Source organism: Antechinus flavipes, chromosome 2 (assembly GCF_016432865.1).
Source record: "Antechinus flavipes isolate AdamAnt ecotype Samford, QLD, Australia chromosome 2, AdamAnt_v2, whole genome shotgun sequence".
In the NCBI taxonomy this organism is placed as follows: domain Eukaryota; kingdom Metazoa; phylum Chordata; class Mammalia; order Dasyuromorphia; family Dasyuridae; genus Antechinus; species Antechinus flavipes.
The window spans coordinates 205,432,072-205,576,250 of record NC_067399.1 but is presented as its reverse complement, the minus strand read 5'-3'; the positions used below and the strand labels follow the sequence as shown (position 1 = coordinate 205,576,250).

At 35.7% G+C, this 144,179-nt stretch overlaps 1 protein-coding gene across 3 annotated transcripts; it reads right to left on the bottom strand.

The window, feature by feature from the left end:
* Positions 1 to 56,585: 56,585 nt before the first annotated feature.
* On the bottom strand, positions 56,586 to 133,974 carry GRHL1 (grainyhead like transcription factor 1). 3 transcript variants are annotated; one of them, XM_051976108.1, is made up of 17 exons: positions 133,693 to 133,974; positions 131,996 to 132,605; positions 129,287 to 129,473; positions 123,918 to 123,988; positions 121,904 to 122,294; positions 120,787 to 120,863; positions 119,383 to 119,539; positions 119,080 to 119,191; positions 118,040 to 118,134; positions 84,723 to 84,881; positions 75,528 to 75,615; positions 72,731 to 72,870; positions 72,211 to 72,248; positions 68,286 to 68,377; positions 65,562 to 65,647; positions 59,629 to 59,693; positions 56,586 to 58,441 (listed from the first exon to the last, which is right to left on the bottom strand). In XM_051976108.1, exons 2-17 carry the CDS (start codon positions 132,043 to 132,045, stop codon positions 58,327 to 58,329), a joined length of 1,923 nt encoding a protein of 640 aa, XP_051832068.1. In that variant the 5' UTR covers positions 132,046 to 132,605; positions 133,693 to 133,974; the 3' UTR covers positions 56,586 to 58,326. The 3 variants fall into 3 exon arrangements, with proteins under 3 accessions (XP_051832068.1, XP_051832069.1, XP_051832067.1); XM_051976109.1 differs by lacking the exons at positions 131,996 to 132,605; positions 133,693 to 133,974 and adding an exon at positions 133,445 to 133,665; XM_051976107.1 differs by lacking the exon at positions 133,693 to 133,974 and having other exon boundaries at positions 131,996 to 132,755.
* Positions 133,975 to 144,179: the final 10,205 nt, after the last annotated feature.

The window sequence follows — 144,179 nt, the reverse complement described above, 5'->3', positions numbered from 1 at the left end:
TGACTTAAAACAAAAAGTTAAAGAAGAAGGAAAGGAAGGAAGGAAAGAAGGGAAGAAGGAAAAAGAAAGGAAGGAAGGGAAGGAAAGAGTAAGAAAGGAAGAATTGAAGAAAATAAGGAAGATACAGAGAAAGAAAGAAAGGAGGAAGAGAGAAAAAGAAAAGATGAGGGGTAAGGTAGGAACAAAGGAAGGAAGAAGGGAGGGAAAGAAGGAGGAAGAAAGGGAAAGGAGAAAGGGAATAAGGGAGAAAGGAAGAAAAGGAGGGAAAGAAAAAAGTAAAGAAGAAAGGAAGGAAGCTAGATTTGTAAATAGCATCAAAATAATAGGCATTGTTTCCTCAGATTAAAACAACAAAAACCAGTGTAACATAAAATGGGAAGCCCATCATTGCCAGGATGCTCAAGAGTTAATCTCAAAGTAAAGATACCCAGAGCAGGAAGTGCAGAGATATTATTACTTTGGCCTTGCACTAAAGGGAATCATAGACATCACTTCCTTGTTTTAGAACTCCCAGCTACAAAAACTCTATCCCTTCTTAACAACAAACATAAGAACTTTTTACTGCTTTCCTAGAAAGGTAGTCAAGAAAATGATGGAATGTGTAGGCAAAAAGATAAAGTGTGGTGTTAGAGAGAGAGCAAGGAGCCTGCATACTGATTCTTGGCTAGTAGTCTTTCCTTAATGATTTCCAAGTTAACAATCATCTATCTCCTGGTTCTGCTCATTTCACTCAGCACTAGTTCATGTAAATCTCTCCAAGCTTCTCTAAAATCATCCTGCTGGTCATTTCTTACAGAACAGTAATATTCCATAACATTCATATACCAAATTTTATTCAGCCATTTTCCAGTTGATGGGCATCCACTCAGTTTCCAGCTTCTAGCCACTACAAACAGGGCTGCCACAAACATTTTGGCACATACAGGTCCCTTTCCTTTCTTTAGTATCTCTTTGGGGTATAAGCCCAGTAGAAAAACTGCTGGGTCAAAGGGTATGCACAGTTTGATATCCCTTTGGGCATAGGTCCAAATTGCTCTTCATAATTGTTGGATCAGTTCACAACTCCATCAACAATGTATTAATGTTCCAATTTTCCCACATCTCCTCCAACATTTATTATTGTTTTTTCCTCTCATTTTAGCCAAAATGAGGTCTGTGATGCTACATCAGAGTTGTGTTACTTTGCATTATGAGAAGAACTTTTAACCCATTGGAAAAAAAGAACAATGTAACCAATGGGGTAACTGACATTGACCCCTGAGGCAAGAGGTCACCAATGAAAACTTTCCCATTTTTCCAAGAAAGAGGAGAATAGATCTCCAGATCTCAGGACCTCTCAGTGATTGACTTGTTGACTGTTCATTTCTAAGTTCCTAAGTACCAATCTGGCTTTGTTTGTTGTTATTTTTTAAAACCAGAACATTGCTAGACTTTACCTGGCATTTTTCTGCCCTCATTTCCGCCTTCATGTACTTCAATTTTTCCTAAATCTACGGAACCCAGAAACTAGATATTCCTAATTTTGCTCTCTTCCCTTTCTTTTCCTTTTCTTTCTTCCATTTCTTTGGTGCCCCTTTCCTTTTTCCTTCCTTCCTCCTTTCCTTTCACAGAAATAATTTATTAAATACTTTTCTACGCAGAACACAGTTCCAAAGAGACAGAGTATGAGGCACATTTCTTGTCGTTAGGGTCAAGTTGAGGAAACCAAACATTCACAAATTAATTTTAAAAATAAGGCAATCTATCATAAGTCCCACATGAGTAGAAGAGAATAATCAGAAGCTATAGAAATTCACAAAAGGAATAGATTTTTTTTGCAGATTTAAAATTATATAATGAGGAAAGGCTTCACGTAAGAAGCACTTAGCACCTCAGTTTCTGTATAAGTAGTGTGCTACTGGTAAAGGAAATAGTAGAGACAAAGACCTGGAAGTGAGAATATTAAGAGTGTTGTGTGGAATGAGTGAACCAGCTTAACTGGACAAAAGGATATAAGTAGAATAAGGAGACAAGTCTGAAAAGGTATGTGTGGGTAGATTATGGAAAGCCTTCAAGAATGTCTAAGAATTTGGACTTTTTTCTGTAAGCAAAGGGGAACTATTGAAGGTTTTTGGTCAAGGAAATAATCTAATCTCCCAGAATATAAATACTGAAACCAGGATATTGGACATGGGAAAGGAGATACATGTTCAGATATGAGAAGAGTTGTGAATAATCACATTTGGATCCCACACATGTAAATAATAGAATTTTCAAATGCCCTCTGGATTCTGGATGAGTACTACTCTCAACTCTGAGCATTCTGCTAATATATATACAAAGCAAGGAGTACAAGAGCAGAGTTTTTAAAAGAATGGACAAAAACCATTTATATAGAGCATATAATAAGGGGAGATAGGAGCAGGATGGGAAGAAGATTTGTTAAAAAAAAAAACCAGATAAATTGCAAAATGTTTCAATTGTAAAGAAGAGGAGGTGAGATCTTTCAAGACAGTTGTGAAAATCGAGTAAGGCTTCATCTACTTCAGAGTTTGAGTAGGCCTAAAGGATTTTGAAGATTGAGTCAAGGGCATACTTAAGTCCCCTTCCTGCTATCCTCCCATGACATCATTTTCTCCCTATTTCAGTCAAATATGGGCAACTATATACTTATTGGTCAAGTTCAATTTCTTGGGTAGTTCCTGCGTTTAGAATGTAAGATCCTCAGCCAATAAGGATGAGGGTCAGTGGTGGAAGGGGGTATTTGCATTAGGGATTAAAAGTGTTGACTATGTTCCCCCAAGGTGCTTCCTCCCTTTGTCAGCTCAATGGTGGGCCCTTTTCCTGAGAATGTATAATAAACTTTGCTTTGCTTCTAGAGATCTCTCCAGCTTTTTTATTAAATGGTGACCCCTCACTATTTCTAAACTACACAGTTAGGAAAATTGCCAGTTATAGAACAGTTAGAAAAGGGGAGGGAATAAGCATTTTGCAAGCATTGTAGAGTCTTATAAATGTATCATTTAATTCTCATTATAATCCTATGTGATAGTTATAGTTATCTTTTTTCTTTTTCTTTTTTTTTTTTATAGATGAGAAAACTGAGGCTGAAAGAATAGATTAAGTGACTTTTCCAGGCCCTCAAAACTAGTGAGTGTCTCAAAAAGATATGAATTCAGATCTTCCTAATTCCAGATGTAGCACTCTCTATTGCTCCATCTAGCTACTTCTTGGAATGATTTTACACAAAAACATCTTTTAGAAGGGGTAGAATTATCCTGGAAGCTTAAAAAACCGTTTATGCTGTCTTGGTGTTTCTTGTTAGAAAGAAAGTGGGATTGTCAGGGATCACACTACAATCATAGGGATCATTATGACTTGTCCTCTGTTTTCCAAAAGGATCTTGAGCAGGAATGGGATTTAAAAGAGGGAGAATTGCTTGGTCTTCAGTGTCACTCTTTCTTTCAGAGTCTTTGAAGTTCAGTGGCAAGACAAAAGTCAAGATGGCTGGTGATGGTTCACAACCCAGTGGATAACTTTAGTGTCTTAGAAGCCTGGCCAAGTTCCAAGGCTCCATAGCGCCTTCATAGCCATTGGAACAAATTGTTCTCATCCACCCATTTTACCAGGGGAAGTCTTCACTTGCTCCGAGTAGTCACTTCCTAGCTCCTGATGGGTTTGAGTCATGTCTTCTGTGCTCCCCCTGCCTTAGCTCATCTGCTGAGGTGGTTTATGGGGGTGTGACTTATGTATGCTACAGCTTCCTGGAGCCACAGGTGAGTTTTGGGTGAATCAGATGGACACCAAAGGTGGACAGTCTAGGGCAGTCCTGTGAAAAGGACAGGCTTATTTTTATTTTTTGTAGCTCTAATGGGCAGAGCTAGTCCCAATAGATGGAAGTGTCCACCTGAATTAATGAGAGATCAGTCAAGAGAGCAAAAATCATGATCTTTTATCTGGACTGTTATGCCACAGTTTTCTTTAACTGTCCTGACTCAGTTTCCCTGTCTCAGTTACCTTAACTGTTCTGTCTCTGACCCAGTAAAACTAAGGATTATTTGCTCTCAGGTTATGAATTAGCAAGATAAAAGAGTAGCTCTCCTGATTCTTTTATGGATTTACAATATTCCTTTAGAATATTCCAAGACCAACCCATGATATCTTTACTTCTTTGTCTCTGGAATTTTTAGGTTTTATGGCTTCCCCTCCCTGATAAAAAAACCTTCCCTCCCTTTCTCTTCTTTGTCTCCAAAAAGGTATTTAAGAAGTTGTTGTTCTTCCATTCATTGCTGGAGAATGGCGTCTGGCAGCTGTATGCTGGACGCTGGATTCTTTGGGTCCTCCAGCCCTGGGACCAATATGGATTCCTTGGTCCCAGTATACTTATCTCTGTCTGACTGGATAATCTGAGACAAGAGTCCTGTCCAGTCAATCTTACTCTCCCATTAATAAAAATATTAAAACTCTCTAATCTCTCTCCTGCCTCAGTTTCTCCGGCATTACAATTTGGAGGTCCCACCGAGATAACAGAAACTGAGAACTGGATTAGAGATTAGAGATCTCTCGGTCTCCACCTAGACCTGAGGGGGGCTCAGGACCTGGGTCTGTTCCTTGAAGCGGTTCTTCAGCCTCAGTCCGGCCTACAGTGGACAACGAAATCGATTCGGCATTTGATTCGGCATTTGGGAGAGTAAGTCTGTCTGGGTACCTTTTGGGGTACCATCTGGTTTTAGTTCTGGTTCTGGTCTGTTCTGTTGTTGCAACCTGTGGTCTCAGAATAAATGCCGACGGGTTTACAAATTCTGAGACGGGTATTTTCTGGGACGCTGGAGAATACCCTCTGGGTATGGTATGTTTGCTTAATGTTGTAACTGTGTAGTCTGTCATATATGTTCTATGTTCTGTGTGGTTTGTCAGTTGTTGGTTGGAAAACAACGTTGCAACTGTGCATAGTAAATTGGAGCTCCATGTTTGTTTGTGTGTGTCTGTGTTAAAAGTTAAAATAAGTTTATAAGAGATAAGGATTCAGCCTCTGTGTTGCAGGCTTAGAAAATATCAAGAAGTTTGAAAAATCTTTCTCTCTCTCTGTCTCTGGCTGACTGCAGCAGCCTGTGAGAAAAAGGGGGAAAGAGAAAGTTGGAAATGGGTGGATTTGGGAAGAAACCTGATATTGGGAAACTGATGGGTTAAATCTTGAAAAGGATCCCCATGTAGGAAATTGAGTGGGGAACCTGAGGGAAGTTTTTTCTAGGGGGTCAGGATTGGAGGAAGGGTGGCCACGTGGAATCTTCTCCGCCCCTCACCCCCCTGAGTATGTTCTTGCCGCTTTTTTTCTTATCTGATTACGGCCAGTTCAGCAAACTGATTTTTAAGGACATGCTTATTTTTAAGTTAATTGATTGAATATTTGTTTCTTCATAAAGGTTTTCTTGGTTAAGAGATATGGTCATAAATGTGATCCATACTTTGGTACGAATATTTCTAAAAGTTTAATTGCTATGTTAAAAAAACCTTGAATTCTTTTATGTGGAATTGGGTCTTTTGTATAAAGTTTAAATTGATTGTATTGGGTCATCCTGAGGTTATTTAAAGGGCCTCTGGACATAAGTTTTTCTTTGTCCTTTTGAAAATGTTTGTTATGGACAATATGCAATTTGGGATGTTTTTCTATGTATTGGGTATGACTTATAAGGATATGATAAATAATTGTTTAAGATTTATCCGAAATTTGATGACATCTGTTATTGGAGTTTTTGGGCTTAGAGTTAATTAGTTAATGCTATTTGGGAGTTTTAAAGCTCCACCCTGTGACAGTTACTGGGACAATTGATTGATAAACTGTTAAAACTCAAAACTGCTTATGTTATATTATAGTTATGTTCTTGAATTTTTCCTTTTGTAACTGATCTCTCTGATCAGAGCAATGGTCAATGGAACTGTTAATGCAATTCAATTATGTCATGCCTTGCTATTTTCAGTCTGGTTATATGTAGTCATTGTATCCTAAATGCTTGGGCAACTATTTCGCCTGGTCATCTGTCTGTTACTGGATATTTGTGTTTTGTTCCTTTAAGGTTTCTACATGATAAGTGAACAATTAACAGGGGTTTGTAAGACTGCAGCCATTTGCTTGGCCTCTAAAGCAAACTCATTTCTTCACATAGGAAACTGCTGGCCAATTTATTTTGGCCTCCTCATGTTTTGCAACAGTCTGGTGAACTGAGTCAGGACAGTTAAAGAAAACTGTGGCATAACAGGACAAGAAATTGCAACAGAGGTTCCGTGAAGCAGCAAGTGTTAGGAAGCCCAAAATGGGAGCTGGCCATGGGGTTCTTTTAAAATATTTGGGCAGAGGAAAAGGGATTGCAGGTGCCAGGGAGTCGGAACATTCTAGGGTTTTACTAAATTTTGTTTTGCATAACTGCTGAAAATAGAAAGGGAAAGCTAGGGAATTCTGGAGGGGAGAGTTTAGGGCTTTCACAAAATTGGCTGAGTGATGATGTCTTGTCTGCCTCAGGCAATTCGTGGATCTGGGAAAGAGGACAAGGTCAGTTTTAGTTAGTAGCACTGGAGCGGAAATGGGGTGGCAGAAACTTTCTGATCTTAATTAAACTTGCCTGAAAATGGAACTGGCTACTTGTAAGGTAGCAAGCTCTCTGTTTCTGGAATTATGAAAGCAGAGACTGACTAGATGTTGGGGGTGCTATAGAGGAGGTTTTTGCATTAAGAGGAGGTATCTTGGGTTCTTTTAGACTCTGTAACTCTATGATTCTGGGACTATTAAAGGGCATAGAGAGGTCCCAATGTACTAACGTACTATTATGCAGTCTGCGTCTGATCAGGCAGCTGCATTTGAAGCCCGGAATCCAGGATTCTAAATTCTCTCAAGGAGCTTCCTCTACACTTTGTTCATATGTAAAATGGAGTAACAGACTGGTTACTGCAATACTTATTATACCAGTACTCCAATTCAAAATGCATTGTAAACCTTAAAGCCCTTAGGTGAATGTGGGCTGTTCTTGTAACAAATTTCTGCACTCATTTGAGGGTGGGGGTGGGAAGGAACCAGGAAGATATTTAAAATTTAAATTTGTGTTGCTCAGCCTGAGGTCTGGGAGACTTGAGTATAAATCTAGTCTCTTGTACTTACAAAGTTGTATGTAAATTTTTTTTTAACCTCTGTTGGAGGTTAACCTCCAACCAAGTTCACCTCTGCCTCAGTTTCCTCATCTGTAAAAATTAGGATGGTAATTTACTAAGTTTTGTTTTGTATAACTGCTTTTCTGGGTTATTGTGAGGATAATAACACTTTATGAGCCTTAAAGTGTTATATTATTTTTCTGTAGTTTTGTGGGGTTTTTTTTTTCCCACTTGTACCCTACCACATTTGGGTTTTTCTTGGCAAAAATATTGGAGTAGTTTGCCTTTTTCTTTTCCGTTTCATTTTACAGATGAGGAAACTGAGGCAAACAGGGTAAAAGTGAATTGTCTAGGGTCACACAATTAGTGTCTGAGGCCATGTTTAAACTTGGGAAGACAGATAGACCCAGCATTCCATCCATTGAGCCACACTACTGCTCCAAAGTACTATTGGAGACAATCAGACAGCCATTCTGCCTACATCCATTACAAATTTATGTTATATAGCCACAAATGTATCCTCACCGTTGCAAAGCAATCCTTTTATACCTCCCTAATTAATTCACTATCCCATTCATCACAGTAGTTCTTCCAGATTCTTTCATCCCTCTTAGCTGAAAAGTTTGCCTTTTATTTTATAGGAAAAAATGGAGTTAATTTACTGACCTCATCTAACATCACCCAGATGCCCTTCTGTTGGAATCCTTACTAACTGCTAACTAATTAGAGTTTATCTAATCTTACAAGAAGATTTTGGCCAGAACCTGAAACAAGGTACTAAGTAGAATTAATTAATACAAGGCTTGTGTTCACACCTTTACTCATTGGAGTTCACAAGTATGCCAGCTTCACAAAGTACACTTTCTAACTTCAAGGGAGTTCACACCTCCCTTAAAGCTCTTTGGGCCAGAGAGCACTATGGGAGAAAACCCATAATCCCATTCTCTCAGAAGAGTCAGATATAAGGCCAATGAGGAGAGAAAGCTATTCCAGAATACATTTTCCACTTGGCTGGCTGGTCGCAGAGGAGAGTTCAGCTGGACTCGAGAGGAGCGACTCTGGTGCAGACAGAGAGCACTTTGACGGATTTCAGCGGAATTACACCAGAAGCCCTCTTTCCGAGGCAAGGCAGAATATTTTCCACTTGGCTGGCTGGTGGCAGACGAAGAGTTTTCAGAGGATAAAGCTACGAGTGGAGAGTTCAGTGGACAACCAGACTCATCTTCATCTCACACCACTGTGGTAGGTGGCTGGGCTCCTGCACGCCCCCCACTGAGACCAAGCTGGTCTGAAAGACTCACCAGAAAGCTAGCCGAGCCCTAAGAGAAGGAAACAAGAGATTCATTCCATCTCTGTGTTGGTGGGAGGCTGAAGAAAGCAGAGGCAGAGGCTGAAGGACAAAACCCTTGGATTTGGAGATATCCGGAGGGCTCTAAGCTAAACTGGCTGTGTTTTGAGAAGAACAAGAACTCCAACATTTGAACTCATAACACCCTTCCACTACTGTCTCTTTCTTCATCCCTGGGTCTCATGAAGAGGTGACTCTCTGTCTGGCCAAGCAAGGATCCTATTGCCTCTCTTCTTTTGCAGCAGACTGCCTCCTCGGATTTACTTTTAATCTCACCTATTTACTGGCTGCTCTCCTAGTACCTTCAGAATGGCCTCTCTCCCCATTCTCAAAAAACTCTCACTGGATCGATGTGTCTCTGATAGACACCGTCCCAGAGGTCTCTCATCTTATGTGGAGAAAGCTATGTACAATAAGCACCTCCATTTCTCATTATCTTCTTAACTTTCTACTGCCCTCTCCAAAATATTAATGATCTCTTAGTTACCCACTATGGTGAGTGATCTTTTGTCAGTTCTCATCCTTCTTGACTTGGTGATCACCTTCTTCTCTCTAGGTTTTCATTGTTTTACCCTCTCTTGGTTCCCTTCCTATCTAGATTCCACAAGACTCTTTTTCTGGGCCTTCTTTTCTCATTCTATATTATTTCACTTGGTGAATCTCATAGATGCAATTATCTTTATTCTGATAATTCTCAGACATCCTAACCTCTCTGTTGATCTCCAAACTCTTAGTTCCATTGTCTATTGGACTTGTATAAGTGGATAATCCTATGCATGTCTTGAATTCAAAATGTCTAAAACTCAATTCTCTCTCTTTTCTACTAGACCCTCCCTGCTGCCAAACTTCTCTTTTATTGCCAAAGGTACCCCTCAGCACCTAGTTACCCAGATTCACCACCACGGTGTCTTTGTCCCCTCACTGTCTCACATTCCTCTATCCCCCCACCCCCTATCAATCTGTTGCCATGTTTTATCAATTGTGAACAGCTGTCATACACATCCCCCTCTGCCCTCTGACACTGCCACCATCCGGATCTTCTCATTCCACCTGGACTATCACAATAGCCAACTTATTGATCTGCATGCTACAAGTCTCCACTCCAGGCCATCCCCCACTCAGCTGGCAAAAGGACCTTCCTAAAGCACAAATCTGTGTCACTTTTATATGCAACAAACTCCAATGGTTCTCTATTACCTCCAACATCAAACGGAAAATAGAGTATTGAAAACCCTTTAAAACACACCCTACCTCCCCCTTAGCAATCTTCCACTTAGGCTCCCCACCCCCACCAAGACTTCTCTGATACCGAGGAACTAACCTACTTGTTCTTCCTCAAACAAAGCATTGTAAGAAGCACTTTGGGCATTTTCACTGACTGAGGCTCCTCCCTACCATTCTCTCCTTATCTCTTCTTGCCTTCTCTGGCTCCTTCAAATGCTAGCTAAAATCTTCCCTTCTAAAAGAACTCTTTTCCAATCCCTGCTAATTCCAGTACTTGCCCTCTGTTGATTATTTCTAGTTTATCCTGTACACAGTTTGTATGCAGTTGTTTGCATGCTGCTTTCTCCATCAGACTTCGAGCTCCTTGTGAATAGGGACTTTCATCTTTCTTTGTATTCCTGGTGCTCAACATAGTTCCTTAATATTTAGACTGACTTACTGACTTTTTTTGTCCAGTGTAACAGCAATGAAATGTAACAGAAAGATTCTTGGATTTATTTAGTGGCCACAACTCAACATGGTTTGAATCTTGGCTCCTACATACTGCCTGTGTGATTGGGAAGAAATCACTTAATCCGGACTTCAGTTTTCTCATCAATAAAATGGATTGGACTAAATGATCCTTAAGGTACATTATAGCTATGAGTTCTGGGTTTTACTGATGTTCTTACATCTTTTTTTTCATGCATGAGTTACCCTTAGAGACTTGGATAGTCAAGGAGATCAGAAGACAAACTTCAAATATCAAACCTGAAAAAATAACTGGAAACAAAGAAACCCTTTTTAAACCAAGAAAAGGCAGTCATTTTCTTGAGAATAGACCAATGCAGAACAGTCAGAAATGCCTCATAAAATTTAAACCTGAGAGATGAGAAATCTTAATTTAATGAATTTTTTGGAAAGGATGCCTCATTCACCTTGACAGTCCCCTACCTGGAGTTTCAGTGTGTTGGAGCTGCAGTTGGAAGCCTTTCAAATTCCTAAGCTTCACTGGGTTCCCACCCCCTCACTTACAAAGTGCCGGGAATTGTATCTGTAGCTAGGCAGCACCACCCAGATTGCAAGATGTGGGCCCCTGGCCTTCAAAGAGCCCATTGTCTCTTGTCCCCAATGGTTCTCCTAGGTATGTTTTCTGGGGCTGAAAATCTCCTCTTTCCGATCTTCCCTATGGGCATGTCATGGCTTGACTGAAGAAAGCCTGCTAGATCTTAACGGCAATTTCAGAGGCCATCCAGTCCTTTTCCTCATTTTACAGAGGAGGAAGCTGAGGACCATAAGTGTTAAATAATTCTCCTCAGGCTACGCAGCTGATAACTGTCAAGATCCTATGACTCTAAAGCCTCTCCTGACATTGACCCTCAGGAGGAATTCTGTACCCTTGCCATTTAAACTCTCAGTTTCAGTCTCAGTTTTCTCATCTTCAAAATGGGGATAATTGTAATATTTACAACATAGAGATCTTCTGAGAATGCAATGAGTTAATGCACTTGAGAATGCCTGAAAATTGGAAAGCATTGTGTGGCTCAGAAATAGTGAGGGGGTCACCATTTAATAAAAAAGTTGGAGAGATCTCTAGAAGCAAAACAAAGTTTATTATACGTTCTGGAGAGAAGGGTGTCCCACCTGTGAAGTAGACAATCAAAGGGAAGGAAGCACCTCCTGGGGGCAGGGTTAACACTTTAATCCCTAATGAAATATGCCTCCCCATCACCACTGACCCTCATCCTCATTGGCTGAGGGTCTCACATTCTAAATTCAGAAACTATCCAAGAAATTGAACTTGACCAATAAGTACATAGTTCCCCATATTTGACTGAAATAGGGAGATGCTGATGTCATGGGAGGAGAGCAGGAAGGGGACTTAAGTATGCCCTTGAATCAATGCTCAAAGTCCTTCAGGCCTACTCAAACTCTGAAGTAAATGAAGCCTTACTCAATTTTCACAACTGTCTTGAAAGTTCTCACCTCATCTTATTCAGCATTATGAGAGTTAAATACGCCAATGAATCTGTGATTTCGCCTATGCAGATAACACTACCTCTGTTGAAATCTTTACAAACTGCTAACTCATTAGAGTTGATAGATTATTGATCTGATCTTACAAGAAGATGTTTTGGGCCAGAAGCTGAAACAAGATACTAAGTAGAACTAATTGACACAATGCTTGTGTTCACACCTTTACTCATTGGAGTTCACAAGTATGGGAGATTCACAAAGTTAACTGTGTAACTTTGTGAATTCACACCTCCCTTGAAGCTCTTAGGGTCAGAGAGCACTCTGGGAGAAAACCCATAATCTCTCTCTCTCATATCCCACAATTCTTCTCTCTCATATATAAGATACAAACAGAGGCTCTCGGACAGAATTCAGCCAAAGATAGGCCTCTGAGCTAACCGGGTCCAAGGAAAGAGACAAGACTTGGAAGGAGAAATAAACATTTGTATTTTTACCAGCTGGCTGCATTTGGGGTATTTACTGATCTGAACTGATACTAAGGCTGCCTCAAGAAAACCTCCCCCAAGAAACCTGCTCTCCCCCAGAGAGAACCATCATTTATTTTATATTATTATATATTTTAAAGAAGAAAAAGAACATCACATTTTGGCGCCCAGTGATAGAGACTATAATGCAGGGATGCCTGTTCATCCTGTATATCCTACTGTAAGATCTCCATAGGAGCCATCCAAAGTTGTGGGGCCTTATTTCTCCACTTTCCCCCCTTCCATTTCTTGTTCAGTACTATCAATCAAATCCGTACCACCAGTATTCCTCCCATTGCCAATTGACTGCCCTATGGACCAATTTTGTTTCCATGTGATTCCCCAGACATTCTCTTCCTGAGTTATCATCCTCACATAAGGATCATTACACATAGAAGTGTAATCTTCTATAAGACAAGGGTTAATTGGATTTTGTATTGGATTTTGTATTTTTATCCTCAGAATATAGCATCTAATTAATAAATGCTTTTTTGTTCATTCATACATTCTTTATGTTACAAAGATACTAATGGACTACACACGCTATCTACCTTTAGATTTTGCCAGTCGATCAACCCATTTTCAATGTTCATACTTTTTTTTTTGATGACAGCCTTTATTCTGCTTTTTCTTTAGAATTTCCTTATATAAATCATTTTTATTGTTATTAGAGAGGTTTATGCCATTCATCTTGATAGGAAGACCTTCAAAAGGAATCTCAGGGGAGTATAAGTTCTAGGAGATCCTGTCAAGGTGAACTGCATTTAAGTGCATCTCCAGTGACTACCTTTATATCTGCTGGCCAAGAACTATCCTGATTAAATATAATAGATACATCAAAAACTGACCACCAGTAATTCAATTTAACTAGGACTCAATTCAAAAAGACTAAGTAACCTGATACATTATGAGTGTTCACTATCTTTTCCCCAAACTCCCTGCTTCACCAGGACCTAGAACTGTGGTCCAAAAGCTATCCCAGATGCACAGCCTCATAAAAAGCAAGGCAGGGTTAATTGGTAAGAACATGTCTGCTATTCTCCAGGGGTGTTACTATCAACCGACTTCTTGATGTAGGAATTAAGGATTGTAGGAGCTTGTTTAAGAAATTTCCTAATCAATTAGATGATGTTACAGGGGCATATGAGTCGATCACAGGAAGGACTTAACTAAGGCCAATTTCTTGCTTGTTGTTCAATCACTGCAGTTATATTTCAACTCTTCAAAACTCCCAGTTGTTTTATTGACAAAGATACTAGAGCAGTTTGTCATTTCCTTTTCCAGCTCATTTTATAGATGAGGAAACTGAGGCAGAATTAAGTGACTTGCCCAGGATCACACAATTTATACGTATCTGAGGCCAAATTTGAACTTGGGAAGATTCAGCTTCCTGAATTCAGACCAGGTACGCTATCCACCATGCCACCTGCTCCAAGGGCAATGTTCTTTGCTACTATTGCATGTTACCTGCAGCTACATTAGTTGGAAAATATAATGGGCAGACATGGGTTTCAGGGTTCAGGGTCTTGTCAGCCAGAAGTACCTGGTCTTTGAATAACTGTCACTTGCAACGAGCCTGAAGCCTATGGCCTGCGATCCTACAGCTTCATTCTTGACAATAAAGTCAGCTTTACTGGGGACTTCTTATTCCTGGGCAAGCCTCAGGAGAAGCTGCAGCACTTGTAAGAGAAGGAGCTTGCAGCTTTCTGCCATTGAGGGCTGATCCTGCACCTCTGGCCCGACCTTCATCAGCTTGGTCCATCAAACTGCTCTCTCTGTTTCCAAGTGTGTCTCTTTTCATTTTTCACTGTTCTCACCAAGCTTCAACTTCTCACATGCCATCTATATCCAGTCAGTTGCCAAAATGTGTCATTTCTAACTATATTGTCACCCTCTTTCTACTTTCACAACTAACCACTCAGATTGAGGATGTCATTAGTTTTTGCCTCCACTGTTGCAATGGTCTCTTAACCGTTCTCTTTACCTCAAGCCCCTCTCTACTCCAATCTATTCTTCACACAGCTGTAAAAATGATTTTCTTAAATGTGAGTCTTGCCATGTCACTCTACTATCCAATTTACTCCATTATTTCTTGTTATTTAGTGATGTCTCAATGCTTCATGACTCCAATTGGGTTTTTCCTGGCTAAGATATCAGAATGGTTTGCCATTTTCTCCTCCAAGTCATTTCAGTGGGGTAAGTGACTTGCTTAGGGTCACACAGCTAGTATCTGAGGTCAGATTTGCATGCAGGAAGATGAATCTTTCTGACTTCAGGTACTCTATTCACTCTGCCACTTAGCTGCCTCTAGGATCAAGTAACCTGATTCAATCTACCTTTCCAGTCTTATTATCTGTCACTCCCCTTCATAGACACCAGGATCCAGTCAAATTGGCCTTCCTAATGCTTCGTATTTCACTCTATCTTCCATCTGTGTGTCTTTACACTGGCTATCCCCATCTCTTTCATCACCTCTACCTCTTAGAATCCCCAATTTCTTTCAATACTAAGCTCAATTAGCACTTTCTAAATGAAACCTTTCCCATTTCCCAGACTATTAGCCTTTTCCCTTAGGTTATCATAACATTTATGTACCAAGCACTGTGCTAAATGTTTTACAATCAATATCTCATTTGATTCTCACAACAACCTTGGGAAATAAGTGCTATTTAGTCAATTGTATAGACAAGAAAACTGAGGCAGACATAGGTGAAATAATTTGCTTATCATCACACATCTAGTAGGTGTCTGAGGCAGACTTTGAATTCAGGTCTTCCTGACTTCAGGCCTAGCATTCTGTTCACTGTGACACCTGGATACCTGTTGGAATACATAGGCGCCACCTGACAGTGTCTGCTGGAGAACTCAGACCTGCAGAATGGATCTCCTCTTGCGAGACTGAGACTGAGACTGAGATTGCGAGGCAGTTACGTTGTCTAATCTCTCTCCTCTTACCTCTGCCTCCAATTTATTTCATTCCCAATCTACAAACAATACCTGTTTCAGCAAAGGCTGCCCTGCAGCTCCTTCAGATGTTATGATCCATAGCTGTGGAGGCTCTCAGAGAATTGACCTGTCCCTTAACAGATAACCTTACATCTATTTATTAGCTATGAATGGTTATTTAATATTAGGTAGCTACTACCTACTCCCAGGGTTGTTGTACAGAGCAAATGAGATATTTGTGCTTAGCCCCATGCTGGGCACATGGTAGGTACTTAATAAATGTCAGTTTCTTTCCATTTTATATTCTGTCTCCCCCAGTTGGATTGTAAGTTCCTTCAGGTTAAGTACTGTTTCCTCTATGCATTACATAGTGCCTCGACTCTAAAAGACCAATGAGTACTTAATAAGTATTTGTGAATTGATTGTCTTTTACCTCCTTGCCCACTGAGACATCTGGGTCAAAAGATATGCTCACTTTAGTGAATTTTCTCATACATTTCCAAATTGTTTTTCAGAATGGTTAGATTGATTTACCTGACCTTCAACTGGTGCTATATTAGCATGTACCTCTTTTTCTGTAATCTTTCAAAGACTGTTTTTTTTTTCTTTTTTGTCTTTCCAAAGCGCTAAGTATAAGAGGAACATTAACAAAACTCATTTTAGTCTAGATTTCTTTTGTTATTAGTGATTTGGAGCAGTCTTTGAAATGGTTGTTGATAGTTTATAATTCTTTTATAAAATGGATATGTTCCTTTTCTATTTGATCTGTTATCTATTTTTCCACTTATTCTTTTGTCATATATTTTGTGTTAATAATTCAATTTAACAAACATTTAATTAGTGCAGAGAAGAAGGCAAGTCACTTTAATTTCCTTGGGACTCATTTTTCTCTTTTGAAAAGTGAATATGTTAGACTGAATGATCTCTAAGGCCCTTGGAGTTTTAAATCTATTATCCAGGTATAAACTCTTCGAGGGCAGCATTACAAAATATTTGACACAGTAGTTATTAAATAAATACTTGCTAATTGATTGTTGATTAACTTTTGTGACCACCATCCAATTATTTCACTTCTCTGACATAGACTTTGGGAACATTAAATAATTATGCAAATTTAAAAGATAAGTTCTGGGGACCCCTTAACAGCTCTTAACACTAATAATAATAACAATAGCAATAACAACAGCTAGCATTTATAAAGTATGCTCTAAGATTTTCAAAGTGCAATGTAAATATTAATCCAAATATTTGGAAGTTATTTGATTATTGTCATTTACATCATAAATTATGTTTGTAGATTATTAATATTAAGAAAATTTTGAAGAAAATGAGTACAGTGGTGAAACCTGAGTCAGCAATTGTGGAAGTAAAAGTGTGAAATATTGACTGGACATAACAGGACTCACTTTTTTCAGTTCTTTGAATGGGCTCAGGTCTGAGGCTAAGAAAGAAGAAATAACTGCTTCCTTTGGCCTTTATAGCTTCCTCTAGACATGCTTCACTTTTTCAATGGCTTTTTTCCCCCTCAGTAGTAGTATTTTTCCAAATACAAGTAAAGCTAGTTTTTTTATTTTTGTGAGACTTTGCGTTCCAAATTTTTTCCATCCCTCTTTATCTCCCCACTCTCTAAGATAGCAATCTGAGATAGGTTAAATATGTATAATTCTTTTAAATATATTTCCATATTTGTCAGGTTGTGCAAGGAAAAACAGACCAAAAGGGAAAAAAAAAACACAGACAAAAAAGTGACAATACAATGATTTGATCCACATTCAATTTCTATAGTTCTCTCTCTGGATGGGTTGTTATTTCTCATCTCAAGTCAAATGGAATTGTTCAATGGCCTTCTTTAACTGTGATGCCCAAACTCTAGTTAAGATCTGACAAGGTCAGAGAGATTCTGAAATTCTCTAAATCGTGATTTGGGAATTTGATATAATGGAAGGTATCCAGGATAAAGGAGGAAGTGAGAGAAATCTTTAAGAAAAAAAAAAAAAATTAAAGCCAATTTCTATCTTAGGAAAATCACTGAATGTAGAGTCAATATTTTTAGTAATATGCAATTTCATCTGCAATGTTTTTAGGGTGACACTCTCTCTCTAGAATCCCCAGTTCAAAGTGTGAATACTATTTAGGCAATGTTGCTTCTTGAAATTAAAGACATATTTTAATTCTAAAAGGCTAAGGAGGGTGGGATATGGCTGACCCTAAGGGGGAAGGGAAGGGTAATGATGCTAAAAATAATTCCCATTTCTATGGCACTCCCACATTTACAAAGCACTTTCCTTATGATGACTCCATGATGCAGTTAGCTAATTATTCTCCAGATTTTACAGATTTATTTCGTTTTACAGATAAAGAAAAAAACAAAAAGTTCCAAACTGGATCTAAACTAGTCTACTGCTTTATAGCATTACAAGAATAAGATGCCCTGTCTGCACCCTGGTTCTATTCTTTGTCTGACCACACAGTATCCCTGACACAGAGGTTCGTGGAATGTATTTCTTCCTGAGTGTTTTGGACCATGAGTGTTTTTATGCCTTATTCCATTGATGGTATATACAAATCATTTCAAGAATCATCTCTGGATGTATTTCTGGGAAGGGATATCCCAAGTGAGGGCAGGAGGAAGCTCTTTTCTTCTTGTGTTGCTTCATTAAATTTATTTTCTTTTGGATTAATAATCCTCCATCTCATAAAATCAAACATGCTAACATAAACTAGTGAACCTTTTTTCTCCCCTTTAAGGCAATTGGGGTTAAGTGACTTGCCCAGGGTCACACAGCCAGGAAGTGTTAAGTGTCTGAGACCAGCTCTGAACTCAGGTACTCCTGACTGCAGGGCTGGTGCTCTCTCCACTGCATCACCTAGCTGCCCCTCTACTAGTGAATCTTGAGGCTGATTAGGAGTTCCCTCCCTCTCAGAAATATTCTTCATCAAAACATTTTTCAGATATTGCTACTAACCATTGATTTTTTAGAAAGTTAGAGTTGGGAACAACCTTAGAAATTGTATAGGACCACCTACTTTATTTAGCAGATGAGGATCATGTGAGTGACTTTTCCAATCACACAGACAGTAAAAGGGAAAGCTGGGATTCCAACTCAAATTTCCTGAGTGTGAGTCTTCTGGTATTTCTTAGCGGAAAGACTTTGGAAAAACTTCCCTCCCCCTCTTTGAGCTTCTGTTTCTTCATCTGTTAAAAGAAAGGATAATGACATCTTTATTGCCTACTTCCAATGACCAAAGTGAGAATCAGTCATGAGTGTCTGAAGTGCTTTAAACCTGAGTCTAAAGAAAATTTAATAGCAAAGGAATGTGAATGAATGAATGAACAGGACGAACTGTGAAGCTCTACTTCCACGCCAGTCGTCCCTTTTGGCCTCCTAGTAGCATGGAGGTGGCCCTGAGTAATACCAGGAGAGCCCGAGTTCTGGAAGGACCCGTCAAGATGAATCACCCACATGTCAGTAAAAATCCAGAGAAGACCTGTGATTCTGACTTCAATAAGGAAAGACTCAGCGTTGGCAGCTGGGCACCAGAGGTAAATGCTTTTAGTACAGCAACTCACAAAGATTGTCAACGAAGGCCTCGAAGATGTTACTACTCGAGGAACTCCCCACACCGGAGGAGTCCTAGGGAGCATTTTGAATAAGTTTGCATTTAACAATTGTTTTACCTCTGCCAGATCCAGTTCAACAACAATGAGCAGGTATGAGTGCCATCGAACACAAGAGGGTGCTCTGAGGTAACAATTAAGCTCTCTTTGGCTCTCAGGTTGTTGACTGTCTCTTCCCCTTTAATCACTCAACATTTTCCTTCAGTCACCTCTTCCATTCCCTCCGATACAATAAATTTTAGGGTGCAAAGTTGGCAAAAGAAGTGTCAACACACCGGCAAATGTCTGTTACTTAAAGAATGTGAGTTCTGGCTTTGTTTATAAACACCCAGGGACAAAATGTTCAATATGCGGTTAGCAGAGAGGCACAGATAATCCCGTTAATGAGTTTCCCACAGATAAATACTGAGACTACTTCAAGATTTCTGCTGTTACCCATGTTGAGGCCTTCTCATGATGGGACGATGCTGATCACTGAGCAAAGAGAGAGCTTCGATGTTCATTTTGGGATCCAGGGATCCATTTATACCACTAAATAAAGTCAACCAGGAACTTAAAGAAAAAATATTTCTGAGTGTTAGACTCTACAGCCCGGGATTTTAACAACGAATGACATGACAACAATTTCTTGTTTTTAGTAGAAGAAAGACGGGAAGGAAGACTCTAGTCAAAGGGCCTGGGTTTAAATCATAGGTTGGCTACTTGTTACCTTCATAACTTTGGGCCAGTCATTTGATTTCTTCTGGATTTAGCTTCCTCATTTGTTAAATAAAAAGTATGAAGTGCTTCTAGAATGAACAGACTATTTAGAGCAGAGTTCTCAACATAGGGTCTGTGAACTTGTATTTTTAAAAATAGATATAGGTATAGATAACTATTATTACATAATTGATTTCCTTTGTGACCCTCTCTATTTTATCTTATGAATTTAAAATATTCTTCTGAGAGTTGATAGGCTTCACTAGAGCATTAAAGTAGTCCATAATTCCAAAAACATTAAGAACTCTTTATTCTGAGGTTGTAAGAAAGCCTATTTGTTCCATATTTCTCTTTAAAATAGTTGAAGCACAAAGAGAAGATAAAAGAGGACTGAGAAACTGTGGAAATATAATTATGTTTTCAGAAGACTAACAATTAAATAAACGAGCAAACAAAATAAGAGTTTCTACATTATGAATAAACATTGTGGATTAAAATAAACTGAAGCCAAAATGTCAGAACTGAAACCATACAGGAATTAACACCAATTGTGTCACTAGAAATAGCCCTGGAATTATTAGAGGATGATCAAAGTAAAGATTAGTAAACAAATTTTAGCAAAAAAAGGAGGGGGGTGGTGGTGAGATTTTTTTGTTAATTGGATTTTTGCAGGTTCAGTGGATAGACTATAGAGTCAGAAAACATGAATTTGAATGGTATCTCTGCTGTTTATTTCCTGGATAAGCTCTCTAGAGCTTATCCTTATTTTCCTCATTTATAGAATCAGTAAGTTAATAAACTTTTATTAAGCTTCTATCAGATAGCTAAGATGGTACAGCAGATAGAGGTTTGGACCTGGAATCAGGAAGCCCTGAGTTCATAGTCATCCTCAGATACTTGCCAGTTGTGTGACTCTGGGTAAATCCTTTAACCTCTGTTGGCCTCAGTTTCCTCAATGGAAAATGGAGATAATCATAGTTTATGAGAATCAAATGCAATGTGTTGTTGTTGTTTTTTTTTTTAAAGCACTTAATTCAGTGGCTAACATATTGTAGGTGCTAGATACTTTTTCCTTTCCCCTATGATATGCCAGACTCTGTGCTAAATGCTAAAAATATCAACAGAGGTTGTATTAAATGTTTCTAAGTTCTCTTCCAGCTGTAAATCCCATGATTTTGTAAACAGAGAGGACATTTAAAAATCGAGATACTAAAAATAATGCATGTCATGTCAGATGGAAGAACTCTTCACAGAACATTTATTTCAATCAAATCAATTTTGCAAATTTCTGATGTGATGTTTCATATCAGAAAAATCAGCTCCTTTTTGATGAAAAGGTATAGTTAACAGGTAAACTAATGTTCTGCCAAACTGGAAAGACATCTTTAGAAATGCCCCTGTAGGCCTAGAATAAACAATGAGATTTCACCGGCTTATATGAAGCCTCCAGGAAAAGGATTAAATAAAATCTGGAGAAGGAGAACAATAGGCTAGGGATGATGTGGCACCAGACTGGCCTGCTGGATAGACTTTATTCCCTTCCAACATGGTTTGTTGCTCAATGCTAGAAGGAACTCAGTGAGGATTATCACAGTATCATAGATTGAGATCTGGAAGGAACATAGAGTTGAACATGTCCAACCCCCTCACTTGAGAGTTCCATTGATGCTAAATTGATGTAAGTCATTTACTACTCAGGTATTAGAAACCGCATCCTCTAACTGCAAATCTGCTTGCACCATGCTGACTTGCTTCCATGTAAAGTGACCTCCAACTAGCATTTCACATTAACATAAGGAATATATAACACAGAAGGTGATAAGTCCCTTCTGCTTTCCTCTTTCCTCTTACAATGACTGGATGGAGTAATTTTTGTTCACTTGTTTCAGTTGTGTCCTTCGTGATGGCATCCGAGGTTTTCTTGGCAAAGATACTGGAGTGGTTTGCCATTTCCTTCTCCAGCTTGCCCAGGGTCACACAGCTAGTAAATGTCTGAGGCCAGATTGGACCTCAGGAAAATAAGTCTTGCTGACTCCAGGCCCAGCATTCTATTCACTGTGTCTCCTCGCTGCCCTAACTGGATGAAGATACTAAGGAAAGGGAAGGGGAGGGGAGGGAAAGTATTGGAGATGGATCCTTGGCATTTCAGACAGGAGGTAACAAGACCAGGCTTAGCTACTCATGGTGATTTCAAGTCCCCCAGTCCAAATGAATTCTATTCTAGGGTGCTAGGTACTTTAAGAATTAGTAGATTTGCAAATGGTGAATTGACCAGACCAAAGAGTAATCATTAATGCAATTTCAAAAGAGATCTCCCATAGAAGGTCTCTGGCATCTATCTGTCTGAGGTCCTAGGCTATTTTGCTCTCTGGGGCCAAGGAAAACTTCTCCAACTCCCATTTCCTTTGAAAAATTGAAGACAGTTAATCTTTCCTAAATTCAATTATTAGTTTCTTTAACTAATCTTCATAAAGCATCTTCAAATACAGCTTCAACTCCTTCCAATCCTGAGTGATTCTGAGCTAAATTACTCAAGACCCTGGCTAAGGCAGCTAACTGGTGGAGCCCTATTTTTCACTTATGTAAAATAAATATAATAATACTTAAATGATTTATCCTGAAGGATGATTTTTAGGAACTTATTCCACCAAGAAGAAGATCATCAAGTTTGGAATCAAATCTAAGTTCAAATGGGATCTGCTAGTTCCTATCTGTATGACTTTCCTGCCTCTGAGCTCCTTTTGAAGCTCTCAACAATCCACCCTTTTACTATGGATCATATCAACAACCTATTAGCTCTCTCTGAAAAGTGATAATTTATTTCCATTTCTGTGCCTTTGCACAGACAGTCCCCCATCCTGGGGGAATGCATCCTGGATATCATAAAATGAAGACTATGCTCTTAAGATTTCTAGGATCTACCAGTCGTCAGAATGGGGCTTTCTCCACTGATTACAGTCACAATCCTTCTGTGCCTTTTGTAGTTCATATTAGAATTATCTGTAAAATGAAAGCATTAGATTAATAACATCTGATGTCCCTTCTCCTTCTGAGGTTCCTTAGTTCTAATGCTATGATTCCATGATTGTATTATTTTGTGATATTAAAGTTGTAGAATGACTCGTTTTAAAACTGAGACAGAGGCTGTTAGGAGCTGCATCCTGAGGACTTGGGGAAAAGTTGCCAAGCTGCCAAGAATGGCATAAAACTAGTTAGCTAAAGAGAATGTCTCCCTTACAGTAAGATTCATATGGCCCCTTACTAGAGATACATACTATTTCTCCCTATTCCCTGATTCTTTCCTCACCCAAGGAAAAGTTAGCTTAGAGACAGGTAACCAAAGTGACAATGGAATTAAAAACATGAGGAAAAAGAAGATGAAACAAAGCACAATGCTTGCAAAAATCAAGTCTGGCTACACCATCCCAGCTCACAGTGAATCACAGGTGGGAGTGTTGTAGTTCTCTTGTCCCTGTGATTTGAAAGTGCTGTAGTCTAAGTTTCACCATCACACCAGGCTCTCAGCAACCTGTTAGCTTTCTCTGAGAAGTGATAATTTATTTCCCATCTCTGTGCCTTTGCTAGACTGTCCCCCATCCTGGGGGAAGGCATTCCATCATCACTTCTACTTCTTAAAATTACACATTTTACTCAGAGCTCTCCCCAAGTGGTATTTCATAGGCTTCCACAAATTGTACTATGAATTTTCTCTATAATGCCCAGAAGCCTCTTCATCACAGAAGCGGAAACTGAACTTCCCTAATGGAAATACCCTCTGCTCCTCGTCTTTTCCAAATAACTGGTGACTTCTCATAAAACCATTCCTCTCCAGGTTTATGTCTCTATCATATCCCTATGTGAGATGCCTTCATCCAGTTCTCTCTCTTTAAAATCTCCCTGTTATGTGCTGTCTTTTTTCATTAGAATGTAAGCTCTTTGAGGGGCAGGGATTATTCCTTTGCTTATATTTGTATTCCTAGAGCTTAACAGGGATCACCAATATCTTCCAAATCCTTATTATATGAGAACAAAGAAATGACTAGTCTAATGGAATACAACAAAGTTCCTTAAACTTAAACTCTATATGGGATGGTGCAACTGAACATGGGCAATGCAAATTATGAGTTATTATAAATAAATATTTGATTTATATAACTTTTTTTTAACCTATATACCTGGGGTTCCATAAAAATTTCTTGGGAGAAAAGGAGTTGCAAATGGAAAAAATTTAAGAAGTTCTGGAATATAAGATCTAAAAGGTCCTACCAAAGTTTTAAGTACCCATTTAGTAATGGTCTCTTTTATAGATCAACTTTGCTAATGAGAGAAAGGTTTATGACAGGAAAGTTGTGCATTGGGTAATATATTTTTCTGGCCAGAGTAACTTACAAAGATATTCTACATAGATATGGAGTTGCTATTTGCATTGATGGAACGTAGAGCTATACCAATAAAACCATAGATCTTTTGAAATATTCACTGAAGAGTGAATGAATGCATGAATGAATACTTTCATCTCCTGATCATATATAGCAGTATTCTAATTATAGGACCCCAGAATTCATTATGTAAATTCATTAAATAAAACTGAACAAGGAGATCACTAAAGTCTCTCCTCTTTCTAAGTATAAAATGAGCAAAGAAAAAAAATTGCTGTATACACAGCAGAACATGAGAGGATTCTATAAAAAGCAATAAATTTTCATTTAAAAACCTATATAATAAATACTTTACATTGTTTTCAAAGATGTCCAGCTTTTCTTTGTTTCCTTGTAGGTTTTCTTTTGTTCTTTGCTGTATACTTTTTACTTTGTTTTTTTTTTTTTTCCACTTCTTTTCTACCTTTGCCCTTAAAGAAAGTTAAAATTATGTATACACATGTATACATAGATATCTGTAAACATATATACACATGTATCTACACATACATTCATGTTCTTATATATAAAACTATGCTTATTTCCACTTGTTATCTATTTCTTTGAAGGTGGATAGCACCTTCATAAATCCAAGTTTTTGCATATTTTTTTTTAAATCAACCAACTCATCATTTCCTACACCACAGCAATATTCCAACCCAATCACTTCCTATTTATGGAAATTGTTCATGAAAGTTGCCTCCTAATTTTCTGCATTCATTCTATTCTTGGCTACATAGATTTTATTTATACATGACAATTTTAATTTAAAATAATTAAAATTATCCATTTTATATTTCAACAATGCTTTTACCCTGTAATATAGTTTAAAGTCTGATACTGAATCAACTCCTTTCACATCTTTTTTTTCCCTTGGTTTCTTTGAAGTTCCTGATACTTTGTTCTTCCAAATGAACTTTGTCATTATTTTTTCCTAACTCAGTAAGATAATTTTTAGTAATGTAATTGATGGAATTAAATCAATATATTAGTTGGGTAGAATTGTCACTTTTTGATTATATTGAATTTAACCTACCCATGAAGAATAAAAATATTACTTCCACTATGTAGGTCTGACTTCATTTGTATAAAAAGTGTTTTATGTTTATGTTCATATACTTCCTGTGTCTCTTTTGGCTGGTAAACTCTCAAATATTTTATATTGTCTAGTTATTTTAGATGGTCAAAAACAATATTGAATAATATTGTTAACACATAGTAAAGTTTCTCTTTTTTTACTTTCCTCTTTTGATTAGATCTCTTTTAGCTTTAACTTTGAGATCATGATTACTACCCCTGCTTTTAATAGATTCAGCTCTTCACCTTTATCTTTTGTGTGTAACTCATTTTTTAGTGTTTCCTAAAAGCACCATATTGTTGAATTCAAATTTTTAATTTCTATACACAGTTTTGTATAAATTTATCTCATCCACATTCTAAGCTATAATTACTTGTTTATCTCCCTCCTTCCTATTTTTCCTCACTATCCTTTTCATCCTTTTCCTATTTTTCTTTACTCCTCTGCTTTACTTTTACTATTCTGAAAGATCATAGGTCTTAGTGTACCATATGTTATAGAGCAAAACAGCTGGGGTTACAACCAAGTGTAACTTATCCAGAAAAGTTAAGTATAATCCTGGATGGAAAAAAAAAAAAAAAAGGACATTTAATGAAGTTACAATAAGTATTACACACATGACCTAGCAACCATTATGTCATTAACATAGCAGTTGCTAGGATGTGTGTGTAATCCTTATTGTATCTCCATGATATTTAAAATTTTTTCTTATTGCTTCTAATATATTCTCCTTAACCCAGTAGCTTGAAACTTAACTATATTCCCCTAATTTTTTTTCCTGTGATCTCTTTCAGGATTAATAGATAATTTTTTTTCCTATTTCCTATTTCTGCTTTGCCTTCTTGTAATAGAACTTCAGGGCAATTTTCCTTGTTATTTTCTTATAATATGCATCAAAATTCTTTTTTTTTAATCTGAATTTTTAGCTAGAGTATTTTTATATTATTTCTCTTTGATCTGTTCTTCAGATTGGTTCTTTTTCTGAGATGATTCACATTCTCTTCTATTTTTTCATTATTTGAATTTGCTTTATTATTTCTTGGTATCTTATATGTGGGACCAGACCCCCTTACCCAAATTGATTACTCAGAGGCATCTTCAGATACAAAGAGGAAACATTTATTCAGTCCTTGCAAGGAGAAGCCCAAGCACATCTGAGCAGACCTAGAGACTTTCAATTCTCATCTCCCAGCCCAGTGCCTGGCCTAGTGAACCAGCAATAGTGAATTTAGTTAAATAGCAAAAGACTTGTGTTAATTGGGTGGACTAAAAAGGAAATAATTATTGACTAATGGTCAGCAATGCTGTCTACTTCCTGTAGGACACATGACTTCCTGAAATTTAGGCTTAGGGTCTGACCTTTTTGCCCTACAGACCCCTGAGAATAAGGATCATTTGACTTCCTGCAATTTAGACCTGTTCCATCTCAGACTTTTTGAGAAATCTCCACTTGGTTTCATTCACTTAGAATGTCATTACTTTCCTTTGCACAATTCTAGTTTTCACAGGATTATTTTCTTCCTTAAGTTTTTTATTCTTATTTCAAGTTAGTTGACTTTCTTTTCATAATTTTCTTGATTTTCTTGTTTTGCTTTTATTTTATCTATTTTTTTCCTTGACTCCCTTATTTGATTTTTACAGTTCTTTTAAAGTTCTTCCAAGAACTCTTTTTGTGCTTGGGGCCATTTATTTGTTCCTTATTGAAGAAGGAATGTTGTGGGTTGTTTTTTTAGCGCTATTATCTTCCTTCTGAATATGAACTACCTCTTAAGTAACCCAGAAGAGACATGGACTCCCTCCTCTGGTTTCTTATACTGAATCATATTATAGAATTAGCATAGAAAAGGACCTTGAACACTGGTCATTTATGGATAAGGATTTTGTTGTTCAGTTTCAGATTCTTCATAACCCCATTTTGGATTTTCTGGGCAAAGATATTAGAGTAGTTTGCCATTTCCTTTCCTGGTTCAAGATATCAATCGGGATAGATCAGGATAGATGAGGAAACTGAGGTAAACAGGGTTAAGTGATTTGCCCAGGGTCACACAGCTAGTAAGTGTCTGAGGCCAGATTTTTAACCCAGGAAGATGACTCCAAACCTGTCACTCTCTCTGCTGACCATCTAGCTGTCCTAAATAACATGTGCACAAAAGTATATGCAAAATATCTATAAGGTAAGGTGATAAGAGGGAGGGAATAGTAGAATGGGAAGATCTTCTAAGAACCAGTGGTAAGGAGGGAGTACATGCATGAGGGAGAATGCACACAAAGGTGCAGAGATAGGGGTTAAGGGCAAATGCAGAATGTCATGTGCTAGGAACAGCAAATTGGCCATTTTGATCATAAATTTCTCTTAGGCCATCTCTTTATCAGATGACCTGTTGGTTATGGGTACACAAATCTCTATCTTCTGCTATTTCAGAATATTGGTCAATGAATAGCTAAGGGTTCTCACTGAAACCTTAACATGAATATGGCAAACACTAGTGAAGTAAATACTGGAACAGCCTTATTCTGGTGTTAAGACAAGTGACCCCAGCAGAGCCCTTGAGCCATAGACCTCCTAGGCCTTGTGAGGGGTTCTAGCACATTAATGTGAAGTGCCTATTCTCATACTCTTGACCCTGAATGGAATGAATGCCAGCCAAGGAACATGGGCACCGACCAGAACCACCACCCCAGCAGCAGCAACAACAGTAATAACATTCATTTCTATAGCATTTTGAAGCCCTCTGTAATCATCAGTCTTCTAGAAACTACCCAGAGTGGTATAGGCCACACGGCAGCAGGAAGCAAAGGGCAAAAACAACAGCCCTGCTGACTTTGGAGCTAGCCCCATCAAGTTAGCACAGGGGTTAGGAGGCCTCATTCTTCCTCATCAGAAAAAACCTGGTGTTGGAATGGGGAGGGTACTGAGGTGCCAGAAGGGATGGCAGCTTACGAAGGCACTGTTTTGCCAAGGGCCCTTCCGTCAAATCAGGACTTGGCTTGAAAACTGAGCCTATTAAATTTGCAAAAAGCAATGAACTTAAGAACCAGGGCTTGAGGATGAGAAGAGAAAGCTACATTTGCCTGCCCTGCAGTTACAGGTGTCATTTCAACCCTAGCCAAGGAAAGCATAGAAATTAAAAAGAAAAAAAAAGAAGAAAAAGCTTTCCAGTTAATTACAATATTATTATTATTACCAATAAAATAGTTCTTAGTCTCCCATATTTTCTTTTATGACTTTCTTCTCCTACATCATGATAATAATAATAGTCCCCAGTTCTATTGTACTCGAAAATTTATAAATTATTTCCTCACCACAATTCTATACAATGATCCAAGTATTGTTATCCCCCTCTCCCTTTTTTAACACCTTGGAATATCCCTCAACTCATAGAGTGGGTCTTCCAAACAAGGCTGCCTCAGATTTTGGGTACTTTGTGGATCCACATATACTCAAAACCATCTGTCATAAACCCCCCTTTAATATATTTATCTTTAATAACCAGAGAATATACTCTGTTCAAAGCAAAAACATTTAATAAAATAACATAATAAAAATATCAATTAAATACATGATATATATGTGAGATATGAAATATGTGAGATAAGCTTTTCTACTAATACACACACCAATGGTGAGAAGAATGACATGTACAAAATAACTATGGCCAGAGCATAAACAGAATATAGGCACAGAAAGGCAATTCAAGTGTCCAATGCACTTGTTTTTCACTCTGCTTATTTCTCACTCTGCTAAGTACCTAGTTACTACTAAACAATTCTCTGCTGGCCAATTGGCATTTGCTAAATACTGCTCCAGTGAATGTGCTGTCTCTGCAGACCAGTCTTGAAACAGTCTTAATAATAATGAGCATTTATCAAGTGCTTCAAGGTTTGAAGACAGTTTTACAGAGATCTCATTTGATCTTCATAATTCCTCTGGCAGATAGGTGATATTATTATTTCCATTTCACAGATGAGGAAACTGAGGCAGAAAGAAGTTAATTGACATGCCAGGGATCACACAGCTAATAAGTGTCTGAAGCCAGATTTTATTCATGTCTTCCTTACTTCAAGTTCAAGACTATTTACTGAACCTCCTAGCTGCCTCAGGCTTTGCTGGATATTCTTCACTAGGCACATGACTATGGAACATGATCTTTGTTTATTTTCAGCTTCAGTTAAATTCTTTAGTTATAGAGCTACCTCTTCCTCATAAGAACTGTGGACACTACTGTGCCTTTTAAGTCAAAACCGGAGGTTTTTTTTATAGCTCTTTCAGAAACATATGCTTAAACACCACAACCTCTCTAAATCCAATAAGGAAAAAGCAGCCTTTCTTTTTCTGTTGTTTTTTTCCCCCCTTTCCCTTAAAGAGCTTCTGTTTTTTCCTATGAGAATCTCATAGTTTCATCTACATTCAATGTTTCTCTCCATTCTTTGAGTATTGGGCAGAATGAGAGCTCGGGTTGGACATTACTGTGCCTTCTAAGTCAAATGAGAGCCAACACTAACTCAGTTCCTTTGCTCCTCTCTACCCTCAAGCATTAACGCTCCTCTCTGCCTCAAAACTATGACCCAGAAGTGTATGGTCAATAGACTTGCTCATCAGTACTAATTGAACCCAGTGTTAGCAAAGGAATCTCTTTCTGTAATCTCTTTCTGACCAGTTCTCCAGTTCCCTCCCTCTCTCTGGGCTGAGAACTCCCAAAACTGCTATTGCTGCCACTGTTGGAACTACTTCTGAGGCCCATTGCTGATGCTACTGCCACATGTGCTCCAGGCCAGCCTCCACCATGTGTCACTTCTCTCTCCTATTGACCTCCTAAATTGTCTTAGTCTGGAAAAAATATTATTTTGTTGGCCCTGCTGCTTTAAAATTCAATTTGAGGCATTATTTTTTTAATTAAAGCCTTTTATTTTCAAAACATATGCATGGATAATTTTTCAACATTGACCCTTGCAAAACCTTGTGTTCCAGATTTCTCCTCCCTTTTCCCCATCCCTTCCCCTAGATGGCACATAATCCAATATATGTTAAACATGTTAAACCCGATATGCAGCAATTATCTTGCTGCATTAAAAAAAAATCAGATCAAAAAGAAAAAAAATGAGGAAGAAAACAAAATGCAAGCAAACAACAAAAAGAGTGAAAATGCTGTTGTGATCCACACTCAGTTCCCGCAGTCCTCTCTCTGGGTGCAGATGGCTCTCTTCATCACAAAATCATTGGAAGTGGTTGAAGAATTATTTTTAAGGTGTTGGAAGGAGAAAGTTGAGATTATCTGGGTTCCTACCTCTAATCTACCATCTTGGCTTCCAGTCTCCAGATGAGATATTAGGAAAGCACTTAGTACAGTGCACAGCATAGATGAATAAATGTTTTTCCCTTCCTTCCTGAAATTAAATCCACGTAGGAAAAAACCACATGTTCTCCCCAGTAGTAAAGTTCAACCTCAATCCAAGGTATTTCAGTATTTGAAAGTCAAAGGATTTATAGCATACAAAAATCTGCTGAAGATAATGTTAATGAAGATGAAATCCTGCTCTTGCCTCCAGTTCAGTGGCTACTTAAGCTAAAAGAAAAATAATGGCTATTTTTATTTGGAGATCCTAAAAACTGAGGCTCAGGCAGCTTTTCTCCTGTTACAACAGTAATAGTAACACTAACAGTACATATAAAGTGGAACAGTGAATAGAATGCTGGTCTTGGAGTCTGGAAAACTTGAGTTCAAATCCAGCTTCAGACACTTTCTAGCTTTGTGACCCTGGACAAGTCAATTAACCCTGTTTACCTCAGTTCCTCATCTGCAAAATGAAATAGAGAAGGAAATGGCTAACTATTCTAGTATCTTGGCCAAGAAAACTCCAAATGGTATCATGAAGAGTTGAACATGGTTGAACAATCACAAAACAGTAATTTTTCATGCATTTCTATTGGCATTTTGTTTTGTTGTGCCTCACAATAGTCTTATAACTAAGGAAACTGAGTGACGTCCAATGTCATGCTTGTAGGAAGTGGAGGAGCTGGAACTAGAATACTGATCTGCTTTTTCCTCTGCCATGATTTTCATCCTGGAATACATGTATGCTCAGGGTGTTATATTGAAATATATGCAAAGTAATAGCTTTGTGGAGCAAAAATGATGTATTAGTTATAGAGAACAATGAGGTAGATGAAATGGAAAAAAGAGGAAGTATTATAGTATATTTGAATAATTTGTTCATAGGAAACCAAATCAATGACATTGGAATACGAAACTCCTTTCATATTCAACTAAAAATGATATCAGAAACAGTGACTCAGTGAAAGATAAAACTCATGGGTCTTCCCCATAACCAGAAATTCTAAAGTGATTTCTGATCAATGAAATTACAAAACATTGTTGTATCTTTGGAGAAGCCTATCATTCTTTCTAAATGTGTTCAGATGACTTTAATTTTTTTTAAACAACTTATATCTGTGAATCAGGATTCCCAGTTCTCTTTTCAATTAAGCTGAGCATGACATGGGGGCATCTCTCCCAAAAACTATGCTGAAGATAAAACTGTTAGTTGAAGAGAAATAAATAGAATCCAGAGACTCACTAATGTATTTGTTTGTGTTCTAACGAACACTTAACAAACATTATAGTATTAAAAGTGTTGTAGGTCAAATTAAGTTTTCTTTATCAAAATTAGCCTCTATTTTATTTCTTTTGTGCATAGATTTTTTTGTCATTCAATTATGTGTGACTCTTTGTGACCCTGTTTGAAATTTTCTTAGTAAAGATACTACTTTGCCATTTCCTTCTCCAAATGAGGTAATTGAGGCAAACAGGGTTGGCTAAGTGACTTACCTAGGTCACAGCCAGCATATGTCTGAAGCCAAATTTGTCAGGTCTTCCTGATTCTAGGCTTGGCACACCCTTCACTGTACCACCTATCTCTTCTCTGCATATGAATTATGATCTCCCAAATTTATTTTATTTCCTACTTAATAAGGATATGGGAAGGTTTACTGAAAGCCAATGGATCCATGAGATGAAAAAAGGTTGGGAGCTTGCTCTACATTAGGCTGCTTTCCCACTCTTGGATCCTTTTGTAAAACTCTTAGAATGAAAAAGGTCAACATATCTTTCATGTGCAAGCAGCCAGAGGCACTGGGAGATGTTCCTTTTAGTAAACTTTGGCAGCTGAAAGATGCCAGATTCAGGATTAGTTCTGGACATCATCTACAATATAAATTCAATGTATTCTTTACTAAACATATATTTATATTGTCTTTTTCAAATTTCATAACCTAAATGGATAAGTATGCCTTCACAAATACACAGCTTTAACAAAGTGAACAAACCCATACTCCAAATAAATGTTTGCCTGTTGTTTCATGAATGATGTAACGATATTGTTCGTTAAAATGGAGTAACTAAACTCCATTTTAAGGCCACAAAATCCTAACTTCTTTGATCACCCATTAATCACATTATTTCCATGCATTGTCTATCCCATGTCATGTTGTTTCCCTTATTGTGATATTTTCGTAGAACTCTCTAACAATGCTATGGAGAGTGTACTTAAATTTAAACTATTCTTCCCTTCATTAATTATGGAAAACAATATCTACAATGCTGATAATCATTTGATAAAGAAATTAGGACCAAAAAAATAACAAGTCACATACCTGTAGTATCTTCCTAAATCTATCTAACAAGGTTACAAGGGATATCCTTATATTTAAGTTAATTTGCTCTTTAATAACCATGAAAAAAGGTATCTACAATAGAGATAGTCATTTATCAAATAATTGAGGACCAGTAAGATAATAAGTCACATAGGCATAGCACTTCAAGGTTTGAAAGATCCTTTTGATTATGTATATTTGAATAGCAGCTGTGCAAATTAAATTGCTTTTTGGCTTGGTAAATTTAATTTTGATCTTTTTTCTCAATAGTATTTTATTTTTTCAAATATATGTAAAGATAGTTTTCAACATTTATTTTTGTACAACTTTGTATTCCAAATTTTTCCCCTCCCTTCCTTATCTCCCCCATCCCCAAGGCAGCAAGCAATTTGATATGGGTTAAACATGTACAATCCTTTTAAACATATTTTTATATCTGTCATATTGTGCAAGAAAAGTCAGACCAACAGGGGAAAAAACCATGGGAGAAAAAAAAGGAAGCAAACAAATAAAAAAAGTGGAAATACTATGTTTTGATCCACATAGTTCTTTCTCTGGATGCAAATGGAATTTTCTATTCCAAGTCTATTGGAATTGTCTTGAATCACCACATTGCTGAGAAGAGCCAAGTCCATTACAGTTGATCATCACACAATCTTGTTGTTACTTGATATAATATTCTCTTGTTCTTGCTCATTCATTCAGCATCAATTCATGTAAGTCTTTCCAGGTTTTTCTGAAATCAATCTGTTCATAATTTCTTCTAGAACAATAATATTCCAGTACCTTCATATACCATAATTTATTCAGCCATTCCTCAATTTATGGGCATCCATACCAGTTCCTTGCCACTATAAAAAAAGCTACTACAAATATTTTTCACATGTGCATCCTTTCTCCTTTTATGATCTAATAGTACTGCTGAATCAAAGGGTACTGTACAAATTAAATTGAATCCACTTGTCCAGCTAGAAAGGAATTAGAATTAAGATAAAAGAAATCAGACTGAGGACAGGCAGGCAAACATTTAATAAAAATAGAAAATTATAGTCAATAGCCTAGAAAGTATATTTTGTATTCAATTTCCTGAATAACAATTTTTCCTTAAATGACTCTGGAAAGGAAGCTATAATATCTCTCTTTACAGGTGAGGGATGGATTGAATGACTTCATCGATGTCCTTGTTTCAGGAAACTCATAAGCATAACCTTATATGCTCCATTTTCCTAGGAGATCGAGAAGCCCAAGACTTTAGGGGACATTGACTAAGTTGCAAATTCTTCAGACACCTATCTGAGAAATATCTTGAAGAGTGATGAGCAGTATTGCAATATCATTAAGTTTTAGAACCAGAATTGGCTTTAAACTACATTGTAAGAGGTATACATCTAATGGAAGAGACTTCAGAATATTAAACATAGAATATTAGAACTGCAAATGACCTTAGAAAAGATAACACAGACAATTTGAATTGGAAGGGATATTAAAGGTCATTTTGTTCATTTTATAGATGAGGGAAGAAAAATAGTACAAAAAGTGAGTGGCAAAATCTGGATATAAATCCAAGTCCCATGATATGGCTGGAGCCTTGTCTGGCTTGACCTGCTTAAGGAATAATCTTCTTGGAGAGAATTTGAAAACCATCATGGGGATTTGGTGAATTGCACTCAAAGCTCCAGCCCAGAGTCTTCAGACTTTTCCATTTCCTTACTAAAAGCTTTCTTAATGGAGATACCTCTGCCATTTAGCCTGTTCTTCTGATTAGTGAGTCCTTGGCCCAGGCTACCATTTCATGGGTGTTTAGGCTATACTTGCATTACTCCCAAGTCTGTTATTCACTTTTTGCACTTCCTCACCTCCTTCCTTCAAACATTTACTGATAATTTTGCAATCCCCACATTCAGTTATGTACCCTCATATGGGAATGTGACCCATAGTTTATGCAGCTTTAAAATCTATACCAATGAAGTCATAGATCCAAAATGACAAAAATGTAGACAACTATGATATATAATATAATCATAAACATATTAAAAAAGTGCACAGTAGTGTTAGGGGAGATCTAAGGCAGTTTCCTTTAGCAGAGGTGGGTGGGGAATCAGGGACAACAAAAAAGATGGAATTGTTGAGTTGATCTAGGCCAAGAGGTCACAGGAGCAGGAATAATGAAGTATATTTTTTATACCAAAAACAGTGATGAAATATGTAGGAGTCTTTGGCAAAATGGTGCTCAGGATCTGTCCAGGCCTGCTTTTTACCCCATAGGAGTCTTAATGGTGGGCATTTCAGGTACTATGATGGGGAAAATATTGGAGGTGGGGAAAGAGGGGAAATGGGTTAAAACCCCCTCAAGTCACAGGCACAAGCCCACTTCATTTGGTTCCAGTCACATAAGCCCCTGTCCCAAAGATTTGGGCTCTGATGGCCTAGAACTCAGCTCGCAGCTGTGCCATCTGCCTCCCTTGGAGTTAACCAGAAACAATGACCTGAGAAACGTGGAATACCAAGGATGGAAATCACAAAGAAAGGGATCAAAGTCCCACCAGAGACGCGATTCTTGTACACTTCGGTGGTGGTAAATCACTCTGCCCCTGGAGGTGGAAACCGGGAAAAGGTCAATGAGACAGCAAATGCAGCAGGGTTGAACAGGATCAGAGAAGTGCGGCTTGTCTCCTAGCAGGCCGGAGTGGGGCCCCCACCCTCCATCCCTCGCTGGGAGAACCCATGTTCTGAGAGCCTGGGGAGGCACCAGCTTGTGGAGACAATTTCTCTGTTCCTTTGAATGTGGGGTCACACTTTCTGACCCAGAGAAATCAGCGGGAGGTCTCTGGGTGTGGTGCTTTGCTGTCTGAGGTGCTGAGCTGCCTGGGGAGATACAAATTGTTGACAGCCTTCTTTTGATTTTTCCCCCTTTCTAAGACCAGGTTTGAATACAGGTTTTTCATTTGTGAGGGATGTAGAAGACCCTTACCCAAAATGACTACTCAGAGATCCCTCAGTAGAAGGCAGAAAAGTTGTTTATTGAAAAACCTCCGGAGGATGAGCCGTCCCATCACAAGATAAGCTCGCGGTAGGAGGGCTAAAGAAGTAGTAAAGATACATAGCTTTTATACAAGAAATTACATCACAAGTAAGAGAGCATTGAGAAGGGGAGGGGGGGGCATCTAATTGGTTGTTGCTAGTTGGGGAGATTGGAATGGAAGGTTTCTGTTTCCCTGAAATCTCCTGATTTCTGGGAAACAAAGTCAGGCCTTCAGGCTTAATCAAGCAGACAGTGGTCCAGCTAATAGACTAAATATTGATAAATGTCAAATACCAATAAATGTCATCAGTTCAGGTTAAGTAAATATGTTTCTAGCTGGCCAACGCTCAAGTAGATATGAGCCTACACATATACAGGTCATAGGGGAGACACAGAAATAATAAAATACAGAAAAAGAATTCATACATTCCTGTAAGTTCTTCACCTTATCTATTCCCCACAACTCCCCCCTTCTAACATGTAAATGATTTTTATCATATTTCTATGAAGAACTTACACACTTTTCAAAATCAGTTAATATATCTATACATTGTTTATCAAGTTCACAATCAAGATCATCCCTGTTTAATACATTCCAGTCTTTTCTCTGAAGAATCATCATTTTAATAGCATTTTCTGTATGCAATATTTTGATAGGGACCACTGAACTATTCTGGTTACTAATGTAATTATACAGGATAGACATAGCAGCAACAGGATAATACCATTGATTGCAATAAGTTCATACCATAAAAATTGCTTCCACCAACTATCTTAGAAACAGTTATCACAGAACAGATTGGCATTTGGCAAACATAAAAATACAAAGATAAATAAAGATGACAATCTAGGGAAACTGAGGCACAACATTACACACTCTTCTTCTGAATATTTGAATTATTGAATTACCTCCCCAAGATACCTGGGAGGTCTCAGCATCATAATTTTGACCAATCCAATGTGAGGCAAATAGAGTTATCAGCAGTACAAAGGTCCTCATCTCAGCCAGAGAATCCAGTTTGAGATGGACGGTTCACTGTGTTAGGTGGTCTGCAGTCATTTGTGCATTTAACTCAGCTTCTACTTATAAAGGGAGTAGCAGGGCTCAAGACAGTCATGCTGCCCATTCAGAGGGGCAACCCACTCCAGGGGAGAAGGGTGAGGTTTAGAGTAGCTCCACCTGTCCCCACCCAGGAGGACAGACAGGGCTGCTACTAGAATACAGATTTCTGAGCAGAGCTATCAGAGCATGTACAGTTAGACCATGAAGGCAGGCAAACCCCAAACTTTAGAGGCTTGATCTCAAAAGGGCAATGTTATTAAAAATGCTGAGATACCAGTTAAGAAACTGGGGTTACAGGGCTGGAGATTGCAGTCCCAAGACAAGTGTCTTTATCTTAGAGATTTCTTTAAAACAGAATAGTTCCCAAAACTGAGTCTGCCAGGGCAATTCCACAGAATAAGGGGTTTCAAAGCTAAAACATAGTAAAAACAAAAAGGATTGTTTAAGGACTTCCAATTCAATCTGAACTGGTGGTATAGGGGATGGGGCAGAAGTACATAAGGCAAAAGTGAAAGAAAACTAAGGGTTCCCACTCTTTTAGGTATTTTGAGAAAAATCCACCAGTTTCCCTAGTTCCCTATCTCTTCCTCTCCTTTTTTTTTCCTCATGGAAAGGAATCATCCAAAAAAAAATAATAATAATAGTCAAATAACCATCCACATATAAATCCCAAGAGTGAATTAAAGTTCCTACATACATAACAGTCTAGTATAGGAGGAGTTTCCTAAAATCAATCAAATCAAATCAAATCAAATACCTTAAACAATTACATATTCTGAAGTGAACATAGATATTATAAACATATTATAACTTCCTTAACAGCAATAGTTACCATTTTTAATAATTTCCATCCCAAATCTTAAACACAGAGTAATGTTTGCATTTTTTTTCTAACTCTAGTAATAGAATTGTAATTTTAACAATAATTCATCAACCACTTTCCCACTTCCCCCATATCAGTCCAAATTACATCAGGAGCACTGGCGATGGTCTCAATCTTAGCTGCTTCAGGCTGAGAAATGGGCGAAGGTGCTCAATCCACTCAGGGGTGTGGGTGTGGTGTCAATCTAAGCTTCAGATGGGCTGATCCATGTCTCAGAAGAGATTCAGTAATCTGTAATTTGACCAAAATCTAGAACAACAAAAAAACTAAATCTAACAAAGTTAGAACAGTCTGGACCTGCAACAACATGTGGGGAGGCCAGTATAGATTGGCCAGCAGTTCCTGTGTGAAGGAATAAGCTTGCTTCATAGGATAGGCAGACAGCTATAGTTCCAATAAATAGCAGTTAGGTTTCACAGACCATTGTAAATTGTCCTCTTATCATTTAAAAAAAAACATTTTAAAAATAAAACACAAATATCCAGTAACAGACAGATGACCAGGCTAAATACTTATTTGCCTAAGTATTTAGGATATAATGATTACATATAACCAGATTGGAAACAGCAAGGTATGACATATTTGAATTACATTAACAGTTCTTATTAACTGTTGTTCTGATCATAGAAATCAATCACAGGAGGAAAAATGCAAGAACATAACTATAACATAATATAAGCAGTTAAAACTCAATCTTCAGCACATCGAAGAGTGGAGCTTTAAAACTCCCAAATAGCATTAATTACAAGCCCAAAGAATTTCATCTCCAAAGTTTCAGATAAATCCCAAACAGTTATTTACCATGACCTTATATCAGTAACAGTAAGAAATTTATCCCAGAAAATTCACACAATTCTTACATACCCAAGTAGATATTACATCTTGAATAAATTTAATATTATACCAATCATTTTGCTTTTAAAATACCCAATATACAGAAAAATCCCAAACTACATATGGTTCACAACAAAAACATTTTCAAAAGGAAGAAGGCAAAAACTATTATCCTTGAAGTCCCATTTCAGATAATTGGCATCAATACAGTTAATTAAAACTTCCTATTTTCACATAAAAAGAATCTGAAAAGTTCTTGAAAACATCAATTAAACTTTTTGAAATAACCCTTTCAAACTATATACCACATTTCTGATCATATTCTTTAATATTCATAACCATTATGTATCTAAAGAAACAAGATATTCAATCAATTAACATCTTGTAAGAACAATTTGTCTCTTTAAATAACCATTTGTTTTCTTCAGCCAAAGGAACCAAGCGGCTGCCGCTTTCCACTGCTGCTCGCTTGCTCTCCTCCCACAAAAACACATCCCTTCTCACATCCATCTCTCTGTGACTACCCTTTCCAACCAGTTCCTTCTTTTTCCTACTGACGACTTCTTGAAATCATTTGTTTCTACTAATCAATCCTTCTTAAATTACCTTCATTCTCCTATCTCATCTCTCTGTCTCTCTCTCTTCCCAATGCTTACTTGCTCAAAATTTATTACATACTTTAAACACTCCTAAACCAAAAATCCTTCTGACTAGATGCTCTATTTAAACTATTAATTGCTTTTGTAAATCAATCTCTTTTCCCTTGTCTTTAAATCATCTTTTTTTTTAAACTTTAAACTTCAAGATTCACAATTAATTTTGAAACAAATTTCATAAAACTTATAATATAGTTTACAAATTACTCAATACTTTTAAAAAGCAACATACCATTTAAGTAGAGAGATACAAACACAAGCCCCCCTAAGGTAAGCTACTGGCATTTTGTTTAATAACCTATATTTCAATTTGAAGTCCAACCAAATAATAAAAAAAAGAAAAGTTTTTCTCTTCAGTTGTAAAGGCCACAATATTCGAAAAATTCTTAAGATTTTATACTCAGAATAAATCTCACATGTGTAAGGCAACAGTAAATTATTTCCCCCAATTTTAATTTTATTTCAATTTCAAAATTATAGTACCTCTTTAAAATATAGTAAATTCCCAAAACTCTTAATCAAATATTGCAAACAATTACCCAGTTTAGTCTTCTTAAACTTTCTGTTCTCTAATTCCATGAAGGCAAATTTACTAATAATGATTTTTCTTTTTTTTTTTCCTGCAAATTTTTTTCTTTAGAAGTATGCCTAGTTTTCCCACAGGTCCAACAGGTCAGAACGCCCCTGTGTTCAACTATTTACCTCTCTTACTCTATATTTATTCCTCCCTTCCAATATCTGCAGTTTCTTATTTCATATTTTAAATTTTCCAATCTTAACACACACACCAATTTAAAGTTATTTTACTTCAGTTTGTGAAATTTCCTAAAATTTACCTAGATACTTTATTCCCATGTCTTTTCTTTAGTAACCAGGAAAGAGTTAAGCACCAATCCTTGCTTTACCTTGAGAATTCTTTTCTCTGGCTGAGTCCTGATAACAGGCTCCTTGTTTACAGGAGCGATAGCCACTGTTCTTCTATTTTTCTCAAAACTTTCCAAACTTTCAATCTATGTTTTTATTTTTTTCCCCTTCTTTCCCCCTTCCTGCAAAGCCACTGCCAGAGACAGAGGAAGAGAAAGAGAAAAATGATTTTCTTTTCTTGAGAAGCCCAAAACTAGTTCCCAAATTCTAAGACCAATACATTCTGAGCCACTCTGAAAGAATTACTACTCTGAATGAATTCCAGTTCCCACAATTCAGCCTGATATTTTTTTAAGCCTGTAACACAGAGCTGAATTCTTATCTCTTATGAGCTTTCTAACTTTTAACACAGAACGAAGGCAATGCAAAGCAGACATACACACAGACATTCACAAAACTCTATTTTCACCTTTTACATACAGATTTAAGTCTGATATACCCAAATAATCCTGGGATATACATCCTCCCAGTTTTCTTCCCTTGTATATCTGGAAGTTCATTCCAGTCTTGAATTTCCTAGCTAACGTCCTGATACAAATTTTCGGACTGCTTCTATACCACCCTGGACCCGATCCAGGTGTTGGCGGAGGTCCTATGTTACCCACACGCCCCCACAGCCACCCGAGAGCTTCCTTAGGAAAAGTCCTTTATCGTTGGGGTTAACAGCAGTCCACACCAAAAATAAATTTAAGAGGGCTAATCCCTCAGGGTCTCCCTCGACCCAGCCAACAAACCCCCAGACTTCCCAAGAGCTTTACCTCGAGAACATATGTTTCTTTTCAGGCTGCAAATGCTGGCCATCAGGACTCTACTTCTTTCAATCTTCAATTCTGCGTATCCCTGATTCCACTGAGTATCCCTGCTTCGGGTTGTTGTCTAAGAGGGGAGGGAGGCTGCTCACCCAAAGCCAGAGACCATGGAGAAAACTACTCCGTGGACGCCTGTCCCTGTTCGGGGTGCACATAGCCATTTTCCCCAAAGACCCTATCCCGGATGAGCCCCCAACTGTGAGGGATGTAGAAGATCCTTACCCAAAATGACTACTCAGAGATCCCTCAGTAGAAGGCAGAAAAGTTGTTTATTGAAAAACCTCCAGAGGATGAGCCGTCCCATCGCAAGATAAGCTCGCAGTAGGAGGGCTAAAGAAGTAGTAAAGATACATAGCTTTTATACAAGAAATTACATCACAAGTAAGAGAGCATTGAGAAGGGGAGGGGGAGGCATCTAATTGGTTGTTGCTAGTTGGGGAGATTGGAATGGAAGGTTTCTGTTTCCCTGAAATCTCCTGATTTCTGGGAAACAAAGTCAGGCCTTCAGGCTTAATCAAGCAGACAGTGGTGCAGCTAATAGACTAAATATTGATAAATGTCAAATACCAATAAATGTCATCAGTTCAGGTTAAGTAAATATGTTTCTAGCTGGCCAAGGCTCAAGTAGATATGAGCCTGCACATATACAGGTCATAGGGGAGACACAGAAATAATAAAATACAGAAAACGAATTCATACATTCCTGTAAGTTCTTTACCTTATCCCCCACACATTTCACAGGCGTGTTTGCATGTGTGAGGTGCCACTGAAGGGCTGTAGAAATTAGCATGGCATCCAGAGGTGCCCAACCCCGGGAAGGGAGATGGAAGCTGGCTGGAAAAGGAGGGAGAGGTCTCCCTTCCCTGTGGGAAAGGTGTCCCTTCCATCTTATTGCTCTCCTGGAAATTTCAGGTCCTATACAGGTACTTCAAGGGAACTGGGAGAGGTTTTTCATTCCATCCTTAGCATCAGCCAGGACAGTTTGATCATATCCATTAGAAAGAGGAGGGAGGGTGACTGGATTGCAGCTTCCAAACTGTATTCCACTGAATTCAATCCAGTGGGCACTTATGTTCATTCAGTACCTCCAGAAGCCTACCCACCAAATGCTGCCTCTTAGTGTGGAAGTGGTTCTTATTTCTCAAAGACACTGCCAGGATAGGATTTACATCAACCTGGAAAGCCTTTGAGTATCTACCAAAGGATAGATCTTTCTCTTATTGTTTTCTCTTTATGAAAACCAGGGAAGCTAGCTTTAGAAAGGTTTCTAACCAGTGGGTTGTCTACTTTTTTGGGCTGGAGCAGGAAGGTGGGGGAGGGAGAAAGAATGAAGAAGGGAAGAGTGAATTTTTTTCCCCAATCAACCACAACTCATAAAATTGTACACCATGCATGTCAATAATTGTAAAAACATTCATAATTTTAAAAATATTTAATGGTACTATAATTTTTCCTATGCAAATTTTCTTTACCCAAAATGATGATAAACAAATATTGTAATGTTCATTCAAAATAAAAATGTTCTTATTACTATCTCTAGTAAGCAAAAATTGCAGAACAACTTGGTTCTTTGAGGGATTCTTAAATCCAAGGCCTAAGTTATAGAGGGGCTTTAATGGACATCAATAAAGTATGCACGCTGATGAATCACAAATTCTTGGAGCATTGGTATATACATATCCAGAGTACCATGATGAGAACTGGAGAGATATGCTTAGTTTATATAGTACACCATCTGCCATTACAGAAATTACAGTGTAGTAGCCTAGAACAGAGAGTTTTTTCCTCCCTTTCCCAGTGTCTTTTAAATGCCAGGGCAAATAATGATGGTGCTTGGGAACCAAGTATGGCCATTAGTTCCCTGCCCTGCCAGAACCTTGCCTTTTCCATATGGACTCAAGAAGTTGGTGAGGAGGCTATTTTGCTCTCTGTCTCTACGCAACCAGGAAAAGCCAGCTTGACACAGAACAGGTGCTTTGCTAAAGATCTTTTTTTTTTTTTTTTCAGTCACATATGCATTCATTCTCCAGCTCATTCCATCATAATTTGGAATAGGGTAAAAATCTATCAAAAGCTATGACATTGTGTCCCACAATGATAATAACAGCTAGCATTTATATAACATGTCGTGGTCAGCAAAATACTTTTCAATATAAAGTATTGGGAGGGAGAAAAATTTAGTAACTTGCCAACTTGCCATAGCTAGTATCTGGGGCAAGATTTAAACTCAGGTGATTTTCTTCTTAATAAAAGACTAATTTCTATGTATGTTTGTGCTTTTATTTAATAATATTTTGTTTTTTTCAATTACATGTAAAGACAATTTTTAAAATTAAAAAAAATTTTTTGAAGTTCCAAATTTTTTCCCTCTCTTTTTTCCCTCTCCCCTCCCTAAAAAGGGAAGCAATTTAATATTGGGTACAGCAAATGGAGAAATTTTGAATATTGTGGATAAGTTCACTTAGCTTGGCAGTATATTCTCTAAGGATGCAGACATCAACAATGAGGTTGACACACACATTGCCAGAGCTAGCTCACTTTTTGGGAAGCTCCAAAGGAGGCTCTGAGAGAGAAAAGGTATTAGACTGACTCCCAGACTGAGAGTCTACAGAGCCGTTGTGCTAACCTTATTGTTATATTCCTGTGAAACCTGAACAGTCTACTAGTGTCAGTCAGTGCCAGGAATTGAATCGCTTCCATTTGAATTATCTTAGAAAGTTTGAAAATCACCTGTAGGATAAGATACTGGATACTGAGGTTCTTTCTCAAAATAAATTGTCAAGCATTCAAACTCTGCTACAGAGAGCACAACTCCAATAGGGTGTCCATGTTATTTGAATGCCAAATGTATCTTTGCCTAAAAGGCTGTTTTACAGAGCCCTCACACAAAGCAGGGGGTCAGAAAAAGTGATACAAGGACACTCTCAAAATTTCTCTGAAAAACTTTGGAATGGATTGTGAGGCATAATAGACATTGGCAAAGGACCACCCAGCATGATATGCCCACATCAAAGAAGGTGCAAAACAGAACTTCAGTTGTCAAAAGAAATTTGAGATGAGCAAATTTAGAGACATCTCTGCTACAAATATTCATATTGACTATTTGTGCCTGTGGTAGAGCCTCCTGAGCTCATGTTGGTCTGATTAGCCACAGTCAGACAAACTGTACCTTGACTCCAACATGGTGATGTATTTTGCTCCTCTTCAGTAGTGAAGAACAAGCAGCAACCAAGTAATCATGTATAACATTTCCACATTAGTCAGTTGTAAGAGAAGAAACAGTCCCAAAGGAAAAAAACACAAAAAAGTGAAAACAGTATGCTTTGAATCTGCATTCAGATTCCATCAGTTTTTTCCTTGGATATGGATAGCATTTTCCCTCATGAGTCCTTTGGAATTGTTTGGATCATTGTATTGCTGAGCTGAATCATTCATAATTGATCATCACACAATGTTGTTACTGTGTACAGTGTTGTTCTGGTGCTGCTCATTTCACTTTGCCTCAGTTCATGTGAGTGTATCTGAACTCAGGTCTTGTTGTTTTGGGGTCCACGGTTCTATTTACTATCTGTGACTTAGCTGCCTTTTGAAGAAAAAGTATGTGGGGCTGGAGGAAAGTCTTAATTACCCAGATTCAAACTCTTTTTCTTTGCTTCACCCTCTATATTCAGTCATTAAATCTTGTCAAATCTTACTCTACAACAGCTTTTATATGTCTTCTTCCTGCCATTATCTTTGCTACTTCCTGTAGTTCAGGCCTTCATCAGTTTTTTTGCTGAGATTACTATAACGGACTCCTAATTGGTCTCCCTATCTCTCTAGGTTATCCTCCACACAGATGCTTAAATCATCTTCCCAAGGGATGGGCCTGAGTATGTTTGATTGATAGTCTTTAGTGTCATTTAGATACCTCAAACTAAGCATTCAAAGCCTCCCACAAGTGAGCTATAGTCTCTCTTTCCAGGCTTATTTCACATTTTTTGCTTTGGCCACACTGAACTGCCAAATGTTCCCTGATTTGATTGCATCATCTTTCATCAAATTACATTCCCACAAATCATCCTTCCTATGTAGACTTCTCTTCTCCTTTTCTAATTCCCAGAATACTTAAGGCTTAGATCAAGTTCCAATTTCTTCAAGAAACTTGCCCTTATCCTACTGTTCCCAAACCCAACACATACATAGCTAGTAATGCTCTTTTCCTGATCAAAGTATTGTATTATTCTTATCTATTATATTCTCCTAAATTCAGGATTCTTATTCCTTTTTTGTTTTGACCTCCTTGTCAGCCTGGCAAAAACTATGGACCCCTTCTTGGAATAATTTAAAAAAAAATATATAACACAGGGGCAGCTAAGTGATGCAGTGGATAGAGCTCCAGCCTGAAGTCAGGAAGACCTGAGTTCAAATTTGATCTCAGATACTTAACACTTCTCAGCTGTGTGACCCTGGGTAAGTCACTTAACTCCAATTGCCTCAGCAAAATAAATAAATAAAAATATATAACATAAAATACATCAGAATACAAAGGAAACACAATTCATCAAAATACTTATATAAACAATTTCATGGTTTTCAAGTTGAGAACCTCTTCTCTAGGAGAATGTAAACTCTTTAGGAGTAGAAATCGCTTTGTATAGCATAGTGCCTTGCACATGGTAGGTGTCTAATGAGTAGAATCCACACTGCAGAGGCAGCTTAGGTTTACTGATCAGACCACTTGGACACCAGAAGACCAAAATAAAATTCCAGTTCTGCCACTACTAGGTGATGGAATAGATAAAGCATTAGACTTGAGTCAAAACAGTTGGAGAGAAACACAGATACCACCATATATGCCATCAAATATTAGCCTGCCATGTTCTTCTTTCTCTTGTAGGGTTCTCTTACAAAAGCTTCACATGAGATGATCATCTCCACTTAGGTATATTATATCCTTAGAGACATGCCAGTTACGGTAAATTAGTGGCCAAGAACTCCAAATGAGAATTCTTTGCTTCTTTTCATTGGTTAAATGCATGGGTAATTTTTCAACATTGACCCTTGCAAAACCTTGTGTTCCAAATTTTCCCCTTCTTCCCCCAACCCCCTCTCCTAGATGACAGCTAATCCAATACATGTTAAATATGCTAAATATTAATGTTAAATAAAAAAACTGAGAAAGAAAACAAAATGCAAGCAAATAACAGAAAGAGTGAAAATGCTATGTTGTGGTCCAAACTCAGATCCCACAGTCCTCTCTCTGGGTCTAGATGGCTCTCTTCACAAGATTGTCAGAACTGATCTGAATCTTTCCATTGTTAGAAAGAGCCTTATCCATCAGAATTGATCATCGTATAATCTTGTTATCATGTACAATGATCTCCTGGTTCTGCTCATTTCATTTAGCGTCAGTTCATGAAAGTCTCCCCAGGCTTCTCTAAAATCCTGCTGATTGGTCAACTCTACTTTTTAAGCAGATATTTTTTTTTCAGTGCATTTTTATGTATCTTCCCATTTGGTCAATTCTAGTTTTTTGGTTTTTTTTTAGGGAGTTCTCTTCATTAACTTTTTATTTTTTCTTTGGTCATTTCTGCTTTTTATAGAGTTCTTTTGTGTGTGTGTCTCCTTCACTAAGCTGTTCTTTTTTCATAATTTTCTTGTATCACTGTCATTTCTTTTTTTCAAATTTTCCTCTACTTCTCTTATTTGAATTTTTAAAATTTTGCTTTTTTTGATTGCTTTTTTGAGCTATTGCAGGAATTCTTTTTGGGCCTGAGACCAATTTACCTTTTTCTTTGAGTCAACATAGCAATTTTAACTGTCTTCTTCTGAATGTGTTTTGATATTCTCCCTTACCAGAGTAACTTTTTATTATCTGGTTCTTTTTGTTTGTTTGCCCATTTCCCAGCCTATTTCTTAACTTTTAAATCTATATAAAAGTGGAATTCTGCTCTCAGGGTGGAGGAGACAGTGGCCTTCAGGCCTTTCTTGCTGCTGCTCTCAAGAGCTAGTTCTGAAGGTCTGTAAGTTTTCAGTTCTTCCAAGATGGTATGATATAAGAGGTGTGGTTACTGCTCTCCTGGTTATATTCTGGTTTATAAGTGTCCACAAGCTTTCTTTTCCACCCTGGCACTGTGACCAAGGTCCTTGTTCTCCTGCTGTCACAGGTTCCCATGTGCTAGTGCTCCATCTTGTCCTGGGACTGCAACCCAGGACACCATCAGATTGTGACCCAGATCTGTCTGTGGCAATGCAAAGGAGTCCTGCTTCCAGTGTCTCCCTAGATGTCTGACCCCCTTACTCCCTGTGGGCTAAGAGCTCCAGAAGCTGCTTTTGCTGCTGCCATATCCTGCTGCTGGTTTGCTGGGGCTCAGCTTGCACCGGCATAGCCTGAACTAGTCTGTGCTCTACTTTCACCCGAGTGACAGACCTTTCCTGCCAACTTTTTAAATTATCTTGGGATAATTTTGTGGGTTCTGCTGCTCCAGAATTACTTAAAGCTCTTTAGAGGGGAATTTGGGGAGAGCTCAGGCCAGTCCCTGTCTTTGCTCTACCATTTTGGTTCCACTCTCTTATCACTCACTTAAATGTTTTGCCCGATTATGGTGTGATTATCAGTGATCCCGGACCTCAACATTATGCCAGCCTTTTCTTCTATTAAGGAGTTCAGTTTTTACTAGCCTCAATCTCTGCCCTAAGTGCCCTCAGAGGAGGAAAGGAGGAGTGGCTTTAGCTGGCACTTCTGGACCTGGGCACTTCTGATCGCTGGCACCTTCTTCCCAGATCTTTCAGTTATTTAGTCATTTGGCTCAGCGTGACCACCCCAGGCCAAGTGTGATCTCGCCCTCCTGGGCTCCTCCTCAGCAGTGGCTGGCCAGACTTGAGGCCCACTGAGAGGACAGAGTGTGCTGGCAGAAACTGCAGCAGCCGCAGAGAAATCTGCTGAGCGCGTCCATGAGCCCAACCTGATGAGTCAGGTCCTGGGCTCTGCCGGAGCCTGTTGGCAGGTTGGGGCAGGGATAGGGGCAGGGTACATGCAGTGCTGCTGAGTGAGTACGTTAGAGATGATGTCCTCCACTCTTAATCCACAAGGATGTTGCTGTGTTAGGTCTGTGAAGTGAACAGACCTAGAACAACTTATTTTATAAGAGCCACATTATAAAAAGAAACAACTCTGAAGACTTAAGAATTCTGATCAATGAAAACTAATCCTGATTTCAGAGGACTGATATTAAACAATACTACCCATCTCTTGTCAGATCCACCTGGTTGTTCTCAATTATTGAGTAGAAAGAAAGCAAAACCCTTGTGACAAATAGTCAAGCAAAAAACAAACTCTGAATTTCTGTCTTTCAGTAGCGTTCATCATCAGTACTCTGGAATTATTGATGATCATTAATTTGATTAGAATTCCCAAGTCTTTCAAAATTGTTTAATGATATATATTGTTCCCCTAATTGTGTTTACTGTTTCTACTATGTGCATCAGTTCATACAAAACCATTTCCATCATTTCTTATGACATACCTGATTCCTCTTTCTTTGATCTCTTTGGGTATATATAGGTGGTGTAGCTGGGTCAAAGGCTTTGCAGAGTTTTAGAAACTTTTAGGATATAGTTCTAAATTGCTTTCTAGAATGACTGGATCAATTCATAGCTTCACCAACAATTCATTAATTTGCCTGTTTTTCCAAAGGCCTTCCAATAACTATCATTTTCCTTTGGGAGGGGATCAACTTTGTTACTCCAAATTACACATGAGGTTGAGCCAATTTAATAAAAATGACTGCCACATAAAGTTAACTATTTAGTGTTATTCACAAACTACTTTATAGAACTAGAAAAAATAAATTCATTTGGAAGAATAAAAGATTAAGAATTTCAAAGGAAATAATTTTTCAAATGGAAGGGAAGGGAACCTAGTAAAATTGCAAATTTTCACAAATTGAATTTCAAAGCAGAAATTCAAGTATTTGGGTTTGTCTTTATTCATATAGAGTTTTGTGATTGTATTCATACAGAGAGTGTGGTGGCAGGCTGACTGCAATTTTAAAAATACATGCTATAGTTATTTCAAATTGAATTTCTCTCTCTTCTTGATAAGTTTTGTTGGTATGTATGAAAATGATAATTTATGTGGATTTTATATGCTACAAATCTGCTGAAGTTATTTCAATTAAATTTTAGTTGATTCTCTAAGTAAATTATCATATCATCTATAAAAAGGCAATGATTTAATTTCTTCTTTGCCTTTACAATTTCTTCCTTGTCTTATTGTTATAGCTAAACATTTCTAACATTTTATCCAATAATAGTGATGATAATGGATATTTTTGTTTTACTCCTGATCTTATTAGAAAAAACTCTAGTTTATTTCAATTACATATAATTTTGCCTCTTTATTTTTAGATAAAATAGTACTTAAAGAAAGAATCATTTATTACTATGTTTTCTACTGTATATGTTGTTTTTGTTTTTTTCACAGAAATGGATGTCATATCTTGTCAAATAGGTTTTTTTGTGTGTACATCTATGGAAGAATGATTTTTTTTTTGTTTTTCTCTTTATAAATATCGTCAGCTTTGTTTATAGTTTTCTTAATATTGAACTAATACTACTATTCCTCATATAAATCTATCCCCTTCATAATATATACTTTTGTACTATGGTACTATATTCTCCTCACTAATAATTTATTTAAAGTGTTTCAGCTACATTCTTTATGGATACTTGTCTATTGTTTTCTTTCTCCATTTTGACTCTCTATTATTTAGGAATATATGTGTTGTAGAAGGAATTTGGCAGGGTCCTTCATTTCTTACTACCTCCCTCCCTGCCCCCTTTGCTCCCCCCCAAAAAACAGCTTCTACAAACATTGGAATTAAGCATTGAGTATTTGATAGAATTCACTTTTAAATTCATCTGGTCCCAGGTTTTTTTTTTGTTTTGTTTTGTTTTGTTAAGAGTTCATTTATGGCTTGTTTAATTTCTTTTTATGAGGTTAGATTAAGTCCATTATATCTTCTATTGATCTGAGCATTTAAAATTTTTTTTGTAAATATCCATTTCATTTAGATTCAGTTTTACTGGCATGTAATTGAACAAAATTTTAAAATAATTTTATTTCTTTTTTCATTTGTGGTAAATTCACCTTTTTGGTGATCTTGTTTTTCTCTTTTTTATCCATCAAGTTAGGTAATGAATTATTTTGTGGTTTTAAAAAACAGATACTAGTTTAAAATTTCAATTCATAAGGACCCAAGCTTGGCCAAATTGATAGGTATGAGATAGAACCTCAGAATTGCTTTAATTTGCATTTCTCCTTTAAAGATTTGGGATATTTTTTTTCATTTATTTATATAACATTTTTTTCCATTGAAAAGAAAATTCTTATTCTTTCGCCATTTATCTATTAGGGTTTGTTTCTTAAATCTTATAAATTTAAAATAGTTTTTTATATATCATGGAAATGAGACTTTTATTGTAAAGTTTTGCCCTACCCAAGTTAATTATTTCATTTCTAATTTTAAATTGCATTATTTAAAAATATGTGCAAAACTTATACATTTACTTTAATCAAAATTTTCCTTTTAAAAAAAATTTACATAATCATAATTGTTCATTTTATCTTCTGTGACCCTCTACCTTTCTTTATGGTCATAAATTCTTCCCCAATTGATGGATATGAAAGATAATTTTAAAAATTCCTATAATTTATTATTTAACTTTTAAGTCCAAGTAATATATTCATTCAGAGCTTATCTTGGCAGGTGGTATGACTTGCTTCTGTAAATCTAATTTCTGCCATAATGCTTTTAATTTTTTTTCCTAGTAGTTTTTGTCAAATAGTGAGTACTTAGCCCAGTAGTTGGAATTTTTAGATTTATTTAACACTACTATGTTCAGTTGTTTCTGGGAAGATTTCAAAACTTTCTTTATTAAATATATACTGTTTATTCTTGACTTTGAATGTTTTATTTATTCTAAGGAAAAGCCATTTATTTCTAGTGTTTTAAACAGAAACATGTTGGGTTTTTTTCAAAAGCACTTTAAGCATATATTAATATAATCAGGTACTTTTTATCTTTTTTATTATTAATATGGCCTATCATGTTTTTAGTTTTCCTTATATTGAACCAGTCCTGTATTCATAGCATAAATCCAACCTGGTCATCGCATATAATCTTTTTAATAACTAATTGTAGTCTATCTGTGAATATTTTATTTAATATTTTATAAACATTGTTACTGGTCTGTAGATTTGTTTTCATTTTTCCTCTCCTATTTAGGTATCAAGACCATATTTGTATCGTGCAGTTTGAAAAGATTCCTTTTTTTACTATTTTTACAATTAGTTCATATAATATTAGAATTGTTATTTAAATGTTGAGAGAGTTTACTTATAAAGATCTCTGTTCCTAAAGTGTTTTTCCTTTGAGAATTCATTTATGGCTTGTTCAATATCTTGTCCTGATACTGGATTATTTAAATAATCCATTCTATTAATCTAGTTGTTTTATATTTTTGGAAGTATCTGTTTCATATATTACTGGATTTTTTGCTGATATATAATTCAACAAAATTAAATCAAATAATTGCCATTTTTTTTATTGTTGTGAGATGTTTTCATTTTTGATGCCAGCAGTTTGTTTTTTGTTTTTATAAGATTAGCAGTTTTATTAATTAAAAAATACTTCTATAGTGTTGTCAATAAATATGCCTTCTCATTTGTTAGTTTTCTTTGACTTTCAGCACTATTTTTGAAAGTTTTAAAATAATTGTTGCTGTTGTAGTTTCTGTGTGTTCAGTTCATTTTTTCTTATTTGTTGATGAAATCATGTAGGAGCTATAAAACTTCCCCCAAAGACTGTTTACCTTTATCTGACAAGTTTTGGTATGTTGTATCATTATATTCATATTCTTTGGTGAAATTTTTAATTTTTTTCTATAATTTTTGACCTATAAATTCTTTAGGATTAATTTATATAATCTCTAAATTTAATTATTTATATAAAGACCAACTATTGAATATAATCTTTATTACATTATTGCCAATGGTTGTGGTATTTCTGCTTTGCAACATTTGTTTATAAAGTTTTTATTTCCTTAATACATGTCAGTTTTTGTAAATGTCATGCATAGTTGACAAATATATAAGGTACTGCATGTTTCTACTTAATAAAACATCAGACATTTATTTGCTCTATTTTTTCTAAAGTTCTATTAAGTTCCTTAACTCCTATTTGTTTTGGTTTTGGTTATTTATATAGATCTGAGAAAAGTACATTGAAATCTTTAGCTATTATACTTTTACTATTTAGTTCTACAAATCGATTAACTTTTCCTTTAATTATTTAATATGCTCTAGTATTTGGTACATATATCTATGAAAATATAGATTAGTGTGGTTGTGTATATATCTGTATAGATATAGATACCCAGATAATAGGTGATATTAATTCATTATTTATGATAACTTTAAGCTTATTCCATTTCACTATTTCTTTTTTTGTCATGTCTACTTTACTTTAGCTTTATGTGAAATAATAGCTGCTATGTATGTTTTTTATTCATCTGAAGCATAATATTCTGCTCCAGAGCTCTACTTAACACTATGTGAAACTTTGTATCTATTGTATCTATTAAACAATATATATTTTTTTGTTTTTTAACATAATCTCCTACCATGTTTTTATAAATCAGTTCATCTCAATTATGTTCCTAGCTGTGACTAATTGTGTATTTCTCTGTATTCTCTATTTTTCCCTTTTTTTGGTACTGTTTTACTCATTGTAAAGGTGGTGAAATAAGAATTTACCTAACACTTATGATCTCTAATTGACACAAATCTCTTTCTGCATCATTACTTTCTTCTCACCACATCTTGATCACAGATTTTTATTTTCTTCCTTTCCTTTTAGCCTTTCCTTTATGTTCTCCACTTCACCTTCAAAGTCTGTTTTGCTTATTACCCCTTTTCCAACTCTGTCCATCAATTACCTCTCTCTTTTGTCCTTCTCCCTTTCTACTTTTCTATTGTTTAATGTATTCTACATGTCACTTTGTATATGTTCAACATTCCTTCTCTAGTTTAGATAAATGAGGTTCAAAAGGTGCTTGTTCCTTCCCATTCCTTTTTCCACATTTATATACTTATCTGATGCACTTCAATTATATGAGATATTGAATTTCCTCCTCAGATATTAGATTTCCTTCTCTTAATATCACCAAAACAAAACCAAACCTATTCCAAAGAAGACAATGCTTTCCTTCTACTAGTTTTATTTACTTCCTTTCCCTTATTTCCTTTTATTTCCATTTGGAGGTTATATTCAGCTCTGGACTTATCAATAGATATGCTTGAAATTTCAGGAGCCAAGATGGTAGATTAAAAGCAGGAGTCTACTGGGTTCTCCTCCAAACCTTCCAAATACTTTTAAATAATGATTCTAGAGCACTAAAACCGGCAAAAAGATGACATAAAGCAATCTTTTAGCTAAAGACAACTTAAAAGGTAGGCAAGAAAAGTCTGTCATTCCAGAGTGCAGGCTGCATCAGTGCAGTTCCAGCAAACTAGGAGAAATCATTAGAGACTCTGAATCAGTGACAGTAGTGACTGTTTCCAGACCTCTCAACCCCTAGACAACAAAGATAACTGAGATCATCAAAAAAGGTTTGGATCAGTAGGGTGAGAGTGGATGCAGTCAAGGGCAGGCCAAGCCAGTGCAGTCCTTGGGAGCCTCTGAATCAGCAGTACTACTTTCAGAGGTCTCAGCCCATAGACAGTAAGGGGCTTGAACATCTGATCAGAAGGAGATTGCAGGGCTCTCGTTCTAGCACTGGAAACAGAGCCCTTTAACATAGGATTAAAAGTCAAATAATAGCCTGGGGAAATGAGCAAATAACAAAAAAAGATTCTCACTGTAGAAAGTTACTATAGTGACAAGGAAGATTAAAACAGACACTTATTAGAAAACAAAGCCAAAGCACCTACATCCAAAGCCTCCAAGAAAAATATGAACTGGTCTCAGGCCAGGGGAACTCAACAGGGATTTTGAAAGTCAAGGAAGAGAGGTAGAAAAAAAAATGGGAAGAGAAATGAGAGAAATGCAAAAGAAAATACAAAAAACTAATGAGGAGAAGAATGCATTACAAAGCAAAATTGGCCAAATGGAAAAAATATCAAAAACTCACTGAAGAAAATAATTTCTTAAAAATCAGAATTCAGTAAATGGAAGATAATGACTTTATAAGAAATCAAGGAAAAGTAAAATAAAACCAAAAGAATGAAAATATAGAAAACAATGTTTTCTTTGGGAAAAACAAGTGATTTGGAAAATAAATCCAGAAGAGATAATTTTAAAATTATTGGGTTACCTGAAAGTTATGATCAAAAAAAGAGCTTAGACATATTTAAAGAAATTATCAAAGAAAACTGTTCTGATATTCTAGAACCAGAGGATAAAATAGAAATTAAAAGAACCTACTGATCTATCACCTCCTGAAAGAGATCCTAAGATGAAAACTCTGTGGAATATTATACCCAAACTCCAGAACTACCAGGTCAAGGAGAAAATATTGCAAACATCCAGAAGGAAACAATTCAAGTATGGTGAAGCCACAGTCAAGATAACACAAGATTTATCATCTTCTGCATTAAAAGATCAGAGGGCTTGGAATATAATATTCCAGAGAGCAAAGGAACTAAAATTACAACCAAAAATCATCTATCTAGCAAAAGTGAATATAATTCTTTCCAGGGGAAAGGTTGTTTAATGAAATAAAGGACTTTCAAACATTTGTGGTGAAAAAATTTGATTTTCAAATACAAAACTCATGAGAAACATAAAAAGGTTATTAGGAAAGGAAAATCATAAAGCACTTAATAAGGCTAATCGGTTTACATTCCTACATGGAAAAATGATACTTGAAACTCCAGAAAACCTTCTTATTTTTAGGGAACTGAGTTAAATTTATAAAAAATAAGAGCCATTCCCCAACTGATAAATAATCAAAAGATATGAACAGTTTTCCAGTGAAGTAATCAAAGCTATTTATAACCATATGAAAAAAATATATAACTATTGATTGGAGAAATGCAAATTAGAATAATTCTGAGGTACTATCTCATATCTATTAGATTGGCTAATAGGTCAGTATAGGAAAATGACAAATGTTGGAGGGAATGTGGGGAAAAATAATACCTTGATGCATTGTTAGTGGAATTATGAACTGATTCAACCACTCTGGAGGGCAATTTGGAACTATGTATGTAGAATTATATTCAGTCGTGTCACATCAGTTTTTCTTGGTTGTAAGCCTTTATCTTTTGTTTTTTTGAATATATTTTAAGCTCCCCCTTTTTTTAATAGTGGCAATTGCCAAATCTTGTTTATATTTGACCTGAAAACTTTGGATTTTGGCTAAGATTCTTTCTAATTTTCATTTTGGGAGTTTCTTTCATATGGAAACCTGATGTATAATTTTATTTCAGTAAAATATTAGGCTCTTTAGAAAGTTCCTTTATTTTTTACATCAGACTGGAAAAAGAGTATATAAAGAATTGTGACCCAAAATTACACAATTAGTAAAGTGTTTGTTTTTTTTTAACATCTGAAAAAACAAAACTGGCCAACTTACAGTGACATCTTGAATTTCTACTAATTCCTACTTTCCAGGGTTCCCCTTTCTATGGTCCCACTCCCATCATCTCTCTTTATAACTTGTTATTTCGTCCTTCCATCTTTAAGAGATTCCCATTTCAATCTACCAACAAAAATGTGTCCTTGCTAGGGGATAGGTATCATCTTCACTGGACACATATTGAGACAGCTTCCAGGCCACTGAAAGCCTTGAAGCCTAAGAGGTGAATCTTGCACATCAGCAATACTTTGTCATTTGTTGGTCTGGCCAAGATCCACACCTAGAAGCATTCTGGCTGGTGAAGCCATAAGGCAGTAGTCATATTTTTAGTCCTGAGTAACTAAAGAATTGGAGCCAAGCTAGGAGACAACATCTTACGTGACCTTATGCAGGAATTTCAGTTCTCTTCCTTGCATTTCCTCTGTAAATTGAGGGAGTTAGATTAGATAATTTTTAAGGTTCTTTATAGTTCAAGATCTTATCATCATATAAACTATGTTTTATAGGTAAAGGTTCTTGGCTTTTAAGTAAAAGATATAAAAAAAGAGATAAGTATACTAAGAATCTATATATACTAGGGGTAATATGGACAACAGTTTACTCAAATGAACAAATATTTGTTGAATAGCTAGTATGTGACAAATATCAATTTACTTGCATATTCTCAGAGAATATTTCGTTTCAACAAAACTATAAGTTTAAATACAATTCAACTAAGCTATAAAAAGAAAGGGAAGGAGAATATTAGAAATTTATATCTAAAAGGCATTTAATGACCATATTTTGTTAAAATTTCACTCAAAAGTAGAATTTACTTCTGTCCCATTTTCATGGCATTTAGATAATCTATGTATATGTTTTGAGGAGAGGAAGGGAAGCAAATACTTATTAAGTGTCCACTTATATGCCAATCATCATGCTAAGTGCTTTACAGATAATTTCACTTGATCCTCACAATATTCCTATTAAGTCATTGCAATTAAGATATCCATTATACAGCTGAGGAAACTGAGGCAGCCAGAACTTCAATGTTTTAGTTTAGAAGTGTCTAAGGTTAGATGTGAACTTGCACAGGACTCTGTTTACTGCCACTGGCTGTGGCAAGGAATTATTTAGGAAGACAACATCCTTTTCTAGCTCATGCTAAAACAAAGTCAAATTGAGAGACCATATAAGAGAAAGTCATATTAAGAAATAGACATATAAAATTTAATCCCTTTGGCTTAAAATACATCTTCAATGATACAATTAAAAACAACACACAAGGCAAAAATCAGTTTCATAAAACAAAATATAAAACATTGTTATATGACCCGTGTCCCATGGTACCTTATATTAGAAAACAAATCATCAATTTAGTTCACATACTTCATTAAAATATTTGAAACATAAACATATTGCTATCAATTCTACTTGTACAAAGGGTCTATGCTATATGCCTCAACCTAAGAAATACCCGTGATTGTATTTGTGTTATAAATTTACACTTTTCAGTAGTTGGGATATATTTATATGTATACAAAATTTCCCCTGCTATAGTAACGTAAGTCATAAATTTGTGAATGTTTCCCAAAATTGTAATAGAGGAAAACCAAAGCCTGAGGCTTCTAACAATTTAAAATAAAACCTCTCTCATCTTCAATGCAGTAGATTAAGAGGAACTCATTTGAGTTAAATTTTATCACTTAGTGCATATTAACCATAGCCTATTCATTCATTTTTGTTCCCTTAATAGAGACAGATTTGTCTGGTATGTATAGAACATATTTAATTATAAGAGTATTTAGTTTTTAAATTTCATCTATTAATGTAGTGCAGAAACCCAGACATAGACACTTCATTCAGAATACTAGAAGGTATTACTATGGAATAAATACATGTGTTTGGGAAAACATTATCAAAGAACATTTCCACACTATTTTTGATCATCTTGGTGTATGCCAGAAAAATAATTTTATCTTGGTTTATGGAATTTCTTTGAGATAGTTTTCATTACATTTTATCATTATATGTACATGGATACATATTTATATATTATATATTTATGTGACATATATATACACATTTACAGAACCTTCAAAAATATATTGCACTTATATACAATACAGCTTTATCTAAAATGATTTTATACTATAACCCATTTCAGTTCTTCATAAGGCCATTATTATATGTCCAAGAAAGTTACAAAGAAGGATTTCAGTATCATACCTATTTAGTAAACACTTACTGAGGATAAGAGATTACAGAATAATGGTTTTCCAGTCTAAGTCTCACAAGCATGAGCAATCAGTCTCACAGGACACTCAAGTCAGCTGAAGGTAAGAAAAGCTTTAACTCAAATCTATTGCTGTTTGTTTAAATTTCCATAAGTAAGTAGGCAGAACAGATAAGAAACTGGTAAATGGCAGTCTATTGATTCAGTAAGCCATGGGATAAATATTCTTTTAGCTCTAAATTTAGCTGTGGTATGGCAAAATGAGAAGGGCAGTAGACTTAAAATAAAAGTTTAAATGTTGGTTTTACCATGTACTATGTGATTTTGGGGTAAATGACTTACTGTCTCTGAATTTTAATTTTCTCATCTATAAAACTGGGATAATAGCACTTGCTGTTATCTGCCTCAGAATTATCAGGAGGCTCAGATGAAACAATGTGTATAAAGTACTTTGTAGTTATAACATGCTCTATAAATGTAAACTATTATACATTTCACATACTGATTCTGTCATCTGCAGATGACCAATGCAAAATATATCAATGTTATCATTTTCAATCCAAATGTTCTTCTGTCCCTTCAAGAAATCAACTGAATCACTTCCACTAGTTTTCCTCTTTGGGAAGTAGTTCATTGTTGTATCCTGCAGTTCGACAAAAAGATCCATTTAACACCTTCATTTAACCCATTTTGAGTTCTGGGTTTGCTTGCCTTTAGATCTCAGTAAGAGTAAGTTTATATGATCCCCCTGCTTCTTCAATTTGCAACTGGAAGGTATCTTCATTAGAATAGTGCTTCACTATATTATCATCCATGTTCACCAGGATTCTAAGTGTGAAGAAAAGTCAAGGTTATTTACTGCTGCATAAGACACAATTTTAAGAACCAACAGAATAAGGTGCCATAATTTAGATTATATGAAATTACATGAACTTTTGCATGAACAAAATGAATGCAAAGCAGGATATAAAGGTAATTACCTGGAAGAAAAAAATCTTTGTATCAAAAAATCTCTAACAAGATCCTGATTTTAAAAATATATGACAACTAACAGAAATATATATATTTGAAATGACTTGAAAAAAAATTTCAAAATAATTGCAAATAACTAACCACCATATGAAAGGATTCTCTGAATCATTAATACTAATAGACAAATTCTAAAATTTTTAAGGTTTCACTCACAGCCAAGCAAATTGACAAAGTTGGAAAAAAAGATAAGAATAGTCAATGTTGGAGGAGTTGTGGAAAGATAGAAATATGCACGTTTGGTTTTAGTTGTGAATTAGTCCAATCGTTCTAGAAAGTAATTTGGAATCATGTGAAGAAAATGACTAAAACATCTACATCCTTTGATCCTCAGAAATCATATATTATATACCTAGACATATTATCAGAGGATAAAAAGAAAGACCTCACATACACCAAAATAGTTGTAGCAGCACTTTTAATAGTAGCAAAGAATAAGGAGCAAAGTAGATATCCATTGACTACAAAAGGATTTTATAATTTATACTACATGAATGTAATGAAATATTATTGTGCTATTAAAAATGATGAATATAGAGAAGCATGGGAAGACATATGAACTACTATAAAGTGAAATAGACAGAATCAGGAAAACAATATACATAATGATTACTATATAAAAAAAGAATAAGAATAAAACAAATGAAACTGAATGATATGAAATTATAATGATTTTTAATACTTATTAATTATCATCATTATAGCTGATATTTATTTAACAAGCTTATTATATAAAGTTTGGCAATAGTTTGACATGCATTGTTTCACTTGAATAAAAATAACTGTAGTATTAATTTTTTCCTGTGTATCATGATGTAATTAATATTTTTTAAAAACCCTTTAGCAAAGTTGCCCTAGTAATAACCACATAGAAATGTTATAAATGCCTTATAAAAATATATCCAAGAGTATTAATGTTTCCTTATGTGTGTCTGACACAAACATTTACAATATTAATATTATGAAAGAGGCCAGTTAATACTTACCCTTTTTTACATTTCTTGAAGATTTTTCCAATTTTATCATAAGGAACATCATATTTATCTGATATCTAAGACAGAACAAAATGCTGTCAATTACAAAGCACTATTGTAGTTTTATGTCATTAGTTTGTAAAATAGTTTATATATACTATCTATCTTGATCTTCCTAAACAAGCCTATGCTATGAAAACAATTTTTTTCATTGGATAGATGACAAAACAGAAAAACAGAGGAGTTAACTGACTTGTCCACAGGTAAATTGCCAGCAAATATCTGGGGGACAAAATTTGAACTCCAGGTCCAACACTTTATGCATTATGCTATTCCAGATGATTAATATGTATGGCACATCTAAATGCATATATACTACTTATATATATATGAGAAACACATACATATACACATATATACAAATATACTTATAGTCCAATATACCTATATTATTATATAACATAATTAATGTATGTTATTAATATTATATGCATATTATATATAATTATATAATATAATAAAAATATGCCAAAGTGCCAAAGCATATTACCAGAAATAATTTCTATATAACAAAAGGGAAATCAAGGAAATATATGTTTAGAAAAGGGGAGGGCTGGCCATCTACCAAAAATTAAAGGCAACAGTTGAACATCCTGAGTCCCACAACGTTGAGACATTAGAAGAAGGAAAGGAATATCTTCAGCATATTGAGTAGATCTTTTATAAAAATTAAAATACATTATTAAGAATCAAACAGGTTAAAAATGAACAGAAAAATGCAATTAAATCAGGGAATTAAATCAAAGTCAGTCAGTTATCTAGCATGATTAAGTGATTGGCCAGACACTACACTAAGTGCTGGGGATACAAAGAAAGGCAAAAAACCAGCTCCTATTCCGAATACTCTCACAGTGTAATGGAAAAGACACAAAGAAAACAAATCGGAGATAAATTGGAGATAGGGAGAGAGAGATGGGGAGTGGGGGAAGGAAGGGCTCAAGGGGAAGGGGTGTGGAGCTGAACTTGGGCACCAGTGGGTCAGGCTGAGAAGGAAGGAGTGTGGCCAGTGCCAGGAGATGGCTGGAGAGAGAACTGAAGGCAAGGAGAAGTCGAGAGTTGGAGGTCATAGTGAGGACAAAGAATAGGGTTTGCAGTAGAAAGGGAAAAGGGGGGGCAGTGACAACGTTTTGATCATATAAGGGAATTTCAGAGTTGGTGAACAAGGGAATGGCATTTACAAATACCCCTTCTGATTATAAAGAAAAAAGACTGAGTGTCTAATGAGGCCCTGTGATGGATGGCATGGAGAATATGACATGGTGCCAGACCATGTTGAATATAATCTAACTGGAGAAAGAAGGTAGAGCCATGAAATTGTTCCTAAGTTATATAGATCAGAAAGTCATGTTGATTATTTTTAAAGTTGGAATTAAGAAAATATCCTTTGTCTAGATAAGTATTGGATAGATATTATTATCTTTACTAAATAACTTTCCTATGTGTTTAAGGAAAATCAGTCAACAAACATTTCATTTAATAAGCTTTTATGTACTAGGCACCGTTCTAGCTTTTGGAGAAACAAAAGACAAAAATGAAATATCCTTGTTCTCGAGTAGTTTACCTTCTGTGGGCTATGGAGGGGGGAAAGAAGGCATGAAATATATATATACAAAGTAAATACAAGTTATTCTCAAGTTGAGGAAGTTGGGAATAGGGACTGATAAAAGAATCACATCACTCCTCTCTCTCCCATAAATTCCAGTGGCTCCAGAGCACCTCCTAGATCTAATACAAAACCTTCTGTTTGACAGTCAAAGCCTTCCAAAAGCTAGCCCCCTTCTACTTTTCCACTTCTTATACCTTCCTCCCTAACACATTACTCTTTGATCCATTGGCACTGGCTTTCTTGCTGTTCTTCAAACAAGACACTTCAGTCAGCTCCATACATTTTCTCTGCTGTCCCCCATGGCTGGGAGACGTCCCCTTTGTCTCTGGCTTCCCTGGCTTTCTTCAAATTCTATAACTAAAATGCTATCTTCTATAGGAAAGCTTTCCCAATCTCTCTTAAATCCTTTTCTTAATTATTTCCTACCTATCTCATACATAGCTATCTGCACATATTTGCTTGCCTTTTGTCTCAATAGAATTGTACTCTCCTTGAGGACAGGGGCTATCTTTTGTCTCTTTTTGTATCAGGTACATATTTTTTGGTGTGCCAGGTACATAATATTTATTAGCTATTGATTGACTGTGGATTATCAAGAAAGACCTCTTAGAGCATTTGTCAATTGGTCTGAGATTTCAAGGAAGCTAAGGACTCTGAGGCAAAAGTAGAAAAAAGCATGAGTAATAGTTTATGAAAAAGGTATAGGAAATGGAGATAGAATCCCATTCAGAGGGACCGATTTGGCTGGATTAGAGTGATATTCAATAAAGCTAGAAAGTTAGGTTGGGGCAAGATTACAAAGGCTTTAAATGACAAAGGCAAAGGGGATGCTTAGTTGATACTACAAGTACTGAAGCTTTTTGAGCAAGGAAATGTCGTATCACACCTGTGCTTTAGGAATATCACTTGACAGCTATGGGGAAGATGGACTGGAGAGGAGACAAATGGGAAGCAAGGAAACCAATTAGTAGCTAGTACTTATGTTGTGCCAGACATTGTGCTAAGCACATTACAAATATTATCTAACTCGATTCTGACAATAACCCTGGGAGGTATTGCTATCCTCAATTTTAATTGAGGAAACTGAGGCAAACAGTAGTGTCACCCAACTAGGAAGTGTCCATGGCCAGATTAGAACTCAGGTCTTCTGACTCTGGGCAGCTAGCTGGCCCACTGAGCCTAGAGTCAGAAAGAATCATCTTCACAAGTTCAGATCTGGCCTCAGACACTTCCTGGTTGTGCAATCCTCAACAAGTCACTTAACTTTGTTTGCCTCAGTTTCCTCATCTGTAAAATGAGCTGGAGAAGGAAATGGCAAACCATGCCAGTGACTTTGCCAAGAAAACCCCAAATGGGGTCATTTAGAATCAGATACAGATGTAAAACAACTAAACTTCTAACCATAGGTTCTGTGTTCACCTCACCACCTAAATTAAGAAGCTATTATAGTCACTTAGACAAAAGTGATAAAGGGCTGAACTAGAGTGATGGCTGTGTGAGTATAAAGACAAGGACGACAGCTACACAAAAGGTCATGAGGTAACTATCAACAAACCTGGGTAACTGATTATGAGCAATGAGATAGAGCCAAAAAGGTCATTGCTGGCTATCACTAGAACTGTTTTCTACATTCTTTCCCCAAGCTTCAGAAGCTGTGTTGTTCCAATGTAAACTCAAGAAATCAGACCCACAGAAATATCTTTTCCATAGTTTCTGTAATGTTCTGATGGTTTGAAAGTCTATAGCTAGACTAAGCTATAACTGAAAATACTTAGAATTTGGTCTGTGCTCACTCCCTCTATTTCTTTTCCTTTTTTTAAAGAAAAATCAAAAAGAAGGTTATTATGGTCTCGTGACAAAGGGCATCTCCCATCTGACAAGATGTTTGTCAGTAAAAGGTCACTCCCTCTATTTCTATAAGCCACTGAGTGGATGTAGTAAGATCACAACAGGACAAATTATTAATTTTCCTTTTAGGGCCACGGCTCACTTTGCGTTTAAAAGAGAATTGAACTAAATGTTTCTCCAAAATCAAAGACAATTCTTTTAGAGTTGGATATCTTAGTTCAAATATTTTATATATGATTGTTTCTCAAACAAGTCCTAAAGTGTCTGTCCCCACAGCACTGGTGAAAAATATGGCATGAACATATGGATAGATACACAACCAAACTTACACAATTCCTTATTTATTCTTTTAATATAATAAAAATATAAAAATTTCTAAAAACCAGGTATAACCTTAATGCTGAAATGGTACTGGGCAAAGAGTTCTGGCTCTGGAGCCACAAGTCCTAGGTTCAAATCTCTTGTACTATCCCCTTTCACACTTACCCCCTTGGGCCTCATCCATAAAATGAGAGAATTAGAAAGAACTCTTAAGATCTCTTCCAATTCTAGATTTATGATCCTAATTTTTTCCTCTTATTTAATAACGAATAATACTACATTTATAAAATGCCTACTTCTGGGCTGTTTTAAGAAACGTTAATGACTTTATTGTGAATGGGAGAGAATGAGGTTTCAAAGAAAGTGAATCTCAATTGTTTTCAACCTATCTCCCCTTCCTGCTGATAACAGGGCTTTCTGGACTCTGTCCTATGCTAAGTCTCTCTACATTTTAAGGAGAGTAGGGTTCTCGATCTAGAGCTAGAAGGGATCATAAAGACCCATCTCTAACCTGCAGGGGATTGATGAGCCCCATTATTAACAATTCAGTGTGGTGGTTGTGGTGATAGTGGTGGTTTGTGTGCATGAGTGCATGCAGATCTGTGTGTGTGTGTGTGTTTGTGCTTGCCTATTTCCATTAACTGATTTAATCTGGACTTGATAAAAGATCAGTGACAAATGCTGAATGTCTGAAGCTCAACACTGTATAAGAACAAGGTGGGCAATTATCAGGATAGTTTTTCCTTGTGCTATAAATATGACAAATAGAATACTATCCTGCGAAGATAAAGTATGATCAGTTGAGGCTTTGGTTTTCTTTACTGAAGTCATATTAAAAAAACTCTAACAGCAACAGAAAATTTTATGAGACATTGCTATTGTCTTATGGGACTAGCTTTTTGTTGTTGGTTTATTTATTTCAATCATATTTGATTCTTCATGACCTCATTTGGATTTTCTTGGCAAAGATACTACAGTGGTTTGCCTTTTCCTTCCCCAGCTCATTTTACAGATGAGGAAATTGAGGCCAACAGGATTGATTAAGTGATTTGCCCACAGTCACACAGCTTGTAACTGTCTGAAGCCAGATTTAGGGATTAGTTTAACATCTCTAAACTTTTTTTTTTCAAACATAAGTATGTATCATCTTGGCATAAATTCAAAGAAAATTAGAGAATCTACCCCAATGTTCATATGGACTATTTGTGCATGATCTGTGTCAGTGCATTCTAAACTCTTATTGGTCTGATCAGGCACAGTCAGACACACTAACTTGACTAATAGAGCATTGTCATTTTGGTCCTCTTCGAGGACGAATAACAATAATTAATCAAATTCAGCAATTCCCTAATTAGAAATTTTTATGTATTCAAATTCTTGGTTAAAATAACTTATTGGTTTTCTATTGTATTTTTAATTCAATCAAATACATAAATTCAAGGAATTTTATAGTGCATCATATAGCATACATCAATATAACATAGGACTAATGATCCAAATAAAAAACACCAAGTTCAATCCTGGTGGGTTTTTTTTAAATTCTTTTGAATATGAACTAAAAAAGCCTACTTATATACATGGCTACTTAAGAATTATTACAATAAAACATAAATTCTTATATAATTAGAAATTTAAATATTTTCTTAAAATCTTGTAAGCTAAATGGGTACTACTAAGTGAAAAAATGTAAAAGATGGTTTGTTTTTGGAAAGTCTGATAATCTATACATATCTGTTACAAAGGAGTGCTTCTATTTGGAAGTGGATGATAACTTAGTGGGAAGTGATAGGCAAGAAGAATAAATCCATAAAACTTTTTTTTTAATGCAAAGAACAGTATTTAAAAATGTACAAAAGGACACAAACAAAAAGCAATTTTGTTGCTGTCTTCTAAAAATGTTTATACATTTATGAAAACTGTAAGCCCAAAGCCACCTGTGTGTGTCCACACACACCCACCCACCCACATTATATGTAACAAAAGTTCAAAATGTTTTATATAATCCTCTTTCTTGTTCTTTCTATATTGAAATGTTTATGTTCCTTGATTATAACAGCCCAAAATTTAAAAAAGAAAATAAAAAATATATATTATATACAGAATTACTTACAGCTTCCATTAGACCCTTCAAAGTTGGTGTCTTGAGCATCAGTGCATCAAAAACCTCCTCTGACTCTTTTCGAACATAAAGCAGTACTAAAAGTCAACATGGAGAAGGCATGGAGAGAAAAGTGAATTTCATTGACATTTTTCACCCTCCATAAATACAGATGAAAGTAACAAATATTTATGAACTAAAACTAAAATAAGAAAAATATTCACTACTATAGTCAATGCTCATTAGCCAACACAAAATACACTTTAATTTATTCAATTTTCAACTTCTTGTTATTTTTTCTTAACAGTTTCTTTCTTAACAGTTGAAGAAAAAAATTTCCAACCATAGAATAGATATGGAAAACCTTTGTTCCTAGGTTTTCATTATGGCAAATCAATCACTCATTCAACAAACATCTATAACACATACCAGGTGCTGTGCTAGACACTGAGTTACAAAGACAAAAATGAATTGGTCCTTGTCTTTAAGAAACATACTTTATGGGAGAAAAAATATGTATATATAAGTATGTGCAAAAAAAATAAAAGGTAATTTTGGGAGACAGACACTAATATCTGCAGAGAGGGGAAGATCCAGGATTCCATTTTGAAGGAGGTGCTTTATTTTTGAAGAAAAGAAGGATTCTAAAGTGCAGAAGTCAGGAAGAACAAACTCTAGGTATATGGGACAGCTTTACTAAGGCACGGGGATGAGATTTAATAAATTTAAATCTCACTGGGAACTTATCAGTATGAGTCTTTCTGGAAAAGGTAGAAGTAAAAGCCTGGCAATAAACTAGATAAAAAACCCTCAAATCCATAGGTGGCTGTTTATAGCCTCTAAATTACAGGATTATAAAGAATGCTTATAATAAGGCCCTTTCTCTGGGTACCTGACTGAATATTAATTTAGATTAATAAATTTTTTATCATTTGTGATAGAGATGAGAGGAACAAATATTTAAAAGGAAATACAAATTGATTAATGATATAAATTTGAAATTCTTCTCTTCCCTCAAAATTCAAGTGCCATATAAGCCTTCCCTCATCCTCTTCAAATGTTATCCCCTTTCCTTAAATATTCCTGGATCACTTTGTCTTGATTTCTCACTTGCTCCCATCCTATCTCTTTATTATTTTTATTTTACTTTTAATTAATTAATTAATTTGTTTACTTATTTATTATTTTTGATCATTTCTGATTCTTCATGATCTCACCTGGAGTTTTCTTTCCAAAGATAATGGAGTGGTTTGCCATTTCCTTCTGTAGCTCATTTTACCGATTAGGAACTGAGGCAAACAAGGATAAGTGACTTGCCCAGGGTCATACAATAAGTGTCTGAGGCCAGTATTGAACTCAGGCTGATGAGTTGTTCTGGTTGGTTCAGTGTTCTATCCTCTGTACCACTTAGCAAACTCCACCTTCTATTATACTATTATATATGTTTCATTCCCTCTAACAGACCATAAACCCCTTGAGAGCAGGGCTTTGCTTTTTTTTTTTTTTTCTTTTTGTTTTGGTTTTTACCTCTAGTGTGTACCTAGTGTCTTACATAAAGAAAGAAACTAATTAATTTTGTTGAATTTTACTCAAACATGTAGTTTGAATTTGAGGCTACTGGGCTAGTTGATTTCTTAAAGTTCCTTTTAGCTCTGAGTTTCCCTAAATCTCCATTTTCATATATATAACACTACTAAACCTTTCAGTTTTTTCTTCTTTAATGTATATTGGCTGTGGTAGTGAATATGTTCTGTTTTAATTTTAGTCTATAAATTATTCTTCTCTATCTTCTTATTCAATGTTTTGCATTAGAAGTGTATAGTAAGTTTTTAATATTTTTTCCCACAGAAATTATTTTAAAAAGGGAAAAGTATCACTAAGGATTAAAAATATAAAGTGTGTGTTCATTCATGGACGCCCTTTCCTGTAATCACAAATAAAACTTCTGAAAGATGGGGAGAGAGGGGAAAAGAAAGTGCTAATAAATGTAGGGAAACTTCTAATACTTCTAATCTTCACATTCCCTTTTCTCTTAATTAACCTAAAATGATAAAGCACTGAAATAAGTGTCCCAGTCCCTGTGATTATTCCCTACTGGGATTACAGCTGTGGAACAGCTTTAATTACTGTTGGCTATTCTCACTATCAACATTTCACCTGAATGAAGAATGACATTCTTCTCTGAAGGGCTTTAACTTATCTAATATTCAATAATAACGCCCCTTCCCATGATTGTGTCAGCATAGTCAATGATTTAGTATCTTTGAGCCCTCACAGTGCTCAATCCTGTTTTGTGCAGGCATCTGGCTTATGCTTTACTATAAAATGTTCATTCTTAAATACCAATGGAACTTGTAGAAAAAACAAGGTTATGACTTAATGTCTGCCTTCAGAGAGACCTCTTTTCTTCTCAGTAATAAATCCACTGCTGAACTATAAGATACTAGCAAGCCAAATTTCAGTTTGATATGCTCAGAAGAATCTATAAAGAACAGTTCCAGATTCAAGGAGAATGAAAGTGTGGTAAATGTTCCTGTTGTGTCTGTGGCATTCTTTGTTATTATAATTAAAACATCAATGGGATCTTCAAGTCACATGCTAAGACTTAAGGTACCATATAAATTCAAGCTATCATTCTCATCAGAGAATGACAAAGGTGATTTGTAACATATAAATCAGTTGGCTAAATCTCCCTTCTGAAATAAAATATCTATCACACAAGTAGAGCAAACAAACCTCTCTTTGGTTCTTCTATCCTGGTCAGTTTAGTAGGAGGTGTACTAGTAAAGTCATCTTCAGTTCCATATGGTCCCCTTTTCATGTTAGATCTGAAATTAACCCAAACTATATTGTTAGTGGTCTTATCAATAAAACAATTATCAATAACAATAATTTACTGAATGCTTAGCATGTGCAAGGCATTGTAGCAAGAAATTTGGTTCCTGAATTCAATGATCTTAGAAAACAACATTTACATATGTAGAAAGATAATCAATATCAGATAATAAATGATGAGTGCCAAATGAGTTGTATAGAAAAATATTAGCATAATAATAAAAATTTAGATCTGGAAGAGATTGTAAAGTCTCTTGCAGTTTTAGCTCAGATGAATCTAGTCTTTTCTTCCATTTTATGGAAGATGAGGAAACTGAGGCAGAGCATCCAAATTCATTCACTTATTTAGTGACAATGCTGGGACTAGATCCTATATACCCAGACAATGGCTCCAATGCCTTTTATTATCACAAAACTCGGACTTCCCTAAAAGGGATAGATAACATCTGTGTGGAATGGTCAGTGGAGATTTCTTTAGAGAAGGCAGAATTTCAGTTGGACCTTGAAAGATGGACATTTACCAAGGAGGAAAAGCCATTACAGGCAAGGGAAAGGACACAAAGAAAGAAAGGCTAAGGTGCCAGGTGCTTGGGCAGAAGTGAGTAACACAACACTACTGGAATAGAGAGCACGGGGTTTGGAGTCAGAGGACCTGAGATCACATATCCTAGTTCAACCACATACTACCTCCTGTGTGACTTCAGGATCACTCAATTTCTTGGGGCTCAACTCTTCAACTATAAAATGTCAGGGTTGGACCAGATAATCGCTAAGGTCTTTTCCATCTCTAAATCTATGATTCTATGAGTTTAAGGCTAGAAATGTAGGTGGAGGACAGACCATAAGGAGCCTTGGGTGGCAAATTAGAAAATCTGGCCTTTATCCTTTTAATGGAGAGCCTTTGAAGGTTTTCAAAAAAGAGTAGTCATCAAAAGAGTAGGCCAGGAGACAGAATGGATGCTCTGAGATGCTAAGTCTTACACTAAGATGGCAGCAAAGGGAAAGGAAGGTTGGAGAGGGACATAACAAAAATCAGGTAGTGAGAAAGAAAGAGACAAAGAAGACTCAAGTTTTCAGTTTGGGAAGCAAAGACTGCCCCTTCATAGTTATTTGGGGCTAGGAGGGAAGTACGTTTCATTTAGATTCTTATCCAAAGAATTGGAAGCAGGAGAAACTTGAAGTGGGGAGATCAATTATGAGAACACTGAATTTCAAAAGAGAGGTGGTAATGACAACTTGAACCAGAGTAGTAGTTTATGTGAATAGAGAGAAAGGGATAGATTTAAAAGTTGCAAAATAAATAACTAAAAGAATGGCTGAACTCTGGCAGAGAGAGAAATTCAGAAGCAGGGCAGATCTGAAGGGAGAGAGAAACAGAAACACATACAAAGATTGAGTTTTTAGATATTTAGAGCTTGAGATATTTACTTTGGAATGTCCCATAGACAGTTGTAATGAGAGATTGGAGCTCAAGAGAAATGACTGGAAATATCAATTTGAGAGTCATCAGCAAAGAAGATAATTAAATCCATACAGCTTGATAAGGTCATCAAGTAAGACAATGTAGAACAAATAGAAGAGAAATAGGACTCATATACCCACAATTTGGTATGGATGATAATCCATAAAAAAAAGACCAAGAAGAAGCAATAAGAAGACAGGAGAAGAGCCAAGGAAAAGCAATGTCTTAAGAACTAGAGAGAAGAAAGTATGTGCAAAAAAGTGGTCCAAAGTACAGCTGTATGGAGGCCTACAACATTTTTGGGTGAGGCCTGAACCAAACTAAAATGTAATTTGGAAATATTTAACAAAATTAATAAAAATACAATAAAATATTTTTAATGTGGCATTTAAAAAGTTAGTCACTATGCAGTCTACATACATCTGCAGAGAAAATTACGTACACATTAGTGGATCCTACCTCTTTGAGTTAGACATCAATGATCTAGTATGTCCAACATTGTAGATAGGTGAAAAAAGATGAAAATGGAGAAAATGCTCTAAGGTTTGGCAATTAATAGATCATTGATGATTTTAGAAAAGGCTGTTTCCATGGGGTCATAATGTTGGAAGCTGAATGTAGTGTGTTTAGAAACAACTAAGAGAAAGTAAAGACAATGAGTGTATATAATTATTTTAAGGAGTTTTGTCAAGAAATGGAGGAACAACTTGGGATGACAGCACGGTAGAATATAACGAAGTGTTTAAGGATTAGGGAGAATTATATATGCTTGCAGGGACCAGGGAGAGATAAAGAGATTGAGGTAATGGTTGAAGTCACAAAAGATGAGCTAGACCTCAAAATAACCTTAGAAGCCATCTAGTCCAATTCCTTTTTTGCTATATATAAGCTAACAGGCTCAGAGGGATGAAATGGCTTCTCTGAAGTCACATAGCTAATTAGCATCATACTTGAAAATCAAACCCACATCTTTGACTTCTAATTTAAGTGTCTATGCTGTCTAAATGAAGAAAGAAAAGTGGGGAGGCAAAAATTGATGATTAGGAAAAATCCATGTTGATAGAGTATGAGAAGGAAGAAGTACCAGTAAAGGAAACAAGATTTGAGAGAAAAAGGAAAACCTGAATATTGTGCATTGTGGAAGGCAAGAAAGGGATTTGAACAAAAGGATAGTCAACAACATTGAATGTTGCAAAGATGTTAAGGAGAATCATAATGAAGAAAGAGCCCTACTAATTCTTAAAATTTTTATTTTACAAATAAAATTGGTTTATTTTGGTTTCTGTAGAGTAAATCAGAAGAGCAATTGAGGAGTATTCATGAGAGGGGCAGTGAAGAATCAAGTCTTGGATAATAAACTCATTGGGGAAAAGTTTGGCAATGAAAGGAAAGAAGAAAAAACACATTAGAGAGAGAAACATGGAATGAATATTCTACTGTACCCCACCCCCAATAGCACATTTTCTCTGCCAAAGAATAATAGATTTTTTAAAATTCTGAGAAAGTCTAATGTTCTAACCCATCTGTGTAGTTGTTGTTATTCCAGTAATAAAGACATTATATTCTTTACAATAATAATTTTTAAAATCACTAAAAACTTTTTTGTATTTGTATAATAATCTATGCTATATGCTTTCATTTCTTCCCAGAATCAGAACATTTAAATATTGCAATTGTGTGTATCATGTGTTTTTTTTGGCAAACAGTGCTGGTCAAAAGAGCATTCATTATAACTAGGCTCATTGGTAGCAAGGAGCAAATGGCACTGGAAAAAGTTAAGCTCAAGTCCAAAGGCAGAAGTTTCTTTGGGAAAAGAAAGGGAAAAACCAGGAGAAAGGGAACAATTCCCAAATGTTCTAGATGTGGCTCTACAGAACCAGAAAGTATTGATTGTCCAGCAAGAAATGGTGTCAGGAGTTTCTGCTTCTTCAGTTTTTCTTATAGATTAGCCATTTCAGGAATGAAGAGTACTTGAGGTAACTATAAAATTCTGGTTAAAAATAACTTTTCTATTATATCGGGGGGAAAATCAAATGCAGCCTGAGACTTGAAGTTTATATGCCTATGATTACATAATTAGCAATAAGAAAATTCTGCCCTACTAAAAGAGAAAGACTATCATCTTGGATACCTGTATGTTCTGCATTCTCAAGATGGTTTGAATTCAAAATGGCAGGATAAAGATGTCATAGTAAGAATAGAAAGAGCATTGAATTTGGAATCAAAAGATTTGAGTGAATCACTTAGCCTTTCTGGGACTGGATTTCCTCATCTATAAAATGAGGAGACTGAACTAAATAATCTCAATGATACTTTCTAATTCTAAAGTATATAACCTTAATAATACTGAAAAACAAAGCTTACCCTTCACCTTCCAGCTCCTCTGAGGCAATAGGAAGTACCTTTAGAAAAAAATAAAATAGGATGTTTTAAAATACTCTCAAAATATGCATTTTAAATGGAGTTTTATTAAACCAAAATATAAATAGTTTTGGATTTCTGACCAAATGGAATCAAATTTCATTTAATCTGCTCCCTTCAGATCAAATGCTTATGGACCTCATCTCCATTTGCAGTCTTTTCCAAACATTTAATTAGAAACCAAATGTGATGATATGTGATCATTTAAAATAAGCTAGACACAGATCAAATGAAATGCACCCTGTATTTCTAAGAAAGATAGGTATTTTTGAGATGTCATGTTAGTTCTATTTAATATTTTTGAAGGGCTAACTCTTAAAAGGGAGTCAAATTCCTTTTAGTTTCAGTTTCTACTTAAATATGAATATACTGGACTAGAAAAGTACCTACTTATAACAACATTGAAAGCATAAATAACAGAATCAAACAATATCCCAATTCCCCTAGAAGACTTGTCACCTACGTGAGCCCCACGTTGAAGGTTGGCAAAGTGCACATCAGGGATAAAGAGAACAGGCTGAGTGTCAAGATCAATAAAGGGCTTGAAGATTGTGATATCCATTCTTTTGTGGGATGGAAGCAGAGGCACTTTAACATCAAGACCTGAAATAGAATAGGTGGAAGAAACAAATTTTAATAGAAAATATAGTACCAGGATGTATACTACACAATATTCTGTATCACTTAAAAGAAAAAAGAGGTATGTTATCGCACTTTTCATATTTAACTTGTGGCACAAGTTTCAGTTTTGAGGACTAAGATAAACTGGTTTATAAATAAGGGAATGTGCAATATCCAAAATCTAAACCAAAAGTGTAACTTTTATCAAAGTTAAGAGAAAAAGTAATAATAGAAACAACAAAAGAAAACAGACCAAGTATCCTTCCTTATTTCTGAACAATTAGAAGAATTCTGAACAATTAAAAAAGGGAACAATTAAAAATTGTTATAAATTTCTGAATAAGACAGAAAAAACCTTTAACCTCAGCTGGCCTACTATGGCTCTTCACCTTAAAAATAAACCAAATGCAAAAAAGAGCAACAGATTTTTCTTCCTGCTTCAAAAATGTTAAAAATATACTAACCATTGCTACAATCCTAGCCACACACAAAGGCGTCCTCTAAAATTCTATTAGGAACCTTCAATGAGGAGTGGTAATTAGAAAATCTTCAAGTAATGTCTGCTCAAATTAAAAATACTTAAATGCTTAAAAACACACATACTGGTATGGAAAACAACAATGAGAAAGCAGCGGTGTTTCTCTCCCCTTCCCATAGGTAGACAAAAAGTTGTGTGAAACTAAAAACTAGTTGTATAAAACAAATAGAAGAGAAAGCATGATGTCCTATCCCACTCTCCAGAGGCTCTTGCAAACTTTTGCATTCTTTTTCAAAGCTCTCATGGCTTCCAACCTCCCAACTTCTCAGGTAAGAACTCGACAGCTCTGAGGTCCTGACACTATGGATCACACTCTAGTCCTTGATATTCTCCTATCTCTATGTTTTCCAAACACTCCTATCCTCTGGTTCTCCTATCTATCCTCCATCATGTCTTTGTTGGATCTTCAGTCAGTTTCCACTTGCTAACCATTGCTGTCCCACAAAACTCTGCCCTGGGGCTTCTTCTCTTCTCCTGCTTTGTTACTTCAATGGATTAAGTTAGCATCTCTATACTGATAATAATCAAATCTATGTATCCTCTCCTCCTCACCCCCTACAATCTCCCTGGCAAACCTCTAGTTTCACATCTCTGATTGCTTATTGGACATCTTAATCTGGATGTCCTGTAGACATCTTAAACTCAACATGTCCAAAAATGAACTCATTCTTTGCCTAAAACTTCTCTTCCAAACTTCCCTTACTATTGAAGGCACTTCCTTTCTCCCATTATCTCAGGCTCATAACCTAGATATCATCCTCAATTCCTCCTTGTTTCTCAATCCCTATATCCCATATGTTGCCAAGGTCTGTTAATTTCACTGTTGAAACATCTCTTAAATATGTCCCTTTCTCTCTTGCAATATTGCCACTATCCTACTATAAAGTCTCATCTTCTCATTCTTGGACTATAACTTATTATTTGCTCTGCTTGCTTTAAGTCTCTCCCCACTTAAGTCCATCCTTCATTCAGCTATCAAAGAGATTTTTGTAAAACTTAAGTCCAACAGCACACACATATATACTGACCCCTCCAATGATTTTCTATCACTTCCAAGATAAAATATAAAATCCTTTATAATCTACCTCCCACTACCTTTCTAGTTTTATACTTAATACCATCTTCTCCCTACTATGTACTATTTGATCCATTGTAAGTGACTTCCCTGATGGTCTCCAAACAAGATGCTTCATCTCCCAGCTCCAGACATTATCTCCCATATTAGAATGCTGTCCCTCTTCATCTCCGTCTAATGGCCTCCTTCAAATACTAGTTAAATCCCATCCTTTTACAGGAAGCCTTTCCCCATCCTTCTTACTTCCAGTGACTTCCTGGTGTTGATTATTTTCTATGTATCCTCTATAAAACTTGTTCATACATACCTGCCAGCATATTTTCTTCCCCACCAGATTGTGAGCTCTTCAAGAGCAGAGTTGTCTTTTGCCTTTAACTCTGTATCTCCAATACTTACCTTAAAATAGTGCCTAGTATATAGTAGACACTTAATAAATGTTCATTTAGTGACTGATGTGAGTTAGAATACCTAAGCTTTAGCCTTGATACTACCTTTGTGATTCCAGCATTCACTAAGCACTTTGGGCTTCAATTATTTAATTTTGGAAATGGGATAACAGCACGTGAATTATATTTACTAAAAGCACTGTTGTAAGAAAAGTGTTTTGTGAAACATTAAAATACTACATAAAATGAGCTAATAATATTGTTATCATTATTATTACCCATGAAATGCCCAAGCAGAACAACTGTGGAACCTACAGGTGTCAGCGCATAAAAATTTCCATCAAGAGTTAAGAAACTTTTTTAAGTTGTTAGTTTAAAAAGTAATAAAGATATGTGCATATGCTGGAAAAAAACTATATACACATCTATATGTATGTATCTTTTCTGTGGTTCCTAGTCAAGTTAATGATGCCTCAGTTTCCTCATCTGGAAAAGGAAGCAGTTTACATCATCACTTGTCTTGACCAGGAAAACCACCCACAATTGTGTTGTCATTTGTTTTTGAGGGGCCGATAACTGTAGCCACGGTTCTGCCTGGGAAATGAAGTCTTAAACTTTTAGTGGAAACGTTTCTACTTACAGGCGTTCAACTGGGAGCTGGGGTCAGTACACTTGCCTTTTCTTTTGCTTTGTTTTCGCTCTTCATCCCTGATCTTCCGTTCAGCTCCCTATCAGAGTAGATAAAAGATGTTATTGTCTGTCTAGTCTTCTCAAGAAAAGGTCTCACTTTATTTTTAACAAAGGAAAATGCAATTTCCTTTTTGAAGAGAAGTGTCACCATGTGACCTATTTTTGAACCTAAAAATTTATTTTATTTTAAAATAGTCCACTAAAGCTTTCAAATTTGTTTATAAAGAAAACAATATTTCTGATCAACAGTAGATCTTCCAATGTTATTACATTCAGCCAAAATTGGAGATTTCAAAACCATTTACATTGATCTGAAATCTGCCATCTAGTAATCCATGGACTTTGATTCAGTCCTCTGAGCATGACTTGGTTTCTTGATCTATAAAATGAAGGGATCAGAACATATAATCTATAAGATAATCTTTTCTACTTCTAAATTCTATGATCCTAAACCCAGAATAACTATAACCCCTTCCACATGAGAATCCATCAAGTTTTGAAGACAGTTATATCTTTCTTTATTCTTTTGATTCCTCCTCACTTCTAATCTTAATGTCTTTTCAAATTTTTTCCAATTTCTTCAACTGTATGACATTTATAGATCCCTCACTATCCTAGTCATTTTCTTTAATCCTGTTTAGTTTTTTAAGATAACTCCTTAAAGGATACCTAGAACTGGATATGATCTAGATATAATTTGATTTTTGAAAAGAACAGTGAGACTATTACCCTCCTTGTCCTTCACTATGTATATCTTTTTATCTCTGCCTACTTGTTCACTTACTAAACATTTAAAGTGACTGTTACCCAAGAGATTGTTATGCAGTGACTTTGCAAGGATCACTGAGGCTTGGTATAATATAATTCATGACTACAATATAGCAGAGTAAAAGTATATTTTCAAAGGAACAGATTACATAAAAAAGGGTAGTGGAACATCATCAAGAAGAAATGGTAGTGAGCTGACAATATTCAGTAAGAGTTACAATTAATAGTTATGCCCTTGACAAAACAATTTCATTTTTGTTAATGTACCTGATAATATTAAAATAATATAGCTAAAAACAAACAAAAAAGAGCTATCTCTTCAAAGATTTTCAGTCAAAATCATATTTACTTTCAAAAAGCTAGAAGCACTCCAAATATGTTCATCAATAAGTGAATGGTTAAGTAAACTGTGGTACATTTGTGTAATCAATACTATAAAGAAACTAAAATTGATAAATATGACAAATCCAAAAGAAATCTGAAAAAATAAAATAATGCAAAGTGAAAAACGAAGTAGAACCAGTAGAGCATACATTATAATCATTTGAGGAAAAGTGAATAAAATGAAAAGATTAAATAATGCAAAGTGGGGGAAAAGAAGTCACATCAGAAGAATGGAACATACACTATTATCACTTAGGAAAAGTGAATGAAATGAATAAACAAAGAATGCTGATAAAGTTTTAGAAGTAATATATCTTCTCCCTACCATGCACTATTTGATCCATTGTAAGTGATGTTGAATTTATTTTGAAATTAATTTAAATGTAAATGTAGTTTTTAAATTGATGTTTAGTATTGTTTCTAATTAATTATTTAATATTTTTAAAAAGAACTTATACTACCCTGAGAATATCCACAAACAGAAGAGGAAAGTACAGTGAGAAAACATTTGTATAGTAAGGACAGAGAAAACAGAAGTGACATTGTGATAGGTGTATACTGTCTTCTTAGGAGAAGTATATTTAAGAGCACTTGACCAGAAAGAGGAAATGAATTCCTGAAGAAGATCATAAGGCAGGCAAAGGTATATGATAGAAATGGAAAACTGTTGGAGCCTTTTTTTTTTCAAGAACAATAACAACAACAACAACAACAACAAAAAACCAGAAGAAATGTAGAGAAAACAATGAGGAGAAGTGCCATTCTGGATAAGATTCTGACCAAGAACCTAAAAACACAATTGGTATCTGAAGGAGAAAATGGTCATTATGTCTTGACCCAGAAATTATCTTAAATGCTAGATTTTGGAAAGAAAGGATTTAAAGGAGGTTAAAAAAGACAAATAGAATCATATTTTCGAAGATACTATAAAAGTCTGCTTGAGGGGCAGTTAGGTGATACAGTCGATAGAACACCAGCCCTGGAATCAGAAGAACCTGAGTTCAAATCTGACCTCAGATTCTTACTAGCTGTGTGACGCTAGACAAGTCATTTGTTTCTGATTGCCTAAAAAAATAAAATAAAAGTCTGCTCAAGAAGAAAGAGAATATTCCCCGGAAACAGAAACACATAACAAAGAAAGAAAAGGTGAATGAGTAGGATTAAATAATTTCTAATGTCCTACAATGCTGTGATTCTGGTATGATTAAAATTCTTTTTTCAATACTGCCCCTTTCAATTGAATAACATCTTTTTTTTCTCCTTCTCTAGCCTTTTCTTTAGAGAAATAAAGGAGAGATATACACAAGTGTTCCTATATCTATATTGTAAGTTTATTGTTATTATTTTCCCATAGGAGTTAAATTTATAATTGGAGATTGTATTCTTAACCAAAAATATGGCATCAAACAAATCACAGAAATAATGTGTCTTGAAAACAGATAAACCCCTGTAATTATTTAAAATAGTAAAAAATTATAGACAAAAGTTCTACAGGATGGTTATAAATGTACAGAATATGATTATCAAAGGTAGAAAGGAAACTTAGAAAACTATGTCATCCAAAATTTTCATTTTATAGAATTAAAAAAGGAAGTAGTATAGAGAACAACTTGTCCAAGATAACATAGGAAGTTAATATCATAGCTACTCACTTAATGGGCAACTATAGTATACATATACATATATGTTTTATAAATAAATATGTATGTATATATAATATGCATATGTATATGTGTGTGTGTATGGATACATACATTCATAATCTTCTCCTTCCAATTTTTTTTTCTTTAATGATAAATCTGATCTATAAATTAATATATTCTTCAAGATACTTAAAAATAATGCTTGCCTTTTTGGAATTTATTTTTAAATAACATTATTTTAAACTTCTATTTTAGGTTTTTTTACACTACAGTAAATCCTATATATTACATTTTTTGTACATTTTTTGGCAAAGCAATTGGGGTTAAATAATTTGCTCAGGATCATACAGTCAATAAATATTAAGTGTCTTAGGAAGGATTTGAACTCAGGTCCTCCTGATTCTAGAGTGGGTTATGCATCTATTGTACAATCTAGCTGCCCTATAAACACTATTTATAAAAGAAAAAAAAAAGAAAAAATTCGAAAAGGTCTGAAAACAGCAATTTATGCTGCACGCACACACACACACACACACACACACACACACAAATCTGTTCAAAAGGGAGAAAATGGAGAAAAAAGACAAGTTAACACAACAACAACAAAAAATGTGGAAATGTTGTGATATACGTTTAGTCCCCATAGTATGCTCTCTAGATGCAGATAGTTCTCTCTATCACAAGTCTATTGGAATTGGCCTGAATCACCTCATTGTTGAAAAGAGCTACATTTATCAAAGTTGATCATCGCGTAATCTTATCGTTGCCATGTACAATGTTCTCTTGTTCACTTCAAACATAAGCAATTTAAAGGGACTCATTTTCTTTTTCAAAAAACATTTTGTGGATTTTAAATTAATTTCTTCCTTTTGTCTGGATAAATTTCCCTGAAATAATCAGCTTCATTAGAAACTATCAAACTGACCTGACAATTGCTCTCAATAACTAAAAATAGCTTGTTTTCTCCCACTTGGCCACTAGATTCCATATTAGCAAATGTGTAAGTGTTTTGAAGAGCAGATTAAAGATAGTGAAAATTCAAATGTAGATAAATCTGTATTTGATATTTGGAAGTCTAGGACAAACATCTAGTGAAATTGAAAAAAAAAAAGGATAAGGGCTTTAATAATTGTGATAAAATAGAAAGAAACCACTATGAAGATTTTTCAAAATAAAAGGTCTTCTAGGCTATGACTGTAATGTGCTATCACTGAACTGAAGAGCAATTTTTTAAACCTCAGATTGGTCATGTTAAACCAAAGTTTTCCTCCCCTTGTGATATAAAGTTAGTGGTGAGTGTGCAAAAATATAGTTAATGGAAGGTATGATGTCCTGAGTTCCTACTATGGGAGCTCTTATCAGGGATACTTTGAGACAGGATTCTTGATTAGATATAAGTTGTCCTAGATGACCTTTGCATAGCTTCTGGTGCAGAGATTTTATGATAGGAGACCCCAGACTTAAAGTCTTGCCTTTAGTTTAGACTTTATTAAAGTCATTCTCTTTCAAACCATTTTGCCCAAGGTCATACAGGTAGTGAAAGGAGACTAAGCCAGGACTTGATTAATTATACCCTCCAAAAAAGGCAGTTCACATTAGGACATTATCATACCCACTTTTAATTATCATACTGTCTAGAGACACAGTCAATGTCTGAAATCAGTTTTAACTAATTAGACCATGTTACCTAATTAGAATGGAGACAGGAGTGCTAAAAGGACTTCTAAAGCAAAAGGGATGTGTGTGTGTGTGTGTGTGTGTGTGTGTGTGTGTGTGTGTGTATGTGTGTATGTGTGTGTGTGTATTGGCAGAAATCAAATTCATGAATGGCCAAGTAATGAGTAGGAAAAAACTTCAAAAATCCAACCTACTTTGACATTTAAAATTAAGAAAACTAAATATATTTTAGATAATTACTTCAGTTATCTAAAATGGCATGGCTCAAGTAATCAATGTAAGAGTCTTTTTATATGGTTACAACTGAATTTTACATTAATTCAATCCAATTTTGACTCCAGGGAAAGTTCTCTGTGGTAAATGGACTTCATTAAACATTTTCTCCCTTATGGAGGGCCAGAGAAACATATAATCAGGGATAGCTCCTGCCAAATCTCCACTTGTTGAGGGTCCAAATTTTCTTTAGTTTTCTCTGAAATATTCATTTCTTCTCATGCAAGAACAGATTTATAATAATGATGCTCCATCCAATCAAAGTACTACATAGCTAAAAGGAATATTTTCAAAGACATAGTTTCTCTTTTTTGACTTGCTAATCATCAACGAAGTAGTCTATATTAAAAAGTATATAGATATTTTAATACTACAAGAAAAACAAAATAATTCTAGAGGATGACAGTGACTCCATGTCTTCTTTGTTATTGAACACAGAGGCAGAAGACTCAAAATGTGTATTGAGTCAGCATGAACATGGGAACATGGAGAAGTGGGATAATAAGCATGCAACATGAGATGAATTTATTTTCAAGAGAAGAATAAGGAGGCATTTAGAGTGTTTCATAGAAGAAAAGAGGTATAATAGAATTAATCTAAGTTAAAAAAAACTTTAATTATCAATTAATGTTTACTGAGTATCCAGAAAATATAATGAATATTTGTTCAGTTTCTGTAGGATATGAGATTCATAGGAACTAAAACCAGAGCACAAAGAAATCAGAAAGGCATCTTTAAGACCATAGAGAATATTTTCAAATTCTGTATGTGTTAATCCTGGGAATAATATTTTCATTTTCATTAAGGATTTCACCTAAGACTAAAAAATTGGGCTTGAAACTTCTGAGAATATTTCTTTTTTATGCTCCCTGGGTGGCTTCTAATTTCAGAGATAATATTACTCTCCTTATATAACACAAAATAGGGCATTAGGGGATCAAAAGATTCATCCTTTCCTTCCTTCCCATCCCCTCACCTGTTCTCCTGACACAAATGGATCTGAATTTCCATGAGAGATGTAAGAAAGAAAAAAAATTTTTTTTTGAAAAGTACTTTTTACTTTTTGGGAGAAACAACACACAAAAAAATTAAATCAACTTTGATTTAAATCTTTTGAATTGTTATTTGGCAACTCTGAGGCTGCACCAAAGAGGACAAAATGTGAGGATTGCCAGTGTGGAAAGGGTTAAGGAGAAACAAGCACACTAATGTTTTGTTAGTAGCGATATGAATTAATCCCAACCATTCTGGAAAGCATTTTGGAATTAGACTAGGGAAAAACCACTATATTTTTTACCCAGGAATCCTACTTCTAGATAAATACTTAGCAAAATGTAAAAGATAGAATAAAGGATCTCACACACATCAAAATATTTGTAGAGGCAGTTTTTGTTGTTTCAAAGAACTGAAAAATCAATTGAGGAATGGCTAAAAAATTTTGGTGTATAAAGGAATTTTACTGTAGTATAAGAAATAATGAAATTTAAGACTGAAATGCAATATAAAAAATGTATGCAAACAATGCAAATGAAGTCAGCAGAACCAAGTAAACAGTATGCACAATGATTTATTCAGTCATTTTTTACTTCTCTTGAACCTATTTGAAGATTTCTTAATACAGACACTAAAGTGATTTGCCACTTCCTTCTGCAGCTCCTTCTACAAATGAAGAACTAAGGCAAACTAAGACAGGATTAAGTAACTTGCCCAAAGTGACACAAGCACCTGAGGCCATATTCCAACTCAGGAAGATGAATCACCCCGACTCCAGAGCTAGTACTCTATCCACTGCACCACCTACCTGCCCATACACAATGACTATAATACTGTAAGGGAAAGAACAACCAAAAAAATGAATCTGAATGCCATATAATGGTCAAGATCAACTCAAAAGGAGAGAGGAAACACATTCCCTGTCTTCTTACAGGCAGCTGGGTAACACCACAGTGCACACAGGGCCAAGCCTGGAGTTAGCAAGACCTGAGTTCAGATGTGACCTCCCATACTCACTGGCTGTATGAACCTGGGCAAATTGCTTAGCCTCCATTAGTGGAAATAATAACAGCATGTACCTCAAAGGGCTTATTTGTTCCCACAAATAAAACATATTTGTAAAGCCCTCAGCTCAGTGCCTGGAACATAGCAAGTGTTATATAAATATTATTAAATATTATTCTTTGCAGAGATAAAGGACTATGTGCAACACCGTGTATGTGTATATATATATATATATATATATTGTACAGTTGGTTGATATGTTGTCCAGTTATGTTGATCTGCTTTTCCCCCCCTCTTTTTAAATTCTTTCTTATAGAAACAGCTTTCTCTCTCTCCCTCTCCCTTTCTCCTTCTCTCTCTTTCTCTCTCTCTCAGAAAGGGAGACAAGAGTTTTAAAAAATAAATAAATAAATTGATAGTTGTAACAAGAAACCTCAGGAGTACTGATCATAAGGCATCACTAGAAGCAAGCCACACATTTTCTTACATATAAAATTATGTGCAGTTTTCTTCAATAATTATAATAATCCAGTCTTAGTTAAACATCAGTAATGCTTTTTAATGATTTGGGATATTATCAAGTTTTTATTACATATGATTAAAATAAACAAATGGATTGGAAAGCAGTAAGGCTGCAATAAAACCACATCAGTGTTCCCAAAGCCATCCTACCATGAATGGTTAGGATATCTTTTTTCGCATTCCAGAATCATTACCCTCATATTTCCAAAATAACATACACAATGAACAAAAATGCCTTCTAAATCTTGTGACTAACATTCATTTAGAAAATTAAATTAAATGAAAAATTAAATTTTCTTCTGTTCATTTCAACCTCTCACTCAAGCAGTATTTATCACCTACCAAGTACAGAACACTCTGCTAGGTGCTGGAGCCATAAAGACAATAGGGGAACAGTCCAGTATCTCTGCCAAGAAAACCCACGGGCTGTGTGGTCCACAGGGTTTTGCAATCTGGCTGTGACTGGACAACCAAACACACAGAAACAAATAGAATCAAATGCATCCTGATAACACATACGATTAGAGAATGCACTCCTGTAATCACGACTGATCACACAATCATGAGAAACAGCATGGCACTGGGGGGAGAAAGCTGCCCGCAAGGTCAGGTAGAACTGAGGAAACTTAAGGCGATGGGTCCTGGGCATAGCCCTTGGCTTCTTGGCATTCCAAGTAACTCTTTTGATTTTCTTTTGGTGAGACATTTGGGTCACACAGCCAGGAAGTGCTAAGTGTCTGAGGCTAGATTTGAGGCTGGTGCCCTAACCACTACACTATCTAACTGCCTCTCAGGTGAGTCTTTAAGACTGTAAGCTGCATAGCCCATACTGATCTACGTTAGCAGAGGTTCTTTCATCACTCAGAGTTCCCTATCCTTATAAGTTTATAGGTCCATTGCAAAATAAAATTATATAGTTGTATTAGATAAGTTACAAAACAAAATACTCTCTAAGGAATGAGAAGGTAATAGAAGCATTCCCTTAATAAGGATTTTGCACATCTTTTTATATGATTCTTAATAGCTTGGATTTCTGACCAAAATGCAAGCTTTTAGGTGTCCACTAGAATGTAAGCTCTTTATGGGCTGGGACTTTATCACACACTTTGTATGTTCCCAGTGCTTAACACAAAGCCTAGTATTTAGAAAGCTCTTAATAAATGCTTGTTAATTGATGAATCAACTTTTACCCTCTGAAAATCTTATATGAGGAGATTTTATCAAGAGAGAACTGCCAAAATGCCTTACAATTTAAAACCTGGTATTTGAGAGTACTTAGCCATCTAATTGTACCTCTTGAACCACTCTTGATTAATATCTTGTAGTCTTTGAAGCAAAGTGACGCAATTATAAAACCAAATGGCAAATACTTGTTGAGAATTACAACATGCTCTTTGCTAGGCACTGTATATTTTCCAACTTTGTAGATGGGATCCTCTGTATACCAATAGGTAGGGTAAATCACTACTTTCATTATGACATTGCACACATACTATCTATGCTTCAAAACCCAGCTAAAATATCTTGCTCTATAAAATGTTATACTTCTTTATATATCCTTATAGCACCCAGTATAATCATTTGCATATAGTAGACATGTACATATTTTTAAATTACTGTAATTTCACCTCTTTGTTGTAGTGATAAAAATTATCTGGGGAAGGGAAAGTTTTTAGAGTAGAAAAAAAATTGATTTATTGAAATAAAAAATAGTAGTCTGTCCAAGAGTCCTCAAAGCATTCACTTAAATATTATTAACTCAATCCTCAGATCTCTTTTTAAGATTTCAAAAAAAAATACAAATAAAAAGGACTTTTGGCAGCTTAGTTTCAAAAGGAAGCTCAAGAGGTACTGTTAAGTACGCCTACATCTGATCTTACCTTATCACAGAAGACTTTAATCTGGCAATAGGCTCTGTGAACAGGTTTGTTGCTCCGGTTATTGTAGCTGTACGTGTCAATTTGAATGTTAAGGGGCAGTCCCTTCACACCCTTCTGAGAGGAGAAATCTGTGCTCAAGCAGTTCACAGAAATGAAAACCTACAAAAAGAAAAAAAAATTCCATAAACAAGTCATATACAAAGTCACATAATCACAATTATAACAATTTATTGAAGTTTCATAGTTCAAGTCTCATTAGAACTCATTTCACTGACCTAGGAAAGTTAATTTTAAATTAAAGGACTGTTCCTCATTAACTTTCTACAAAGCATCTTTAAAAATATAGGAGAGGAAAATTTTAAAATTAGCATTAATACATTCATTGGTCAAAGGAATGATAAAATAGAAAAGGAAAAATTCATCATTACTTTTATTCTTCCTGCCATATATTAATGTTGATTAGGTCAGTTGGATTAAATTTCTTTTGGGCATCCATCACTATTTTCCTATGCCTAATTTCCTCTTTAAAAAAAAAATGGCAGCAATAGCACTTTCCACCTTTTTCCAAACTAGCAAAAAGTCCCATGGGACTGATGTTTTCATGTTATTCCTGTGGTGAATGAAAAATGAGGTCTTAAATGTCAGTGGAAATTAGGTATAATCAGTATTATCAAAGAGTGTTCTTGTCATTAAGGGCAGCTAGGTGGTGCAATGGATGAGTTCCAAATCTAGTGTCAAGAAAATTCATCTTCTGAATTCAAATCTGGCCTCAAACACTTACTATCTAGGCAAGTCACTTATTCTATTTACCTCAGTTCCCTCATATGTAAAATGGTCTGGAGAAGGAAAGAGCAGACCACTCTAGTTTTCTTTGCCAAAAAAAAACCCAAATGAAATCATGAAGAGTTGGAAATGATTGAACAACAGTACTTGCCATTTCTTCTGTTTTCACTTTAGCAGAAATAAGTTCCAAAGAGTTCTTAAAAGTAAAATCCATAGTCCACTTAAATTATCTCATTACTAAAATATGTTTATGAAGACATATTTGATATTTGTAGGTTGATCATAAAGATGTATCCAACTTTTTGTAAAGATTCATTTATATTTTATTCACTTATCAGTTTAAGGGTGAGGGATAGGAGAGAAGCAGGATAATGAATTCTTTAAAGTATACTCTGTAGTATCATGTATCACTTTCTTTCATTTGTTCTAAATTTATGCCATCTGATTTTTTAAAAAAAGGTACATCCTTGCTTTGGAATTTGTGAATAATATCTATATTTATCTTACCCATGTTATTTAAGGATTTTTATCACGTCCCACTTTGCTTTTGCTTTTCCAGACCAGACTGAAAAAACTTCCCTCCTTCTTCCCTTCCCTTGGAAAAAAAAATCCCTTTTTAGATCTTTTCTAATTCTAAGATATTCTTGAGGTATAACAAATAACTTTTAAAGGTAGGATAGGGCTTTTCAGTTTTGTTATCAATACTCCTTTGATGATAGCAAATACCCTGCAGAAGTTGGGTTATACAACCCAACTTCTTATATAACCAAGTCCTTAAGGAACAATCTATTATGATTTTCAGGTCCTTTCCTTGGGCTATAACTCAAAGCTTTTATGTATATAATATATAACATATAGATATACATTTAAAATCTGGTCCTTGGCAAAAATTAAAAAATTCCCATCTCCCGTTGATGCTATGGGGCTGGGAATAATAAACAACAACAATCTCAAAAGAATCGAAAACACAGTAAACCAAAATGCAACAGAAACATGCATGCTAGATGTAAGGAAAATGTAGGATATTTCAAATGATAACTTATTCACAAGAATTGACATGGAAGATGTTATTAAGATAGTTGGTGAACTATCTTTCAGGTGGTGAACCTGAAAAGACAACATATGTACCTCTTGGTTTTCATATTGACACTCTAAAGACACCAAAACAACAAGAAGACACTATGCAAATTTTATGGAGGATTTTTGGGAAAAAAAATAAAGAAAATAATTTGAATTCCTATCACTTTGCATTTGCTGGCATGGAAACTCAGGTGAAGAATAACAATAGTCTGTTAACACCATGAGCCATGAAATTAATGGCACCTCATAGATTAAACCAAATACTTCTCTAGCATGGTAATTCTACCAACATGGATATGAAATCTTCTAGACTGGTAAATGGCAATGAGTCTTATACTGATTTGTTTCAAAGGCTATGAAAGAAGAAAAAAAAATTTCAAAACACCTGATATGTTGAAGGAACATTGATACTTATTATCTATAACTAAACTTTAAGGAGTTGTGAGAGAGTTTTCCAATCTATGGTGTAAACTCCGATGGGGTCATGCAAAGTAGAATAGTCAAAAGTATTGCAATAACAATTCCCATATAAATAGATCACCCTTTTTTCAATGAAGAAATTAAAATCGAAGGCAACAAAAGCAAGACTAACATGATGAACCAAACCTTAAATCTTAGTGGGAGCTAGTTACCATCACTATTGACAAACCAGTGTACTTACAATTTCTTTTGTTTTCACTTTAGGAGACACAAACCAAAGGAATTACCATGTTAAATCAAATCCACTGTATAAATGATTGAATATTACACAGATCATTTAACATGATATGCATAAATTCATGGTATTGTATATACTATCATGATCTACTTTATAGTTTTTATTTTGCTGTTTATATGAATTTATGAGGTGTATAAAAATATATTTGCTTCTTAAAATCCTGTAACTATAAGTTCAATCCATACACATTAATACATGGCTTTATTAATAACTAAGGCCTTTTTCCCTTTTGTTAATATCTTCCCTTCCTTATAGAATAGGAATTATAATTCATGTGACAAATTAGCATAGAATGCCAAAGGAAAAGTTATAAATTATCCTTCAGAGGGCCTTAGATCCTCACTTGAAAGGATGTTCCAAAACCACACTCCTGGCAATGACCAAAAAATTTAAAAGAAAATCTTTTGGGGAAAGATCCTTGTCCATTTTGACTAAGATGTTCTATTCCTATGTAGTTGTAATTGCTTCTCATTCTTTTTTGTTTTTAGTCCAATCAAGAAGGTTTCACTCCAATTTCTTCCATTATCACTTCATTGACAAGAGTCCCCAGGGCCCAAATATTTTTGTAGTACCTGAGATTACAAAGGAGATGGCTGATTGCTAGATTGGAAAATATTCCATTTTTACATCCTCATCTCCCAAAGGTAATTCGGAAAGAGGAGGTAACAGATAAAACCTTGCTCCATGCTAATCATCATTTTAGCACTCCCTAAAATAGGAGAATATCCCTAAAACATTTCTAAAACTCTTCCTATACAAATGGGGAAAGCTGAGAAGTCATTTATGAGAGCTGCCACATCATGTCTTGCCCCATTCTGGTTGCAGATTGGAAGATCCACAGCCTTCTCCACTGCTGTCTCCAGATAACATTAAAGTTCGTTTTCACATTTAAATCTTTTCTATTAGTCTTCTTCTTTTCTCTTTGGAAGTAGAGAAACTGAGTTACTAATATGATCTCTCAATCTGAAAGGCACTTACTACTAAATGCAGGAATTAAAATATATAGGAGATATCAAATATCCTACTTTGAAAATTTCTCAAATTCACATATAAAGTCCTCATTCAAACTGCTAAAATGGGTGGCCCTAAATACTTTTCATGAATGCAGTCTGCCACTGTCAGCTGACTTAGGTTCGTGACAAATGGGCTGTGTCATCATGGTGTTTGCTACATTTTCACATTAAGTGTATAAGCAAACACAAAAAATCTTTGTGCAGAAATGAAAAAAACAAAAAATTGTTATATTTTACAGTGTATGCCATATATTCTGATAATAACAATAAGCTGTGTTTTTTTTAAACTAACATTTAAAAAAATGAACGTCATTCTAGAATGGTTATATTAATTGCCTTCTTTGGGGTAAGATAAATATATGTGTGGAATATGTTGGCAAAAGAAAAACTTTTTTCGGAAATATTTTTAGTAAGTAAAAACAAGTTTTTCCTCACAAAAAAACACATCTGTGATACCAAAAGGATTGCTTATATCACATAAAGTTGCCTATAGAATTATAGAAGGCCTCATTCAATAGGAGAAATATTAGTGCTATCTGCAGCAACTGATAGGTGCAAAATGATACTCAGTGAAACATGGGTAAAGCAGCTTTTAATGGGCAGTGACAGAGAACACAGTGGGAAGAATGGTCTTTGTGCCTGAAGTACCAGTTAACTGAGAAATTGAAATCTTTCCATTTCACAATGAAAAAATGATTGCAGCAACAGCTGTGGTTAGAAATGCTCATTTGATTATATATGTACAACATGTTGAGACTGTTAGGGAAGGTGTTACTTGCAAGCCTATTGCTTACTACATCACATGAGGAGAAATTTTCAAAATGACCAATGGGTTTCTTAATGAATAATATACTGGAATGACATAGAATTCGTTTCATCTCAGGGCAAATTAGAAGCCTACAAGTACTAGTTAAACTATGGTTTCTTACAAAATATGGATAAATTGCATATTTCACAATCACTTGCATTTAGAATATGAATAAAGTGTTATAAAATTTCAACTTGTTGCAAGAGTAATCAACTTTATAAAAAGGCATTCCATTAAAAGTATGGTCTATGCAAAATTGTGTATAGTAATTGTTGTTCAGTCATTTTCAGTCTTGTCCAACTCTATGAATCCATTTGGGCTTTTTTTGGCAAAGATTCAAAATTTCCTTCTCCAATTCAGATGAGGAACTGAAGCAAACAGAGTTAAAGGACTTGCCCAGAGTCACACAGCTAGATAAGTGTGTCTGAGGCCAGATTTGAACTCAAGAAGTAATGATACAATAATAGAGAATAGGAACCTATTATTTCAAAACATATTGGCTTTCTTCTGCTAAAGTACTCTGAAGAATATGTGAGCTAAAAGAAGAAATGGCTAAATTTCTTAAGTGATAATAAAAATGAAGCAAATTCATTTTGTAATAAAAGTTTCCTCTTCCAAAAGTTGTATTATATATATATATATTTTTTTTTGGGGGGGGGGGAGTAAACCAACTCCTCTAAATAAATCAATATAAGTTAAATATATAAATAAAATAAACCTAAATAAATCAGTCATACTCTTATCAGATAAAGTAATTGAATTTGTGAAAAATTTAAAGTTATGATTAATACATTTACAAAGTAATATTTATATTTACCAACTTTAAAAAATGACCACCTTAAAATCAAAAGTAAAAATCTATTTATTAATCACTTAATTATTAATACCTAATGTAAGGAAATAAAAAGAGAGCATCTAGCTGTTCTTGATTTATTCAAATTACCTGGCTCATATGAACAATATACTCAGATCCTTAAAAAGTTGTCAGACATGACTATTGAACTACTGTCAATTATACTCAAAAGATCATGAAAAATGGGAGAGGTAACAGACTGGAGAAGATCAAATATCCAATTTTTTTTTAAAGAGCAGAAAGTCTGCAAATGACAAGGTAAAAGCTTTACTTTGATTCCTAAGATAAATTCTAGAAAAGTTTATTAGTTGCTGAACATCTACAAAGGGAAGCAATAATTAGAATAATAAAGCTTTATCAAGAAAGACTAATCTTATTTCCTTATTCTATAAGATTTCTAAACTAGTAATGGGGAGAATACTATGAATATAGTTTATGTAGATTTTAACAAAGTTTTTCATAAATTATCTCATACCATTTTTTAAAAGATGGAGAAATATAGATTAGACACAATATGATCAGAGAATACAGAGTGCAGAATGTAGATGGCCAGATTCCAAGTTTGTGGTTCAATGTCAAAGTGGCAAGATGTCTCTTGTGGAATATCCCTGGGATCTTGGCCTAATTCTGTGCTGTAAAGGCTTGAATAAAAGCATGAGGAGCATGTTTATCCAATTTGCAGATGACACAAAACTCAGAGGGAAAGCTAAAACAACAGAAGAAAGAGCTGGAATCCAAAAGAATTCTGAAAGGGTAATTCAAAAATTCAAAAAGGATAAATGTAGTGTTGCTCTTAGATAGGAAAAATTCAGCTTTATAAGTATAAGATGGGGAAGGCACAATTATGTGCAATAGTTGTTTTGAAAAGGATGTAGGGATTTTAATGGACTGTGAGTGCAAGATGAACCAGCAGAGTCATGTGGCAACCCAAAAAGGTTAATGCAATCTTGGGATACAGTGAGGCACAGTTTCCAGGAACAGGGAAGAGACTTAAAAAAAAAAAAAAAAAATCTTCCCTCATCAGACTTCTTTGAGAATGCTGGGTTAAGTCTTCCTGTGCGAAGACAAGTTAGAGTATGTCCAGAGGAGGGCAGCCAAAGCACTGATAGGCTTTGAGTCTATGAGAGGACTGCTTGAAGAACTGGGCATGGTCTAACTGAGGAAAAAAATAATCATGGGAAAGTGTTCATGTATGTAAAGGTTTGGTTTTTTCCCCTGCCTAAGAAAAAGGGATTGGACTTATTCTGTTTGGCTCCAAAGGAAAAGAACCAAAAACAATGGTTTGACTCAAAGTTTATGGCCAACGTGCTAGAAAACAGTTGGGATTCAAAAGAATATTGAAAGGATAGAGAATTGGGCTGAATTTAATAAGGTGAAATTAATAAGGATAAATGTAAAGTTGCAAAGTTGCAGAAGTTGCAGAGGCAAATTTAGGCTTGATGTTAAGAAAAAAAATTCTAAGAATTCAAGCTGTTCAAAAAATGGAATGTTTTAGATAAGCTGCCTTAAGAGATAATGGAATGCTTCCCCCTCTGGAGAAGTCTGCTTACAGACTGAATAAACTGCTTGTCAGAAGGTATTCCTTTCATGGATTTAGCTGGATTATATAGTTCCTGAGGTTTCTTTCATCTCTCAGATTCTGCTATTCTATGAGTAATGTATAGAAACAATTTCATTTTACCTTAAAGATTCTGATATTCTAAATATTAATAAACAAGAAATCTACTTGTTATGGATTAGAACAATATATCTGAATAGACATGATACATTGAAACAAGCATTTGTATGTGGAAAAATAATTATATGTTGGCTGTTAAAACAATTTGTTTTTTACTATTAGTGACAGCTTTGTGAATTTAATGCTTATAGCTGTTGAAAAGACAAAGAACTTATTTTTGATTAATAAAAATCATTATGAGTTGAAATTACAATGATGTTCTCCCTATTTTGAGAAACTTTGTGCCAAAAAAGAGACCATCTATCAAATTATTTTATAAAGGCAATGTTTAAAGGTATAAATATTAATATGGTTAAAGAATCCATAAATATGTTATATTGTTTTATTGTATTGTATTGTAAATACAATTTGTTTTTATTGTATTTTGTTTATGATTTGTGTATGATAAAAAGTGTAATAAATTATTAACTTAATTTGAATAGAATCTGAGCTAAGAAAATTATTTCTACAGATTATTTTATTTTTCAAAAATGTAGACATAGGCATGAGTTTTGTATTTTTAAAGATGATATGGGAATATTGTCACATAAAATTGCAAACTACTAAGTTGGAAATTACTTCAAAAATGTCCTAAAAGCTTTATATTTTTTAGGAATCCCTCCAAAAATGTATTAACTAATTCTTAACTAGTACTTCTGTACTAATAGTACAGTAATTCTATAATAGTAGTAGCAACTAAATCTTAGTGACAAATTATCTAAAAAGTCACACCAAGTTAATAGGATTCTCCTTCCCAAGTGTAATTCCTTCTGTTTCATTAAAACGAAAATAAGATGTCCTATCACCATGCTACATCTTTACTAAAGACATATACATGTGTTACATGTGTGCACATACACACCCGGAAGTCTAAAAGGAATATAGCACAGTTGTGTTTAATTTTTAGACTCTTCCTAAACAATTTGTCATTATATGTTGAACCATATTTTAAATGCTCTGAAAGAGCACTTTAAAGAAACCCTGAGGCGAATATTTTAGAAAGAAAATCATTGCTAATTTTATTCTTTTTTTTTTTTTGGTGATTTTTCTTTTTTCACCTCTCTGAATTTAAATGCATTGCTTCGGAGCCTATCAAACTGCCAATTTCATCTAATTAGCTTTAGTTTAGCACCACCTAGTGGATATTACTAGCATTAATGCTTTCTAATTGCCATGAATTTTTATATTCCAGGTTCAGAGAACCTTAAAGTTACTGTGATTTCTATCTGTAATTTCTAAATTTGTGGCCCTAAGATGCCATGAAGGAAGTGGGGAGAAAGAAGAATGGTTCACTTGACCAATATTGCTTAAAATGCCTCAATAGAATAGACTTTTCAACCACATCTGCACTTTGATATTCACAAATTACAGAACTGGAAGGGACTTTAGAGATAATGTGATTTAATTTCTTCATTTTACAGATTAGAAAACTACAGCTACCAAAAGCATTTTGGGGAAATAGGTGTGTTTCTCAGTGGTTATAGTGTTTAAATCCTTACTTAGAATAAATAGTATTAACTTACTTGCCATCATTTCCCCAACCCTTCTGGGCCAACTAGACCAGCTTAAAAATTCCTCACCTATGCTTCATGCAGTCCTGCCTTTGCTCATAATATTCCCCTTATCTACAGTGCTTCCCTCTTCCCCCAATCTTCAATACCCTGATATAGCACTCACTTTCTTAATGTATTTCCTGATCATCCCAGAAATAGTAATCTGAACTCCTATAGCACTGCTTCTCTGTATCACTAATTTAAAACTTCACATTAACTACTTGGTACTATTCTTTATTCTTGTAAGTGAATACGTCTTGTATCCCAACTTAGACTAAGATGGACATATAGATAGATAGATAGATATAGAGATATAGAGATATATGTAGATATAGATATATCATATTTATAGGATTTAGACTTGTCACTTATAAAGTGAAGGGGTTAGATTATATATGTATGTCTGTATGTGTGATATAGGCTATGGAGACCACATGTACCTATATCTTACAGATCACATATAGACCCTACATATCAACTCTGGGATAAAGCTTACAAATATATCCCATATAGATCACATATATAGGATATAACCTATGTGTGTTCACACATACACACACACAACATGATATAAAATATGGAGATGATCTAGTCTAAACCATTCACTTTATAGGTAAGAAAACTAAGAATCAAAGAAATGACAGTATTCAAAGGCCATGGAAACAAGAGAGCCAGGATCCAAAAGCTCAGTTCTTCTGACTCTGAATACATGTTCTTTATAGCATGCTACTGCTAAGAGGCCTACTAGGTCTTATCTTACATTGTATAGTAAGTTGTCTGAAATCCCCTGCAGTATTACTAGCAAGATCTAGCAAATGCTCATCCACAGTATTGGACTAAATCATCTCTACCACTTTCTACATCTAAAATTTGCCATTTGTTGATTGATGTTTATCGTGACTCTCCTACCATCACCACATTATTTCTTGGTTTCTAGGTGATGGTTAAGCAATTTCAAATAACAGGCTATAGGAATAAATACTGGTATATGATAACCTTAAAATTACGCTGGCAGTTTATATTGAGTGCATTTGCTTCTTATTCTATATAAAAATGTACTGCCTACAATATTAAACCTGAATGGGACTGATTGGATGAAGTATTTCTCAGTATTGTCACATGGTCCCTGTTCCCAGAACTTTGGACCTTGAGAAGTCATTTGTTCTCTGGAGGAATGAACTTTGAACCTGAGATGCAGGAAGTTGCAGGAAGTGCTGTGACCTGTGGGCGGTAGCCAGCATTGTGACCATTGGTCAAGGATGGTTACATCCTGTTGGTCCACTCAATGAGAAGATTCGAGTCTTTTGCTTTTAAACCCTGGACAAGCTGGAAGCAGGTCAGGTTCCAGGAGCACATGCCAGGAGCATGGGATAGCTCCCAGGTATGTGTCTGGGCCTCTCCTTGTACCTGATGATGTCTCTGATTAGTTAATTGAATTGGGAAGGGGGTCTTGCACCCAATCCGTCCTACACAAACTATTATCAAAAATATACAAAATTTGAATTGCTTTGTCCATATTTATAATATCTGTCCTGAGGCAATCCCTATCACCAATTATCTTCTGTGATCAGCAGGGCCACATATGCAAGCCAAAGTTAATGTGTCAGGTTATAACTGAAGATCAGAGTTAGAAAAAAAGCGGGGTGCGGACAAGGTAGGGAAGAGAGACTTGATTTGTGCAGACCATTCCTTGGCATTATATAACAGGTATTTATTAAAAGAATATTCAAGACAGAGTTCTGCAGTAAGAAACAATTGAACTACCTTCTATCATTTCAGATTGTGTAGTTCACTTCCCAAACAGAAGGGATTTTGCTTGGTAATCTTAGTATCATCATTTACAGAAAGCTTCTGATCCTCAGTGTTATTTATTCCTATGAGAATTTTGGGGCAATCCAACACAAAGTACAGTCCTACCCTCCTCCCATTTTAGAACTTCTGTCCAAAAAAACAACAACAAACAAACTTTGGTCAAATTTTAAGATAAGAAAAAAGAGATACTTCAGAAAACCCTTATTCTTACCATTATTCATAAGTATTTGTTATCCATCTAAATATAACCTTTTTGCTCTTATAACTTACATAAATTTATTTCCAAGTTGGTACATTTCTAATCATTCCATATGAAGATTATGGTAATAACCCCAATTCCTCAGCACTAAATATGTCATTTTGTTATTAGCAGAATATTTTGATTACCACAAATAATAATAATGTGGAAATACTGATGTAATAGCCCAGTACAGGGACAGGTAGAGAGAAGGCATTAAATGAGGAAAATGGAGAAAAAAAGAATTTTCTGGGCATGGGCCAGAAGTATTAATGCACTCCTTGAACTTCCTCACAACTGCCTAGCTACTTCCTTATGGAAGGCAAAGGCATGTGGATACCATGGAAAGAAATACTAGCAATAGAAAAGATGTGAAGGTAATTTGCTCGAGGCTTTTTTGAAGGCTGGCACTGTAAATGAGGTGATTTGACATGTCACACTCTTATCAAAACTGCTAAAAACCAAACAGTCCCTACTGAACTACTATGTGGTATTTAATGGCATAAATTTCACTCTGTGCAATAAACGTATAAAATGATTTTATAAAAATAATTATTTTGATTGTAGCATGAGAGTTTATAATTTAAGGAAAATTTTGGCAAATCCTTTTGTAAAACTAAATCCCACAAGTGCCACAAACATACAGAAAATAGAGAGGATGTTTATCAGTTGAGGAATGGTTGAATAAATTATGATATATGAATGTTATGGAATATTATTGGTCTATAAGAAACGATCAGGAGGATGATTTTAAAGAGGCCTTGGAGAGACTTACATGAACTGATGCTAAGTGAAGTGAGCAAAACCAAGAGAACATTGTACACAGCAACAGCATTATATGAGGATCAATTCTGATGGATGTGACTCTTTTCAACAATGAGGTGATTCAGGCCATTTGTGATGAAGAGAGCCATCTGCACCCAGAGAGAGAGGACTGTGGGGACTGAATGGGGATCAAACAAAGTATTTTTACTTTTTTTCTTGTTGTTTGATTGCTTTTTTCCTTTCTCATTTTTTTTTTCTTTTTGATTTGATTTTTTTTTATACAACATAGTAAATGTGGAAATAGGTATACAAGAATTGCACATGGTTTTTTTTTTTTTTTTTTGTTTGTTTGTTTGTTTGTTATTGATACAATTGAGATTAAGTGACTTGCCCAAAGTCACACAGCCAAGTGTTAAGTATCTGCGATCAGATTTGAACTCAGGTTCTCCTGACTTCAGGACTGGTATTCTATCCACTGCATCACCTAGCTGCTCCTGCACATGTTTAACATATATTGGATTACTTGCTGTATAGGGGAGAGGGTTGAGGGAAGGGAGGGAGAAAAATTTGAAACATAAGATTTTGCAAGTTTAAATGTTAAAAACTCTTTGCATATATTTTGAAAAAAAAAAACCTATCTCTTCAAATATACAGGAAATAAAGAATCCCATTGTGCTAATTGTTGACTGAAAAAGAATATACTCAAATAAACCAAATATCATTTTAACAGCTCTCCAACATGGGGTCTCCCACATTATTTGCTTGAATAATAAACATAAAAGATGGAACTTCTGGTAATCCTCTGTTTAAATTTCTATGGCTTATTTAACCATACAAAACGGGAAAGATGTATGCTTATCATTGAGCACTGAGCTCGTAGTGCAAAACTGGCACTAAGGATGCTTCTTGCAGATTACCATGAAGAGGGATTAATTCTAGATAATGAGGATCTTCAGCTCTTACTACTGGGATGATACTTTGTTAATTTCACCAATTCCCCAAACAGTTCAAATCTGTCTACACAATTTCCATAATCATTCAGGAGAGTTTTGTTTAAATACCTATAATGGAAAATACCTATAATCCAGATGACAATATGAGTTAAATGAATGTCTTAGAGAGTTGGTAAATCAGCATACAAATCTTACACAGAATACAAATATGGGCCAAGAATAGGAGCTAAAGAATCTAACTAGAATGGATTGCCTTTGGAAAATTATGCAATGTTTTCAAAACATATTTCTCCCTAAAATAAAGGCTCATCTTTTGACTATCAGTATTCTTCTGGGGATTTTGCATAGCTGTGAACCCAAATCTCCCAAAATAAAGTTACATGTAACTAAAAGAACAATAAAAAGGCAGAAGATGCATATAATAAAGGGACTGCAACTTGTTACTGTGAAGAAATGAAGAGAAGAAGAGATGTCACAAGATATTCAGCTATATGATCAGAAAAAGATGCGAGCAGGTAATGTAGCACAGGAAGACACAGAGCTATTTAAGTACTCAAGTTCGTTAAAATCTCTTCAAACTTAGAGGCTATCGAAAAATAGGTCCATTGATTCACTGTTAGTGAAGCTGTGAATTAGTTCACCTATTCTGTAAAGCAATCAGAAAATATGCCTCCCACTCCCTATCCTAATTTACTAATCAAAGTATATTTTTTGTTGCTTTGGCCGGACTCGAACCTTGTCCTCCTCCTGCATGGCAGGCAAGAATTCTATCACTGAACTATAAAGAACTCACACAGTGCAAGTCCTCACAAGGTGGTCAGAAAAAGCAATACAAAGACATACTCAAGGTCTCTCTTAAGAACTTTAGAATAGATTGTATGACATGGGAAACACTGACATAGGACCACCCAGCATGGGGTGCCCTCATCAGAGAAGGAGCTGTCCTCTATGAACAAAGCAGAATTGAATTAGCCCAAAAGAAACACAAGATGCACAAAATAAGAGAAGCCGCCCCAAATATTCATAGGGACTATTTGTTTACAACTTGTGTCAGAGCTCATACTGGTCTGATCAGCCACAGTCGGTCACACTCTAATATGGTGATGTCATTTTGGTCCTCTTCGAGTAAGGACAATAACCAACCAAACAGTTAATCACCCTTCCATTTGTACTCTTAAAGTCTTTGATCCAGTTACACCACTACTAAATATTCAAAATGAAATGCATTTGGGGATGGAAAGTGTGGGAATGTTTTCCTTAATGTGGCACTTTAAAATAAAATTTTAACAAAATTTTATGAATTTTATTAAAAAATTATAAAAATTAGGGTTTTTTGCATTAGGGAAGAGAGGTAGAATGGAGAGAAATAAGTGCTCGTTAATTGAAAAAAATTAAAATCTCTTTTAACTCTAAAATTCTTAAATTCTCTTATACTTGTTTTTAAAACTGGGTATCCATAAATATAGTGCCTTTTTCTGCAAAATGCTCAAGCATTCTTTTTTAAAATTTGGCTATGGTATAATATGTTGGGAGACAAATTAAATTCAAAGATAATCAGCAAAAAAGGATTACTTTAGAGATAGGTTGGTCTGTTGGAAAAATAAACAACCTTGTCATAATAGAGTTAACAACAGCAAAAAATCACTATATGTATGTTTGTATGTATGTATTGTTGAGGAAATTGGGGTTAAGTAACTTGCCCAGGATCACACAGATAGGAAGAGTTAAGTGTCTGAGACCAGATTTGAACTTAGATCCTCCTGATTTCAGGATTGGTGCTCTATCCACTGCGCCACCTAGCTGCCCCCTAAATCCTAATATTTCAAAGAGAATTGCCATTAAGAATGAAAAACATTACATGATTGGATATGATTAACATAAGTTCCAATCTCTCCTCTTCATACTGAAATAACTGTTTTTTGTTCTCTGAACTCAGCACTTCGCCTCCTGCCTCTCCATCTTCTGAACTCCTCATCTTTGCATCTTATAATGAATGAGATTCAAGGCTCAGCTCATGGACCGTCCCCTTCCAGAAACTTTCCTAATCCTCTTAGTTGTTTTTTTTTTCTTTGCTAGTTCTGTCTTCCAAGGTGGGATGATACAGCTCTACACAACATATTCTATTAAATCTATTAGTTGTAGAACCCATTGGGAACAGCACTGAAGATGAATCCATCTGGTAGCCAGGGTTTTGTATTTAGGAAGATGGAATTCTTCTGGCAAAAACACCACATGCAACAAAGGCATAAAAGGGATCATAAATATAGGCTTAGATTCATTTGAGAAGCTATAGGAATTAGTTTTCTTTTAGCTTCCCTCAGTAGGCAGTTATTTAATATACTTTGAAATGGTATGCCACATCCCCAAGAGAACAAAATATTAGGCAAAGTCATCCAGTGTCCCCAAGCTATAAAATGGAGACATTCAACCCATTTCTCATATTTTAGAAAAATAGTTTCTGTAGATTTAAGTATAAACAAACAAAAATACCACCAATCTTTCTTACAAAGTATTAGAATGGAGGAATGGTAGAATTTTAAAAGGAAGATGAATATGTTTGTCTCTTTATTCATTTCTCCCTTCTCCTGCAAGAAAAAATTTCTTATATTTTTAAATCTGAGAACTAACTCAATGATAATTGGTCAATGTAAAGAAATGTTTCAGACATATATTGGAACAGTACAATGAGCTGATTCTCACTCTTCTCTGTAGAGGTTTGAGTCTTATCTAGGTTTGAGTCATATCCTTTGGTTTCTAGTCTATTTTAACTTGAAGTATTTTTTAACTTAAGGGTACTAGTCTTTTCCTGACCTGCTGAGCTATCTAGATTTAACCAGTTTTCCTGGTCCAGACAAAAATAGAAAACAAAAATAAATCCTTTCTTCCCTTAATTCCACCATTGTTAATCACTTGTAAGTAACACTACAGATGACCAAGGAAGAACAGATGACAGTTAAAAGTACAGTTGGCAGCCCACCAGAATTGTGGTTTGGCCTCAAGAAAGGGGTCTAAGGCTTAACTATAAGTGCTGTGCCCCTAGCCAAATGGGGTGTTTTTTTAACCCCTCCTTCCCCTATATTCTATAAAAATGAAAAATAACTATTTAAGAGTAATCAATGTTTCTTTTTTAAGTGTTTTAAGATTTCTTGACATTTGACAGCAACCCTGAATCAAGTCATTAATGTACCAGATTTAAAATCACATCAGGTGAGCAAGCAATCCCCACCCCTAAAATTACTAGAAGAAAAAAAAAAAACTAACCACAAAAAATAGCTGCTAAACAGGACAAAGATGCTCTGCTGGATTCCTCTTCAAAAGTCCAACCCATTTTTCTAAGTCTAGTTCCTCATTCTTGAATATGAATTAATGTGCTCATTATTTTTCAAAAGATTTAATTTTATTTCTCAAATCTCAGTTTGAAAAAAAGAAGAAAATTTAAAAGGTATATAAATGTGTTTTGCTTTTTTTCATAGGATTAACTTTTATAAAATTTATGATACTAAGTGCTTGCTAACCCTAAAACCAACAAGAAATAAGATCTTGAACTAATTTATAATGATTGTTCCAGGAAGCATTACAAAAGCCACACAATAGCTCTTACAATTGGTTGTATTCTCAATGTTATTTCTCAAAAAGGAAAGGAGAAATAGGGGAAAGGGAGAAGGAAGAATTATATCTAAAACATGTATCAGAGCTACAATCTTATTTCCCTGAAAATAAAATAAAAATTTCTAAGTATGCCTTATGTATTCAATTCAGTCTTTTAAATAATTATCTTTAATTCCATAAATGATAGCATAAAAGCCTTTTTCAGTCTGGTCTAAGTTTGGTCAAATTTGTGAATTTAAACATATCAGTTATTTTCTGTGTCTCAATTTACCCATAGGGAAAATTACAGAAATACTTTCCACCCACCTAATTCACAGAGAGAAAGCATGCAACACTTTGAGTTCTTCAGAAGAAAGGTACTATGTAAACATCACGTAGCATCATTAGTAGTTGAGTCAGAAGCCTAAATTATTAAGCTTCCTGATGAACACACTATAATCAGCGTTTTGATATCCCATGCCTTTCAGATTAAACACAACTTTAAAAAGACCATTATTTTTTAATTCACTCACATTCTGTGTAAAACTCAATCTTAATATATCCCTATTTCAATAACTTCTTGATATGTCTTCTGATGGAAAAAAATATAGGTCAGCTTGTATTGGGGATTGTATTGTACAGCTGAGTAAAAGTATTCACATGATTGTTTGGATAAGAAATTTAAATACTAAATTCACACAAAGAAAAATTAACAAAATAAATATTCTACACATGAGAACAAGTGAGAAAGCATAAGATTTGATTTAATAAGGACATGAACAAAGGAAAGAGCTGAGGATGGGGAACTACAGGTCTACCCTTGAATTATAAGCCTACTAGTTGCTATCTGTGTGACTCTGGGTAAGTAATTTACCCTTCTGGGATGCAGTTTTTTCATCTATAAAATGAGGAGAGATAAAACTTCATTTCTCAAGTATATAAAAAATGGAGTCAAATTTATTGAACTAAGAACCATTCCTCAATTGATAAGTAATCAAAGGATATAAACAGGATATGATCACTTTTCAGACAAGATAATCAAAGCTATCTACAATGCTATGAAAAAAATGTTCTACATCACTATTAATAAGAGAAATGTGACAACTGTGAGCTATTACCTCACACCTTTCAGATTGACTAATATGACCAAAAAGGAAAATGACAAATGTTGGAGGGGATATAGGAAAATTAAAACATTAATATATCACTGATGAAATTGTATACTTATCGAACCATTTTGGAGAACAATTAGAAACTACACCCGAAAAACTATAAAGCCATGTATACTCTTTGACCAAGCAATACTACTACTAGGTCAAAATGCCAAAGAGATTTTTTAAAAAAGGAAAAGGATCTATATGTACAAAAATATTTATAGCTGCTTTTTTGGTGGCAAAGAAATAGAAGTTGAGGGGATGTCTATTAATTGGGGAATGGCTAAACAAGTTATGATATATGATTATAATGAATTACTACTGTGCTTTAAGAAATGATGAGTAGGATTCTCTCAGAAAAATATGGACTTAACATGAACTGATGCAAAGCGAAGTCAGCAGAACCAGGAAAACATTGTAACAATAACAGTAATATTGTATGATGATCTACTATGAATAACTTAACTATTCTCAGCAAAAGAATGATTCAAGATAATGCTGTAGGACATATGATAAAAGGAACCATCCAACTCCAGGGAAAGAACTGGTAGACCTTGAATATAGATCAAAGATACTTTTTCTTTACTTTTTTGGGGGGAAGGGATTTGTCTGTATTTTCTTTCACGAATGATTTACATGGAAATTTACATGACTGCACATGTATAACCTATGTCAAATTGCTTGTCTTCTCAATGAAGAGGGAGGGAAAGGAAGGAGAAAGTTTGGAACTTAAAATTTGGAAGAAAAAAGAATGTTAAAATTGTTTTTAGCTATAACTTTGCCTGTGTTATCTTGCTTGATCCTTAGAAAAACTCATGAAGTAGAGACTACAGACATTATTATCCTGATTTTACAGACTGGTAATCCAAGGTTCAGTTAAGTGACTTGCCCATGGTCATGCAGATAGTAAGAGATAAGACTTAATCCTAGTCCATAATTCATTCCTATAATCCTGTATTGCCATTATAGTAGCCACATTAAGCAGACACAAAATAGTTATTAAATGGATGATTTGTTTATACTCAAATAGCTTGGAAAAGATTCTGAAACCTTCTGAAAAACTTCAGTGTAACTTCTGAAACAATTGTAGTAGGAGTTATGGTTAATGCTGGCCTCTTAAAGTTGCCATGTTATAACAAAAGTATTAATGTAGATTAAAAAAAAATTCATGAAACATGACTTGACCTGCTCATGCTAAGGCCAAATATAGGATGGTAATTTCTATGGTAGTTACAAGATTTTTGTGATAGGAATAGCTGCAATTTATTATAGCATTTTCAATATAAAAGGTGTTAGTTGCTATTGTCTCTCTATTTGGAGAGTCTCAAGCTTACACAATCTCAAGGACCATGCCCTCAAAGAGCTTATGGTGTAATAAATGAGAAAATCATGTAATGTGCTAAGTATCTTAAGAAGGGTATTATCATTGAACTAGAGGAGTTTCAAGCAGAAGGACATCACTTCCCCTTAGAGTGTTTGATATTCTCTTTGTTCTCCATCAGTTCATAGAGGTCTTACCAAACTTCCTCTAAAATTATTCATTTCATCACTTCTCATGGCACAATAATATTCCATCACATTCACATACCACAATTTCTTTATTCATTTCTCCAATAAATACCTCTTTGCTTTCTAATTTTTGTCCAAAATAAAATAAAACTGCTATAGATATTTTAGAAATATAATTGTTTCTTTTTTCTTTATGGCATATGCCTAGTAGTAGGCTGGGTCAAAGATTAGGCAGAGTTTCTGAGCATAGTTTATATTCTTTTCCAGAATGTTTGGACCAATTTACAATTCTACCTACTATGTATTAGTGTATTTGTTTGCCCACCACCTCTTCAAATTTTGTCCTTTCTTCTTTTGTCATCATTACTATCCGGATTACTTTCCAAGATGCACTAGAAAGTTAACTATTCTTCATTTACTTGAAAAGATACGTGTATGATCAATGATCTCTACCACACTATGAATTTGGAAAGATAGTCCTTACTTGTAGCTTCAGCTGAGTTTTACAAATACATTACTACCTGTGATTGCCTCTTAAGAGTCATAGTTCCTCTTCTTGCTGAAGACAAATCACCTTATTTCTGAAAACTCCAATTATGTTGGTCTGTGTGCCACTCTTTTTTTTCTCTGCCATTCACAATTCCTGAGTTTTAGTATATTAAAGTGTTTCTGCTGACCAACCTCCTTATATAACTGTCCCATTTTACATCACTTTTAAGATGAAAAAAAATTACAGAAAAGAAATATCTAAACAAAAGCATTTCAGCAATGACTAGAATTATCAGAATAACATATTATGTCTTCCTTTCTGATCAACATTTCAAATCATTTGACTTCACGGAATAAAACTATTTGCACCATATTATTATCAGGAAAGTCAATTCTGTAATATAGCTTCAATCAGCTTAGTTACTAAGAAGAAGTTGATTAAGAGAATCAGCTTGCATAAATTTTCCTGGAAGGATGCTTGAAATAAGTTAAAGTAGACAACATTTTCAAGAAAATCTCAAAGGAGAGGAGGATGCTTTGTTTGTAACTCCCCAGATTGCATATACTCCATCATCTTATAAACTGTAGTCTACTGAGCTGAGTAGCATACATGCTTACTTCTGAGATATACTGTGCAGAATGCGTAGGACATACTTTGGATACAGTTTTAAAGGAAATCTCAGAACAACCACCTATCAAAAAATCCTTGTGATTTCATTGCTGTGATTTCACTTTCTCTGATGCAAATCACAACCCATCTTTAATTTAGAGACTCTTAAAGTTTATTAAAGCTCAGAAAGATTAAGTGACTTGCTCAATGTTTGTATAATTAATAAGCATCAGAGGCAAGATTTCAATCCAGCCTTTCCTGACTTCAAGTTCAGCTCTCTGTCCAGTTTATTGTTGTTGTTTAGTTATTTCAATTATATTTGACTCTGTGTGACCCTATTTTGGGTTTTCTTGGCAGAGATACTAGAGTGGTTTGCCATTTCCTTCTCCAGCTCATTTTACAAATGAGGAAATTGAGATTAAATTTGATTAAATGACTTGCCCAAGTCACAGTTAGTGTCTGATTCTATCCACTGTGCCACCTGTCCACTATACCACATTTGCCTCTTTCACTGAAAATACCATAAAGTTAACACTACTATACTTTAGTAGTGCTTTAAGGTTTTGCAAGTGCCTTCCTCACAATACCAATTTCAAGTAAACACCAGATTCACCAGATTCCTGGTAAATGCAATAATAACAAGGACACAAAACATTTTGAGAGAAGGAATAAAACAAATTAACTTGAAGTGATTAAGAAAGATGCTTTGGGAAAGTGGTAGTTATTGACATTCTTACAAAAAGATGCCAAGAAGAAATTTTAAAATAAACTTACTCTAATTACCCTAAAAAGTGTTCTATTTTTGGAATGTATATTATGTAAATATTTTTGCTGTTTACATATCTGTTATGTCCTTTCTTGTTATATCTTCTATATCAGTACTATCTGTCTTGTTATCTGGTAAGTTACTAGAAACGGAAGCCTATATATCAAAACAGCTTGTGTAGCACCATATAAAAATGATCAAACTTTATTCTTCTGAAAATAATGATGACTATTGTTATAAATCCCCCTAAAAACTAAGGCTATTGCAGAGTTCTAAAAGTTAAATGCCTGATCTTTGAGATTAGGAAAATGGAGTCAATAATAACTTATAGGAAAGTGCTTAGCTCATTTCTCAGTTCACAAAATTCTTTTATGTGGTTACAACAATGTTGTGAGAAGGAGCACAGACAAAACAAACAATACAAATAAAAAACAAACAGGTAGCTGGGAAGCAAAGTAAGAATTAGAACTCAGGTCTGATTCTAATCCATTGCTCTTGCCAATAAATCATGCTGCTATCATAAAGAACATAAAGAAGAACAAGTTCTTAATGGAAAATCATTGCTCAAGAGAGTAGGAAAAGTTATTTTAAAGTGACCTCATTTAGTTGTGAGCCAAAAGAATTTTTCCTATCATTGGGCAATCTTCTAATAAACTAAAAACCTGCAAAGTGAAAATAAGGTAGCTGCTCATTTCTGGACCAATGTCAACTTGCTTCTTCAGTTACTTTATACCAAGATTATACTTTAGTTCACCCAGACACGTGATATTCATCCAACCAAACAGGTGCTTTTATAGCCATCTTGTACACAGTCTTAGCAACTTCTAAGAGTCCTTATTTTAACTCTCTATAGTCAAATTCAACTTAGCCAAATATATATGTACCATGATGTGACAGATTAACAAGTTAAAGTGCAGGTCTCAGAAGGACGAGGAGCAATTTTGCCTTCAGTGGGCAGCCTTCTTTCTCTTCAGCCTTCCTGCCAAACCATCCTACCACAAATGCTCCAGTCACCCAACCTTGTTTCACTACCATCTTACTACTTTTTTTTTAGAGCCAATTCTGGGGGGAAGAGGGAGGGTCTGCAAGTACTCAGTCCTTCCCCCCAGTATGGTCTAAGGAGAGCTAGACTTCACTGACTAGAGAAGAGAGTGAGCTTGACAACTGGGTAGAGCTCTTCCTCACTTAAATCCAATTCACACACAAGTCATTATCCTCCTTTAGTCACTGGTCCTCTTAGAGAAAGAAGGACAAAACAACAATTATCATGCTGCCAGGCTCCTCCCCTACTCTTTTTCTATCTCTTGCTACAAGAACAGTAAACAAATACCATTGCTTCTGGAAAGGGAATGCCAATTGATTGTCATATGGTGATCAGAATAACTAAAGGATCCTCCCATACATTGCTTGGTTTCCCCTTTTAAACTGCAAGCTCCTTGAGGACAAGGACTGTCTCTTTTGTTTGTGTATCCCCAATGCTAACACAGAGAAAGCATGCATTTAATATATTTCTTGACTACAAACTCTATAAGTGGTTCATTCCCAACTTCTATAATCCTAGAAGGAAGGCCCTATGTACAGATTATCTTCATTTAAATTTTTTCCAATGTGTTACATAAAATTACTTAAAGGAAATATACTCAAGATTTTGAAAACCTCATTCCACAGGAGCCAATATACTAAAAGAATAACAATCTATTTTTCAATTCAGTTCAGAATTTTTCTTCAGTATAATTACAGTTCTATATGTTACAAATGTTTCTGGGCTATAATAATGCAAAACTTATGGTACTGTCTCTGGGGTTATAAGGTCATCAGTAAAAAAAAAAAAAAAGATCCTCAAGTATTAATATCGACCTGTCTAAATATATGTACATTTAATTAATATATGCAATCTAATTAGTTGATTAACTAGTTAATAAATATTTGCATATTTTGATTAGTGATTGAATATATATATTTTTTATAACTTTTTATTGACAGAACCCATGCCTGGGTAATTTTTTTTACAACATTATCCCTTGTACTCACTTCTGTTTGAACTTTTCCCCTCTCTCCCTTCACCCCCTCCCCCAGATGGCAAGCAGTCCTATACATGTTAAATATGAGTGATTAGATATTAATGGATTAATGATTATTGATCAAGAACAAGAAAATTCTCTGACATCTGAATTGAGAATTCAAAGGTGATATCTGGCTGGATCTCTGTTTCATTAAGCGGTCCTAAATAAATGTTCTGCCTCAGTTTTATTAAATTATTGCACTACCACTGATACCACTATTGAATAACATGAATATAAATTACAAAGTGCTGTGATTGTGGAAATTTGTTCTTCAAATGATCATAAAGAAGTGAGGGTGAAAGATGATAGAAGAAGGGAAAGAAGGAAGACTGACTCTACCTCTAAGTGGGGCGTTTCCCTGAAGGAATAACAAGTATCTAGTCATCACCCTTGATGTTGCCATAGTACTCTCTTCCCACACCTCCCACACTTCATCTTCAGTTTCTATATAGATTGAAGAGAGCCAGGGGAAAAGTCACAGACTGAAATAGAAAAAAGAAACCATACAAAGAAGTACCTTCATCCTGTCATTCTGTCAGATTCTACAAATTGGAAGTGACCTGGTGAACTGTAATCACTTGGGAATAGAGTCCTGGCATCTATGTGTCCCAAATAAATAGAATATGTTTGCTCTGAAATTTGCAGAACTAGATGCAGGTGTGACCCAAGGCAAACATAAACTGCATTCCATCCCCACCACCAAATATGGAATAAGGAAAGGTAAATTTGTAGGCTAATAGGGGCAAGAAATTAAGAGACATGTCAACACCCAACTAAGAAAGATGTATTGATATAGAGCTTTCTCCTTCAATTAAGAAAATGAAAACTAAAAAATGCTGAGGATGAATTACTTATATAAATTTAATAAGGCTGAGAATTTAATACTTTGTCCTGAGAGACTTACATATTTTGGCTGCAGAGAAACTGTCTTTCTTGATGCTATTCCCTTTTTACTCTGGGAAAAAATCAGCAAAAAACGTTTGAATTATTAATGGTTCCATGACACATTCAACTCTCCATGATTCAGTTTTTAGGTGACAAAACTTGTTGAAATGATAAATTAAGAAAATCACATTGGACAGAATTTCCTGAAATGACTTGGGGAAAGAAAGATAATAAACTTTCAAAGAAAAATGCTCCATAGAGGACTGAGTTTTGTTTGAGAGTAAAGAGGTAGAAGTAATGAAAAGAAGATAAACTTGCTCAAGAATGGGTCAACAAGTCATACTCAAAACAAAATGGCTATTGCTAATCTGTTTCATGAGATACAAGTTTCGCTACCAAAAGAAGCTTTTTGTTTTTTGTTTTTGTTTTTTATCTGCCAAATATACTGCCTAGCCAATCAAAGACCTTAAAACATCTGGCCTTTACCCTAAACCCAGCTTCTTAAACTGTGGATCCTGACCCCATATGGAGTCTCATAACTGAAGTTACAAAATTATGATTTGTTCTCAGTAAATGTTTGATTTGTATGCCTATTTTATAAACCTATGTACTTGGAGTCCTCTAAAAATTTCTTGGGCAAAAAGGAGTCATGAATAGAAAAAGTTTAAGAAGCCCTGCCCTAAGGTATTTGCTTTAAGGCAAGCTATTATAAGTTGGAAATATAAAGCACTAGCTGCTCAGCTCGCAATGATATATGGACTCACAATTCTCTATACCAGGAAAGATCTTGCTGATTAGAACCCCATAGAATTCACCCTTCAAAATGAAAATTGAAAATAGTTTTTGTAAGAGAAAACTCTACACAAACACATCCAGAATACTTGGTTTAAAAAAACTCCTCCAACTGTGAAGTAGCTTATAACATATCAATGAAAGAATAAACATGACATTTTCCACAAACTTTTTATCAAGAAAAGTCCCTGCTGCTTCCAAATCTGATCCTCTAGTTCCAAAAACTATTCAGTTTCCACAAGAGAGTTCTATCATTGTGATGCTTAGTCTAAATCATCATCTTTTCTCTAATTCCTAAAGTTTTCCCACTCTACTGTTTTTCTTTAAATGGCATTTAAAAAAACAAAATATTCATCTCCACTGAGTTTCCATACTTCAAGCTTGAGCTCCTCTCCTAGGTTACTTTGATAGAAAAGTTTCAATCTAGTTATAATTCCCCAAAACCTATTCAAATCTCTTCTCTACAATCTAAGTCTCCCACCTATTAATTTTCTCTTGATCACTGTCAAACATTCAAGTTTTAAAGGTTGCTTCTTTCTGGTACACTTCCTAAGCCACAAACTGTATTTAGGCCAGAGAGCATATACATTATCTGTAGTTCTGCAACTTAACCTCCTGCCTTCATTTTATTGCAAATACAAGTAGATGTTTGACTCACCCCTCTTCCCTCCCTCTCATTCACACTGGGAAATTTAAAGTTGTGAAACAAACCAAACCTGCCCCTGCTTAATGCAACCAAACATGGCAACACCTTATTTTAATGGAACACTTGATTGATGTTTCACTAGAATGGAATTCCTGTAAATGCAAGCAATAGGCTCAAGCCAAATAAATTAAAAATTACTCTCACAGTGAATTCCAAATATTGTGCTTAGACACAACAAACTTATTAGAATTATAAACCTGCATCACATAAGCACATACACAAGTCTTAAGTTCAAATTACCAGAATGGTCCCTCCCCTCTTTTGAAAATGAACTTTGCAAGCCACAATAATCCCTCACTGGGAACTCCATATACTTTTGCTGAGACAAGGAGACAAAGGGGAAAAGATACCAATACTCCATCCAAATACCAGGATCCCTCCCGTTAAAGCTCCCTGGTACTCTAGTCTGGCTCCAAAACTCTACTTTAATCCCCTCTCTTTTGTAACATGAGCTTTTCCGTGACACACAAAACATTTGGCTCTGAAGGACAGCTTTTTAGAGTACCTGGGAGTTCCTTCTTATAGTTGGTAGATTACGATTAAAAGAAACAACACAAGGTATTTTTCTTTGATAGTTTTTTCCCTGGGGAACAGGATGCTAGGATCTCATCTCTTGACTCCCACTTTCCCTATCTCCAAAGATTATTCTATTCAGATATCTGCAGAAGGAAAAAAAAAAATTTTAAGGAATTGAACCATAGAAAAAAGAAAAAAAGTTTGTTGAAATTGGCTATGTTACCTGAGAGATAAGATCATATCATCTAGAAAGAGATGTAGTTCCATCTGTCTGTGAGTAATATGATCATTGAGTGTTTTCTCCTGAAGTTTTGATGGATACCTGGGAACAAGTAACCAGGTTCCCAGCAGAAGAGTGAAGTAGAACAAACCAAATCTCAATGTTGTTTTAAAGTCTTAGAATTCCCAGTAGAGGAAAAGAAATTAGATCTTAGGCTAAGATGTCCAGCCTTTCTCTCATCCTTTTTGGGGACATGCTCAGATAGCTATTAAATGCACTTCAAATGCTCAGCTTTTCATTGTCAACATTAGAGGAGACCCAAATCCAATGACAATTCTAGTGATTTAACTTTATTGAAAAAAAAAAAAAAAACAGAGAGGCTTTTGCTGCCTCTGGGTTTATTACTAAAAGGATTTGCTTTGTTAAAGATTGATAAAAGACACAAATGACTACTTTTCCAAGATGTTTTTTGTCTTTGAACTCTGATTTTCAGTAAACTTATTCAGTTGTTTTTCAGCGAAGCAAAACAGGATTCCTTTCTTGTCAAATATTTCCTTGGGTTATCTGACTACATTGAATAAACTACTTAATCCTAGAATTATTTTATCTTTAGATGATGCTGTTTTCATATTTAAACTCAACAGTTTTACTGCTTCTGGAATCACACAGATAATAAGTGTCATAAAGCTTTTGCCTAGTAGAAGTTGCCTAAGTTTTTCAATCTATTAAGAATGCAAGTAATAAAGTATATTAATTTATTTGCTTCCACAAACTATTTTTCATTTCTGAAACTATTATCCCAAGGACAGGAAAGAAAACACAAAGGCATTAAGAAGGTTGAATCCCTTTCTATTAGTATTGACAAATCAGCTCTTAAGGATCTGAGACCTTATTTTATGCACCTATAAGAGTCCAGAATTAGTCATCTGGTTGGGGAAACATTGTAGATAGAGTGAAGTTAGTAACACCTACCTTTTAAACAAGTTACATTTAGGAAATTTGATTCTCAGTTTTTGGAACTTCAATTTTTTTCCCATACAAACAATGATATTTATGGCATTTAAGCTTCTCAGATTAGCCTACAAGATCCTAAATAACCCATAATGTAGCTAAATTAAGGCTATTTGAACTAGCCTAAGTTCTGGGTCCTGGAAATGGGGCCAGAAATTGCAGAAGGAAAAGGAAGAAGACAGTTTCCTTTTCTTTTTCAGTTTACATTGAAGATTTGAGAAAAAAAATAAAATTTGTTTTTGGCATCTTCAAACCTTTTTTTGTAAACAAGTCACTCCCCAAACTCCTATGTCTGCCACATTGCTTGAAGTCTCCACTGTAACACTCCATCCAGGCCTGCTCATCCACAAAAGTTTTTTGTCTTTATAATTACATAAATCACCTCCCTACCTACTCCCATTCTCTCAGAGGAGATGATTTCAGAATAACTCATTCACTTTAGGAAGTGGAAGTATGACCTAGAAGAGACACTGTGATATAACTAAAAGAGCAGTAGAATTATCATAGAAGACCTGGGTTCAAGAGCTAATTCCAATAGTTAGTACCTTAAGTGACAATGGATAAGTCATTTAAAAGCTTTAAGACTCAGTCTCCTCATCTGTAAACCAAGACTGATGCTATTCAACAATAATAATAGTTGATATTTATATAGTGCTTTAAGGTTTACATGGCAATTTTACACATATAACCATGTAACTTTCACACCTACAGGAGATCAGTCTTACAGGTATCATCATCCCTATTTTGAAATACCTGTTTTTGTTGTGAAGAAAGCCATTTATAAACCATAAAAGCTTTTACATTTTTATTTTTTACTAATCTTACTAAAAAAATAATGACTGAACTAATGCAAATCCTAGAGACATTTAAATTTTTTTTAAAAAAGGATATTTACAAACTCAAATATTAAGTCAATATGATTTGAGACAATACAAGAAAGTTAAATAAAAAGATTCAATCTAAGGTGGAGGAGATGACTGAGAAGGAGGATGACACCAGGTAAATAGATTGTATTGTCGGTTACCTCTAGGACGTTCAATTCATCAAAGATCTTTCTGCTGCTTCCAGGTTCCTTAACTTTGGAAGTCTACAAATGCTCTAAAAACTTTGAGTTGTTTTTTTCACATTGTTTTCCATAGAAAAGATAGTTGAAAGTGAGGGAAGAGGGATTATATATGAGTGGCTTTAAGTCAGAGACTATATTTGTTGATGAATCCCTCCCCATCCTTCCACCTGAAGATTCACATTAGCTGGGGGGGAAAGGGGATTTTATCTCATCTGACCCTGAAATACAACCATTTCCAGAGTGGGAGGCAGAAATTAAAATGTGGCTTAATTAGCTGGCATTTGGCCAAGAGCCTAATTTTACTCATCCTATTAGTGCTCAAAACCCAAAAACAACAAAGCAACAGCTATGAGAGCTTTAGATCTTGGGAGAAAATTGCTAGTCTACTTATTTTAGCAGCAGAATATGTCTCTCACATCCTTGTAAGGTAAAGGAGCTGGGATGGGGCCAATGAACACAGCCAAGGTGTGATATACTGGAAGTCTCTGAACTACCTGTTATCTATCCTGACAGTACTGAAATTATGAACCACCTAGTTTTCACAAAATGAATATGATAAAGTTGTTGAAAGAAATTTGAACAAGAAGGATAAGTAATTTAGTGCATGGAGAGGGTATTTGGGGGAAAATATTACTACAGGATCATGCATGTAGAATTTGTGGTCTCCACATGCCCAGGGGCATTAATTACTTCAATAGTAAAAAGAGAAATCAACTTGGCTGAAGAAAGCTAAAAGTCTGGATGCTTAATTTCAACACATTTAAGGCTGATATATGAGATCTGTTTCAAAAGGTGGCAGCCTAATTAGATGATGGCATAATGTTTTTCTCCTAAAAGACTTAAGAACCAAATCAGCTTTGGGGGTCTGGAAAGATAAATGAACTTCGTTTACCCACAACACTTATTGATGCTTGCAGAGCCATGTAGACTGCTCTGCTTCCCACCCCACTCCCTGCTCACATGTTCTTCTTTAACACTAATATGTTATAGACCTTCAAAGTGAATCTTTTGATAATTATGATTCCTTTCTGTCATCTTGGCTTTCATTACTTTCACCCCCAAGAATAATACAGTGAACAAACAGAGTTTGAAAATACACATATACAATGACCCTCAGACAAAATATCACAAAAAAGCACTCCAACAAATGCTTATCAGCCTTAAGGACAGCTCATTGAGAGTAGCTGGTTGATGAGTTTGTCACTTTTTTCTAGAGGCATTTGGGGGGAAAAGGTGGGCCAGTGGACAAGGGACCTACACAAGGTTGCAGATGAGTCAACTGAAGTTAGGCCTAAGAATCCTCCCACCCAGAATCTTTGTTAAAAGTTTCTTAATCATCCCTAATGGTGCAAAGAAAATATGTCTACCATTTACTTTGGGAATAGGAGCTTCCTGAGGGCATGGGTCATTTTTTTTTTTTTTATCAGCAATGTCGAGGCCAGCAAACTCAGTGCCATTAAATATTATTGGTTAAAATAAAAGAAAAAAACTTATTATACAAAGTGAAACTTTCCTTTTCTTCCTAAAAGTCTCACTACACTTATCTCATGGTCCTTGCTAAATTACCATTAATCATAAAGTAATAGGAAACAATACTGCTCCTCATGAATGAACTGCTAAAAGTAAATTTTAAAGTACTAAACAAGGGCAAATAAGGAGGGACAAAAGCCACTATTACTTGCTTTCCCTTTCTACTTTTATATAAACAATATGGAACATTTAGGGGCTTCCCATTTTCTTTTGTGTAAAATACAAATTCCTTTTTTTGGCATGTAAAGAAAAACCTTCCCTACAGCTCCACCGCATCTTTGCAGACAATGCCTTGTCAACTCTTCACCCACCATCTACCATCTATGTTCCAGTCCAAGCATCCTCTTTGCTTTGCCCCATAAATCACACTACCTCTGTGCCTCTGTACAGGCTGTCCACTCCATGCCATCTTCCTCACTTCTGACCCACAGAATCCCCCAATTCTCACAAAACAAGAAATAACTGACACCTCCTACAAAAAGCATTGATGATTAATTAGCAGTTACTAACATTATTCTTTTCCCTTCACTTTATTCTGCAAATATTTGTCCCAATGCTCTTCCTTCTTAAGCTCCTTTAAGGCAAGGACTATTGCACTATTTCATTTGTGTCTTTGTCTCCCCTAGTGCTTCCCCAGGCTTGATAAATTCTTGTTGAATTGCGCATTCAGATTCCCTTCAGCTTTGGAGTGGGCACTTAACCAAAGGAGACAACACTAAAGCATCAAGCTCTCGAAGAAGCACCTGCTGATATCACACATTCATTGGGGGGGGGCGGGGGAGAGGGAAGAGGACGACGGAGGGAGGGGTGTGTGTCCGAAAAAGAAGTGCGCCTTTCACCAGTGTTGGGAAACCCCCTAAGACGGGAGGGCTGACTGATATGCTGGAATCTGCAGCCTCAAAAGCCGTTCTTGCGCCTTGAAGCAGTCTATGACAAGAGGCGAGGGCCGCGCTCACTGGCCCCTCTTAATACAGAGGCGGCCCCACTGGCAGAATTTCTCAGGAGGTCGGACTGCGGTGTCTGGGCTCTGCCGGGCTCGCCCACCTCTGCGTCCTCTCCTCGCGGGCGGCCTTTCCTGTTCTGAGCCTGCATGCACCCAGCCTCTGCCGCCCTGCACTGGGGCCCGAGCCACTGAAGGAGCTCCAGACCGCGCTGAGTGGACGTTGTCTGCCCTAGCGGGCCAGCCCTTTTACTCCTCCCTCATTCCACTGCCCGGAGAGGACGAGTCAGATCTTATCTTCTCTCCCAAACCCTTCCTCTCACCCTCTCTCCAACTGAGGCACTCTTTGGAACTTTAATGCAAAATAGAGGTCACTTGCCCTGATTTGAACTTCCTCTTCATCCCCAAACTCCTTGTCATTCCCCATTATCTTCTCTTGTATTCCAAATTCCAATAATGTAGCGCCTTCACCACCACTGATTGCTCTACATGAGTCCTTCTGGCCTTCTTCAGCAGATTGCCTGGCAATTGTCACTTCTCTTTTTAACCTTCAGTCTCTTTCCAGAGCCTACCCTTTCACCTACTGCTTCCTTCCATACTGCCTAGCAACACGTTCAAGTCTCCCCTGTCCTAAAAAAACAAAAAACAAAAACCTGCCATCCCATCAAACTATCATCATGTCCCTTTCTTCCCTTTCTCAGGTAAAATCCTTTTTAAAAAAAAAAAAAAGAAAGAAAGAAAGAAAGAAAAAGAAAAAGCTTTCTGCACTCCCTGCCTTGATTTTCTCTAATCATATCACTTCTTCAAAGTATTAAGATTTCTTAACTGTCAAACTTAATGGCCTTTTTCTCAGTCCTTTTTCTTCCTGACCTGTCTAACATTTGGCACAATTAACCACTTTCATCTCTGGGATAATCTCTCTCATCTGGGTTTTAAAGACATTATTCTCTTCTGGGTCTCCATATAATGCCCCCTAATTTTGAGTTTACCTCAAAGCTTTGTCTTGGGTCTTCTCTCCCTATAATCTCTGACCTGATGATCTTGTTGGTTCACATGAGTTTAATTATCATCTATATGCAGAAGACTCCCAAATCTATATATCAAACCTCAACATCTCTCCTGAGCACTTGTTCCACATTACAAACTACTAATTGGATGTTTCAAATAGGAAGTCCCAAAGACAACTCAAATTCAATATATCTCAAACAGAACTCCTTACCTTTCCTCCTAATTCCACACCTTTTTTGTATTTTCCTATTTCTATCAAAGCTTAGTTTCCCTTGATAGTTTCCCAAATTTCAACCTCAGGCTTATCTTTGATTCCTCACTGTCACTCAACAGAGCTGATCAGCTGCAAAATTCTGCCATTTTTACATCCACTACACCTTTTAGATGCATCCCCTTTTTCACTACTCACACAGAAACCACCCTTTTAAATCACTTTTCACCTGGTCTGATACAATGACCTCCCTGCCTCAAATCTATCACTTCTCTCTCTAATTCACCTGCCAAAACGATTTTCCTAAAATGCAGGTCTGACCAAATCACTCCTTCAATAAACACTGATGCCTCTCTATTGGTTTTTGGATAAAACAGGAACTCCTTTTTTGGCTTTTAAAGATCTTTACAACCTGGTGCCAATCCTTTTCATCCTTATTATGCGTCACTCTCCTTCCTATACTCTATCATGTAGCCAAACCTGCCCTTCTTGTTGTTCCTTAAAAAGAAAATTCTACTTCCCATCTCCCTCTGCACAAGCCATCCTCCATTCCTGGAATGCATTCCTTCCTTTCCTTGCTTCTATCTCCTAGAATCCCTAACCTTCATTAAGTTCAAATGCCACCTTCTACATGAAGCCCTCCTTGATCTCTCTGTTACTAACAGGACCTACTTTCCTTTCCTAAACTAGCTCATTATTTATTTTGTCATTAGTCAACATATACTGGACATGCATCTCCCTCTATGAAAATGGATGCTTCTTGAAATATTGCCACAACAATATTATAACTCAATTACATCCTATCTAAGAAATTGTCTATAAAACTTTCATTCCCCCCAATTTTCTGCATCCCTTTTGTTCTTGGCTACAGAGGTTTTATTTACATAAGAAATTTTTAATTTAAAATAATTGAAATTATCCCTTTTACACATCTACTTTCTTTACATAATTTCCCCCTATTTTCTTTGAAGTTCCTGATCTTTTGTTCTTCCAAATGAACTTTATTGTTATTTTCTAACTCAGAAAATAATTATTAGTAATTTAATTGGTATGATGTTGAATAAATAGATTAGTTAGGTAAAGCTGTCACTTAAAAAATTATACTGGCTTTACCTACCCATGAATAATAAATATTATTTCAGTTATTTAGATCTGAATTTATTTGTATAAAAGTGCTTTTATGTTTATGTTCATATGGCTCTTGTGTTAAACTTGCATTTTCTTAAAGGACACCAGAACTAAATGACCATCCACATCAGTGATAATTATTCAAATATCTTTTTTTAAAAAAAAAGAAAGAAGAATTACTTAGAAAAGGATGAGGTTGAACTTGTAGAGAAAATATAATGAAATAAAATAATGATCTGTTGTATGTAAAGCCTTTCTCTAAGAAACCTAATGAACTTTAGAGACATTATCTTATTAACCCTTACAATATCCCTATTAGTAAGGGAGTAGGCAAGTATTACTAATACTACTTTATAGACTGAAAAATGGAGTCAGAGGGAAGTTGAGTCACAATCAAAGTGAAATGGCGAGTTAGTGGTTAAGGATGAAAATTCATGAACTTCTGACTCCAATTCTAATGCTTTATTTACTGCACTACACATGTGTAAGTATGTCAAGATAAATTATCTTTGCAGAAGAATGGGAAGAAATATCTTTGCTTTGTTTCTTAAAATGTTGGGAAAGTTAAATAGACAAGAGAATCATCAGAGGGAAGAAAAACCCGATGGTGTAATACTAATTTTCCTCCCTTCCCCATCCCATCTCATTTTCATCAACTCCAGTGACTCACAGTAACAGCCTACCTACCTTCTCATCAAACATGATTCAATCTATTGCTCAGTACAAAAATGAAACAGCAAAGAAAATGTCACCTGTCAGAGCACTGCACTCCTCCCCCCTTTATCCTCACAAACCAGAAAGAACAGGAAGCCTTTGGAGCTTTGGCACATACCTTTGCTTCATCATTAATATCCCAAGTGAAAGAAATGGCATTATAGGCAATCTCTTCAATGTTACTGATGGTATTGAAGCTTTCCTTATAGTCAGCTATAAGAGAAACAGTGAAAAAGAGAAAATGAAACTTGTGAATTCTCATTTAAGTTAGGTAATATGAAACTTGTGTCAAGATAAGATTGAGTTTTTCATCTCCCCAAGGAATTTGAATCTAATATGTTCTTGAGTTGAAGAGAATACATTAAAAATGAAAAAAAGAATTCTAGCCTCTAAGTCCCCATTGAAATCATTTAATCTAACATTCTCTCATTATAGAGGACAACAATGATACCTGGAGAGGTAAAACAATTTGCCAAAAAAAAAAAAAAAAGATATTGGTTTAATCACAAGACTTTGATCCTTTCTCCTCCTCACTCCTAAACTAGGACTCCAGGGAAAATGGGGGAGGGGAATATTGCTGAGAGTAACAACCACCATCTGTGCTATATCCCAAAAGATCATATAAAGATATAGCTCCTTATAAAGCTACTTCAGAATACATCGATTTGCATGTAAATTTGCTATTAAGAACCAGATAATTAATTTCTAACTCTAGTCCCAAACATCAAGTGGTTGGCAGGGTAGCTCAGCTTGCAAGTAATTAAGGAAGACTAGAATTAAGCCACATTCCCATTTTCCTTATCGGCAATTGTAAATCAACAGTATTTTCTCCTTTTCTCCCTCCTATCTAAATGACAGAAATTTGGAATAAATAATATTTAAAAAATTTTTAAATTGTGTGAAGAGACACCTTTGTGTTTACTATATATTTGGAATCCCCATCTTTAAATGGAACACAGTAATCATTATGGAGGAGGTGAAAGTGGAGACAATGACAGTTCTGAGAGACTAAGGACAATGTTTGGAAAGGGCCAGTGGCTGGTGAAAAAATAAAAATGGTTTTTTTCAGGAAGCTGATCACTGCCAAAAAAAATTGGATTTAAGAAAAAATGAGTGCTTGCAATTCTAAGGGTAAGAACAGGCTTAGGAGCTGCTTACCTATATCAATGCATCTTTGTTTGGCTGTATGTTGCCTCGAGTGCCAGTATTTCCAATGCCTTAGTTGATCTTCCCGAGTTTTGTCTTCGGCAAACACCACCATGATCACGCTCTGAGAGAAGACAAAAGGTTAAAGAAGTTGAGAAAACAGGGTGAATCTTTTTGAGAAGTGTTACTTGACATTAGCCTTTGCATTTGAAGCCCAAGGCTACACTTTGAGATCTGCAGCAAGTTCTGTTTTAGAAAGAGAACACAGAATCTTTGTCCCTTATTTCCTGGAGAAAAAACTGACCATACACTTACCCGGACTTTGCTGATGGGATGGTGAATTCCTTCATTGCTGCTCACTTCTTTCAAAGTGACGGGGTAAAACTGGCCCTTGTTCAGATACGTCATGGTGCTATCTCCTGGCTTCTGTCGAAGGGATTTTGAGGCTTCTAGAGTGTATTCAAAGTTGTTCCTATGTGACAAAAAAGGCATTGAAAACTAAGGTAACTCTTCTGGAAGGCTATAAATGTGATTTAGTTTAATTTGGAGAAGGTCCAGTGAATCCATTGATATATTAAATTGCTAAGGAAAACACAATTGGTTCTGCCATGTTAAGAAAGAATCCTTTCTAACTATTTCCATAAGGAAAATAATTTATTGCACAGAAGTACTTAACAACAACAACAACAAAACAAAAACCCTCAGTCTACTTAAGAAGTGACATGTTGAAGGGAAAGATTCCTGGATTTGGAGTCAGAAGACTTTGGTTTAAGTCACCTACTTTGCCATTTACAATCTGTGTGAGTCTTGGGCCACATCACCTGCCTCTCTAAAATTTAGTTTTCTCATCTGTTAAACAGGGAGGTTATCTACTTCACAGCATTATTGTAAGGGATAACGTATGAAAAGAATTTGTAAGCTTTACTATTTAAATGCCAATCATTATTATCATTATACATAACATGGTCTACTAAAATTTCTCTTGAAGACAAAAATCAAGTACATATTAATTAAGGAAGAGAAACATCTAAGGCAGATATGCCTCTTATTCCAATATTTAACCAAAGGAGCAGAGAAATTTTATCATCCAAAAACTTGTTTGCTCTTCAATATTCATTACAATGTTTCAAACAGCTAGTTTCTCAATGCAAGTAACAATTCCAGTTCAGTAAATAGTTATGACTGTTGTCTATATTTTAAACCTTGCAAATGCCCTGGAAGAATATAGATTCATTTTAAAAGTGGTTTTCTTTTGTACTTATTTGCAATAATCTACTTTATTCTGAAAGTGTTAAAGAAAGAATTTTATAGCTACAAGGAATCCTAGCCATAGCCCACCTATTCTCTTTCCATTTCTTCTCCTAGACTCCATAACAGCTAACATTTGTGGAGCAATTTAATGGTTGCCAAGTGTTTTATGTATATTACATTTTATTACATTAGCATGCCCCCTAAAAAAATCATAGGAAGAAGAGAGCTGAGGGTTTCAACTCTATTATTTAAAGAACTCCACCTAGAAAAACAGTTCCAAGCAAAATATTTCTCCTGAAAAGATCACAACTACCCCAAAACTATTGTTATCATGGAAATCCTAGCAAATAAGTAATCCATCTTTGTTAAGTAAGCTTACTGGCATAATAAAAATGAGAAAAAAGTCTTCATCAAGCCATGTAGAAAAATCTCACAAGTTGTAAAGAAAAAAAATTACATCATTATTACCCTGAGACACTGTCAAACACATAGTCTTCTGAATTCATGCCAGGCATCCTCAGACTGAGATCCGAAGGAAAGAAAACCTGAAATACAAACAATATAATAAGGCACAATTATTTAACTGATGATGGTTACAAAAGACAGAAGCAAAGGTTTGGGCCTGCAAAAACTCAAAATCCTGTGCAGTATCAAAAGGATATGTTTTAAGAGTAACTTTATACTCTTCCAATATTAATGTTCACAAATAAAACATATAAATTAAGACCGATTCTGAGCACTTCCACAAAGTATCTGTGATTCATTATTATATATTATCTTCTCCATACATTCTGAATTCTGATGTAAGTGTTAGTTTTGCAATTAGAAATTCAATTTACTTATTCCTAAAGTTTAGTAGTCAAGTATTCCAGAGTGCCAAGTTCAAAATATAGTATCAAGCACACATTATAGCTAGATAAATTTGGAGTATTTCTCAAGCGATATTCCTGTTCAATTTCTAATCCCAAAGCTCATATCTTTACATTCTCCATTTCTTACCTGATATGAAATTTAGCATTTATCAAGAGAAAATACTTGGAAATCAATGGAGTTATTTGTCAACTTTACACCACGAAGTTGACATCAGAATCCAACTATCTCGTAGAGTAACCTCTAAGCAACCTCTAACAAATGACTTGTTTAAAATTATGGTAACAACTAAGAGGCACAAAGCATAAATATGATATGAAGCAATTAGATAGTTATATATTAAAGGAGTAAATAGTTCTAAAAGGCTTGTAAGTTTTAATAAAGAATACAATCTAAATTAAACAAACTATTTGAAGATACCTGTTATCAATGAGACTACAAATGTTTTTTTTTTCCTCTATCCTTCAGCAAATTATTTAGCTGAAATCATGATCTTTAAAACCAACTGCTAGTAAGATTAGCCATGCTTTTGATAATTATTTCTGGTTTTATAGGCTTAGTTTGCTCAATTATACCCATGGGCTTTTTCCCTTAAAAAAAAAATCTTCTATTTCTAATCCATTTCAGACTGAGATTTCAGTCTTATATAACAAGGAAAAGGTAGAACCTGATACTTATGCACAGCCCTATTAGGAAGATTTGTTGTTTCCTGTACCTCTTGTACACCTTCCTTGAAGGTCTCTGAGAAGGTAGAGTCTGGAGTCCGCCTCTGAGCATTTGGGGGCTGAGCACCTGAGTTGAACTGATCAGGGTTAAGGCTGCGGTCGAACACCACTACACGCTCAGCGGGCTCTGGATGATAAACTGCTGGGGGAATTCCTACAGCAAAGCTATGTGGCTGAGATTCTGTCTTGATGGAGTGTGTAGGCATTGTCGCTATGGACACAGTGACCGTGGTGTCAGGAGCAGTTAGATGACTTCTCTTATCGATGCCCAGTTGGTTGCCATGGGGTAGGACAATGTTAAATGGCACATTTTTCAGAACTTGTACTCTATTTTCTCCAGCAGAAATGAGGGGTTGTTCAGTCACATTTGGTATGCTGTTTCTTTAAGAGAAGAGAAGAAAACTGATTTGAAACTCAATTTTGATACCCCCCCCCTTTTTTTTTTTTTTTTTTTTTTTTTACAGTTTTCTTGTCCAAAAGTATTTAAACATATCATTAGGTCACATACAATTTACTTGGCAAAAGACCAAATAAACCAAAAATTTTCAAAACCTATAATTAGAGAGATAAGATCATTCAAAATAGTTGCAAGTTAAACCCAAGAATACTAAATGAAAGTTAGTGTAGGGTACTGCTGAGCAATCCCCTTAAACTTTTTATTTTGGATCATCTTGATAAAACAATTCTATCTCTAGAGGGACATAGATACAAACACAGCTAAACTGGGTTGATGATACACATCCCAATAATCATTACTTTCATCAGCAGCCCAGCACTAAAAACAAAAAAAAAGCCAATTCCACTTTGATTCCCAGTACCTAATAGATTTTGGTTTTGATGACAATTTAAAAAAAATACACTTCTCTTTTGTTTCCAGTAGATAAAATTTAAAAGCAGACTAATGTATAGTAGATTTCAAAAAACTTCAAAATTCTACAGATTAAAACAAATAGAACTACTTTCAAAAAGATTCACTGTGGAGTCTCCACAACATTTTCTTTGTTAATGAAACAATATACGTCTATTGGACAGACTAAAATATCTGAAAACCCCCAAATTATTTTTATGGAACTTTGTAATATATAGTATATTTTCTTTTTGTGTTATACTTAGGAAGCTATCAAAATGAATTTTAATTTCATAGAATTTACATTTCGTTGGGACTTTAGTCCCATTCTAGTCCAACTTTCTCATTTCATAAATGAGAAAAATTAAGTTTAAAAAATTATTTGCCCAAGGTTCCCCAAGGCTTGGATTTGAACCAGACCCTCTGATACTAAAAATAGTGTTCCTTTGATATTATGCTGCCTGTCCATTTATCAACTAAGGTTGTGGTAAAGACACTTAAGATATATCATTGAAGTCAACTTTAAATTATATGTGCCATAGATAAACCTATGTGCTGATAAACCAAGGGTTGTTCAGTCATGTCTGACTCTTAATGTTCCATTTGAGGGTTTTTTTTTGGACAAAGATATTGGAATGGTTTGACATCCAGCTCATTTTACAGATGAGGAAAATGAGACAAAGAATGTTAAGTGATTTTCCCAGAGTAGCACAGCAAGTATCTGAGGCTGGATTTGAACTCATACAGTTGAGTCTTCCTGACTCTATGCCCAGTGCTCTTTCCTCTGTGCCATCTGGCTGCTCATGTGCTGATAAATCAAGAGCTGCTGGTATTTCAAGTTTTTATTTTTTAATTTAGTTAGTTCTCCTTAAAGATAAAAATATACATATATGTTTTTTAAATTAGTGAAGTTAATTCTGCTAGAGGAATAAGATCTCATTTTAAATATAACAGAAACTTTCTCTAACTATAAGCATTCTAGTGAGGATCAATAACAGAAATTAAGCAGTAATTCTTTCACCCATCCAGCTCTCCCCAGTACTCTCTCTTATCTGTATCAAATCCAAAACAGATACCTTTAACAAATTGGAATTCTCACAGAAATAGGACATCTTTCAACTGCCCTATTATATATTGCTGTGAATTTAAACAAGTACCTTTTGTTGTGATCTGGGTCAGGGTGTTCAACATCTGGCTTTGCTGTGGATAATCTTCTCTCTCTGGGAACCTTATGAATTAAGACACACAAAGAATTCAGGTCTTCAACCAATGGTGATTCAGCCAAAGATTTCTTTTTCTCCAGATCTATGATTTCACTGGTATGAAGAACCCCAGAGAAACCATCAGTGTTTTACTGTCTTGAGACTTGCAGAGGTGCCATCTTCCACATGGCCACACAACTACATGTTCCAGAGACAGGGTTTGCACCAGGTTGTCCCTAAGACCACCACTGACTAAGGCTCTACCCACAATGCCGTGATGTTTCCCTCATGCAAAGACCAAACAAGGATAGGGCAGAACCTGTGATTCCCTTTCATGAAGAACTCCTAAATGAAGAAAGTCTTTCTACCCATGCAGGTAGCAACCTCTCAGGAACTTCTAGTCCTAGAAAGTCTCCTGAGGCAATGAGAGGTTCCAGAACTTGCTCAGAATCATACCTCCTGTTTGTGTCAGAGACAGAACCTGAACCTGGATCTTTCTGGTCTTAAGGCTGGATTTTTAACCACTGTACTTCTCCCAAAGATAGATGAATCACAACCACCACCACAAAAAGAGGTAGCATTTATACAATGTTTACCAGATACTAGGTACTTCACAAATATTCTCTCATTTGCTCTTCACAACAGTCCTGGCAAGTAGATGGTATTATTATCTCCAATTTACAGAGGAGAAAACTGAGGCAAAGTGACTTGTCCAGGGTCACACAGATAGTGTCTGATTTGAACTAGTCTCCCTGACTCCAGTCTAGCACTCTATATACCAAGTCACCCTCGTTGCTTAAAATCACTTAGTTTAGGATATAGCTTATTAATTTTTTTTACTATATTAGATAACACTTGGCTGAAAAATAAAGAAAAAAACAGATGGATAGTTTTAGTCATACCAGAATAAAAAAAAGAACCAGAGAAGGATCTCCAGTATGCTAGACCCCTTTTACAAAGAAAATGCACAATGCAAGCATCTGTATTCATAAGATCATGTGTCCAATAAGGTACTAAAATATAAGCACTACTTATTCTGGGGAGTCCAGTCAATGATGCAAATTTTTTTTCTGGATTGTCAAGTAAACTCAATTCACTAGAACACAGCAAATAATCTATTTTTTCTGTTAAAAGAAAGATATCTTATCCAGAAATACCTTCTGGCAGAAGGTATTTTAAAACTTTTACTGACATAATACAGAAAATACAATAAAGATCTATGAAATGAAAACTTTTCTACACACCAAACATCTGTCAACTTTTCACTTTTCAGTTAATTTTCTCCAGTACTATTCCTCTAAGAGTAAGTTAAATATAGGGGCGGGCACAGGAGTAGAACCTGTCAGTCAAGTAAGCAATTTACTTCTCAGACTTAAATCCTGGCCTTTAAATGATTAATTTCCTTAAATATCCTTGAGAGTCATACACTAACTCAAGATATGGAAAGCTGCATTTCTATTTTTTTTCTTTCCCCATTATATAGTTTTAAAAGATTTTCACTGTAAACTATGTGCTAATTCTTAAGTGGGTTCTTCAAATAGCTTTAGTAAAGCTTTGAAAGATATTACATAATAATGATTGATGCTTATTTAGATAACTGAGAACAAATAAAGTTAGGTCATTAAAAGCATCTAGTTTTGAACTTCTTACCTCAAAGGCTTGCCTAGCAAGCAGTGCTAAAGACTTGACCCTTCCCTTGGCTCACAAAAATTTCAAAATTATCTAGGGAACTTTTAAACATGCATGCATACCCCCCACATATACTCATAGGTTTCATATCACAAATTTTGCTTATTAGACATATGCCACAACAACTGCCATCTTTACAACTTGTGTTTTTTTCATAGACTGAATTAATAAATTTGACATCAAAAGGGTACATAGATTTTTAACTTCCATGTCAAAGGAATCTTTCTGGGCTAATCTCCCCAGGCAAAAGCTCTCTAAGAACCATTCCTCAGAAGATTTCTTCTAGATTCACAAAAAATCCAAACTATAACCTCCAACCAGAAAACAAAACAAGAGTCAGCACCTGGTGCCAGGAATGAATTTTGTTAAACTACATATTCAGGTCTCCAACCAAAGAGTCTATTTCTCTTTACTTTGTCATTTTGTATTTCCAAAAGCCTTTCCTGAGTCAAAGTTAAGGAAGAGAATCTTTCTTTACCACTGAAAAGAACGTGGTGATAGAAGCAGATTTTTCACACTAAGACATTCTGTCCCTTGGCTTCCAGCAACTCACTCACAAGATGATAAAACTACACCAAGACTGTGGGGCCACTACATCCACCACAGTGGCTCACCACTCTGCCATGGTGGATAGAGTGCTGGACTTGGGGTTCAAAAGACTTAAATTTAAATCTGGTTTCAAATTTAAGCACACTAATTGTGTGACCCTAGGCAAGTCATTTAATCTGTCTGCCTTAATCCACTAGAGAAGAAATTAGCAAACCACTGGAGTGCTATCATTAAGAAAAGTCAGAGTCAAACAGAAATGAACAATAAATCCCAAGGAAGCAATAAAGCAAAGCTATTATAGGGAAGAGGAGATAGATTGGATCAGGGTTTTAGTAATGGCTTTGCCTCTATAAATGAAAAATTAGACAATTGGCAAACATTCATTTTTGTGACAGGCACTCTACTGGAATAAAGAGACAAAAAGTGGCTCAAGGGATATAAATCTAGGGCTAGAAGGCACCTCAGAAGTTAAGAATATAACCTACTCTCCCATTCTCAGGGTGAATAAATTGACCTGAGGAGGTTTTGTGACTTGCCCAAAGTCAAACAAGGAATAAACATCCAGAGAGAGGTCAGAAATGAAACAGTCCTTGCCCTCAAGAAGGCACCTTGAGATTTTTCAGGCAATCAAAAAGCAGGCACCACGTGCCCACCTCTATGCTAAGCACTGGGAATACAAAGAACACCATTATTCTCAAAGAGCTTATATTTTATTAGAGGAGATAATATAAGAATATACAGAATTAGAGGGGACAATATAAGTACATAGAGAATAAATATATACGGAATAAGTATAAAATAATGACCAGGTGATTAGACATAAGAAGTGAGAGATCAAGAAATGCTTCAGGTACAACAATGTTGCCAATCTCAAATAGAAACAGGAGCCACTGCACTGTATTCTTATGGATTCTTATGAATGTCTGCAGGTACATATTGAATTAGAAAACCACTTATTGGCATTATCTATGTTTTATTATGTTTTTATTTATTTTGTTCAGTAATTCCCAATTCTATCTTAATTGGATTTTGACTACACTTAGGAAGGTTGTAGACCATGTTTTTGACACTTTTGATATAGACAAAGTGTTTGAATTGTTTCTTGGATAAAATAAGTTCTATGAGGCTCTAGTTAAAAGGAAATATGCAGTCCAAGCATGGGGGACAGCCAGTACTAAAGCCTAGTGAGAGAAGATGTAATCATTTTTGACTGGCACAGGGAAAGGAGGAATATATAACAAGAATAAAAAGGTAAGTTAGGGCCAGGTTGTAAAAAGCTTCAAATGCCAGGGGAATTTATATTTATTTAATATTGGAGGCAAAAGAAAACCACAGAAGTTTATTAAGTAAAAAACACCAACATGGTAAGACCTGCATTTTAAGAAAACTTCAGATTCAAGTTTTAGATTCAACTAGGAGGCTACTACACAGGCAAGATGTGATGAAGACTTGAACTAAGAGGTAGCAGTAGACTATATGAGTAGAGAGGAGAGGAAGCAAGAATTGTGAACATAAAAACATTTAGCAGTGGACTGGATATGTAGGATAAGGAAATGAGAAGAGTCAGAGAGTTTGCATAAGTTTCAAATTGGAGTATTTGGAAGGAAAAGGGTACCTAGGATAGAAATAAGAAACTTCAGAAGACATGTTGACTGGGAAAGAAGGATGGTAGAAAAATTATTTTGGACATGTTTGAAATGCCCAATAAGTAATTGATGACACACGACTGGAACTCAGAAGAGAAAATGGGGCTAGACATATAGATATGTGAGTCATCAGCATAAAGATGATAATTAAATCCACATGAGATGATGAAGTCATCAAGTAAGAGCATGTGGAGAGATGATCCACGTCAAAGTCCTGAAGCTTAATACTGAACTACTATAACAATGTTTAATTACCACTACAAGAAAAATTATTAAAAATATATATTCTTCTGATGGATGAATAATAGCATTACCTTCAGATGACAGCAAAGGAGATCAATACAGAGGAATAGAATTACTGTGCTATTAAGCTTAACTCATATCCTTTATGTTTCTAAATGCAGACAGAATTTAATAAGGATCCAGAAACTAGATTAATTCTACTTTCATATTTAATGAAGAATACTGATTTGTTATGGTTTTAGGCTGGACTTATGATTTCATTTGTATTAGAAACTCCTTCTTTCAATACCCAACAGCAATTTTTCTTTTAAGTCATAATTGTAGAGAGTTATCTAAGTGACTGAGAGGGACCTCAATGACTTGTCTATTGTCACAAAGGTGTCCTGTATCAGAGACAGCATTTGAATTCCAAGGTTCCTTTATCCACAACAAAGGACCTTGAAATGTCATCAAAAAACAAACCACCTTGATTAGAATAAATATACCACATGCAAGAGTTAAGAGTCCACATGCCATGCCCAATCCAAAGGGAATCAGTACAATAATTCTTTTTGCAGTATAAATTTTATTTGGTCTTTATATTTCCAATAGTTAGCAAATCTCTGGCTTATTGTTTATTCAGTATTGTTCTTCTCTTTATGACCCCATTTGAGGTTTACTTAATAATACTAAAAGTGGTTTGCCATTTCCTTTTTTAGTTCATTTGTCAGATGAGGAAACTGAGGCAAACAGAGTTAAATGATTTACCCTGGATCACTGGATTTGAACTCAGGTCCTCCTGACCCAAAGTGTCACTCTAGCCCCCCCTTAACCATAAAGTCCCTTCTAGTACTAGGTACCTAATAAATGCTTGTTCATTGGTTGATAGTTGTTACCAAAACTAAGACTCCCTTCTGCAGAATGTCTATCAATAGTACCCATCCTCTATCATCTTTGCAACAGCTTCATGTTTCACTTATAAAGACAGATCCCAGAGCAGCTGGTTACTTCAGAAGTTTTAAAAACAGTCCTTTGATTCTCTGATTGCAGATTTTCAGCTTTGAACCACATTAACTCAAAGTACTCATTAGATTATTTATAGTCACTACAGAGCAACTTGCATTACATTCTACTAGCAAATTACTGTTTTATGTGCAGTTTAATCGAGTGCATCTTGAGCTGTTGTTAAGCCTTTAACAAGGAGAGAGGGCTGGCTACCTTATAATAGTCATAGAGCAGACCAAGAGCAGCCGCACTGTCTTCATCTCCATTGATACTCATCATCGCTTTGGTGGCCGCAGTAAGAGGGTTTTCCAGGAAAGATTTCCAGGCTTCATCTTCACTGGTGTAAGAGCGCCGCTGTGGATAGAGTGCTTCATTCTGAAGAACCAACACTGGCCTTTTGCTTTAAAAACAAAAATTAGACAAATAAAACCAATGGACATCTTATAAGACATAAAAAGCAGCTAAAAATCACTAAGAAAAATCTTGAAATTCTTTTGTCCCATAAATCCGGGTGAGTCAATTTAAGGCCAGATATCATCAAACAGAACAGCCCACTTAACTGTAACCCCAGAGGCCACCCAGTAGAATACAGAGTATTTAGACCTCATGGGAATCTGCAGCTAACCTATACTTGGAACCCAACATAAACTGGATAGTTTGCCAAACCATGTAAGAGAATGCTTTGCTATTCAAATACTCTATATAAACAGATATAAGGACATAGTATGACAATAGAACATTCATTTTCTTTGGGCACCATCTAGTTACAAATATATTCTCTTAGAATCTGAGTAATTCTATCAACACACTGCTACAGTTTATTTCCTTGCTCTTTACTGTTGGTTTCCATGCCTTCAACAATTTCTTAGCCTCTACTGACAAAAGGTTATTGGGGTAGGAGTGGAAAGGAAAAGAGGTACCTCATTTACTCCTTGGGGGTATGTAAGAAAGTTATAATATGTTGCTGATTCCCCAAAGATTCAACATGGAATGTGGCCAAGGGGGACTGTAAATTAGCAAAGCAGTGTAATTTTCTAGCAAGATAGTTTAACTATTTATCTTTAAGATAAACATTCAATAATCTATAACTATGTTCAGAGCTATTGAGTGATTTTATCAGAAAAATATCTTTTTTTTTTAAGTTTTTCCTCACTTATCACTCTGTATAACATTTGTAAGGTTTTGATATTGTGGTAAAATAACCTACACTAACTTTTCTCCTTAACCTGTGCTTTCATTGAATTGCAGATTAAATTTTATTTTAGCATATTAAAACAAACACCACTGATTCCAAAAAATCTGAAATGCAAACAGTCTCAACTATTATACAGTTGGCATTATTTAATAATGGAAAAAAACTTCAAATATCCAAGAAGTAGAAAATTAAATTCACAAAAGTATAAAGACTCTTAAAGAAGAAAAACAAATTTAAAAGTGAAAATGCTGAGAACTGTACTGAATAATCGCTAATCTGAGAACAAGCAAATTTAAGCATTACAGGTGTTTATAAGACTCATTTCTCATTGCAACACTCAAATGAAATGTGTGAATGGCCTAAAGGTAACCTACCTACTTTGAGTGAGTGTAGAAAGATTATCTTTTAAAGCTATCAACAAAGTGTAGGGTTTGGCAGACACCCAAACTCTTTAAAAAACAGAGCTAAAGATTCATTTGGGAAAATGAGACCATCTTTGATTGGGGTTGGGAGGTGGGGATAGGATGAGTGTGTGTGTGTGTGTGTGTGTGTGTGTGTGTGTGTGTGTGTGTGTGTGAAAGCAATATGGTGGTATGAAAAAAGGGCAGACTATGGAGAAGAGCTGGGTTCAAATGCTGCCTTCTGAATCGGGATGAATTATAAAACTCAAAATCACTGTTTTACTTATGTCCAGGCATAAAATACCAGAAACTGGCTTATGAAGGAAGTTTGTGCAGTGTATTGTCTATTTCTAAATAAACTTTATTTGAACACATTGAAAATTAAAAAAAAAAAAAACAACTTTTAAATTGTAGAGAATGGACATTTCCTTGAAAAATAATGGGGTTGATTACAGCTAATGAGCCACATATTACAGTGATTATTCTTATATACTAGGGTATTATTAAAAATCAAAATAACTTTCAGAAATGTTATGACAGCATAGGATTCTTCCATTCCTGATATGCTAGTCTTTCTACCTTCTCTACTTTCTCTCCCTGTTCTCAATTATTTTTCAATCAGAAAACAAACCAAATTTTTTTTGCTTCATATATTTTTTCACAAAAATACATTTAACAATGTGTGTTAAATGACTCAATGGGTACCTTTGTGATTATGATTTAAGACTATAAATGAATAAATAAATGCATAATAGTAAAGATTTTATTCCATGTCATTATTTATTATAATTAAAGAAAGATTTCATCAACACACTGAAATATTTGCTTACCAGTATTTTGATAAATTTTGCAAACTCCATTATAACAAACTGAACTTACACGATTCCTAGTTAGAAAAAAAGTTTTCAAAAATATCCATGCCAAATCTGTGTTAAATGGCAATTTTTCAACAGACTATTTGCTTTTTTAGAGAAATTTACTGGTTTTTCATGTTTATGTTTTTTGTTGTTTGTTTTACCAATGGAAATCTAAAGAGATCTCTGGAAATATGGTACTTTCTAGTTAATTATCCATATTTATAAGTCATGTTCTTGATAGTGTAGATCTGAGTAATTTGTAATTACCACCAATGATACAAGTAACAAAATAAGCCCCTTAGCAGTTTGAAAATATTTTTTAAGCCAAATGCAATTCCCTCCTCACAAAACCAGGGGATAAGACCACCAAAACGCACAAAACAAGGTCATTTCCCTCGATATCTGTACTCCAGAAAAGTTCTCTATTGCCATTCATTTGCAACTATATATTTTAGACACATCAGATTACCTGGATAAATCCACTTTTCCGGCTGTGGAGTGCGTCTCAAAGAAATCCATTAGCAGCTACGGAGCACAAGAGGGAAGGAGCACGAGGGGAAAGGATTTTCGGAGTTCCTATCTGCGCATCGATTTAAAAATCACTAAAGGCCTGAGTATGGAATCTCTTTTTCAAATGACACAACACTCAAGCCATTATGGAATAAAATAAAATAGGTGTGTCTCGTGTAATGATGCTTCAGTCTTCCAGCTCTTCTCCTATACTTTAACCTAAACTCTTATTTTAAAAGGAGGTGGGGGGCTTTGAGAGGATGGCGATGTGGCACCAGAGAACAATGCTGCAGGATTCTATTTTTTAGAACAGCCATAAGTGGCAAGTGCCAGTCCTCCTGCACCCACAGACTGCTTTTTTTTTCTTTTCATTTTTTTTAATGGGGTGGGGGTGGAGGTGGAAAGAGAAGCTTTGGGACTCAGAGGCTCCTTCGGACACACAGACTGATTGTTCTCCACACTCAGCATTTAAAGGGAGATGAAGGAGGACTAGACTACAAGGAAGGAGAAGCCGGAGGAGGAGGACCAACGCCTTTCAGGTGTCGAGTTTCCCCAAAGCCAAGAATCTCCTCCGGAGTTGTTTCAATTAAACAAAGAATAAGGAAGGGGGGGGGGGGGGGGAATGGAGAGGAGAGAGACAGAGAGAGAAGTCAAAAAGGTGAAAAGGCATCCAGCACCTACCTAACGCGCGCGCGCGTGCACACACACACACACACACACACACACACACACACACACACACCTGGCTTTAGCCACAGAGACACCGAGCGTGCGCTCAATCCAGGACAATCGACCTCCAACCCAATTCAGCCCGGGATCAAAGGGCCAGGAGAGCACCTGAGCCTGGGAATTGGGGGAGGAGGATGGAGAGGGAGGTCGGGGGTGCCGAGCCCTCGGGGCAGATGTCTAGACTAGGCTCTTCCCAGACTGGGGGAAACGAGATTGAAGGGCTCATGGGATTGGGGGCTGGAAGGAACTTTAGAGCCCTCTCATCCATCCATGTCCAACCTCCAAATCTTAAGACAAATTGAGGTCCGGGAGAGAACGCCCAAGGTGATCCAGGTGGCTGGTGGCAGTACCAGGACAAGTCTACGGCGCTGTGCCACAGGGGACCCACGGACTGTCCTCCACCTCCACCCCAACCCCCCGATCCGGGGCAGAGGGGAAGCTGCCAGGGCAGATGGAGGAACAGGGAGGTTAGGCGAGAGCAGCCTCCTCCCTCCGCTGGCCAGAGCCTCAACCCCCGCATCCCGCCGATTCACCTGCACTGCCCCGGGGCCGCGAGTGGGAGCCAAGCCGGGCTAAGCTGACAGCAGGAGGAAAAAGAGGAGGAGGAGGAAGAGAAAGAAAGAGAACAGGAGGAGGAGGTGAGGCTGCTCCCCCGGCTGGGTGTCTTCACTCTACCTACCTCTCAGGACCAGGGCCACCCCCTCGCCCGACAGGAGACTGTTGGTCACTCAGTCGGTCAACGCACATTTAGTAAGCTCTCACTATGTCCAGGCACAACACTAAGCGCTGAGGAAACGATGGAAGGCCCTCCTACGGGGTACATCTTCCTTAGCACAACTGGAAAGAGGGTGCCCCCTCCTCCCGGTAGGGTCTGGCCGTCAGGCTCGCTCCCCGGCCCCGGCGCGTGCTCCCCTCACCCTCACTCACTTGTCGTACTCCTGGGTCATCTCGTTCTCCCGCTCTCTGGGTCTCGCTCTCTTTCTGCCGCCGCCGCCGCCGGCCCGGTCGCAGAACTGGACTTTCGGGTTGGGACAGTGCACCCGACGGGGGGTGGGGGGACAGAAGAGGAGGCGGCGCGGTTGGCTGTTGGCGGGCGGGCGGGCGCGCGGCGACCGCGTTTGTCTAGGTCCGGAGCAGCGGCTCAGACGGGTTAGGTTCGCTTTTCTTGCTCTCTGAGCTGGCCCAGGCGCCCGCGGAGCGCATGGGGCCCCCCCCCATCCCAGGGCACCGGCCTGGCTTCTCATTGGCTGGCGCCGCGTGGGTGGGGCCTCTGGGGGTTGGGAAACCTGCGAAGGTGCTTGATTGGGACTCTGAGCATTCACATTACTAGGAGAAAAGAAGAGTAAAGGTGGGGAAAGAGGCAGAGACGTGGCTTTGGGTGTGGAATCTTGGGGTGCTCTACGTTCGGTATGGAATCCCGGAGTAAGTGCGGCTGGCAAGAGCCCCGAGCGCTCACTGCCTCAGCCCCGATGACCCAGGAGTACGACAAGTGACAAAAGCACCAGTCCTTGCCCTCTTCCATCTGTCTCTGAGCATGTAGGACGCCCACATTCCCTGGTCCTCTTCTACCTCCCTACGAATCCTAACTTAGATCCTCACCTGTGGTGAGCGTCCAGAGTCCCCGATCTTCCCTGTACCTGGGCACTCCCTTACTGCCTCTGGCTCCCCAGCTTTTGCAGCTAAGGAAACCGACGAGGAAGGCACCCTTTGCTCAACTCCCTGAGGCAAATGTGACAGAATGTCAGGGCTGGAAGGGGCCTCAGAGAACTAGTGCAACACTCTTAGTTGGTAGATAGGGAAACAGGATAAGACTGGGGACCGAGACAAATCCAAAAAACTGTGCAATTAACTGGCAGGGCTACGATTAACAAATCCAGATCTTCTGACTTCTAGTAAAAAGACTATGGAAACATAATTTTTTTATATTATTAAATTTGGGGAGTACAATTTTAAAGCTGAAAACGACATCGTCTCGTTCTATTCCCTCATTTTAGAGTTCTGGAGAGGGGAAAAGACCATCCCCATATTTTGGTATCAGTCTGATGATCGTGTTGCTTTGTTGTTTTTTTTAATCTGTGACTTTAGGCTGTCTTGGGAAGTTCCCGTGTGGAAAGTTTTCCCACCTTTGGTGCTCATTTGAAACATAATCAACAGACCTTAAGTGCCTTGCCCACGATCACAGCTAGCGTGTGTCAGATACCAGACTTGAACCCAAATTTTCCCGATTCTAATTCCTGCACTTTACCACTGCCACCCCACACAGAATCTCGATGTACTTTATCACATCTCTGACACTCTTCATCTTTTTATTCACACACAAATCACCACTCTTCAGGTCCTCTGCCTCTTACCTAGTTATTACAATTTCGTCCTAATTGGTCTTTTGGCCTCAAGTCACTCCCTCTCTGATCCTTGTTAAACATAGCTGACAAAGTGATTTTCCTCAAGTGCAGGTCTTACCGAGTTACTCCCTTGCAATAAACCCCAGTGATTCCCCATTACCTTTATGGTCAAGCATAAACTCCTTTATTTGGCTTTGAAAAACCTTCACATCTTGACACTAACCTACCTTTTCAATCTTGCTATATATTCACTACCTTGGCTTCAGATTCCAGCCAAACCCCATCTCAGGTTTCACTATCTTTGCAATGGTTGTCTAGAATGCAGCCACTTCTCATCTTTACCTCTCAGAATCTTTTCATTTTTTCAAAACCCAAGTGAACCTTCTCCAGGAATCCTTTCCTTTTTCCCCGGGTTGTTAGTTACTCCCCTCCCCTAAATTAAATTTTAAATTATTTTTTATTCTGGTATACATATATATTGCATGTTTATGATCCTCACCCTCAACAGACTATAAGTTCCTTGAGGACAGGGACTTTTGCTTTTGTATCTCTCCCCTGCACCTAGAATAACTCCTGGTACATAAATAGTGCTTAATAAATGTTTGTTGATTGAGAAACTAAGAGCTACTTAACCTCTCTAAATGATAGTCCTTGTTTCTCCTGGCTCTGCATTTTCCTTCAACCCCTTCCTTCCAAAACCTCCAAAGAAATCTGACATCAAACAAGCCTACATTCAGTGCAGTTTACTCTCAAATCACAGGTGGATCTATGATTTTATCTAAGTGAACATTCCCTTCAAAATGCAGATCACAAACCATCCATCCATACCTTCCTTTGTGACTCATCTATGTCTACCTATAAATGTGCCATAGAGGATTCATGCAACATGCTAAGAACCTGTCTCACTTTCCCCTGATATAAAGGATACCAATGGAGCACATGGATTGCTTATCAGTTAGCTCTGCTCTTATTACATGATCAGTCCATTTTTTGAATCATATGTTGCGTTGATGTTATCCGTAATTCCAGTTATCCTTATGTTGCTTTTGTTTTGTGTTACAGCCTGCTCATATCCAACTATTTACATTTTTATAGTCCTCTGAATGATTCTCATTTTTTAACTTTTCAGAAACTACGACAGAGTCATGCAACAACATTGGTATTGGCATTAAAAAGCAGGGTCTTTGTTTCATGGAGAAATTTATAAGTTTCATTTCATTTCATTTCAGTACCATCTAGTTTGCACTCTTTTTGTTTAATCCTGGACCCAACTCAATGTCCATTTGCAGCATCTGCTCAAGTATATATACACTGTAATTCTTTCCATTTCTCCAATTCTCCTTCCTCAGGATGACTTTGTCTCTCAGTCCTTATCCTTTCCAGATCTAGGATTGATACAGAGAAATCAGCAATGGTGTAGCACAAAGAATCCTGGAGGTGGAATCTAAGGAACTGTTGGGGAGGGGTGAACTTGGTCCTAGAACTAATTGGCCACTAACTTTACCTCTCTATGTCTCAATCTATAAAATGAGGGAGTCAGAGCAAATAAGGGGAGTGTTGATCTTTTTTGAATCATGTACCCTTTTGGAAATCCTTTCTCAGAATAATGATTATAAACATATAAAATAAAATGTATAGGATTACAAAGAAAATGAAATATACAGAAATAAGTATCAAAATATTTTTCAAAATCAAGTTCATGAACCCAACATTAAGAATTCAATTAAGTAATCCTTAAGGTCCTTTTTGGCTCTAAATTTGATGAATCATAGATAGGATCACTGTGTGATCTCAAAGCTAGAAGAATGAATGCATACATGCATGAATGAAGTATTTATTAAGGGCTTACTATGTGCAAAATACATATGAATAGAAAAATATAGCATTGCTTGCTCTTAAGGAGCTCCCCTTTAAATGGGAGAAACAACATATAGACAGTTTCAGCTTCAAATCAGAGGGGAAAATCCCATGAACCTTAGAGTGCAGTGGCAAAGTCTATAGTAATTTATCTATAGTATTTCATATCCTTTTCATTGGGGAAAAAAACATATCATTTTCTGATGGTGACATTTGACAATATCAAGAACTTTGGTGGCAAGAACTTTCTTTTCTAGGACTTCAGTGCTGTGGTCATGGCATTGCAGCAGTTTGTCAGACTATGTTCCCACAGAGGTTGCTTTCCAGGATAATGGGCATTACTGTCTCCAAGGCTCCTGGAATTGGAATCCTGGCCTGTACTAATCTGAGTCTGGGAGGAGAAGGGGCCAAAGTGGTGGTAGTTGTTTGATTTGCCTAGCACATGATGCTTTCTGCCAGGGTGCCCTGAAGCTTCGGCCAGGTTGGCTGGCCTGCCCTGAGCATGACGGTTGGAAGTGGGAAGTGTCCTCAGAGGAGTCAAGCCCATATTCGTATAGAAATCCCGCCTCAGTATTTCCAAATAGTGGACATCAAGCTTTCTCTAAAGACTTTATAATGAGGAAAAACCTGTTAGATTCCATAGCTGCCTATTTTCCTTTGAGGAAACTCCTAATAGTTGGGAAACTTAAATTTTTCTTACATGTAGTTCTGCTCTTTGGGAAAATTTTTCTTACATGTAGTTCTGTTCTTTGGGACAAAACAGAAAAAGCCTAGCCTTTTCCCAGAGAAGAGATCTTCAATTAAGTTGTGAAGATAGCATATCTCTCCTAAATCTTGTATAATATATAACTGTAAAATAGAGGTATCAATCATGCAGCCCTTTGTGTTCACAGCATTCCCGAGTGCCAGTCTGAACCAGATTAAAATAATTGGCAAATACTTAATAAGATAAAAATACAATAGAAATTAGCTTATGTTAATGTAATTTTTCTCAGTTAATATGAAACCTGCAGGAATCTTCATGTACAGTTTAGTGGCCCCTTCTATTTGAGTTAGACACTACTGTTGTAGATCGTGTAGGCCAATCAAACTTCTGATCTTTTTGATGAGGAAACTGAAGTCCAGAGAAGACAAGTGATAGCTCTTTGTCCCTGTTGCATAAAAACTGAAAGATTCAATGCATAACATTGATGATAAATCTTTCTCTTTTGAGAGCAGCTTTTCTTTTACTCATTAGAGATAGTAATTTGGAATAGAATGTTCCAAGAAGTCAAATTTCTGGTTTTATGGGCATTAGAGTTAGAAAAGAGTTTTCCAAGAAGTATGGCTTCTAATTAGATATAAGCAGTTTTCAGAAAGAAGGATGCATGTTTTTAACAAAATAAAATGTTCCAAAAATTAATCATGAGAACACTACAAATAAAAATATCTCTGAGGTTTTATCTTATAATCAGATGGAAATTGTTAACAATAGTGCACTTAATACACTATTGATGGAGCTACAATTTGTTTAATCATTTTATAAAACAGCTTGGAAAAGTCATTAATGTGTTCATAGCCTTTGATATAGAATCTTACTATAACAAAGATATCTCATGGAAGTTAAAGACAGAGAGGAAGTTCTTCTACATACAAAATACTAACAGCAGTTTGGGGATAGCAAGAGTGTGGAAATAAAGTATATACCCATTGATTGAAATGGCAGAAAAAATATGACATTTGAATATAATAGAGTATGACCATGACATAAAAAATAACTAATGGAAAGAATCAGAGAAAAATAGGAAGACTTTTATGAACCAATACAGAACAAAATAAGCAGCGCTAAGAGAACAATATATTCATGGACTACAATAGCAGGTGAAAGTCAGACCAAAAAGTGACAAAAATCAAATCATCTGCAACGACAAATTATGACTCTGATAGTGATCATTTAATTCAGCTTTTCTTTTAGAAGTGAAAAAACTGCAACCCAGACTTTGATACAGAAATGGGAGAATGAGTGATATTTGCAAATCTATTCACATTTAGAAACTCCAATGGATTGAGTGGTCTGGAGTCAGGAAGAACTCAGTTCAAATTCAGCCTCAAAAACTTACTAGCTATGTGACCCTGGGCAAGTCACTTCACCCTGTTTGCCTCTATTTCCTTCTCTGTAAAGTGAACTGGAGATGGAAATGGCAAACTACTCCAATATCTTTGCCAAGGAAACCCCAAATGGAATCACAAAGAGTTGGACATGACTAATGACTGAATAACAACAACAAAATGAAAAAGACTACTAATGATATAGGTGAAAGAGAAATAAAAAAATAGGTGATTTTGGCTGGCTTCCTGACTAGGTAATAGGTTTTATCCAGACTTGAAGATTCAGATCAAGTCCCAACTGTTCCCTAAAGTCTTCTTGGTCATTTTAGTCACTAATCTTTCTGTCCCCTACTTTATAATCTGTACCGTACAATGTAGCTCTTGATTATATTGTCTTGTTTGCTTTTTTCTTCTATTTTCCCAACTAGACTGTAAATTTCTTGAGGGCAAAAAGCATATCGTGTTCTTATTCCAAGTCAGGATTTCCTCAATCTGGGTTGTAGTTTCTTTACTTCTAAAAGAAAAGCTGAATTAAATGATATAAATAAAAAAAAAGGTCTTTTCCAGCTCTGACTTTGTGAGTTTCAAGATCCCTTCCAGTCCTAATATTCTATATTCTACACTCAAGTCCATGTCAGTATCAGTCCATTAATCTATGACTCTGATCACCATTGTCTCTGATTGCCTAGATCACCACTTCTTTTTATATATTGCATTTCCCTATTAAAAAGTTAGCTCCTTGAAGGCAGGGACTACCTTTCTTGCTTTTTTTTTTTTTTTATCCCTAGTACTAAGTATAGTGCCTAACATAAGTGCTCAAAAATACTTCTCCCTCCCCATTCAGTAACTCCATTTTATGATTCTATGAAAAGAATTCTTAATTTGGATTCATGAACTTTTAAAAATACTTAGCTAAATTCAGTTTCAATTGATCAAAGATGGGCAGAAGCAGCTACACCCAAAGAAAGAAACTGGGAGATGAATATAAACTGCTTGCATTTTGTTTTTCTTCCCGGATTATTTATACCTTCTGAATTCAATTCTCCCTGTGCAACAAGAAAATTGTTCGGTTCTGCACACGTATATTGTATCCAGGATATACTGTAACCTATTCAACATGTAAAGGACTGCTTGCCATCTGGGGGAGGGGGTGGAGGGAGGGAGGGGAAAAAATCGGAACAGAAGTGAATGCAAGGGATAATGTTGTAAAAAATTACCCTGGCATGAGTTCTATCAATAAAAAGTTATTAAAAAAAAGAGAATGAGATAAGGAAAAAAATAAAAATAAAAATACTTAGCTAAATTAAGACAACTATGAGGTACTATCACATACCTCTCAGATTGGTTAGGATGACAGGAAAAGATAATGATGAATGTTGAAGGGGATGTGGGAAAACTGGGACACTGATACATTGTTGCTGGAGTTGTAAACTGATCCAGCCATTCATGGAACTATGCCTAAAAAGCTATCAAACTGTGCATACCCTTTGATCTAGTAGTGTTTCTATTGAACCTGTATCCCAAAAAGATCATAAAAATGAGGAAAAAGGACCCAAAATGTTTGTAGCAGCTCTTTTTGTAGTGTCAAAGAACTGGACACTGAATGGATACCCATCAGTTGGGGAAAGACTGAATAAGTTATGATATATGAGTATTATGGAATATTATTGTTCTGTAAGAAATGACCAGCAGGAGGATTTCAGAAAGGCCTGGAGAGACTTACATGAACTTATGCTGAGTGAAATGAGCAGGACCAGGAGATCATTATATACTTCAACAACAATATTATATGAAGATCAACTCCAATGGACATGGCCCTCTTCAACAATGAGGTGATTCAGGCCAGTTCCAAAGAGATAAAGAGAGTCATCTACACCCAGAAAGAGGATTGTGGGAACTGATTATGGATCACAACATAACATTTTCACTTTTTTATTGTTGTTTGCTTGCATTTTGTTTTCCTTCTCATTTTTTCCTTTTTAATCGGATTTTTCTTATGCAGCATGATAATTGTGGAAATATGTATAAAAGAATTGCACCTGTTTAACATATATTGGATTACTTGATGTCTAGGAGGGAGTGAGAGGAAGGGAGGGAGAAAAAAATTCGGAACACAAGATTTTGCAAGGGTGAATGTAGAAAACTATCTATGCATATGTTTTGAAAATAAAAAGCTTTAAAAATACTTTGCTAACTATATTCAAGATAATTACAATCCCATATACTTTATTTTATGTACTTAAAAACATGATTCTGAGGAGAGGACGATAGGCTTCACCAGACTTGGAAGAGTCCATAGCACAAAAAAGATGAAGATCCTCTGCCATATGATTTAAAGTCCTTTCTAGTTATAACATTCTATGTTTCATATTTCTTTTTAACAAATATCCACAGCGTTGAACATACTAAATGTTCAGTGTAGATTTAAGAGAATCATAGGAACTTTAGATTTAAGTCTTTTATTCCAAATCCTTGTCTGAAGCAGGAATTTCTTTAAATCATTTCTAATAAGTGATATAGGGTTACTGCTAGAACATCCTAAGTAACAAGAAACTGATCTGCCCTTTGAGATCAAAGTGGAGGACACATATAAAATTTGATAACTAATGCTATCAATATTTTTGCATCACTCTCTGAAATGAATCTTGTCAAAATAACAGATTTAGTCTATATTCTATTTCCAAGATACAGGCAGATAATCACAATGCTGCAATATGTGGCATAGTAATAATAATAGTAGCATTTGTATTACACTTTAAAGTTTCTGAATTATTTTATGAACATTATCCCATTTTATCCTCCCAACAACCTTAGGAAGTAGGTGCTGTAATTATCCCCATTTTAGAGATGAGGATAAATCATGATGCTTTGAACACTAGTAGGTGTCTGAAAATTCAACTCAACAAACATTTTTTAATAATGGGCTGTAAAGGAGGGGATTTAAAGCTGGGTGTCAACCACTTAATGGCAAATCTAGAAATCTAGATGTCTTACATTCTTTTCCTATGGCCTCACTTCAGATTTTAGCTTCTAGCTCAGGCTCACAACAGCTTAAACAATTGCAAAACACCTGACAAAAAGTCACAGACTTTTTGTCCTGAATTTAACCTTTAATATTAAGCAAACCTTCCTTACGTGGGATTAATTTAAAATTCAAATAGAAACTGCCTTATTAAGTTTCATATTTTCTCAAGAAGGAGTCAACATAACTACTCACAATCTATAGTTTGAAAATGAGATAGATTTTAGAGACCACTGGATCATCTAGTCCAATTCACTGATTTTACAGAGGAGGAAATTGAGTGCTATAAAGTTCGAGTGCACAAATGTCTTTTAAATCACAGTTTACTACTCTGTAAAGACTGATAGATTTAGAATTAGAGGACCTGAGTTCAAATTGCAGTTATGCTGCTTACTAGTTGTATGATTCTGAGCAAATCATTTTTATCTCTGAATTTGAGTTTCTTCATCTATAAAGTGAGGAGGTTGGGCTACATGACCTCCATTTTCTAGTTCTAAATTCTGGGACTAACTACGTCAAAATGTGTAACTTGGGGTTTTGTCATTCGTCTAAAAAAACATTTGAGATTTTCCTGGCAAAAATATTGGGGGGTGGTTTGCCATTTCCTCCTCTAGCTCATTATACTTATGAGGAAACTGAGGCAAACAGGTGAAATGACTTTCTCAGGGTCACAAAGCTAGTAAGTGTCTGAGGCCATATTTGAATTCAGATCCTCCTGATTTTGCAACTGGTTCTCTATCCATGTGCCACCTAACAGCCTAGTACTATATTTAGGATGGATTAGACAGTAAAGACTAGTCAAAAAGGGCAGTTGGAATTTTCTTCACTTTTGGAAAAAATGAAAAAAAAAAGCTAAGGGCTTAGCATGTACCAGATATTATGCTAAGTGGTGAAATAGATTCTGCCCTCAAGGGGTTGGTATTCTTTGCAGGAAGAAGGAGGTTAAGACATAATTTATGTTCTGTTTCTTAAATGATTTTTTAATTAACAAAAATCTATTTCTCTTCCTCATATGCCAACCCCCATTAAAAAAGGAAGGAAGAAAAACAAAACTCCTGTAAAATATACACAGTTAAACAAAAATTCCAGCACTCACCCCATTTTTTTCTTTCTGTTTTTATTCCTTTTTTATTAAAGTTTTTTATTTTCAACACATGGATAATTTTTCAACATTGACCCTTGTAAAACCTTGTATTCCAAATTTTTCCCTTCCTTCCCCCCACCCCTTCTCCTAGATGGCAAGTAATCCAATATATCTTAAACATGTGTAATTCTTTTATACATATTTCTACAATAATTGTGCTGCACAAAATCAGATAAAAAAAGGGGAAAAAATGAGAAAGAAAACAAAATGCAAGCAAACAACAAAAAGAGTGAAAATGCTATATTGTGATCCACAATCAGTTCCCACAATCCTCTCTCTGGGTTTAGATGGCTCTCTTAATCACAAGATCATTGGAACTGGCCTGAATCATCTAGCTATTGAAAAGAGCCATGTACATCAGAATTAATCATCGTATAATTTTGCTGTTGCCATGTACAATGTTTTCTTGGTTCTTATTCACTTCACTTAGCATCTGAGTCTCTCCATTCCAAAATCATCCTGCTGGTTATTTCTTATAGAACATTAATATTCCATAACATTCATATACCACAATTTATTCAGCCATTTTCCAACTGATGGGCATCCACTCAATTTCCAGTTTCTGGCCACTACAAAAAGGGCACTGGTTCTATTTTTTCAAATCTATTCTACACCTCAGTCTATAACCACTCTGTCAGGGTACAGATAGCATATTTCATAATTGATTCTCTGAAATCATGGCTGGTCTTTATACTAATCAGAATTCTTAAGTTGTTCATTTTTTGTTGTTGTTATTTTTGCATTATTGTTGTCATTGGATAATTTATTCTTGTCCAGCTATGCTTTCCCTGGCCATCACTTCATTCTATTAGTGAAATGCTTGATAAAGCTTTTCCAGAAGCAGTGGTAGCATTGATTTACTTTCTAAGTCAAAGGCAAGAGATAAAAAAGCTATGGTGTAGGGAGGGGAGAGCAAATGGTTTGGGTTTGCATAGCTAGTTGGATGGGATATGAAGCATGG

Bases quoted from the DNA above. Each gene is read 5' to 3' on its own strand.
- GRHL1 (XM_051976109.1), bottom strand. From the start codon at position 133,512: ATGTGCGTTGACCGACTGAGTGACCAACAGTCTCCTGTCGGGCGAGGG. The intron at 118,135-119,079 runs GTAAGCAGCTCC...TTTCTCTTATAG, and splicing joins ACAAAGATGCATTGATATAG to CTGACTATAAGGAAAGCTTC. The intron at 75,616-84,722 runs GTAAGATCAGAT...CTACTCTGATAG, and splicing joins TTAAAGTCTTCTGTGATAAG to GGAGCTGAACGGAAGATCAG.